We start from the raw sequence: 144,179 nt of genomic DNA on the forward strand, positions 1-144,179 counted from the left end.
GTCATGAGTTGCTTTCACCAGAAACAACACATCCACACAATTCCTTTGCAGCCCGGTCAAGCTGATCTCAAAGTAACTTTACTGCTTCAACCGAGTTACTCTTCATTGAATTGCCAGAATCAGTCAGCTCTCAAGCATATATTCAGGAGTTTCAATGTTAATAAAACTTTGATGATTAAAAAGATTGGCCTGCACCGTGTTGGTAAAACCAGCAGGTAGCCTCCCAACCGTAATGATTTACTGGCGCCTGACTTGCTGGAAACACCAGGGCATTACAACCTTGGCGGTCCAGTAAATTAGGCGCCAGTAAAAACTTGACCCCCAGTCCCATAGAGTGCCATAGGACTCTATGGGAGTGGAGACCTTGGAAGCACCGGCACCATTAACAATGGTGCCGGTGCTTCTGTGAAAGTCTGCAGGCGGGTGCCGTTCCACCCGGCAAGTCAGACCTGCCGGGCAGACTTGTACTTTGCTGGTCCAGAAACAACAGTGCCGAATGTTGTAATGAGCCCCACTGTGTTCCTAGACTGCTCACCGTTTTCGCTCCAGTGTTGAAACAGCACCAGTCCCCAAACTCCCAAAACACGGAAACACTTTCCGCTCTCACTTTGCACCCGCACTTCACGCAGGCGTGAGTTTATGTAGCTGGTAGTTGGAATTAAAGGCACAGTGCTGCAATCTTCCTGGAACCAACTTGGAGCAGCAAAACCAAACATCTGGTGCACAGGTAACACAGAAAATATTTCCGCCCTAAATTATTCCTATTTTTAAAAAAGGGGATCCAACCATTCCATCCAAGTACAGGCCATTACGATCCTGGACGCTTCCAGCAAACATTTTGTGTCTCTCATCTTGGTGGACTTGAATAACTGGATTTTCACGTCTCGGAATATTATGCTTTCAAGTTAGGTTTAGGCAGCCCATGGGTATTTCATTAAAGTGTAGAGGAGGAGTCAAATACCCCTGCTAAAAGCTATGCCCCCAAGTTGCCTATATGCTGGGAACAGGAAATTGCAACATGCGCATTACCAGTGAGGGTGCCTATACCGCAAAGAATCCTTGAGACAAGGTATCCATTAAGAAAACCCTATATACATTCACGAAGAAATAACGGTCCTCTGGAAAGAGTCACGGAAGAAGCATGAAAATGAATGAGAAAAAAGACAGGTGACATCACACAAAACAGAGCTGATGCACCCAGAAAAGACACAAATGAAGAAAGAATATAGACATTCTATAAGATCTGAGAATGAGGAGTCAAAGTAAAGCAACATTTTACGATCAAAATGAAGATGCTCATGTGAAGAAATACTGAAGAAAATGCTAAATCATTTCACAATTGTACAGAAGTCACCCTGAGGCTGGCTAACTAGTGAATAGATTGCGTGATGTGCCATTGTATACTCATAGGAATGTATAGAATCGGGATGTTTCACAATGCACTTTAGCAAATTTAAAGTCTGTAAATGGAAAAGGCTTGAAGTGTGGCACAGTTGAATATAGCTGATGGTGAAAGAGAATCCAAAAAGGCTGGCTGTCCCAGCACCAAGAGTCGAGGCCACCGATAGCCTAGTTGTCTGTCAAGAAGCTACATGAACGTGAGAAAGAAACAAACTTCTGTTTGAGGTGAAATGGAAAAACACTGGAGGTGCTGAGAGTTCATCATTTAATAGTATTTTATGCAGCGAAAAGCTCGAAAACATGCTCTCCGGTCACATGGTCATATGGAAATAGACTGTGGTTCGAGCTACACCGAAACCAAAACATAAGACCATGCCACACTCCCTTTTATTCTCAGGCACAGTAATGGGTTGTGTTAAGAGGTTGAGAGTAAATTATTTATTTATTTAGTCGTTGATGGTATCGACTGAATAGGTATACTGAAGTAAAGTTGGACATAGAGGTTTGGAGCAGTGACGATTGGTGCACGCTCTTATTTTATTGTTCTTCTGAAAAGCGTTTTTGTGTAAAATAACGGTAAGTATCGACAGTCGAATGGTACTTGTCATGATGGGGGATGACACATCACTTATGCACCTATGTAAGCAACTGGCAAAACACGCACCCAAGCTTAAGCACTATAGTGCAGAATGGGTTAAGGGCACAGCAGATAAAATGTTCATGCCATGGCCACAAGTGGGATCACTGTCAAAAGTGGTTTTGCAGCACATGACCACATATTTGCACGCTGCATATAGGGGAAAGAAATTGCAGAAAAGGTTAGCCAGCTTAGAGCTTTGGAAGATGTACCTGGAGGAACGGGAAGACCCCCCGCCTGAAGACTGGATACTTAAGCAGTGTAAAGAGGGGGTTGTTGAGCAGTCTGCTCCCCCTACCGCGCCTGAAGTAAATGGCGATATTGCAAAAGATGAAGGATTGTATCCATTAAGGGAATTAAAAGCAGCGACAGGATATAGTAATCTGATGCATTAACCGCCTGCTTATAGCAGCTTATAGCAGCACTCCAGAAAGGCAAGTGATCTCTAAAGACTTCCAGGACAAAGCGAAAAGTGAACGGCCGAGTGTGACCCTAGACATAGAATGGGGAATTAAGAGATGGAAAGGACAAAAATCAAAGCTGATGACATAGCGCTTATACAAAACGAATGGATGGGTGGTCAGATATTGCTCAAACTTAATGAGAATAGCATCGAGGAAGTCAGGCAAGAGGAAGATCAAGATGATCAGAATAAAAAAGACAGGAAATGAGAAAAACGAATGAAGGAAGACGAGTATAAAAGAAAGAGTAGACAAAGACGAGAACCAATGTATCAGGAAGAACAGTTAAGAAAGGAAGAAAGAGCAGAAGAGCAAAGAAAACATGACAATAGTCAAAGAGCAATCGAAGAATGGGATAGATTAGGGACGAAGAGGAAGAACAGAAATCAAGAGATAAAAGAATGCAAAGACAAAGGGACGAAGAGGTGCTTAGGGCAAATGAAAGGAGAGAATCGAAAAAAAAGGAAGGGGAAAGGGTTAGAGGGGAAGCAAAGAAACAAACGGAATTTGATGAGGAAATTAAATGAAAGAGAAGGCAGAAGGCACGTGATATTGATCGCATCAAGAAAGAGCTAATGGAACCAAGTCCAGTAGTATTATGGGGCGACATAGAGGAGTTTCTCCCAAGAGAAGCAATACCAGGACCCTTCAGGGTAGACCTAGAGGAGAATTTTATGATAGGAAACATCAGAGACAGAATCGAAAAAGCTTATCAGGAGATAAGGACAAAAGGTGAATTAAGGAACAGAGGGAAAGAAGTTTGATCTGAAATTGCCCAGTCACGAGGCAAGAAAGGAAGCTTGTTTAGTCTCAAGCATCGAGCCTTATCTTTGGACAGGCTGACTCTAAACAGAGACGAGAAAGATGATAGCCATACTATTTGGGGACACGACATGTCAGACGAAGACAGGGAAATCTTCCGTGAGAAGGGTGTCAGTGCATGCGGTCCTGAGGGATGTTTCAAGACAGATAAGGAAGTAAGATGGTCAGATTTGTACCAACCTGAAGAAAGTATGGCAGAGCCTATGGCATACCCAGAGAGACTGAAAAGGGGATCTCATAGTGAGAGGGGGGAATCACTTCCATATGTGAGCAGACTGAAGTCATTACCAGGAAGAAGGCAATCAGGAACCATTGTCCCTACTATGGATAGACAGACAATGGGAGCCGATTGCAATTTTAGGATTTCGCTATTCCATTTGTTAGAGAAAGGATGGGCCAGAAGCAGTATATCCAAATGGATAAAGATAATTTATTATGCAAATAGCCTAGCTTGACAGCAGGGGCAGGGAAATGAATTAATGAATTAGAAAGAATGAGACGAGGAAATACTTTAGCTATAGGGGATATTAAGGGTCTTCTAGCAACTATCCCTGAGGAAACGGCTGACGACATTTGGACGAGAGCAGGATACTCAAGCATCACAGCACAGAACACAACGCTTGATGGAGCACTGTTTAATGATTGCAGAGTGATAGTCTGGAAAGTGCTTAGAGTACAATATCCTGATGCATCGGATAGGGGTGCAATTATGGCATGTAAGATGCAGGAAGGCGAAAGACCTACTTGCTTATATTCAGAATTTTAAGGTACGGTGGTCTTTAGAAACTCAATAGCCTTGTGGGAAATCAATACCTGTAATCTATCATAGTCTGTGTCAGAGACTACCAGAGCAGGAAGCAAAACTGTGGGCAGAAATACAGCTGACCATTGCGCACTATTGCAGATTGTTGAATGAGAAAAATCGGAAGACGGAAGATGCTAGAAAACTTGAGGAAGCCAAGTAAGTTCAGAAGAAATTGTCAAAAAATGCTATAGAAGGAGTGATGTTGACAAACAGAGAGGGGCTGGGGACACAGCAATCAAAGACAATTGGATCAAGCAGGGAATAGTTTCATGCTGAGAGGCAGGGGAACAGGTTTCCGAGGAAGAGGAGGCATTCAGAATAATCAAGGAGGCTTTCAGAATAACCATGCTGGTTTTCAGAATATGCAGAATGATACTCAAGGCATGCAGGGAGGGCAAATTAGAAGACTCCCTCCTGTGTGTTGGACATGTGGAATTACAGGGCACATTGTGCAAACATCTTGGAGCCAAGGTTATGTACACAATGGGCAATTCTCAAGAGGGAGGACAGCTTATCCTTCAGCATATAGCCCACGAAGTAGGGATGGGTTCGCCCAAGATCAGTGTATCAAGCAAAAGTACAGCAAATGCAACAGGCTGTACAACCACAGCATGCACCATTGAATCCACTGCAAGGGCAGTCGCAGCACACACCCATGCAGATACAGCAGAGTGCAAACACAGGACAGTTATTGACTCCTAGAGTAGGGGGTGTCACTGTAGTGGGAGGGAATCCTTTTACCAGTACGGGAATAAGCATCTACCCACATAGGACAGCTCACAGGTTGACTTGATGTGTTCAGTACTATCCGTGACACCAAATCCTCATGAGGAACCACGGGTTGGTGTTACCATAGGAGTCATATCATTTTCTTTTTTAGTAGACACTGGGGCAACTCGCTCATGTATACGAGAGTGAACATTTTCATTGTCAGGAAATGCCATGAATGCTCAAGGGTTCTCTGGAGCTACAAGTAGAGTTCCTTTCACTGAGAAATTGCCACTCTCTATAGGAGAGTATGATATCTCTGTCCCATTATTGTATTCAAGGCAGACACCAGTTAATATTTTGGGCCGAGATTTAATGTCGAAGCTAAATATGACGATTTCTTTCACTGACAAAGGCATAGTGTGTTCCACGCCAGGAATACATTATTTAAATGTGGGCACATTTATCATGGCATTTACAGGACAAATAGCTCTGCGAGGAACAACGTTAGAGCCGGAGGTTTTTCACTATGGGATATGCATTTTGTAAACATAGCTACCCGGTTTAGTGGGCAAGATTATGAGAATGCATGACGAATTTCTGTTCAGGCCACAGGTACCTATGGACGAAGAGGGGGGACATATTATTTCCCCTAGAATTGCAGGCAGCCATAGTGTAAGGTGAATTGGCCATGCTCGAAGGATTTGATGATGTGGGCAGGCCCTGGAGAACAGTGATTGCCATTGGGGAAGGGTACAGATTGACTGATGCCACTGACAAAGATATGTTTAAAGACTATCCGTCAGATGATGAAGTGGTGTTCGAAATGAGCATTACTTATTGGATCAAGATAGAAAGAAGGGAAATCCCACAGCGAATGGTGATAGTGCAGCAGTTTCCCACATTTTTTGATGAAGACATGGAAACAGTGCCAACCTCTTTATGGACTACGGGCACCTAAGACGTAGGCCTGTTGAAGGGGGTGGAGAAGGTAAGATTAAGTTGTAACCAGGAGCAATGTTACCTCAAGCAAGGCAGTATAATATGTCTCGAGAGGCAGACCAGGACATTTTTAAGACTATGGGCTTCATCACGACTTTGGCAGTACCGCCGGCGGTATTAGCCCTACCGCCGAACTCCCCGGCGCTAATAGCGCCGGATCAGGTTTTCAGCGGTAAAGTAATTCCCCATTGAGCCCATTCAGGAATGTCCCATTTCCCATTGGGCTCAATGGGGAATTTTAGCGCTCTTACCGCCGGCTGATTTCCCGCCGGCGGTAATAGCACAAATTTTCAGCGGATTTGCCCCAGCTCAAAGCTGGGGCGAAATCCTTAAATCCGGCGGTAATAGCGCGACCGCCGGATTTAAGGGTTACCGCCAAAGTCCTGATGAGGCCCTATATCAGCCATGACCTATACCTACACCTAGGACTGACTAAGAGGAACTCCTACAAGAAACGAGAGAGAAGATGCTACAGAACACAAGCAACAACCCCATGAGGACAGACAAATAGCAAACATGCCTAACACAAAGGGACTACCTCCAACCTTACCCACTCAGAAAGAGCATAGGGTGCGGGCATAGGTTGCAAGTAAATCGATCCGAAAGGACTAGTTTGCACCAACCACAAATTGGGATGTAGGGTTGTCCAAATACAAAGATAGAAACACAAAGACTAGCTAACGTAACATAACGACAGAGAGATGAGACAGCCTTATCATGCTGATACTTAATCACTGAAAGGAAGACAACCTCCTCTAAATCCCGAAAGACACACAATAGGAGTATGCATTTCTCCTAACAACAAGGCTGCTAACCATCCCCAGAAAACTTCTAAAGACCTCACCACTCCTCACACACCTCTAACACTCTAACTAAACACAACCACACCTCTTAAAACTGCAGCAACCTGCACACACTTCACCACACTGCAACAAAAAACACACCACACAGACCCTCACACAACAGCACACAACAGACTCAGAACTGAATACCACACCTATAAGCTCGGCGAATGCTGTTAACCAAACTGAAGCTGCCTACAGTACTTCACAGCTCCCTTGCTCTTCTCCAAACATTGTCCTACTAACACGCCCTAACCTACCCCCCTTTTGTTTCAGATCCAGCAGAGAACCAGGGCACCACTCCAGTGGTGATAGTGTGCAGTACAAATATTCTTCAACATTAAAATGATGGAATAAGGCATTTTGGTGACGTCAGAGTCACCATGTAATACCGCAGTGTATCTGAAAAAAAAATCAAAAGAGGGGTCGTGGCATTTAATTCTGGACATGAGACCCATTAACCAGATTGTAGAGGCAGAGTTTCCTCTGGTTCCAAATCCTTCACACCATCGCGCGCCGACAAGGAAGGATGGAAGAGGATCTGGAAAGACATAGTGGGTGCCATCAACACGGAGGGGGTGGCACCCCACGACATCAAACATGTCCAGAAGCGCTGGGAGGACTACAAGTCCAGGACCCTCAAGAAGACCTGGAACCTCTTGGAGGCAGCGGATGCAGTGGGGTGCCGGGTCCAGCTTACCACCCATCAGATGAGGGTCCTGGACCACATTCGTCCGGTGCTTCACCACCAGATCCTCAGGATGTAGGCCCGTCTGGAGTCGAGTGGTAAGTGGCCATGCATTCCCATTTAAAAAAGGGCATGTTGCAGTGTGTGTGCAGGGACATGATGGGGCTGTATGTGAGTCCAGTCAGGCATGACCCACATGGATGGTGTATGTGTTACAATGCATCATGCGGAACGCACACATGTATGCATGCCTGTGTCTATACTTTGACATGTTTGGGGTATGAGATATGTGTGCTGCTGTCATGGACATGCATGATGTACATGTCTGTGTGTCTGAGTAGTGTGTGCGCAATGGATGCATGACACATGTCTGTGACGATGTGTTGATTCACTGATACAGCCTAGTCATGCTTGTATCCACTGTGTCTGTGGGTGTACGGGGACAGATGCATGACCCTCCGGGGATGCGTGTGCATGTGATCAGCATGTCCCATTATGCATATGAGTTACAGCCCACCATTGGATGTTTGTACGCTGCTGTGGACATGGATGCAAATGTCTGTTGCATGTACCATGCATGCCGGTTCCTGCATGTGTGTTGCCTGCACTGACCCATGTGTTGTTGGGAGACATGATGGAAGTGACATTTGACATTGCCACTCATGTGCTATTGCTTTGTGTCTAGGGGACTATTATACAGTACCCTGATGCTTGTGTTCAATGTCTCCCTTTACACAGCGGCGAGTGAAGAAGAGGGCGGAGACAGCGCTGTGGAGGAGAGCGGCAGGGATGCCTCCACCGGCCGGCAACGCAAGGCCCTGTCACCCTCCAAGGTAATTCCATCATCTGGGAGCGTCTGCCACTACGGCTGTAATGGAAGGGGCGGATGAGCCCCCACAGGGGTTTGCAACGGCAGAAGACGGTGCAGAGCCATCCAGGTCGGTGGTGTGTATAGAGGAGGAGGTCGCTACAGAGCCGCGCATGGGGCCTGGTGTGCAGTCCAGGGGCAGGTGCAGGAGGCAGCACAGGTCGCCGTGGAGGTGCCTGTGCATGTCTCTGTCCCTGACACTGTGACTGCATCACCATGCACCAGCAGGGATGCCCCGTCCCAGGCCGTCTGCAGGTAGGGGGGGAGGTCGAAGTCATTTGGCACTCCTCCACCTGCGGACGAGGGGACCCGTGACCGGATGGAGTCCGTCCTGATTGGTGTCGCGTTGCGCACACGTGACATTCACGATTATGTGCGTGCTTCCTGGGGGGAGCACGCACATCATCACGAAGAGCTGTGTGCCAATGTGGCCGATTTGGGAGGGTCCATGGTCGGGGGTTTCCTCCATGTGTCGGCCAGTCTTGCGGCCCTCTCCTCCTCTGTGCACAATATACGCCAGTCATTCTCTGTGCCATCTTCCAGCCCAGATGCCACCAGGGCCCCCTGTGGATCTGCCCCAACCAACGCAGCCAGCCAGGTGGAGATCCCATCCCTGCCGCAGTCGGGAGTCGGAGGTCCAGCAGGGGTGGCCACCCCACCAACTGGACCCCAGCGGATGGAGGATGTGCTGGCACCATCGGGCAGGGCACCTGCACGACGGCGCCAGGGGATTCCATCAGCCTGGATGCCGTGGTGGTGGCAGAGGCAGTTGGGTCGGAGGCAGCAGCAGGCTAAGCGTGGGAGGCATCATGGCTCGGGGCCATCAACACCCCGGGGGCAGGCATCGGCCGAGGGGCAGGAGGACCCCGGACTGGGAGTGTCTTCCGTGTGGCAGTGGTTGGGCTGGCAAATAGATGCGGAGAGGCAACGGGCGGAGAGGGGACGGCTCAGGATAGTCAGTGCAGGGAACTCCATGCACCCGGCGTTGAGACGGGTAAAGGGCCTCGAGGAAACTCGCAGGGAGTTGAGGGATTCCATGGCTGCATCCCTGCGAGACCTCGAGGCCAGGCAACAGGCCCGCCTCTGGAACATCGACGTGGAGTTCGATGATGTCCTTGCCCGGAACAACAAACAGTGAGCCGTGGGACTAGCCTGCCCCCTTTGTAAATAGTTATGTAGTTGTAGGTTTCCTTTATTTATTTTTTCCTTTGGGGTGCATGGACTATGCCCTGCCTTTTTGTAAAGTTATTTATTAGGTAGGTTTTTTCTTAGGTATCCTTTGGATTGTTGGGCACATGGAACCTTAATTATTACATTGTATATAGTTATGGACCTGATTTTACATATTTATTTTTACCATGGAGGAATGGTTTTGTTTTTATTTTGACTTTGGATTTGATGTTATGGACATTTTTCTTTGCATTTTATTGATTTCAACATTTATATTTTTTCCTTCATTTCGGACATCCTTTTATTTATCATTTATTTCTTGTGTCATTTCGTTTCATTCATTCATTTTTGTATATAATACATTTTTATTTTTAACTTCATTTGTGTGGTCTTCTCTCATTGGTTTTGTGCATTTCACAATGTGGGTTTTCTCATGCAAGTGTCGCCATTGTGTGGGTCTGACAGACTTATAATCATGCGCATACTGGTTATTTGGGATCTATCATGACATGGGGAATTCAATGTGGAGTGGATGGAATGCTTGGTTGGGTGTTTGGACTGGGGTGGCGTGGGGTGGAATTTGGGTGGCCATAAGGGCCATGGATCTGGTTTGTGATGATGTGTTGGGTGGGGACATAAGTTGGGGGCCTGCTGGCAGGTGCCCGTCACTGGGGGTGGGGTGGGGACATGAGTCAGGGCCTGCTGGCAGGTGCCTGTCACTGGGGGTGAGGACATAAGACGGGGCTATCAAGTGCATGGTGCCATGTGGACTGCCTGTGGGGCATGCAAGGGGTGATGGGCTGCCTGTAGGCTATGGACTGGGGTGGTGGGCTGCCTGTGGGGCATGCCCAGCGGTGTGGGGTGGTCCCCTGTGGTGTTGGCTGCCTGAGGGGTATGGGGAGGGGGGGCACACCCGGGAGGGAACACACTGCCAAATCACGTGTAAAACTTCACACGCACCCCTCAGAATACACGTACCCCGCTCGCACCAGGCCAATCACGTGTTTTCGTGGTTGGGGGCTGTATGCTGGTCCACTGGCCTTTGCGCCATGTACTGGATTTGTGCAATGTTTTTGCTGCACGGGGCGAGGTTGGGGGCGTAACTGGGGCTGCTGCAGGGTCGCTGCGCCACTCTGCGCCACGTCTGCTTATGGATGTATAAATCCATGAATACACTTTGCGCCGAAATGGGTTTTTTTGTGCGCCGATTTCTATGAATTACCCCCTAAGTGTGATAACACATAGACATTGGGGGTCATTCCGAGTAGGGCGGTAAGGGTTAACGATCACCGTTAACAAGACTGGTGCCGTTAAACCCTTACCGCCCTATTCCGAGTTCCCTTTGCGGGTTGGTACTTTAACGCCTGCTTTTTGCAGGCGTTAAAAAAACAACCCGCAAAGGGACCTAGGAGCTAATTACGGCACCGTAATTTACGGTGCCGTAATTAGCGCCTTCCCCATTCCCATTGAGCCCTATGGGGCAAAAATGGGAATGGGGAAGGGCCCTTGGTGAATGGGGAATTACCGACCCCGCCAACCTTGGAATGGGGCGGTAATTCCGCATTCACCATGGCGGAGTCGGAAAAATAACAGCGTCAACCAAGGCGCTAGTAGCGCCTTGGTTAACGCCAGGGTCGGAATGAGGCCCATTGTATATATTTGTCATATTAGAATTTAGATAAAGAACTGTGTTAGCACATAACATAGTGTGTGGACATTACTTTGTGGGGGGCTTGGGGACTAAACTGTACATAAGATCAGCATGCATCACCTCCTGAGAGCTTAGGCTTTAGTTGCTCATCCATAGCTACCCTATAGAGAACCATGGCTGGGGTGCTCTGTACTTCTACTGTACTTCTATAGATGGCGGGAGTTCAGATACCCCCCTCCAGTCTTTGCACCCTTCTCACACCTGGGGCCTCATTACAACCCAGGTGGTAAGTTCCCTACTTTACCACCATGGTGTAAACTCTGTTTACACCATGGTGGATGGCGGATTTACAGCCCCATTCCAAGGTGAGTGGGGCGGTAAATCCCCATTCCCCATTTACCCTTCCCCATTCCCATTTTTGCCCCATAGGGCATAATGGGAGTGGGGAAGGTGCTAATTACGGCACCGTAATTTACGGTGCCGTAATTAGCAACAAGGCGGGTTAGCGCCTTGCATTTTAACGCCTGCTAAAAGCAGCCGTTAAAATGGTAATCAGGCGTCAAGGGTTAACGGCGCCGAGGGCGCCGTTAAACACTTAACGCCTGGGTTGTAATGAGGCCTCTTCTCTTCTTTTATCTACAAAACTGGAACAGCAGCCTGTCTCAACCTTCTAATGCACCATTATCTGAGTGTGTGTACCTTCATCGTAGTTATGCAGTAAAGATGTGTACGGAAACTGCTGTGTAAGAAACAATGTATCAAGTATCACAGTCTGTTACACAAGCATTATGCAATGAAAGATTTTATTGTAGAACTCGATCTATGACGTAAATCTGCATAAAATAGAACAGCATTCTAATTGTGTAGTTAAAATGTTATGATAAATGATTACCAGTTCATAGATGTGTCTATTCAAGTTTATAATTTAACCCTGTAGTGTGGCTTTTATAAAAAAAAAAATATGTTTTTAATTAGTTAGAATGCACTCTGCTATAAATGTGTGGACACTTTTCTTAAGCACTGTCCAGTTTAAGACATTCTTGGTGATGGTGCCTTTCTGGAGCAGATCTCATGCACCCTTCTTCATGATTGTCTTGTTCACCGAGTTGTAGGAGTGGTTGAACTGCTGAACTTTATATGCTGCAAACTTCATATTGATTCTGTTACCGAGGAGTTGAAGATAGTTGTGTAGCATGCTGGAGGAAGGGGCATATTCTGCCTCCTTCCCATCTGTCCAACGGCAGCTCAGCCCAGTCAGGATCCCTGTTGCTGGAGTAGTGATCTGGTTTAGATCATGAAGAAGGTTGTCAGCCTGTTACCTGGATTTAACCCTTTACTGGCCCCTGAGCACATCTGGAAAAAGACCATTGGTTGTTCCCTTTTCATAGAGTACCAGTGCGCTTTAAGTAATTGGCCGACAATGAAAGGAGATTCCTGGAATGTACCTTTCATTGCCTCATAAGGGGGTGAGGGGAGGGGGGCCAGAGTGTAGGAGGGAAGGAGGGAGCTGGGGATCTCAGTCTTACTGGCATTAAGGCACAGATCTTTAGCAGTGCACCATGCCTGAATAGCAGACAGAGAGTCAGGAATGAGAGAGGAAGAGGAGGAGGCAGAGGAAGGATTGAAGGAGAGCTGAGTGCCATCTGCATAACACTGAAAGTTACGGGAGAAGGAAGAGATCAAATGGGCTAGAGGAGGCAAGGTAGATGTTGAAAACCCAAGGTGAGAGGATAGAGCCGTGAGGGACACCAAAGGTGAAGAGTGAGATGGACGAGAGAACAGGGCCCAGTTGAACATCAGAAGGTCGGTAACGGAGTAAAGAGATCAACCATTCCAGAGCCAGGTCTTTGATGCGAAGGGTATCACAGAGCTGATTTTTAAGGGTGGCATGATTGACTGTATCAAAGGCAGAGGAAAGGTCAAGAACGATGAGAATGGAAGGAGAGTTGGAATCGAGATTAGAAAGCAAGTCATCACGGGTGTTCAATAGAGCAGTTTCCATGCCTCTGGCAGCTCTGAAGCCAGACTGATGGTCGTGAAGACACCCAAAAGAGTCAGTGTGGTGGATAAGCTGGGAGATGATCAGCTTCTCCAATAGAGTGCCCAGGAAGGGGGTAATGGAGATAGGGTGGTATTTTGCTGGTCAGGAAGGGTTGGCTTTTCGAGGAGAGGATGCACAAGGGAGTGGTTGAGGAGTAACAGGAGGGATCCAGTGGCAAAGGAGCGATTGCAGAAATCAGCCAAGGCTGGAGGAAGGATGGCAATTTTGTCCTTGATAGTTCTAGAGAAGCTGGGGAGCACCTGAATTGATGAGGCTTTCATAGAGCGGACTCGTCTAGAAACCTCATCAGGTGATATGGGAGAGTAAGAGGCGAGTAGAAGTGGGGTGGAGAGGTAAATATATGTATATGGTATGTAACATGCATATGGTTTTCACCAGTATGATTTCTCTAATTTATCAATAGAAACAATTTCAGCATAAAAGCTTTATCACATTCAGAACATGAATATTGTTTCACCCCAATGTGAGTTCACTCATCTATCACACTCGCTGATCATTTTGCTTGAAAGCCTTATCACATTTATTTATTCACATTTGTTGAGCGCACAACAGCCCGTAGGCATCGTGGCGCTGGTTACAGAGCATTTTTCTTAGTTACAGATAATTTTTCAGATTTACGATTCATTTTTCTTATTTATAGTTACGTAGCATATGCATTTTTCACTTTATAGAGCCAGAGATGGGAAGAAGCGAAAGATAGGGATTAGGGGAAGAGGGTGGTTTTTATTTTTTTCTGGAAAGCAAAGAGGGAGTTTTCAGCTCTGATGTCAGCAGGTAAAGAGTTCCATAGCTTGGATGGTATGTGGGGGAAGCCTAACCCTCCAGCTCTAGCTTTGTTTATGTGGGGGGGGGGTGTAGTTTGTTGACGTAGCGACCCCTGACAGGTCGTGTGGAGGTGGATTTGGTTAAGTATGAGGGTGCTGTGCGGGAGAAGCATTTGTGAGTGAGAGTGAGGATTTTGAATGTGATGCGTTCTTTAACTGGGAGCCAGTGCGCTTCTTATCTGGCATGGGTGATGTGGTCTTTTTTTGTGATGCTGAGTGCTGCTCTTAGTGCATTGTTCTGCGTGATTTGGAGTCGGGCAATGTTCTTTGCGGACGTACCTGCTAGGAGGGCATTACAGTAGTCCAATTTGGCACCGATGTTTACTCTGGCTATAGATAGTTGGGTTTGGAGAGGTATGGCTTTATTGCATTTATAAGTTTGGTGGTGTAAGCTGAGGTGGAGGAAATGGCGCTGACCTGCTTAGTTATGGATAAGGTAGAGTCAATGGGGGTCATTACGACCCAGGCGGTAAGTACGCCAACTTTACCACCATGGTGTAAACTACGTTTACACCATGGTGTATGGCGGATTTACCGCCCCATTCCAAGGTGAGTGGGGCGGTAAATCCCCATTTCCCATTTTACCCTTCCCCATTCCCATTTTTGCCCCATAGGGCATAATGGGAGTGGGGAAGGCGCTAATTACGCCACCGTAAATTACGGTGGCGTAATTAGCACCAAGGCGGTTTAGCGCCATGGATTTTAACGGCTGCTAAAAGCAGCCGTTAAAATCGGAATCAGGCGTTAAGGGTTAACGACGGCGTTAACCCTTAACGCCTGAGTTGTAATGAGGCCCTATATGAACTCCTAGGGTCTTCACAGAGGTAGATACGGGGATGATGGTTTTATCAATGGTGAAGTTGGAGTATAATTTGTCGAGTTTGGTTAGAGTTGTTTTTTGACCTATTATGAGGATTTCGGTCTTATCACCATTGAGGCATAGGCCGTTGGCCGCCATCCAAGCCTGGATGGTGGAATAGATTGTGTCGAGTGCTTCAGCGTCTTTGTCATATACTCCAGAGAGTGGTAGGAGTACCTGGGAATCGTCAGCATAGTTGGTGCATGCGATACCCAGGGCGTCAAGTTTGTCGAAGAGAGGCTTTGCAAACAAGTTGTATAGGAATGGGTGCTGGCAAGAGTTCTGTGGGACTCCACAGTGGATGGTGGTGGGGGCTGCGTTAGCAATGTTGGAGAAGACCTTCATGGTCCTACCCTTCAGGAAGGAGGTGATCCAGAGCGCTGCTTCTTTGGAAAAGTTTGTTGATTGGGTGAGGTGTGAAGTGAGAGTCTTGTGGTCCACCAGATTGAACGCAGCCGAGAGGTCTAGGAGTAGCAGGAGGACTTGTTTTCCTTTATCCATGATTTGTGTGATCTTTTTTTTAAATCAACTAGGGCAGTTTCCGTACTGTGTCCTTTGCAGAAGCTAGATTGTCTAGTTCTGAGGATGGAGTGGGCTTCAAGGAATTGTTGGATTTGGCAAAGTGCAGGTTTGACCAGGATCTTGAGGAGGAAGGGCACAGTGGTTATTGGGTAGTATTTGTTAGGTTGGGTGTGGTCCTAAGTTCAGGTCTCCAAGAAGGAGAGTCTTTGTAGATCCTTTGATTTTGTTGCTAAGTAGGTGGGTGTCCCTGGAAGTCTGATGGGAGGCCAGGGGGGTCATATAGCATGCGTATATTGATGCCCATATTTGGGGACAGTGAAAGCTTTACAGAGAGCATATCAGAGTTGCTCTGCCATGGGTGGCTAATGAGTTTCTTTGAATATGAGGGCTACTCCTCCTCCTAAGCGAGTTGGTCTGTCTTGTCTGAGAATGGTGGAGCCTTCTGGGAGTGCAAGGGTGATGGCAGGGCCGGATGCCTCATACAGCCAAAGGTTTCGGTGGTGGCTATTAGGTCCCTGTTGTTGTTGGCTAAGAGATAATTTATTTCTAGGGCGTGCACGGTGAGTGATCTAGCATTGAGGAGGGCACATTTGAGGTGAGGAGGCGATGTGGTGGTTGTGGTGGTTGTGTGGAGGCCAGATGTGTGGGAGGTATTGGGTGTGTTGGTGTGGCGGGGTTTTTGGATGGGCCTGGATGTGTGAGTGGGAGTGAGAGGATGTTTGAGGTGCAGAGTGAATTTGTGTGTGAATCGGGAACCTAGTTGGAGATTTTGAAAGGTGGAGGAAGGGGGTTGGCATTCGGTTCTGATGGAAGAGTACGGGTTCTAAGTCTGGTGTGTCTGCTGGTGGAGGAGGTGGAGTTCTGCATAGGAAATGCGCTGGTTGTGTGTGAGCAGCGGGGCTCTTGGATGGTGGTGTAGGAGGGTGGTGTGGTATATAGGGGGTATGGGGGATGTAGTGTCATGAGGCTGGGCAGGTGTGGATGAAGTGGGTTGCGGGTCAAAGGATCGACAGTAAAAGGATCGAATGGTGAAAGGGTCGACACCAAAGGACCGAAAACCAAAGGATTTAATTTTTTTTTTTTTGGGGAGGGGTCTCCCCCCAACCCCCGTTTTTGTGGTAAAAACCACTTTTTTTACCTAAACGAAAACCCCAAAAATATATATAATTTTAAAAAAAAATGTGATTCTTTGGTTTTCGGTCCTTTGGAGTCGATCCTTTGACCATTCGACCCTTTTTGTCGATCATTTGACTGGACACCGATGAAGTGGGTTGCAATAGTATCCAGTATATTGTGAGAGAGTGCAAGGGCGTTGAGGACATGCATACCGTTACCTCCCAGTGTGACTTCTCTGATGCATCAACAGATCACCTTTGACCTTGAAAGAATTACCACATTCAGAACATGAATATGGCTTCACCCCAGAGTGGTTTCTCTGGTGTACTACTAAATAATTCTTTGCCTTGAAAGCCTCATCACATTACGAACATGCATATGGCTTCTCCCCAGAGTGGGTTTCCTGGTGTAATACTAAATGATTCTTTACCTTGAAAGCCTTATCACATTCAGAACATACATATGGCTTCTCGCCAGTGTGACTTCTCTGATGTATCAATAGATGACTCCTCACAGTGAAAGCCTTATCACATTCAGAACATGCATATGGTTTCTTCCAAGAATGACTTCTCTGATGTTTCAATAGTTCACCTGTTTGCTTGAAAGCCTTATCACATTCAGAACATGCAAATGGTTTCCCCCCAGTGTGACTTCTCTGATGTATCAATAGTTCACCCTTTTGCTTGAAAGACTTATCACATTCAGAACATGCATAAGGTTTCACCCCAGTGTGACTTCTCTGATGTATCAATAGTTCACCCTTTTGCTTGAAAGCCTTATCACATTCAGAACATGCATATGGTTTCACCCCAGTGTGAATTCTCTGATGTATCAATAGTTGACCCTTTTGCTTGAAAGCCTTACCACATTCAGAACATGCATATGGTTTCTCCCCAGTGTGACTCCTCTGATGTATCACTAGATGACTCCTCACAGTGAAAGCATTATCACATTCAGAACATGCATATGGTTTCACCCCAGTGTGAATTCTCTGATGTATCAATAGTTCACCCTTTTGCTTGAAAGCCTTATCACATTCAGAACATGCATATGGTTTCACCCCAGTGTGACTTCTCTGATGTATCAATAGTTCACCCTTTTGCTTGAAAGCCTTATCACATTCAGAACATGCATATGGTTTCACCCCAGTGTGACTTCTCTGATGTATCAATAGTTCACCCTTTTGCTTGAAAGCCTTATCACATTCAGAACATGCATATGGTTTCACCCCAGTGTGAATTCTCTGATGTATCAATAGTTGACCCTTTTGCTTGAAAGGCTTACCACATTCAGAACATGCATATGGTTTCTCCCCAGTGTGACTTCTCTGATGTATCAATAGTTCACACTTTTGCTTGAAAGCCTTATCACATTCAGAACAAGCATATGGCTTCACCCCAGTATGATTCCTCTGATGACTCACTAGGTTACTCTTTGCAGTGAAAGCCTTATCACATTCAGAACATGCATAAGGCTTCACCCCACTGTGATTCCTGTGATGTCTCACTAGGGTATTCTTTGCAGTGAAAGCCTTGTCACATTCAGAACATGCATATGGTTTCACTCCAGTGTGACTCCTCTGATGTATCACTAGATGACTCCTCACAGTGAAAGCATTATCACATTCAGAACATGTATATGGTTTCTCGCCAGTGTGATTTCTCAGATGAATCATTAAATAAAACCTTTGCGTGAAAGACATATCACATTCAGAACATGCATATGGCTTCACCCCAGAGTGGTTTCTCTGGTGTAATAATAAACTATTCTTTATCTTGAAATCCTTATCGCACTCAGAACATGCATATGGTTTCTCACAAGTGTGATTCCTCTGATGTCTCACTAGGTTACTCTTTTGCGTGAAAGACTTATCACATTCAGAACATGCATATGGCTTCATCCCAGTGTGACTTCTCTGATGTATCAATAGTCCACCCTTTTGCTTGAAAGCCTTACCACATTCAGAACATGCATATGGCTTCACCCCAGTGTGATTCCTCTGATGTCTCACTAGATCGCCCTTTTGCGTGAAAGCCTTATCACATTCAGAACATGCATACGGCTTCACCCCAGTGTGATTCCTCTGATGTCTCACTAGACTACCCTTTTGCGTGAAAGCTTTATCACAGTCAGAACAAGCATATGGTTTCTTCCTTGTGTGATTCTTCTGATGATTGAATAGATGACTTGTTTCTTTAAAAGCCTTGGCACATTCAGAACGCTTATGTTCTCTCTCTTCAGAGTGAAATGTCTTCTGTTTCCATAGAGGACCTGTTTCCTTGAAAGTAGCTTCACATTCCGATAAATCAGAAGGTACTTCCATTATTAGGATGTTATTTTTAAATGGTAATTCTGTATATTTCTATAGTGTTCTGAATCTTGCTGTTGGTCTCACCAGGTCAGGTGAATTTCTCCACACGAGTGTCAAGCATGAGCCGCAATCCTCAGCCAGAGCAGGCAAGTCCGAAAATAGACAAAGGCTTTTGCTTGTAACCGGTCTATGTTCAGAGCACGGTTTCTAGATTTGTGGTTTATGGGCTTTAAATGCTGCCATATGTTACAGAAACATCAGTAACTAGTACTAGCCCCACATCAGGGGTGTTATTGATTTTGAAGCATCAAGTCCAAAGTTGGTGTTGAGCACCATTTTCACACTGAATGTGGCACACCAGTGTCTTGCCTTAGACAATAATGCGTAAAGAGGGTCTACAGGTCCAAATGCATGAAGGTACAAAAACTCTACTTCAAAGTGGGTGCCATTTCCCTCTTGTCTGTCCATTCACATTCTCTCCTCTCCCCGGTATGGATTCAGTGGTCTACCGTTAGATGGCTCTAAGTCCTGGAATACTTGTCACAGCTGGCCATTTGTATTGCATGATTTGGCATGTGTAGGCATTTGTAAGGTGGCTCTTGTTAGCCTCTCCTTAGTGTATTCTTCAAAGTCTTCACAGCGGAGGTTTCATCCCACCTAACACATTTCTATAGACTCTCTGGGGCTTAGTATTTCCTGCGTGTATGTTCCCATATGCAGTTACTTATCTCTACGTTACAGAATGCTATATTGAGCATATTGGTGCGACCTTAATTGTGAACATAATGAGATGGCTCAAAGCCCCCTTTGATGTACAGAGTTATCATAGGGGTTGGACACATAAGACCTGCCAAGTGACTGGTATTGCCTGGACATAGGAACCATATATTTCCACCAAAACCATTAACAATTGCAGTTTGTGGAATATTTGTCCCAAGGTTAGAAGCTATACGTTGGGACTGGCTGGCATGATGAAGAAGACTTTCCCAATACACAGCTACCAGAGTAACATTCTTTTTTTTTTTTTTAACAGAACATTTTCAAAACCGTATTTTCCTTGCTTCTTACTTTTATGGCCCTGTTTGAAGGAAAAAGGAAACACAGGATTAGTGTTCCACAAGTGACAAATACATATTTCTTGTTTGAAATCGCATTTGTGAAAAGCAAATAGGCATGTTTTCGCTTTATAGAAAATATTTTTACAAAATCCTGGAACACTACTGAATTATTTAGAAGACACTTGTTAAATGGTAGCATACCTGATCCACAATCTCATGAACAGGATTAACACAATTATCATGAAATGTGTGGCCCATTGACCATTCCCACATCATGCTTTGGCACAGAAATCAATAAAGAAGTGCCACATTGGCCAACAGCCAGGATTGACAGAGGGTGGTGAAGCGCGGTCTCTGAAGTCTGAGAAATGGCCATCCTTCACGGCAGCTACTGGGCTTAGCGGAGTCTCCATTCCTACCAGAATCTTCACTTATACCTGGAATTTGTTATACTGATCCTGCTTACCTGACGTTCTTCTTGTTATCATTGTTAAGAAGCAGGACCGTATCAATGACTACGCCACAGGGTTTTTTGACGCAGTTCGGCTTGGCTCCTCGGGGCCCCCCGAGATAGGTTCCACTTCCTGTCAAGGTGGCCTCCGACGGAGCCAGGCCTTATTTACATGACAGGAAGTCCAAGGAGAAACTAACCAAGGATCCTTCCAAAGCCTTATGGAAGCAGTCTTCATCCTCCAAGGACAACCAGACGGAAGCCACAGGTGAGGAGCAGGGGGAGGAGCGAGCTCAGCCTGACAAAGGCAGAAAGAGACCAAGAGACTGTGAGCAGAGATATGTTCTTGTATTTACATCAACTATATAAAGTTTGCTTTGGATCTTATATGATTAAGTTATCAATGCTGGTTATCTTTCAGAACAGACACATGGTTATTTAGGAGAAGGGACACGCTCACTGGTATTCCACATCTTATTTGGAATGGGGTCCTGATTATAAGTCTTCACACTATAATTTCATGTGCAGAAAGGTTTCGCTTATGGTGTTTTGTCTGAGAACCAAAGCATACACCAATAGTGTTCTTCATCATAGAGTTAGTCACAGGTCCTGCACATCAGTGGCAGCCATGGCATTGGCATTGGAACAGAGGAAGTATATTGTGTTGGGATCTCTCCTTGAGACGGTTGTGCCCCATTCACTAGTCTCCCTGCTTCTGCAAACCACACTACATATTGAGATTCTTGTTAAGCTTCTGGTGTAGCTCAAGACTTGGTAACTCTGGAAGCAGAGGGGATGCCTAACACATTGACATGATCTTATTCAGGCAGGATCTATCAGAAGAGTGTATGGTCAAGTATATTCCTGCCCGAGCCAGACACCTTGCAGTCCATGATCGAAAATGTAAGCAAGTTAGACCAAAGACATGTGGAAAGGCAAGCAGAAAGATGGCATACAGGCTCTGGAAGTCTACCTCCTCCAATGACCGTACTGTTCTTTCCCATCAGAACGGGAGCAGAACCCATGCAATTGGGAGCTGTACGAGGCCCACTATCAGAATCTCAAAAAAGAAACAAAGAAGAACAAACATGCTTTGTTTAGATTGTGGAGACAGTGGACACTTACTGGCTGGGTGTCGAAGCAGACCCTCCAAGACAGTGGGACACGAGTGGATTGTTGTCTAATCAGAAGACAACAACAAGCGCAGAGCCCTAAAAACCTGGCTGTTTGTATAAACCTGGACTTCCAACTTACTTCCTGAGTGACCTGTTAAGCCATGTGAGATAAAGCCTACCTGTGGCTAATATCCGCCACTTCACTCAGAGGCCTCAGGCATTACTTCCTGACCAACCTGTTAAGCCATGTGAGATAAAGCCTTCCTGTGGCTAATATCCACCACTTGACTCAGAGGCCTCAGGCATTACTTCCTGACCGACCTGTTAAGCCATGTGAGATAAAGCCTTCCTGTGGCTAATATCCACCACTTGACTCAGAGGCCTCAGGCATTACTTCCTGACCGACCTGTTAAGCCATGTGAGATAAAGCCTTCCTGTGTCTAATATCCACCGCTTGACTCAGAGGCCTCAGGCATTACTTCCAGAGCGACCTGTTAAGCCATGTGAGATAAAGCCTTCCTGTGGCTAATATCCACCACTTGACTCAGAGGCTTCAGGCATTACTTCCTGACCGACCTGTTAAGCCATGTGAGATAAAGCCTACCTGTGGCTAATATCCACCACTTGACTCAGAGGCCTCAGGCATTACTTCCTGACTGACCTGTTAAGCCATGTGAGATAAAGCCTTTCAGTGGCTAATATTCAGCCTCAGGCGACTACATTGATGATGATTATACCAGAAAAACCAGGATCCTAACTCAGCAACAAGCGCAGGTTGCCCTTATTGAGGCCATTGATGGGACCCTGTTGGCCTCCCTCCCCATCAAACTGGAGACTTGTTCAGAAGTGCATTCCTGGGTAAGTGTAAGAATCTTGTGTGTGATGCAATGACGTACTGGCAGCAAGTGCAGAGACCTCCTGGCTTTAGTTGTGTGATCTCTGTTGTTCTTTCCAAAAACTGCTCTAATGGCCCCATTCTGAACCACCTGCAATGTTCTAACGTTGGTTTCAGTGGTGCCAATCGTCAAACTGTTGCAATAATCAATACGGGAATTAACCTATGCTGAGGCAACAGATGCAAGGTTGGTGGTTGTGAGATAGGGTTTGATCTGGCACAAAAGTTTATTTACATAGGCACAGGAGGACTTGATCTGTAGGACATGTTTATGTAATTTTTTGAGCCGATTAGTTGGGCCGACAAGCATGAGCTCAGTTTTATCATTGTTCAAAGCAAGTGAGTTCATGACCATCCACGTTTGGATGATGTTATAGACTCTGTTCACATTTTCAAATTTCCAGAAAGCTCAAACACAAGCTGAGTTTTGTCAGCATAATTTGTATATTTTACATCTATACCATCAAGCATATCAAATAAGGGACGTACATAGATATTAAATAAGGTAGGCGAAAGGCATGCACCTTGTGGGACGCCACATGCTAGGATCTCTGGCTGTGATTGGAAGCCACCAATAGCAACCCTGGCTGATCTTGAACTGAGAAAGGATGACATCCAATCTATAGTCTGCCCGGAGCAATCCCTGAGACTGCTCAGCCTCTCCAGCAGCTTGGAATGATCTAGAAAGTCAAAAGCTGCTGAGAGGTCGGGCAGCATCTGCAGAGCAACTTTACCCCTTTCAGTGATCTCAACAAGATTCTCTCTCAAATTTAACATAGCAGTCTCCCTCACATGCATGGCACGAAACCCTGACTGGAGAACAACTAGTTAATTATGATCATCAATAACTTTCAACAAAAAGGGAACAGTAGTAATTGGGCATTAATTCCCAACCATCTGTCCAGCTGTCTTTTGCCAGGTGAGTCCGCTACCTGGTGACCCGATCCCTGGAGACCAGAACCTGTTGACTGTCCAAAATCACTAAACATAAGCATGGACTGCGAGTATAAATCCCCACCCCATAGAAACATATAGGGCCTCACTACGAGGTTGGAGGCAGCCATGTAGCTGTTAGCTCCATGGCTGCCTCCAAAACCCTTCCGACTCCGCCCTGGTGAATGGAGCAATTACCGGTCCATTCCGAGGTCAGAGGGACCGGTAATTCCCCATTCACCAGGGCCATTCCCCATTCCCATTTGAGACCCCATAGGGCTCAATGGGAATGGGGAAGGGGCAATTAACGGTACCGCAAATTGCGGTACCCTTATTAGCTCTAGAGTCCCTTTGCGGGTCCCATCCTTAACGCCTGCAAAAAACAGGCGTTAAGGAAGGACCCGCAAAGGGAACTCGTAGTAGGGAGGTAAGTGATTACCGGCACCGGTGCCCTTACCGGTGCCGGTGATCCCTTACCTCCCACCTCGTAATGAGGCCCATAGCCTACCTTATCTTGACACTTTGTATTTATCCTACTATCTAAGCAGTCATATCTATACCCTGGTAACTTGATAAAAGTGTTAGAATTCTCTGTGCACCCTGTCCTTGACTTTCTAAAGTGCTAGCGCCATCTCTCTTAATTTTGTCTTGTGTAAATCCTAATCCCTTAGTCATATTTTGTGTAATCACATTAATTTCCAGTTAAGGCTGGCGCTGGGGTGAAAAGCTTGACCTCGCGAATCAACCTTGGAACTTACTGCGTTCCTCTTTAACAATATAATCTAGATAATTAAGTTTAAGTAACATTTGCCTTTCTTTCAAAACCAAAGTTTTCATTTTAACTGCTCTATTTTTCGTAAAACTAAACCCCATTCCACCCTGAAAATCTCATCCAAATCTTCAGCTACTACCATTTTTTCATTTTGATATTGTCCCTGAGATATACATCTGTCCCCCAGACCAAAAACCGCATTGCGATTTTCAGTATTTCACCCGTTTTTATAAAAAACGTTTGGGTAATTTAAAGCGGCAATCGAGAAAATTGCAACTTTCCAACGTGTCATTTGGCTGCAGCATGTTTTAAACTTTGCACTCGTTTTTGAATTGTATGCTCTTGGTGATCCAGTGCCTTGTGATTGCTAGTGTTTGTAGATTACTGCCAGTGTGAGAAATCATAGTTGCCCCACACATTTAACCAAACATTAATTATTTATTTGTCCATTTCCAAGTGTCATTTCATGCCATTGCAAAGGATTTAAACTTCGTTGTTTCTCTTATTTGGTGAGGGAACGTCAGATTTTGTCTCTTATTCCTGACTACCTGCTGCTGCTTTCTGTCCAGAATTGTATTAATTGTGGGTTGAGGGAACATTGCAGGGAGAAATCTTAACTTGGGCGCTATCTATCCTAATTCAAAAAGTGCTCCTATTCACTGGTGCTTTGTATATGTTCTAGGAGAAGGTTAATTAAGTGCATTGCTTCCATGCTCATTTTAATTATCACCCCATTGGTGATTGCTGCCCCATATTAAAATTGTGTTGATTTCCTTTGAATTTTAAAAATAAATAAAATATTGCATTTTCACCAACCGGCCTGGTTCATGGTCCATTGTGACCCGGGGTATTTGAAAAAGGGGTGTGATACGAGTTGTGTACCATTTCAAATTGAATCTGCATAAAATAAAGAGGAAGGCATCTCAGTTGTGCGCTAAATACTAGGCTGAGACCAAGGTGTGTGTCGCCTGATTGAAATCCTTAACAGCCATCACCGCCCGGAGCTGCAGTGCTCCCGTTGCCTAAGTACATTTGATCCAAGGACGTTCTCGCCTGCACCGTCGACCGATTTGTCCAGCCAGAGAAAGTCAAAGACGCCGACGTGCCGAGGAACATCCACCGGTGGGTTTCCCACCACCTGAAGACCACAGAGACGCCGACGACCCGACACCCTTGCTGGGCCAAAGTTCTTTATAGACACTTGCGGTCCTGAACTATCACCATGAGGTGCTACGCACACCTCTTCCTCGCAGGACGTCTACCCTTAATCATTGTCAAGCACCACTAGGAGCCAAGCTGCCGCCTCACCGTCGTGGTTGACCCTTTTTCATTGCTGGATGTTCGACGACCCGTGGCTTCTGCCTTAAAGGGAGTGCACTCAAGAAGGGCCCGTCGATTCCCCGATGAAGAACTCTTCCACACCTGGTACATTGGGGTGGTAGAACTATTTAGGAGGAAATGCGGCTCTTGTGAACAATATAGATCCTCATACAGAACTGTGCCTAGTGGTATGCACCAGTATTCTGCCAATTGTTCTAACCAACTGCTTTCCTCCTAAGTCTATTTTTTGTTACCTTTATTAATTGATTTGTGTGACATTTGACCACCGTACAGTTGATGCACTTTAATGAAATCTAATAGTAATTGTGGTACCACGTAGAACTGTGTCTATATTTGCCATTGTAGATTGACTGAGCACAAAGTGAGTTATCATGATTGTGTATATAACCTTGAACTTTAATTATATAAAGACTGTGTTTTCCTTAATACAGTGTGTGGACATTCCTTTGTGGGTGCTTGGGGACTACACTGTACTTGAGAACCAGCCCGCATCACCTCCTGAGAAGCTAGGCCTTGCTGGTTCGACCATAGCTACCTTATAGAAAATATTGGCTGGGGTCCTGTGCCTCTCCTCTGCCATATAGAGAGCAGGAGAGCACAGACACCCCCCACAAGTCTTTACACCCGGCCACATTCCTTACAGAGTCATGCACGGTAGAAAACATACAGAATCACCATTGTGCCACTTATGAAGGGGAAGAGGACGAAATTCCCAAAGCAAGCGAGAACGCCCTGAGTGAAGGAGAGGTGTACTTCGCAGATAGATCAGCGTCTATTTGTACAGAACCAGGAGAAAAACATGTGGGAGCAGCAGTAGTAAGAATGGAGGACAGGGAGTATGAGATCATAGTGCAAAAATGACTTCCAATTCATTATTCAGTGCAAGCAGCAGAACTAATAGCACTTATTGAGGCATTGCATACAGCAAAAGGGTGCACAGTGACAATTTACTCAGACTCAGGATACGTCACCACTACAGAGCAAGCTGGGTTATCCCGTTGGAGAAGGAGGGGATTCAGGAGAGCAGATGGGTCCCCGGTTCAACATGCAAAGTTGCTCAGTGAGCTAATTGCGGCTCTCGCAGATCCCTCAATGGTAGCACTGGTGAAATGCCAAGCTCACACAAATAACAGCGACAAAATATCACGCTGCTGCCAAACAAGCAGTATATTTTCAAAGGATGCACGCACAGAAGGTGTGCTTACAAGTAGACCAGAAGAATCCAAGGAAAATGGGTACAATGCATTACCAATAGCACAGATAATGGAGCTCCAAAAGATAGCACCACCCCCAGCGCAGGAGTTATGGGCAAAGAGGGGATGCACTCAGTCGCCTACAGACCTCCTGTGGAGACAAGACACAACAGGGAAAGTAGTAATGCCTCTAGAATTGTTACAAATAGCATTCCAACAATTGCCTTTCCCAGCTCACACGGCGAAACAACACATTGCTGCATATATTCAGGAAGATTGGTTTGTTCCAAATCTACAGGGACATCTTGCCAAAATGTACATTGAATGTATCACCTGTCAAACCTTTAACTCAGGAATTACCCAAAGAACATTGAGAGGAACATTGCCACGCCCCGTCTGACCTTTCCATGAGCTTCATATTGATTATGCAGACATGGGAGAAAGGTGCAATGGGGCAAGATATCTAATACTGGTGGTCTGTCCTTTTTCACGGTGGGTGGAAGCAGGGCCCTGTGCCCACCCAGATGCGAAATGTGCCGCAAGATTCTTGGTCAGAGAAGTATTTCTACGATGGGGAATATGTGACGTCATAAAGTCTGACAACTGCATCCAATTCGTTAATGAACTCTTTAAAGAAGTGACGTCCTTGCTTGGGCTAGAACATAAAATGTGCTCAATTTACCACCAACAGGTGAATGGGGTGGTAGAAAAGAAACACAGGCTTCTTAAAAGTAAATTGTCTAAATGATGCCACAGTCTCAAGAAAAATTGGGTATACTGTTTACCCCTGGCTTTGTTTCAGCTGCGCACACATCCCAGTAAGGACCACCACTTGTCCCCCCACTAAATAGTAACAAGAAGGAGAATGCAAACACCCTTCTCACCAGTAAGGAGAATGTCAGATGCACACAGAACTGCAACAGGAGGAGCGGAGTTTAAAGAGTATCTCGCCCAATTTACACGTGCAGTAAGGAGCATTGCAAAACAGGTGGCCCCACGATTCACTAGGGAGAATGAAATGGGCCCCTCCCAGCAAAACCTCTGATGCCAGGTGAACTAGTTTATGTCTGCAGCTTTTTGCGGACATGGAACTCACCACGGTTCCACAGTCCCTATGAAGTAGTATACTGCACGCCACAAGCAGTAGAAGTGAAGGGACTGAAATACTGGATGCATCTGACTGATGTCAGAAAAGCCCATGACAGTGTGACACCAGAAAGCACACAGGAGAATGAACAAGAAGTAGCTGTACCTTAGTGCAAATTAATTACTCTAAGCAGAACTTAGAGCAGAAAAGAAACATACTAGTACGAACAAAAGAAATAAAAACATACAGTTTTACATGATGGAGAAAAAACGTATAAATGTAAATGTATATACGAAATGCCTTAATATGAACTGTTAAATTAAAGGGTATTGACTAAGTGCAAATGTCTTATATCCAAGTGTCGTGTATCTCCATGCCTCCTCCTATCTTTTGCTTTCCTTGCATCTTTTTTCGCCCTTGCATTGTCTATTAGCCCCTTATATTGTCCTTTCTTTAGGTGCAATAATGGTTGAGCTACTACCACTCACGATATTTAGCAATCAGTTAGATAGACATAGGAATGTAATAGGTTCAACGCGCTCGTACAATTACGAGTGCGACCTTAATTTCGTTGCCATCGTCTTTACTACTGTTCTGTTGGTGCTTGGAGTTTACTGGGGAGCTGCTTTTATCTGGGGAACCCATATAAAAAAGGGGGAGGGTAAAATGGATGAAAACCAATAATACATCATTCCCTCTTATTCTGCGGCGTCCCCCTTAGATGGCATACAGCATTCCAGTGAGAGTGATAGCAATGTTATATGCAACACCACAAATGCAAGTATTTGCACAAGTACGTTCATTACTCTATTATCAGATAACCTGTATATAGGATTGTGTGACCGAGAAAGGTGGTGCAAATTAAGGGTGGAAATGAGAACGCCACCCCCAAGGAGCAAACGGGGGAGGAGGGACGTGTGCCCAGAAAAATACGATGCCTACCATGGGTTGGTATCTGGTATAACAGATCTAAGAAAAGGAACAGCCACTCTTATGGACTACTACTGGGTGTGTGGCAAACAGCCATATGTGCACCTCCCGCCATCATGGATAGGTTACTGTGCGCTTGTGACTTTGCACTCTGCACTGCTGGTGAATACCTGAAGAACATTTCAAAGGGGGGCCACTGCTGCCTGACGATCCACTCTCATTGCAGTAGATGCAGTCAGCAAAGCCTACATTAGCCTTCAATGAAGAACCCCCTTTCTTCCGCATCCTGCCAGAGAAGAGCGACATGACCATCTGTTCCGGAAAAGATGCTCCAACTACATTTCCCAAGATTCCTCCGACCTCCTTGCACAGATACCGGACCAGTGCAAATTATTCAACTCAGCAGAGAAGTTTTTTGCATCACTGGTTCCCAGTATTCAAACAAGAGCAAACGCCAAATGGCTCCAAATAGTTAGATGGGAGCTGATCCAATTGGCCAACGAACGACACTGAAGGTTTTAACATTATCAAGGTAGAAATCAGAGCCCTGCTGTTGATGACAATGCAAAACAGGTATGTCCTCGACCTCCTCACTGCAACGGAGGGCAGGGTTTGGCAAAAAATCGGGAATGCATGCTGCACTTTCGTACCCTCTTCAGATGCTGATAACGGGACACTCTCACATGTGATCGCAGCTATGCACAAACTGGGTGTACGCATGAAGGAGGGCCGTGTACAGCCTTCAGATTGGTTCTCTATGGCTTTCGACCGGGTGCCCTCATGGCTTGGAACTGCAATGAAGCTGCTGGTTACAATAATCGTGTTATTTTTGCTGATTTTTTGTGTGTGTCAATTAGGGCTACGATGTTGCACAGGCGCGGTCCCCCAGAGTACAAGGATGATGGTAACGGTTACCACTAATCATGAGATTAATATACAACTAAAGGTTGCGCAAGTACAAACAGGGGAGAATGATGAAACCAAATACTGTATGGTAGCATTATACAACACAGGAGTTGTAGTAGGCACTCTGTATCACACAACCATCAAACAACCCGAGACTTGGAGAATTATAAGGAGGTGTGGGTTGATTTAGCAGGGGATGGAGGGTGTATTTATATGACCTGTAATCCTGATGAATATGCACAGCGAGGGGAAAGCCTAAGGAGTGTATATCGTGCATGGATGCCAATGAAAGGTACACTGGCATGGGATGAAGCAATAAGAAGGGAAGAGGAAGGTCGAAATTCTCGATGAGGATATTTGTTACTTTACAAGTAATGAAAGTGGGGAATGTTAGGAAGAGGTGGTTCTTCCCACCCCCTTGACATTCCCCCATAAAATGTGGTGAACTAAAGGTGGGAGATGTCCCCCTCTGTCTGTCTGTCTGCTTGCTTGATTCAGACTTAATACTAAAATTATAAACAAAAGCAAGATACAAAGCATTTGCACTCAGACTCCATTTTGTGCCGCCCTGAACGCCATGTTTTGGTAGGCCCAGGAATGATTTCTAAAAAGCCTGTCTCTCCCTCTCCCCGTGGCTGCACACAGCCAGCCCTGGCTCCCCCCTCCACCACCTGTCAGCTCTGCATAAACTCTGTTCTCATGGAAGTCTGGCCCTGTAATGTTGTGAATGTGTTGTACCCTTTTCAATATCCGCTGATATCCTTGCCCTGTGTGTGACCGGAGCGGGCTCTGGCCTGTTTGCCCATTCGTCTCCATGAACCTGCCAATGTTCCCCCTCAGCCCCACCCGGCCAGACCACAGCCTTCCTTGCCAATACCCCCATGCTTGTTGATGCCGATACACATCTGACCCCCTCACAGTGACCAAGTCAGAACACCCACCTCAGCCTTAATCCCATGCCTGCATTCTCCAACCCAGCAATAACATGTGTCTATCTAAATCACGGAACATCAGGTAGATCAATCACCCCATACTGCTGGCATTTGAGTCCGGGGGTCTATGGTGCGGTGGTTTAGATCCTTGGGTGTAAATTGTATCATACTCATATAACTGTCAGTGAACTCTAAAGCACCTCTCATTCCAGTCTATTGTTTATGAGTGTGGGTTTCTTACAGTCTCATCGCCTGTGATTAGAATTAGTCAGTTAGATTAACTGTGTAGTCATCTGCAAGCCTCACCTTCACCCCGCAGAGATGAGCCCAGCTGACCACGTGCACCATGAATGAAGGAAACAACGCCAAACAATTGGACCTAGACATCCCCTATGGAACTAGGTTCAATATATGTGCCCAGCCAATCCATTCTTCTGAAACGTTACACCACTCTGCAGGGGGGAGCAATTTCAGAGTGCTTTAGAAGCTGGAATCAAAGAGAATGAGAAACACTGCCCCCTACCTTAGATGTAACACACGTGCAACATCTTTCCCTGTCCACCTGTCCCTCCATATTAGTGCTTGGTGCTTCTTCCCTCATTTCTCTCCCCATCTTACTTTCTAGCCTCTCTTACAAACAAAGAAAAATGTATTGTTTTCTTAATTCATGGGTGGCAGGGCAAAATAAACATGAAATGTACAACTGTTTCAACTTTTGCTTTACACAGGGGGCATTCACTTGCGTTTACAGGCCTCCATGAGGCAGTAAATGTAGCTACCTTTAGGGAACCCAGTCTGAAGTTAATAAAAAGTGTCCAGGCATATGGTGGTGTAATCCAGTCTGTGTATTTTCTGAAGCCAAAGTCTGCCTTAAATCATATATACTCTGGTGGCGACTTTAGATTGCTACATGCTGTGACCATACGCCCTTTGTATAATTCTTCATGTATTTTTGCCTTTATACATTTGCACTTTAATTTGTTCAGCAACTGCAGTTGGGTTCATGCGTCCTGCTCATTTAGGTCTAAGATGCTTGTTTTTCTGATGTGGCCACTACTGATTCATCAAGTGGATCACATCTGCTCTGAATGAGTCAAGTTCTGGTGTTCCCCAGAGTCGCAGCCAATATAGAATTGGATTTGCGGCAGAAATTGCATCTATTGGGCAAAGATCCAATTCAATGTGCAACAATGCATGTGGCATCTATGAGGGGAGGCAGAGTAATCTCTTCAGAAACTTATTTTCTACTATTTTTAATGATTTTAAGTCATCAAATCCCCATAACTCTGCCCCATGAAAAGTGTGACAGCCGTGGCGTGCTTCTTGAACAGGTCCAGGGCCGGAGAAACTGCACCCCTACCATGTGTGTTAAAGAAACAGTGGGTATCCCCACTATATTTTTCCAGCGTAATAGTGGCTCTCGCGCTTTGGCTTGTCCCATTGCCACTATCACTAAACCGTATGCCCAGGTAGTCATAGTGGCTTACTTTTTCTAGTGGCTGCACCCCTGCGTCGACCCCCAGATTCATTGTTTTACCGAATCGGGGCCTGAGAACCATTGATTTTTTTCTGAGAGTTCAGGTACAATTTTAACTCATTGCATGGGACAGAGTTAGTTGTGCTACATGCATTAAAAAGCTTCCAGAGTATCGGGGCCCATATGACTGGTTCTTCCCTGTGTAAATCAATCAGTATTTTATCTGGACCTGCCGCTTTCCCAGCCTTCTGTGACTTGATGGCTACTGCTACATCCTCGATACTGAATAAGAGTTTCTTATCACCCTCTCTGGGTTCTTCCCTGTATAAATCTATCAGTATTTTATCTGGACCTGCCGCTTTCTCAGCCTTCTGTGACTTGATGCCTATCGCTACATAATCGATACTGAATAAGAGTTTATTATCACCCTCTCTGGGTTCTTCCCTGTATAAATCTGTCAGTATTTTATCTGGACCTGCCTCTTTCCCAGCCTTCTGTGACTTGATGGCTACCACTACATCCTCGATACTGAATAAGAGTTTCTGATCACCCTCTCTGGGTTCTTCCCTGTATAAATCTATCAGTATTTTATCTGGGCCTGCCGCTTTCCCAGCCTTCTGTGACTTGATGGCTACCGCTACATCCTCGATACTGAATAAGAGTTTCTTATCACCCTCTCTGGGTTCTTCCCTGTATAAATCTATCAGTATTTTATCCGGACCTGCCACTGTCCCAGCCTTCTGTAACTTGATGGCTTCCGTGACATCATCGATACTGAATAAATAAGAGTTCCTTATCACCCTCTCTGGGTTCTTCCCTGTATAAATCTATCAGTATTTTATCCGGACCTGGCGCTTTCCCAGCCTTCTGTGACTTGATGGCTACCGCTACATCCTCGATACTGAATAAGAGTTTCTTATCACCCTCTCTGGGTTCTTCCCTGTATAAATCTATCAGTATTTTATCCGGACCTGCCACTTTACCAGCCTTCTGTGACTTGATGGCTACCGCTACATCCTCGATACTGAATACGAGTTTCTCATCACCCTCTCTGGTTTCTTCCCTGTATAAATCTATCAGTATTTTATCCGGACCTGGCGCTTTCCCAGCCTTCTGTGGCTTGATGGCTACCGCTACATACTCGATACTGAATAAGAGTTTCTTATCACCCTCTCTGGGTTCTTCCCTGTATAAATCTATCAGTATTTTATTTTATCTGGGCCTGTCGCTTTCCCAGCCTTCTGTGGCTTGATGGCTATCGCTACATCCTCGATACTGAATATATAAAAGAACTATAAAGCTCCATTAAGAAAAAAATATTTTGCAACACATAATTATATCTGTTTTTATCAGCAGGGCATGCTGGGGGTGACTATCACTGTTAAATTGCCCACGGCATAAGGCTCCACCTTGACCACAGCCAAACCAAACCACCACTATTATTCACTGCACCTACCCTGCATCCTAGTTCAGTGTCCACTATACCATAATATTGTAATCAATGGCCAGTGGGTTACAGGTCAAAGTTTCGAATGCATAGGATCGAATGACCAAAGGGTCGAATCAAAAGGACCGAAAACCAAAGGGTCGAATTTTTGTAGTATTTTTTTTTTCTTTTTAAATTTTTTTTGGGTGGGTCACCCCCCAAGCCCCCTTTTTTGTGGTAAAACCCACTTTTTTTCCAAAACGGAAACCCCCAAAAATATATATTTAAAAAAAAAACATTCAACCCTTTTGTTTTAGGTCAAATTGAGTCGACCCTTTGGCATTCGTTCCTTTTGTATTCGGTACTTTAACTGGACACCTGGCCAGTGCTCCTGGCTGTCAGAGATGGCCAGTCTCCAAATCCATAGGGCATAGGCTTCGGCTATGATGCATTCCACAATAAGCAAATCAGAGTACACATTTGTGTTTGCTGAGATCCAGACCCTCTACCCAACTACCAAATGTATATCACTAGTTTTCCTACTTACATTATTACACTTCGGAAAAATAAAACACAAGACATATTTCCAAAAACATGCCAGCAGGTCCTTGCTAAAGATCGTCGGGCAGGTTTGTTGTAATCTAGTCCACCACTTGAGGCTGTAACCGCAAGCAGAATATTTTGTCCTATTCAAACCTACCGCTTTGGTCATGCACATGCCCCAATAAGAAAATGATGGTACACATTTCTCCTTACCGACAGCCAGGCCCATTGCCCCGACACCAAGGTTATATCACTATGTTTTGTACTTACTATTTATACATTAAAAAAACAACACAGGAGGCCACCAGGGGGCGCGCATGACATGGCAGCCTGAGTGCAGTTCTCCCGCTGAAGCTGGGCCATCGAAGGGGATTGAGCCCTCCCGGACCCCCTCCCGGTGACTACAAAGTGCCGGTTCGGCTGGCGGAACCCCCCGTGCCCCCTTGGCTCAAAGGAGCGGTCTTCAGTGGCAACGGAACAACGGAGAACGGGCCTCGCGGAGACGATGTGAGGAGCGGGCCTGGAGGGAGGATCCCTCAGTCGCGGCCCGAGGGAAGAGGCGCTGCCCGGTGACGCGGGGGACTCCCGTTGGAGTGCCGGGCCCCCGCTGTCGGCCCATCGCCCATTCCCCCAGGGGGGAACAAGTGCGGGGCACAACGGTCCCGGAGCGGGTTGCGGGCTCCGGCCGCCCCGCCCCCATCAGAGACACGAAGGAGCACGGGATCCTCGCGCTACCCCGAGGCCCAGAGAGGTGACTTGTTGGCGGTGGGGCGGGTCGGGGATTTGCACCCCCCCACGCTTCACTTTTGCTGCAAACCCGGGGCCGCAGCGGCCCCGTGACCACGACCCCCCACCTAAAGCGGGCCCAGCAAATGCCGCGGAGAGCCCGCCCAGGGCTAAATCGTCACAGCCAGACCCAGGACGCAGCGGCCCTCGTGGTGGAGCGCGGCCCCCCTCTGCAGAGGGGCATCGGGGCTATCGTGGCCCGCAGCCAGGGGGAGGACAAACATTGGCGGCCCGCGGCTGGGATTCCGCGGGCTTTCACGCCATGACCCGCATCCACGGAGCCCCCCCCTCCCAAGAGGCCAAGGATCCACACCACCTCTCCAGCACAGAGGAGTCGGAGGGAGAGAAGGCCTCACTTGGCGCTCGATCCCAGTGGGTGGAGGCCCCTGTGCTAGTTCGCAAGGCGTGTGCCTGCCCACAACCACCCAGGACTCGGCTGATCAAGGAGACAGACCCGGGTGTGTGGCCCCCACCAGGACCCGGTAGGGCGTGTGCCCGCCCAGAGGCCTCTTCCCGCATATCGGGCCCGATTGGGGGGCGGCCCCACCTTTAATAAGGACCAGAGCTCACGCACCGGAGAACCATAACAACTCGACCCCGACCCCGGGTCAGCGCAGCACGACCCCAGGGGCCCACTGGGCCACGACGCACCAAGCAACTGGGGGGCAATAGACACCCTAGCCCCGAAAGGAGTCCCCACGATCACGCCCCTCAAGAGAACTGACACACACCTCCGGCGTCCTTTGCATCACCGCTCCCCCAGCCCCCCCTGATCTCGCAGGCTGCCCGCAACCCAGGTGAGAGGCCCCCGTCCTCAGTTGGCGGGGCGAGTGCCCGCCTGGAGGGCTGCCCCACCCTCCTCGCAGGGGACAATCCATTGACCACAAACCACACCGGAGCGACGCACTACGGACTGGACCTGGGACGGCACAGCATTCCCCCCTAAGGCCCCCCGGCCCGCAGCGGACCCTGTGGCAGAGGATCAACGACACCCCATGAGCTGGAAGAAAGCCCTACAAACGTTTCGCTTTCAAGAAACAGAGAAAACGATCGAGGTCCCTACGGTCTCCGGAGCCATGGCCCACACGGAACCCGCAGGCCAACCCGCAATGACGATGGAAAAGGGCTTTGCCTCCATCCTTCAGGAGATCAGAGAAATGAGATCCGACATTGCCCAGAAGTTCGAGAAACTGGACCAAAGGGTAGACAAAATTGAGGATAGAGTCCTACAAATGGAAAATTATCAATCGTCATCTACATCTCAGGAAATCCAATTCGACACACGGCTGGCGGCTCTGGAGAAGAGGGATGAAGAGAGAGCCAGGATTATGGACGACTATGAAAACAGGAAAAGGCGGAACAATCTAAGGTTCTTTGGGATCCCAGAGACGGAGGGTGAGACGGAGAGAGAGCTGACTCGAGTGGTGAGAGACATCATCACCCTCTTGTTTGCTGAGGAAATGACGACGGAACTCACGTTCGACCGGGTGCACAGGGCCGGGGGAATATCGGGGGGCCCCAGAACGGTCCTGGCCCGCTTCCATTATTATACTGAGAAAGCCAAAATTCAAGAGGCTGCGAGGAAGGCGGGGGCGATAACCTACAACGGCGCACAGATCGCCATTTTCCAAGACCTCTCAGCTTACACCCTAGCCAAACGGAGGATGTGCCGCCCTCTGACACAACAATTGAAAGAGAAGGGCGTCCGTTACAGATGGGGATATCCCTTCTCCCTGACCTTTGAATATTCAGGCCAACGCACAACGCTGGTAACGGAGGAAGACATTAAGGGCGCCATTCAAGATTATGTGGGCGAACCCGCCCCCCGGAGGGGACCAGTGGGTCCGGAGGCGCTGAGATGGGGGCACCCCCGGGCAACCCAACCCCAGAAGGAGAAAAACCGGCGTGAGGATGTTCAAGACATTGAACACACCACCAACACCAATGGAGGAAGACCGGGCCGACTCAGAGGGGTGACTCCAGCGACGCCACGCAGATCATCGGGACTAGAAACCAGAAGGACTCTGGAGATGCTTGGTTTGCTGCACCCCCTCGAACTGCAAGTATAAGGGGGCATAAGGGGGATCACAACTGTGGGAATTGAGAGAAGCATCAACCAGGGCCCGGGAGAGGGACCAAATTGAGAGGTTCGGGGGAGTGACGAGAGGTGAAGGGGGGGCTCACGTTAGCAAGCTTTGGATCTGACACCTGGCCGGAGGGGAACCGGCTGGTGGTCCAGCCAACAATCCAGGAATGGAAAAACTAATTGGCTGGACGCCGGGGAGGGGGGTGGGGGTTTGTTTACAAGTTGGGGGTTCTAGGGCGGGGAAAGAGTTGGGGGGATGTTGGGGAAACGTTTCAAAGAGATCCAAACAAGGAAACATAGTAAGCAGGGAGGGAGCGACCATGTGACACCGGTGACCAAGGGGAAAGGCGACAGCGATTATGGCTGACGACCGACCGGCCCTGGGGGTGGGAACGCTGAATGCACGGGGCTTGAACACCCCCACGAAAAGATCCTTAATCAGCAGAGAGTTTAGGAGGGCTAAGATGGACCTTCTGTTCGTGCAGGAAACACACTGGGCGAGGGGGAGGGAGCCCAGGTTGTGGGGGGGCGGAATCGAGGAGACATTCTACGCTTCCCATAAAGGAAAGAAAAGAGGGGTCGCAATTCTGACCGCTAGGGGGTTGGGTTTCGTGAAAGACTCCATCCTAAGGGATCTTCGTACGGGGCTCCCTACAGGGATCGCCCATAACCTTGGCGGTAGTATACGCCCCAAATGAGGGTCAAGCTCAATTCTGGGAGGGAGTGGGGGAAAGGCTGAAAACCTTTGTCCAGGGCCCATTGGTGGTGGGAGGCGATTTCAATATGGTCCTAGACCCATCCAGAGATAGACGACGGGTGGGTGCATCAAACCCCAGACCCGCTGGGGACGTCACGTCACGCTGCTTCCAAAGGGTGAATGATGACCTGAACTTAGTGGACACGCTACTCACCCCCCGAGCAGGGACCCCCTCTTTCTCGTACTACTCCTCCACCCACAAAGCCTTCTCCAGAATAGACTATATCCTCGCGGACGAGGTACTCCGACCACACATAGTGGGTTACAGGATAGACCCTGTCCCCTGGTCGGACCACGACTTGGTTAAGGTCACCTTGGCGGGGGAGTGGTGCCCAGACGTGGGTCCCGTGCCTGCTGGGCCTAGAGACCCAAGCTACTCCTCACTGATGAGCCACAACAAGGGCGAAACATGTTTGGGGATGCTTGTGGTCTCGTGCAGAAGGGATGTGGCCTAGCAGTTTGGGCTGGACTGCCCCTTTTGGGGTGGGGCCAAGCCTGATTTGCATATGGTCTTTCCCTTCTGTAATGGCTTGGCAGGCGAAGAACGGTGGTCTGGAGGGTTGCCCAGAGCATTGCCAGTGGTTAAGATTAATTCTAAACCTTCCAGCCATCACCTCTTTGTTTTTGCTATGTCACCCCGAGTGGGACGGGTATGCCCAGACGTGGGTCCCGTGCCTGCTGGGCCTAGAGACCCAAGCTACTCCTCACTGATGAGCCCCAACAAGGGCGAAACATGTTTGGGGATGCTTGTGGTCTCGTGCAGAAGGGATGTGGCCTAGCAGTTCGGGCTGGACTGCCCCTTTTGGGGTGGGGCCAAGCCTGATTTGCATATGATCTTTCCCTTCTGTAATGGCTTGGCAGGCGAAGAACGGTGGTCTGGAGGGTTGCCCAGAGCATTGCCAGTGGTTAAGATTAATTCTAAACCTTCCAGCCATCACCTCTTTGTTTTTGCTATGTCACCCCGAGTGGGACGGGTATGCCCAGACGTGGGTCCCGTGCCTGCTGGGCCTAGAGACCCAAGCTACTCCTCACTGATGAGCCCCAACAAGGGCGAAACATGTTTGGGGATGCTTGTGGTCTCGTGCAGAAGGGATGTGGCCTAGCAGTTCGGGCTGGACTGCCCCTTTTGGGGTGGGGCCAAGCCTGATTTGCATATGGTCTTTCCCTTCTGTAATGGCTTGGCAGGCGAAGAACGGTGGTCTGGAGGGTTGCCCAGAGCATTGCCAGTGGTTAAGATTAATTCTAAACCTTCCAGCCATCACCTCTTTGTTTTTGCTATGTCACCCCGAGTGGGACGGGTATGCCCAGACGTGGGTCCCGTGCCTGCTGGGCCTAGAGACCCAAGCTACTCCTCACTGATGAGCCCCAACAAGGGCGAAACATGTTTGGGGATGCTTGTGGTCTCGTGCAGAAGGGATGTGGCCTAGCAGTTCGGGCTGGACTGCCCCTTTTGGGGTGGGGCCAAGCCTGATTTGCATATGGTCTTTCCCTTCTGTAATGGCTTGGCAGGCGAAGAACGGTGGTCTGGAGGGTTGCCCAGAGCATTGCCAGTGGTTAAGATTAATTCTAAACCTTCCAGCCATCACCTCTTTGTTTTTGCTATGTCACCCCGAGTGGGACGGGTATGCCCAGACGTGGGTCCCGTGCCTGCTGGGCCTAGAGACCCAAGCTACTCCTCACTGATGAGCCCCAACAAGGGCGAAACATGTTTGGGGATGCTTGTGGTCTCGTGCAGAAGGGATGTGGCCTAGCAGTTCGGGCTGGACTGCCCCTTTTGGGGTGGGGCCAAGCCTGATTTGCATATGGTCTTTCCCTTCTGTAATGGCTTGGCAGGCGAAGAACGGTGGTCTGGAGGGTTGCCCAGAGCATTGCCAGTGGTTAAGATTAATTCTAAACCTTCCAGCCATCACCTCTTTGTTTTTGCTATGTCACCCCGAGTGGGACGGGTATGCCCAGACGTGGGTCCCGTGCCTGCTGGGCCTAGAGACCCAAGCTACTCCTCACTGATGAGCCCCAACAAGGGCGAAACATGTTTGGGGATGCTTGTGGTCTCGTGCAGAAGGGATGTGGCCTAGCAGTTCGGGCTGGACTGCCCCTTTTGGGGTGGGGCCAAGCCTGATTTGCATATGGTCTTTCCCTTCTGTAATGGCTTGGCAGGCGAAGAACGGTGGTCTGGAGGGTTGCCCAGAGCATTGCCAGTGGTTAAGATTAATTCTAAACCTTCCAGCCATCACCTCTTTGTTTTTGCTATGTCACCCCGAGTGGGACGGGTATGCCCAGACGTGGGTCCCGTGCCTGCTGGGCCTAGAGACCCAAGCTACTCCTCACTGATGAGCCCCAACAAGAGCGAAACATGTTTGGGGATGCTTGTGGTCTCGTGCAGAAGGGATGTGGCCTAGCAGTTCGGGCTGGACTGCCCCTTTTGGGGTGGGGCCAAGCCTGATTTGCATATGGTCTTTCCCTTCTGTAATGGCTTGGCAGGCGAAGAACGGTGGTCTGGAGGGTTGCCCAGAGCATTGCCAGTGGTTAAGATTAATTCTAAACCTTCCAGCCATCACCTCTTTGTTTTTGCTATGTCACCCCGAGTGGGACGGGTATGCCCAGACGTGGGTCCCGTGCCTGCTGGGCCTAGAGACCCAAGCTACTCCTCACTGATGAGCCCCAACAAGGGCGAAACATGTTTGGGGATGCTTGTGGTCTCGTGCAGAAGGGATGTGGCCTAGCAGTTCGGGCTGGACTGCCCCTTTTGGGGTGGGGCCAAGCCTGATTTGCATATGGTCTTTCCCTTCTGTAATGGCTTGGCAGGCGAAGAACGGTGGTCTGGAGGGTTGCCCAGAGCATTGCCAGTGGTTAAGATTAATTCTAAACCTTCCAGCCATCACCTCTTTGTTTTTGCTATGTCACCCCGAGTGGGACGGGTATGCCCAGACGTGGGTCCCGTGCCTGCTGGGCCTAGAGACCCAAGCTACTCCTCACTGATGAGCCCCAACAAGGGCGAAACATGTTTGGGGATGCTTGTGGTCTCGTGCAGAAGGGATGTGGCCTAGCAGTTCGGGCTGGACTGCCCCTTTTGGGGTGGGGCCAAGCCTGATTTGCATATGGTCTTTCCCTTCTGTAATGGCTTGGCAGGCGAAGAACGGTGGTCTGGAGGGTTGCCCAGAGCATTGCCAGTGGTTAAGATTAATTCTAAACCTTCCAGCCATCACCTCTTTGTTTTTGCTATGTCACCCCGAGTGGGACGGGTATGCCCAGACGTGGGTCCCGTGCCTGCTGGGCCTAGAGACCCAAGCTACTCCTCACTGATGAGCCCCAACAAGGGCGAAACATGTTTGGGGATGCTTGTGGTCTCGTGCAGAAGGGATGTGGCCTAGCAGTTCGGGCTGGACTGCCCCTTTTGGGGTGGGGCCAAGCCTGATTTGCATATGGTCTTTCCCTTCTGTAATGGCTTGGCAGGCGAAGAACGGTGGTCTGGAGGGTTGCCCAGAGCATTGCCAGTGGTTAAGATTAATTCTAAACCTTCCAGCCATCACCTCTTTGTTTTTGCTATGTCACCCCGAGTGGGACGGGTATGCCCAGACGTGGGTCCCGTGCCTGCTGGGCCTAGAGACCCAAGCTACTCCTCACTGATGAGCCCCAACAAGGGCGAAACATGTTTGGGGATGCTTGTGGTCTCGTGCAGAAGGGATGTGGCCTAGCAGTTCGGGCTGGACTGCCCCTTTTGGGGTGGGGCCAAGCCTGATTTGCATATGGTCTTTCCCTTCTGTAATGGCTTGGCAGGCGAAGAACGGTGGTCTGGAGGGTTGCCCAGAGCATTGCCAGTGGTTAAGATTAATTCTAAACCTTCCAGCCATCACCTCTTTGTTTTTGCTATGTCACCCCGAGTGGGACGGGTATGCCCAGACGTGGGTCCCGTGCCTGCTGGGCCTAGAGACCCAAGCTACTCCTCACTGATGAGCCCCAACAAGGGCGAAACATGTTTGGGGATGCTTGTGGTCTCGTGCAGAAGGGATGTGGCCTAGCAGTTCGGGCTGGACTGCCCCTTTTGGGGTGGGGCCAAGCCTGATTTGCATATGGTCTTTCCCTTCTGTAATGGCTTGGCAGGCGAAGAACGGTGGTCTGGAGGGTTGCCCAGAGCATTGCCAGTGGTTAAGATTAATTCTAAACCTTCCAGCCATCACCTCTTTGTTTTTGCTATGTACTGGAGGCCATTACAGAATTCTTCGAGCTAAACGACAACGGGGAGGTGGACACGCACACTCTCTGGGACGCCTTCAAGGCGACACTAAGAGGAGTGCTTATAAAAATAGGCTCCAGACAGAAGAGGGAAAGGGAGACCCAGGAGAGGAACCTGAGGGATAAAATAGCACGCCTCCAACCCCTAGAGCGAGATCACGTGGCCACCCTTGAGGACTACAGGCTCCAATTGAAAGACCTACTCCTCCACAAAACGGAGAAGAGCCTCCAAATAGTTAAACAGAAATACTACGAGAAGGGGGACAGAGCGGATGGGATCCTGGCCTGGAAATTAAGGGAGGTCCAGAGAAGCAGGATGGTGAAGGAAGTGAGGGACATCGGGGGAACATTAGGTTATGACACCCCCCATATCAGCGAAGCCTTCCATCAATACTATGAGACATTATATGCCTCCGAATATGACGGTGGTGATGCCCAAATCGAAGAGTTTCTCGACTCCATACAGATACCGTCCCTCTCACGGGAGCAGGCAGAGGAGCTGGAGGGTCGGGTGACCGAGGATGAGGTGGAGAAGTCGATCAGCGGGATGAAGGTGGGGACTTCCCCGGGGGAGGATGGCTTTTCGGTGTATTTCTATAAGAGATTTCGATCTACCCTGTCCCCATACCTGACGAAAGTTTTCAATTCGGTATTGGAAGGGGGCACTCTCCCCGACACCATGATGGGAGCCATTATAGTGGTCCTCCCCAAGGAAGGTAAAGACCTGAGGGAGTGTTCGTCCTACCGACCCATATCATTGCTCAACATCAATGTCAAAATCTTGGCCAAAGTGGTGGGCAGGCGGATGGAGGGGATAATGCAGAAGTTAGTCCACGGGGACCAGGTGGGCTTCATAGCGGGCAGGCAGGGATCGGATAATATTCGCAAAACTATAGACTTGGTTCATTTCGCCCAAAATTCAAACCTCGAGGCATGCATCCTGTCCCTGGACTCGGAAAAAGCCTTCGACAGAGTAGAATGGAGATACATGACCCCCCTCCTCCAACGAATGGGCTTTGGGACGCACATCCTGAGCTGGGTTGTCGCCCTCAACAGAGCCCCTACTGCGAGGGTCCAGGTGAACGGAGTGCTGTCAGAATCCTTCCCTCTTACCCAAGGGACCTGACAGGGCTGCCCCCTTTCCCCCCTTCTGTATGTCCTCACGATAGAGGCTTTAGCTATAGCGGTTAGGTCCCACCCAGATATCAGGGGTATTGGAAGGGGAGAGGTGGAATTCAAGCTATCCCTGTTTGCAGACGATATCCTGGCATACCTAGTGGACCCGAGCTCTTCGATCCCTTCCCTCCTGTCCCTGGTCAGCTCTTTCGGGAGGTTCTCAGGCCTGAAAATAAATACTGCCAAGTCAATCCTCCTTCCGATGCGCCTGGTGGACCCAGTACTAGACCCCCTGACTAGGTTTCACGGGATAGCGGTGGGCAAGAACTCTATAAAATACCTGGGGGTTCTCCTCAGTAGGGATTTAACAAAACTAGGGTCTTCCAACTACGAACCCATGCTAACTGAGATCGCCTCTGACTTAAGGAGATGGGGAAGAATGATCCTCTCATGGTATGGTAGGATGACGGCAGTCAAAATGAACATACTACTACGGCTCTTATACCTCTTTACAGCCCTCCCGACCCGGGTACCCGCTCAAACCTTCATAGATTTACACAAGGGTGTCCAAGACTTCATTTGGCAGGGGAAAACCCAGCGGATTGGTAGGGCCACTCTGACGCTCCCGAGGGAGGAGGGAGGTTTTGGTCTCCCAGATTTCCAATTGTACTATCACGCAGCACAACTGAGGGTCCTCCTAGAACACATGAAGGAAGGTTTACGGACATATTGGTCATATCTGGAGGACATGGACGTCCACCCCTTAAAAGTCTGTGACCTCCTGTGGGCCCCTCGCAGGTCTATCCCAAAACAAGTATTGTAACACCCGACCCTGGGGGTTCTCTGGGACATCTGGAGGGAATGCCCCCGGACGGCGCATCTATCTTCGTGGCCGTCCCCCATGACCTCCCTGTGGGGGCCCCCCCCTGAAACTGGGCAGAAGGGGGTTTAGACAATCCCAGCGTTGGTCTGATGCGGGACTGGAATGGGCGGGCCAGCTGTTCAAGGAGGGAGAATTCTTGAGCTATGAGGACCTCCGGGAGGGACTGGGTGGTGGGACCCTCTCCATATTCGAATACCTCCGTCTCAAGGGCATCCTCAAGGACCCTGCATGGGGCCCAAACCTGCGGAGTCAACTAACGCCCTTCGAGAAACTCCTCGACTCAGTGACCTCCAGAAAGGGTGCGGTCTCCTGTATGTACACTGTCCTAAACACCCATGACCTCCAGGCTAGGCGAGGTTTCCGGGGCTTTTGGAATGATCTGGCGGGGGAGGAGATATCAGAGGATGCCTGGGCTCGAATTTTCAGGATATCGTTTCATGGCAATCTCTTCACCTCAGATATGGAACACAACTTTTAAATCCTGCAGGGGTGGCACAGAGACCCGGCAAAACTCTCGAAAATTTTCACAGGGGTATCACCTGAATGCCTGAGGGGCTGTGGCCAGATAGGGACTAGAGGTCACATGTGGTGGCTATGCCCGAAGGTGCAGCCCTATTGGGAATCGGTGAGAGACTGGATAGCGGAGGTAACGGAGGTCCCTCTACCCCTGACCATGCTGCTGGGCCTCCCCCCGGAGGAAGTGGAAATACACCGGTACCCAAGGATGTGGGAAACTATGTTGAGAGCAGGCAGAGTGGCCCTAGGCCAGAGGTGGAAGAGCCTGGAAACACCTTACAAAGAAGATTGGACAAAAAAACTTAAGAACATGTTCTTGATGGACAAATTGACCGCCTTGGTGAATAAAGACTCATGCTCATTCCTCGCTGAATGGTACGGGGTCCAGCAGATATGGGGATGGGATGTTCACTAGCTTTGAGATCGTGCCCCCGGATGGTCAAGTTATCGCTTGCTTCCGTCATCATGTGTGACATTCTCCTCCGGAGACCTATCACGTAGTCAGTCACTCTGACTGGCTTGGGGGAAGGAGCACTCTCCAACCCCTCCTTAATCAGGGCCAATGGACCTCTGACGGGATAACCATAGAGGAGTTCGAAGGGCGAGTAACCTATAAGCAAAGAGAAGGCATGGCAGTAGAAGGTCCCACTTACGCTTAAGGGGTTCCTCTAAAGCACCTATCATGCTCTTCATGGTTCGGTTGAACCGTTCTATCAACCCATTGGTTTGTGGGTGGTAAACTGTTGAGAACTTGTAAGTAACTCCACAGGTTTTCCACATGGCTTTCATGTAGTGGGACATAAAGTTTGACCCCCTGTCAGAGATTACTTCCTTAGGAAACCCGACCCTGGTGAAAATACCAAGGAGGGCCTTAGCCACAGCCGGAGCTGTAACAGTCCTCATAGGAATTGCCTCAGGATACCTAGTAGCATGGTCTACTACAACACGGATAAACCTGTTGCCTGAGGAGGTTGGAGGATCACGGGGACCAACGATGTCAATTCCTACTCTCTCAAATGGGACGCCCACAACTGGGAGAGGCACTAAATGTCAGAGATCTGGCAGGTGTGGCAGCTCCTGCAGTGTTTTTCTACTTCGGCCCCCATTTTTGGCCAACAGAAGTAGAGAGAGAGCCTTTCCTTAGTCTTCTTGAAACTCAAGTGACCAGCCAAAGGAATCTCGTGGGCTAACTGCAAGAACTGTGGTCTGTTCTCTTGGGGTACTACAAATCGTTTGTAGTCTCCAGGTGCAGACTCGGTTGGTTCACTGTAGAAGAGGCCATCTTCCCAGTGCAACCTGTATTTCCCAGGCACTTGCCCTTCAGCCTGAGCTTCTGCCTGGTGGTGAAGACCTTCCAGAGTTGGACATTCTCTCTGTCCCTTACTGAAGTCTGCCCTGCTGGGTCCACCTTCTGCCAGTAAAGACTGCAGCTCAGGATGGTCAACAGGATCCAGATCTCCAATGAGTTCCTGGCCTTCCATTAGCTCTTCCTCAGAGTCTAATTCTACCACACAGGGTTGTACCTCCCTCTCAGCCTCGGCTGGAGGTGGAGTTACGGGTGTAACTTTGGACAACCGCGGGGAAGTCTGTGTTGGCTGCACTGGAATGCTGGCTGCTGGTTTCGGGATAGAAGTCTTAGGTTTCCCTTTCGCTTCTGATTTCTTGGAGACAGCGGCCGACAAGTCCAGTGGAGCAGGAGTGATATCTTTCTTCATCATCTCCTGGAGAGTACTGCGCATGGTCCTCTCTCTTGCAGGTCTGGTTAGCTCCTGTAACCGTTTACTAGGAGGTCTGGGAGTATGCGATACAACTCCGAGAGGTTTCAAATCGTTACCCAACAGTACGCGTCCTGGTACCTCACTCTGTATGCTGACAGGTATCTTCACATTCATGTCGTTACACTGGATGAGAACTGGTAATTGGGGAAGCATCTGCACAGGCCCTCCAGCTAACTTGGTGAGGCGTTTGGATGCCTTAGCAACATCCTCAGCCTGAAAAAACAATTTATCCACCACAGTTATGCTGGCCCCAGTGTCCCTAATGGCAGGAGTCTCCTGACCATTCACCTGGACACTGTCCTTATAATACTCTTTAGTATTATCGGGGATAGAATTATAGACATCTAAATTCTGTTGTTCCCACAACCCCAGAGATACTAAAGAAACGCTGGCTGAGACTCCAATGGGTTCGTCAGCTAGCAGTAGAAAGTTTCCACTTGCCATTTGGACTTCCTCCGCTGGAGCGAAGGCTAAGGAGACAAGCTGGACCCCTGAAGGTTTACCCTTACATCTGGGATCGCCTTTCACGTGGTCAGTCGAGCCACAGACAAAGCATTTACCGAATGCTTTCTGGAATGGTGGCTTGTTCTGACCTCCTTCCGGTTTGGCACTAGAAGACACACTATTCTGCTGTGGTTTTCCCGGTGGCTTACCCTTCTGGTTTTGTTTGGGGCCCTCTTTGGAATGTGAGTTATTAGAATTCTCTTTTGAGTCTTTTTTAGGCTGTTTTCCCTCATCCTTTTTCTGAGTTGCCCCAGAATCCTTATGAGTAGCCCTGTTGGCAACTCACAAGTCAGCAGCCTTAGCTAGCTCCCTGGAATCCAATTTCTTCGAATCAGCCAAGTGCTGTCTGAGCTCAGGAGAACAGGCATCATAAATAGACTCCAACATAAAAAGATTCCTCATACCCTCATAAGTGTTCACTTTGTAACCCTTAATCCATCCTTCTACGTTTTTCAACCCTTCACTCACCCAGGTAGCCCAAGGGGTACCATCATGCTTTTTGAGGGTTCTAAACCTCTTAAGATACTGGGAAGGGGTCTTCCCGAATCTAGCTATTAAAGCTAGTTTCACACTTTCGTAATCCGTCTTATCCGCCTCCCCCAACTCCATTACCACATCAGTCGCAACAGGAGGGAGCCTAGAGAACAACCAGGGCAGCAAAGCATTCCCGGTGATGTCCTGGAGCCCATGATTGTATTCAAACAGTTTCAACCAATCCAACACATCCAATCTGGGTCCATACATACCCACTAATTCCTTCGGCATCCGGGGTCTTTTGGGACTGGAGCTCCTAGAGGAACCAGAGGAGAGAGAAGCATTTTCCATACACAACTTTTTCATCTCTAACTCGTGCTTAAGTTCTATTTCCCTGAGTCTTAACTCAGCTTGCTTCTGCTCAGCCTGGGCATTCATCCGTCTGAACTCGAGCTCTTGGTTTTGTTCAGATTGAGCCAAGAACCGTTTGTATTCTAGTTCGAGCTTCATTTTTTCAAGTTCAAAATAAGCAGGGTTACTTGTGGGACCTGGTATGGGCCCCGTAGGCACAGCTGGTAAGGCAGGTAGAGGAGCAGGGGAGACAATTTCGTTAGCCTCTCCGTCCTCGTCAGCCTTTTTATCGCTATCATCAGAATTACGATTCAGATCATCACCATCACTGTTACAGTCGCTGGAGAGATTGGTTCCTCTGAACCAGTACCCAGACTTTGGTTCGCCAGCAATCTCTTGATTAGTTCTAACTTCTTGCCTCTTACAGGAAGATTCTCTTGCCTACAGAGAGCTCGCAGACTCTCAGTATTTTCACCTGACAAGGACTCTTGACTGTAAGTTTTCATCGTAGACATGTTTTTTGAAAGTTGCTTTTTGTGCAAAGTTTTGTGGTTAGTTATCCTACAGTGTTGAAAAGCACTCTAAACTGTATACTCGATACAAATCCCACCGCTGTACACCAGTGTTAGGCGGAAACCTGTGCAGTTCCCTCTGGGACCACTGCAAAAGATTTAGGACTACAGGCATTTGGCGGTGAACCCACTTGGTAGCAATCTGTACCACACAGATTCACTTGGTAGCTGTGGCTGAGCAGTCAGACTTCCCTCAAGAAGAGTTGAGCAGTATGTGGAGTATACAAGATAGGGCAATTCTTCACAGCAAGACAAGCAAACACGCAACGAGGCTTAGTGTAAAGATATTAAGGTATTTATTTATAACAAAACATCTATGAAAAACACTACGGCACTATCACGGCAAACAAATCAAACACAATTACTCTACGGAGAAGAACATGATCAATCCCCCTAGCAATATTTCGACAAGTCTAGGTTCTACTGGTACCACTTATTTTCAGACAGAGGTGTATACCTCAACCTAGATGACACTCGAACATTAGTTAGGACGGGAGAGAAAAAGATAGGCAGGTTATGAAATCAACACAGTTCAATCCTTCGCGGATAAAATGCAAGGCAGGAAGGCAAGAATCACAATAGATCATAAAGTTCAGAGGCCAGGCCCACTCGGAGAGAGGCAAGGCGCGATGTCCCAAAAAGTCTCTAGTGGAGATGCATTCAAGTCTTTGTAGCAAATTGTTATAGGCAGATTGAACCAGTTCAGAACAATAAATGAGAAAAGCTTGGAGGCGACCCAACGGAACGGAACGGAGAGGATTAAGACACCTCACTCGAACCAATCGAAAGGGAAGCCAGGCGGACACGGTACCTTGTTGTGGAGGGCAGCTCCGGCGGGGGCAGTTGTTCCTGGTGGTGGGTGCACGTCGGGTCTTTGCCAAGAGTAGAGATGTTCTCGTCGTCGAAGAAAAGTGAAGTCCGGTGCACCACCAGGGAAGAGACCAGCCGCGGAGTGCTCCGTCACAAGGCACCACCTTTTGGTCGCGGTACAGGGGTAGTGGCTATCCGGTTGCCGAGGTGCTCTGCACGGGCAATTCGACCACTGCGTCCTGAGGCGAATAAAAAGCAAAGGGGACTGGTTGTTCCCACCAGCCAGGGGAAGAGACTCTCCGGCAGGGAGATCTCCTCTGTCGTCGGGAAGTGGTGAGTCGGTTCCGCAGGGCTCCACCGGAGGTATCGTCGTGCAGGTCGGCTCAGCGTTACTCTCGTCGGATTCTTAGGTCCTGTGGCGACTTCTGAAGATCCAGTCCCAAAAGCCCTGCTTTTATGCAGAAAAACCCCATTCATTCAGCCTAGCTGTCAATCAACACATGCTAAGTGGTGAGCGGGAAGGCTCACCACTTGGGCCAATCACTCCAGAGTGCGACCGGAGTTGGCAAGGCAACTCAGTCCAGGGTGCCTAAACCCCCTCCCACCCCTGTGGAAACCCAGACAGAATGGCACCTCTTTGGAGGGTCTCTGTACAGAGCCTGCCAAAAGTGGAACAAAGGGCTCGACCTTTGGTTTAGGAGTCACAGAGACGAACACAGACGCCATTTTAAAAACCGAGTTCTGGCAGAAAATACCATCCGATAAACTTATTTAAGAGAAGTAGATTGATGGTACGTTAGAGATTAACGAGAAAAAGTATCAATCTCCAACAATGGGACGAATCCCATAGGGTTATGTTCGGGGTCGAACATAACAAGTAGTTTCCACTGCCACCAGCCAAAACTCGACGAGGGGGGACGGGACAGTGCCCCCTCGAGTAACAGATCCAGGAGTAATCGAATTACCCCTACTAGTACGTCCACAATAAAATGGTTTGTACTAGTTCTGTTAGTAAATTTAGGTATAGTAAAGTCAATGGTGACTTTACATGCCCGGGGAGACAGCAGTCAGTCCCCGGGTATGGAGTCTATGGTGGGGGTCCGCTAGGACGCCCCAGTGCTACGGCACGTAGGGTGCGGTGTAACACACATAGAAAAACATATGAGACCCTATGGAGTAAAAGACCCCATAGCCCATAGAACACTTGACATTCAAAGGAATTACCCACATACATGTCCAAGAGTGGGAGAAAAAGTGTCTCACTCTTGGCAGGATGGAAAAAAACAAACTCCCGAAATCCAGCAAAGCTGCTGGGGGACTCACTAGGTTAGGAAATTCAGCCTAAACAGAGAATTCTCCCTAACACGCAGCTGGCGCACAGTGTGTGCGTGCGACAGTCTGTGCCAGCCGCATGCGCCAACATCAATTTTCACGCACAGCGTATTCATGGATTCCAACATCCATTACCAGCCGTGGCGCAGAGTGGCGCAGCGACCCTGCAGCAGTGCCAGTTACGCCCCCAACCCCTCCCCATGTGCCATGCACAGCGCACAAATCCCGTACATGGCGCACAGGCCAGTGGACCAGCATAAAGCCCCCCAACCACGAAAACGCCAGTAAAACACCCTGCGCCCCCCTCCGAATACATGTACACCCCTGCGCGGGGAGTTTCACACGCGATTGGGCCTGTGCTAGCGGGGCACGTGTATTACTGGGGTATGCGTGGAGTTTCACACGCGATTGGGCCTGTGCGAGAGGGGTACGTGTATTACTGGGGTTTGCGTGGAGTTTCACACGTGATTGGGCCTGTGCGAGCGGGGTACGTGTATTACTGGGGTTCGTGTGGAGTTTCACACGCGATTGGCCCTGTGCAAGCCGGGTACGTGTATTACTGGGGTTCACGTGGAGTTTTACACACGATTGGGCCTGTGCAAGCCGGGTACGTGTATTACTGGGGTTCGCGTGGAGTTTCACATGCGATTGGGCCTGTGCGAGCGGGGTACGTGTATTACTGGGGTTCGCGTGGAGTTTCACACGCAATTGGCCCTGTGCGAGCGGGGTACGTGTATTACTGGGGTTCGAGTGGAGTTTCACACGCAATTGGCCCTGTGCGAGCGGGGTACGTGTATTAATGGGGTTCGCGTGGAGTTTCACACGCGATTGGCCCTGTGCGAGCGGGGTACGTGTATTACTGGGGTTCGCATGGAGTTTCACACGCGATTGGCCCTGTGCGAGCGGGGTACGTGTATTACTGGGGTTCAGGGGACTTTCACACGTGATTTCACTGTCAGAGCAGGGCACGTGTATCCAGTGGGGTGCACGGGGAGTCCCACACGTGAATTGGCAGTGTGGGTCCTCCCAGGTGTGCCCTCTACCCGCTCCACGGCCCCTGCAGGCAGCCCACACCACAGGGGACTACCCTGCACCCCTGGTCATGTTCCCCACGCAGCCCATCCACCATGGGCATGCCCCCCAGCCAGCACACATGTCACCTTGCATTAGTGATCACCAACTCATGTCCCCCAGCACCCCCACCCACCCAGCAGTGAGGCTCAGGCCTTGACTCATGTCCCCCCGCACCCCCACCCACCCAGCAGTGAGGGGCACCTGCCAGCAGGCCCCGACTCATGTCCCCCCGTGCCCTCACCCACCCAGCAGTGAGGGGGGGCACCTGCCAGCAGGCCCCGACTCATGTCCCCCCGCACCCCCACCCACCCAGCAGTGAGGCTCAGGCCCTGACTCATGTCCCCCAACCACAATTTCACATGCATGAACCCAATGAGCATATACCACACATGGAATTAAAATATCAAAATGTATTATTAACAAGATCAATGCAATTATATGAAAGGCAAAAAAATCAAACAAACATGAAAAGAAATGCATGTCTAAAAATATGAAAAATGAAATGTAGACGCAATCCAAATAAATCCTGAAGGAAACTGGTCCAAAATCATTGTCCACCAAAACAAATCCAAAGGAAACGTAAAATTCAAAATCCATTACCCCATGCTTAAATCCAAAGAAAATGAACACATAAATCCAAAGTCCAACTATGTACAATGAATTTTGAAAGGGTCCATGAGCCCAACGAAAGAAATGAAACCTATCTAAAAATCTACCTAAGAAAAGAACCATATACAAATGTGTGGGGCATAGTCCAATCACCCCAAAAGAAATGAAAACGAAAATGAAACCTAACACTAAAAACTATTTACAATGGCGGCGGGCTAGTCCGACGGCTCACTTCCCGATGTCCCGGGCCAGGGCATCATCGAACTCCTGCTCGATGTCCTGGAGGTGGTCCTCTTCCATGGCCCCAAGGGTTCGCAGGGACGATGACATGCTTACCTCCAACTCCCTGCGAATTGCCTCGATGCACTCGCCCTGACCATTGTGAGCTGTGCCTCTTCCACCCGCCGCCGCTCCGCACCTATGGCCTGGCCCAACCGCTGCCACACAGAAGACACTTGTAATCCTGGGTCCTCCTGCCCTCTGGCCGATGCCTGCCCCTCCAATGTCGATGGCCCCGAGCCATCATGGCTCCCACCTTGTTGCTGTTGCTGCTGTGCCTGTGCTCTGGCTCTTGCTGCCTGCACGTCCTCCTCTGGCTGGGGTGCAGTTGTTGTGGTGGCCACCCCTGCTGGACGTCTGACTCCCGACTATGGCAGGGATGTGTCCTCCACCAGCCTGGCCGCTGGGTCAGAGGCAGCTCCACAGGGTACCCAGGTGATACATGGGTGGAAGATGGCATGGAGGACGACTGGCACGTAGGGTGTTCAGGTGAGGAGGGGGTCAGAAAAAGGTCCAGCATATGGAGGAATCCAGTCCTGGTGACCAGTCCCAGTAGGTCAACGTGGTCAACGAGGCATTCGAGATGACGTGCAGTGTCTTCACGAAAACACTGCAGGTCACCTCGCATGCCCTGTTGACGCAACGCCATCCCACTCAGGACTGGCTCAACCCGGTCCCGGATAGCCACGTCCGCATGGGGAGGAAGGCCAGTTGTTGTAAGCGGATCCCCTCCCTGAAAACGGGTCTGGACGTATGCATCCATGCTGGTGCAGGATGATGCAGTCACAGGATCGGGGACAGGGTTACACAAAGGCACCTCCGCGGCGGCCTGTGCTCCCTCCTGTCCCTGCCCATGCACTGCACTACTAGCACCAGTGGAATCCCCACCTCCAGACCCCGTGTGTGTCCTTTCCAGGCCTCCTCCTCCACCGAACCCACCACCAACCTGGATGACTCTGTGCCATCTTCCTCCGTCGGACTCTGTGGGGTCTCAGCTGCCCTTTCTGCTGCTGAGGTGTCCACCTCCGACCTCCGCCTCTTGGACCTTCCCTCGGCAGCTGAGGCCTGGGACGCGGTACCAGACTCCTCACTCCCCGACGAGATGACAACCTGGGAGGGGAGCCGGGCCTTGTGTCTATGGCTGGTGGTGGGATCCCTGCCGCTTTGCTCCATAGCACCCTCTCCGTCCTCTCCATCAGTTAACGCTGCAGACAGGGAGAGATAGAACACAGGCATCAGGGCACTGTACAATGGACTGATACACTCATGACAGTTGCACATGAGTGGCAGTGTCAGACCTCAGACACAGCATCACACTCCCCAACACACATGTCATTTCAACTCACACACATGAGCAATTCAACAGCAATATTGCACCAGGCAGCACCATCCATACACAAACAACAGCACCAGCAGCCGAAGGTGAGCCTGACGTCACATGAAACACGGGGAGTGCACAACACATGCACACACGCCACCAGACTTACATGCATGTGTACATCTCCAACAACTGTCGCAGTGATGAGATCGCCATCCATGTCACATCTGGCATTCAGCCTTCTACATGTCAGTGTCACATGCATCCATGTTGCATCACAGTTGCACACTTGTCAAATACACACACATGCATATGAAAACAGTTCAGATACATGCAGCAGGAACCACCATCCATGTGTGACACCCCAACCATGCCAAAGTTCATACACAGAAATTCAAACATGTGTGCTCCCACACCTGCATTTGCCCAGCATGCTTACCAACACATACACCATCGATGTGTCTCACACCTGAGAGGACCCACATGTGGCACCCTCACGCCCCTGTTCATACATATCCCTACATGGCCCTACAAAAACACATGTACAACCTGCACACTACTGGCACACCACAACACGCACAGCGTCCAATCAGCATGCATGTACACTTACCGCTCGAATCCAGACACGTCTGCCTCTCAAGGACCTGAACGTGGAGCGCTGGGTGTATGCGCTCCAGGACCCCCATTTGTTGGTCGGACAGGTGGCCCCGGCACCCCTTGGCATCCGCTGACTTCAAGAGGTGCCGGGCCTTGTCGAGGGTCCTGGACCTGAAGTCCTCCCAGCGCTTCCAGACATGTTTGATGTCGCGGACTGCCACCCCCTACTCACAGATGGCAGTCACGATGTCCATCCAGATCCTGGTCCGTCCTTCATTGTCGGCACGCAAACTTCCGTAGAGGGCATCATACTGCCCCAGGACTTGCTCCACCAGGACACCAACTTCCCTGGCAGTGAAGCTGGTGACCCTCTGCCTCTCTGGCTGGGGGTTGCCAGTGGTGCCAGATGCTGTTGTGCCCGACATGGCAACCCCAGAGGCAGGTGTGGGTGGGCAACTGGGTCCTGGGCTGGGCTGTGGAGCGATGGTATCCCAGTCAGGAGTCTTCAGTTCCAGCAGGGTTGGTCACAGCAACTGCACCCCTGGCTGACGTGCAGGCAGCAAATAGCAGGGCACGTGGGCAGAGCAGGCAGTCAGGCAGCAGCAGATGGCAGGTGGAGCGTGCTCAGGGCTCTGGGGGGCAGAAAAATTGACTACAGGGCAGGAGCGTGGTCTTCCGTGTCTTTACAGGTGGCCTGCTTGATACAGAGTGATTTGGCACGTGAAAAAACTGCACGTCAGCGTGTAATTCAAGGAAAGGCCCTTAGTGCGTAAGCGCCTCTGACGTTATGGACGCAGGCATTTCCCTCTTGATGGGTGCATAGTGATTCAGCAAGTGAAAAAACTGCACGTCGGCGTGTGAATGCGTGTAATCTGAGGAAAGGGCCTAAACACGTAAGTGACGTGACGCGCGCATTCGTTTCCCTCAGCGCGGGTTAAATATGAGCAGGTCCCGCCAGTTCGCTGTACGTGCCTTTCGTGGAGACCGACGTGTGTGTTGCTACTTCGTGTTGTTTCGCCACCATCACAACTTCACAGCTATCAAGGACATATCTCTTCTTTTGGCGGGGGTATTGGCTACGCGTGTTTTTCTGCATTGCGCTAGTCAGACGGTGAGTCGCACATGCTATTTTCCCACTGTGGGTGCCCCTGTGTATCGCACCCGTTTTCAAGGTCATAGTAGCCTGCGTGTCCCACGCATACACGTTTTTCGTGTTCCTGGGTGCCACCGCGTACTGCGGGAGGTTAATTCCACGCACGTAGGCTGCAGGGGTTGCATGCACAGTTTTACTGCAGTTTTGGGGTGCCTTAGCGGTGCAGTACCCGTCACTACATCACCGGGGTCACAAACAGCCTTGAAGGTGCAGGGGTGCTGTTAACATCTTGCATCCCACCCCCTTCATCCCAAATGCCCAGGACAATTGTGGTCTACACCTCCCATTGGCACTACTCCATCTGTGCCGGCACTACTCCATCTGTGCCATGGTTGGGAGGCCACCAAAGGTGAGGGGCGCCTCTGCTGGGCGTACTCCTTGTGGCAGGCATGGACAGGGACGTGGCCGGGGTGACCAGGGAGTAGGGGGACTCCAGGGTGTCCAGGGTGGCCGCAGAGGTGGAAGAGGCAGGGGTGCGCCACTTGAGCACAATGATGTGCCATGTGTTGGTGCTGTCATGCCACCACCCCCTGTGGTTCCGGGAGATGCAGCTTCTGCATCTGGCACTGGCGCCCATGTGACCCGGCAGTCAATTTCATCGACTGCCACGGGACCAAGGGGAGTGGTAGCTGCAGGTGCAGCTGTGGACACCACCACCCAGGCTCAGGGTCTGTCAGTGCAGGCTGCGTTGTCACTTGAAGAGTCACTGGAAGATTTCCAGCAGGTCAGGAGGAACACCATAGGTGCATGCAGGGCTGCCCTGACCGAGAGACGTGTCCCTGGGGCAGCAATGTCATCTGCTGCCCCGAACAGCCGGGTGTTGGCAACTGCAGGGGCAGATGCAGCCAACAACACCCCGGTTGTGAGACTACCAACCAGGACAGTCGCGGTCAATGACCCTGGCACAGCGGATGTTGCTGCGCAGGGTCCATTCCAGGGCACCCAGCAGCCACTGACGCAATTCAGCCCTTCGGTCGTCCTTCAACCTGCCACTCCCTTGGTTCAATCCAACGGTCCCACTGGCCATAGTGATCAGGGCGGCATTCGCCAGCCAGGGTCCGCGCCACTACCCAAGAGGAGGAAGGTTGCATCTGCAGCACAGGCTGGGACCCCAGACACAGCCACGGCTTCCTTCACATCAAGGAAGAAGCCTTTCTGCAGACAGGAACTGGACTTCCTTGTGGACTACGTGCGGGCTCACAGACGTGAGATGATAGTGGGGCTGAATTGTCAGACTACGGCTGCCCATCGTAATACCCACTGGAAGCATGTTGCGGATAATGTAAGTGCATTCAGCCATGAGGTGTGCACAGCTGCCGAGTGCAAGAAGCGTTGGGATGACCTCAAACGCAGCACTAAGGTCAAGCGTGCCTCTAATTACACCATGCCTCTGGTGACTGGCGGTGGACCACGACCTGAGGAGGATGACCTCACTCCGCACGAGGCACTCGTTGCAGAGTTCATACCAGAACAAATGGTCGAAGGAGTGGGAGAGATGCAGAACTTTGATGCCCAGTCCAGTGAGTGTTGTTGCGTGTATGTGTGGCCCATGTATGGTTTGCCTGTGTGATGTGTTGTGCTTGACTGCCACTACATGCTATGTGTACATGGTTCTCATGTGCTAATCCTGCAATGCTTCACAGATGCGTGCTTGCTGTGCAGGATGGTGTACATGTAGAGCAGAAGGGGACTGTCCTCATCACCACACTTGCACCCTACTCACATGCTAGTCACTCAGACGCCCCTCCGGTCCATGTTCCTGCTCTCTGGCCCTTCTGCATGTAGCCTGGGGTGGTTTTCCTCTCAGCACTGGGACTATGTCATTGCATCACTGATGTGCATGTGCCCTCTGCCTGCATGCGGGTACTCCACGTGGGCATGCCCCCTTGCCCCTCCACCCACCTGCACCCCAATTACACCAATGCACTGTTGTTTAACTTTTTGCGCTACTGCAATGGCCTGTTCAAGCCTCCTGTGTACATGCTAACTTCCACCAGCCAACCTGCCAGTCACATGCAGTGGGGTACATCTTCTGCCCTTCATGCAGGGTGTCTCACTTGGACTGTGCAGATGGCAGATGCTCCGCAGGGACATGAGTGCTCATTCATACTCCATGTGCATTCCATGCATGCCCCTATGTGTCCTCGCCTGGATGATCATTGTAGTACGTGTCTTGTATGTGCAACATTTCATGGGATTTCTTCAGCCATCCCATGCCCACTCTGGCCCTGTCCTGCATCACACACATGTTTAGGGTGTCACAGTCTGTGTGGGGCACAGTCCTCCCCCACTTTCAGGCCCACTGACTCTGTCAAACTGGTGTAGTGGCTTTTGCACACTCGGGTGTACTACTGAGGGTTTGTCATGGGTCCTGCTTACTGTCCCATCATCATCTGCTGTGTTGTCAGTTGACTCAGATGATGCCATAGATGCCAGTCAACACTGTCTGCCAATACACAGGTGTCTGTTCAGCCTTTTGCTACCAAGCAAGGCATCCCTGCTTTTTCACTGGGGGCGTGGGGCTTTGCTTGTAGCCATGCAACCCATTGCATGCACATTGCAAGTGATGCCTGAACTAGCCCTTCCACTGGCCTCAAGGTTATTGATACACATCATGAAGTACTTGTTAATGTAGATAGTGAGTAACGTACACATGTTGTGCACTGCATCAACTCGCTTCGGAGCCATGTAACACCGTTCTACATGCCTACTCACTGATACTATGTCAAATTGACCAGGCATGCATGACAGGTTATCTTTTGTGTGTGACATGTCTGCTTCATGTGTTGGCTGTCTGTGTGATGTCTATGTGTATGTGTGTCATGTGCTTCTGACATGTGTACTAATGTATTCTTTCTCTCCACTTTTCAGATGATGATGCAATGGAGCCAGAGGATGGTGTTGTCATGCCAGGCACAGGGTTGTCATCACAACCACCACCCGGCACAAGTGAGGGTCGTGGGGTGGTAGTCCGCGAAAACACACGTGTGCTTCAGACCATCTTGTCTTTGGCTGGCTATGAGTCCAGCCCAGATGACCACTCTGACAGCCATGTCGAGTTGAATGAGCATCAGGTCCAGGCGTCAGGGGTGAGTGATTCTGATATGGACACTACTCTGTCCGCGACACCTGCACTGAAGGGCCAGTCAGTGGTGGGACCTCCGCCTGTGATGGATCGGGACGCAGGGTCACCCTCCACACCAGTTGCTGATGTGCCTGGGGCATCACGGAGACGGGGGCATGTAGCCGTGCAGCCGCAGGCGGTGCCAAGCCTACGAGGACGGCCAGTCCTTGTGTCCCGCAGGTGTCAAGCCCAGCAACACGGGGGCCGCGTGCCACCGAGGTATACTGAGTGGGAGGAAGACATGACTGCCAATTCAGAACGTCAGGGGGCAGCACTTGATAACATTGCTGCGAGTATGGAACGTGTGGCCCAATCCGTGCTCCCCCCGCTAGGTAGGTGCTTCTCCAGCGGCAGGCGGCGCAGTCCAAGGCCCGCTTGCTCAGGCTGGGCATGGCGGCCTCTGACAGGGCACGCCAGGCTGAAATGTTGTCTCTGCGTGAAGCAATTGCTGCACACGCGGAGGCACACATTAAGGCCATGGAGGGTGAGTATGCGTCCCTCCGATCAACTCTGGGTGTTCTCTTGATGTCCCAGAGGATGCAGTCAGAGGAGAGGTTTGAGCAGCTTGAGCGTACCATCTCGGCTGAGCTACATGCTTGCCGGGAGTTGCATCGGTTGTCAAGCCAGACCACGCAGGAAGAACTCTGTGCTACACGTGTTACCTTGCAAGAGGAAGCACGTGTATCAAGGGAGGTTCTGCATGCAGACCTGCGTGTCATTGCTGCACAGAACCAAGCTCACCCGTCAGGCAGACTTGCTGCCGACGAGGGACAAGCTGCGCCTAGGCGTGCTCAGGCTCCTGGCCCACGTCGTCCTTTACAGGAAGAGGTAGACTCAGACGACGAATTATCTTCCACACAGGTCGTGGTGTGCAGGCGTTGAGCCCATGGAAGTTTTTTTTTCGTCTCAACATCATCGCATGTGGGTGTTGAGGTGCACCCTGTACCTCCCCCTCTGGGTGCCTCACCCCGCCCCCCCGGGTCGTATGTGGCCATTTTTGATTTTTCCTTTTAGGTTAGTTAGTTCATATTAACTATTTGATAGTTATTTTAATTAGGTTATGTAGGTTGTTCATAGTTAGTTTAATTAGTTAATATAGTTTAATATTGTTTGTCTATTGTGGATTCATGTGACAGGGTGGTGCTTTGTGGCTTTTGAAAGCATCCACTGTCTGTTCCAGCTGGGCCCTTCAAGCTTGTCTTGTGTATGTGTTTGCAGCTTGGGGTCCTGACTCACATAGGCCACTCCTGCTTCCCTTATCCATGGGCTCGCTAGGATGGTTCGGTGTTACAAAATATTACACAAGGGCTTTGGACTTGCCTCATAACTGTGGCCTGTCTGCTGCTGTTGTACTTGTGTTAACACCCCTAGTGGGGATTGGTTGCGTTTCATCCACCCAATGTCTGTAATGAATTTGGGTGAGTATGTGATTGATTTATGCATTAATTGATGTGGATTGTGATGTATGTCATTTTCTTGCCTGTATATGTGCTTGATGCACTTCATGCTGTAGACAGTAGCCTGCACCCTTGGCCTGTCAATGATGGTGGGAGGAGTTTGGATGTAGCTCTGTAACATGGACCAGTCACAACCAGCATGAAGACACACACACAGGGAACTTTCATGTCTTATTGATTTCTCTAATGCCCTTTCTGCAGGAAGATGAGCCTCCAGACTACCTTTGCCAGCAGACACAGGGACAACAAATCCAGAGAACTGGGCACATTTGGTGGTGCAGACGTGTGGATGTGTGCGCAAGCACAGGCACAGGGCTTGTGCGAAGACGTCCAACAGAAGCAGACGTGTTTCCAGGATCTCCAGCCAAGGTGAGCAGCACAAGGGTCGATAACGCAGCCAACCTTCCACCAGGCCATTTGCACATGCATGCTAAGTGGCACCAGTGCTGGGGAGCTTTGCCAGGCATTGTTGGAGAAGCACACAGTACAGCTGGCATGCGTTGAGGGCCAAATGCCATGTGGCTTTACAAGTTGTCAGGGGCACACACAGGGGCCATCAAACATTTCCTGTAGTACCCCCTGCTCCACTGAAGCATAGTTATTAGGGTAGTAGCATTTCTAGCCAGATACTGATATGACGCACAGGGACACCCAGCGAGGCACAGACTCGTGGCCAGTGCATGTCATTTGCGTGTGCTAATTGCCAGGTGCACTACCTATTGAAATATGCGGCTGACAGAACACAACTTGTACTGAAGTTGCACCTTGTTATACGTGTCTAGCAGCTCACCCAGGGACCATTGTATCATGTGTGATTATTGACTCATTGGTGCTCAATTTCCCACATGGCCACATGCACCTGCCTTACTGCATTGACAGTGTATGAACCATCGGTGGGCAAAGCCAACGTATGGGTACAAAGCAGCACACAGGGGTGTTTGTTTGTGGAGAAGTCACTTACTTTGGGGCATGGATGGGGTTGTGTGTGTGTGTTGTAATCACACATTCAGATTAGTAACTCACGCTCTCTTTGCAGCATTGAAGTGCTCCTGTTACCAGACCTGAGAGTGCGCAGGCAGGAGGCCAGCACTCACCCCAGAGATAAGTCTCTCTTTGGGTTGCATTTGACTGTTTTGGTACAATGTGCATGATGAACATGTTTTATCTAATTGAGTATGTGCTTTTGTGAATAGTTGTATTTTCCCTACTTTCCCTTGCAAATCCACATCCACTCTCCTGCCCCTCTTTCCGGTTCTCCTGATTACCAATGCCTGTCCATGCTACATATCCCTGGCCCTCCTTCCCCGGCGGGGTCTCAGAGGCCTGTGTAAGTTTGACCTTGCAGGCGCACAGACCACGGAGGGGGTGGTTGGTTCGTGCAACTCCAGCGCCTGGACACCAGAGCTGTGACACTACCCATCAGTTGTTGCATCATCATTGTATGTTATGTACCGTAAATGGTACCCATCCTGTTGGACCATTGTTCAACTGTGCTACCTTGGTTGTTCTATCATTGTGCTTGTACATGTGCTTTGACATTTCCTGCTACTTCTAGTCATCTACTGGAGACTCTTCCTGGGTTTTTTGGTGCCTACAGGCTTTTTCCCTGGTTTGGGGGTTTGGCTACTTGGAGTTCTCTGCGATTTGGTATTTTTACCAGTCAAGGTGGCCTCTGAGGGGGCTGGACCCTATTTACACGCAAGCTGGAACATGGAGACCAAGGGGTAGGGTGATCCTGTAGCCAGGTAGACCTGCGGGAAGAAGGCTACATGCCCCAGAGACAGTTTTTCAGAAGGTCAAAGTGCTGTGTAAGGGAGGGCCTTTTGTTGTTGGACAGTTGGCTTGGGCTACAGTGTTTTGGGCACTCTGGCATTGTAATTGTGGGGTACTATGTACATGATGTGTTGTGCTGGTCAATGCCTGTCCCTGTGTTGTGTTTACTTTTCAGGTGTCAGGGGATTGGTGTGGTTTGACATGCTGGGGGGATCACATGGCCAATGTTCACATGTGATGTGTACAGGACCCTGGGGGTCACTTGATTTCACAGGCATATATTGAGTGCATGTCCCTAATGACACACACAGTTGCACAATGATCCACCACACGTACAACCACTCTTCCATGGCCACAGGTGCACACAGATTGCATTCTCAGGCTCGCTGTGTCCATGCAGCACATGATCTATTATCATTCGTGTATCATGTACATGTGTCATTTGGTTGTGGATGTGATTAGTCTTTTTCATGTGATGTGATGCTCAAGGTGTATCTGCAACACAATGGCTGCTCAAAGTGCTGTGTGCTGAGCAGTGTGTTGCAGGGGACACACAGAGCACATGGGTTCAGGAGTAGGGATTTTGGCTTGCCCAATGTGCATGTGAACAGGCATTCAGTGTTGTGTTCATGGTAGGACTGGTGGATAGCATTTGTGTATGGCTTGGTATGTGTGGGAGGCTGTTGGTCAGTCATTTAATCTAATTCCATGCCAGGCGTCATTGTCTCGGGACACTTTCCATTTATCACATGTCACTTCGTATCTTATTGGTCATGTGTTGGGCTTTTGCTATTGCATGCCATGTCATGGTGTGGCAGACAAGGGTGATGTGGGTTGGGAGGGTTTGGGTGACATACCAGGGATTGTCATGGCCTGTTTGGGTGAGGGGGGGTGTGATACACACCTTGCATGTGTTCCTTTTTTGGTCACACAGGAATGGTTATGTTTAAGTAGCTTGGGATGCACACATTGTAGCACTTCCGTGGCAACATTCTCAGGGTAGTAAGGTTGTGACAGTTGACTGGCTCTTTGTCATCATCGAGTTTCACCTGGTATGTGCCAGGTCTGTATGCACTCCGCAGAGGTGGTAGTTTAGGTGAAAAATGTGGCCACAAGCTGGGTCTGGGCTGCCTCGCCACGTGTCCTTTCACCTCCATGGGCAGCGCCTGTGCCTGTGGTTGGGGATGTGGGGGCACCACCATGTCCACCGGTACATCCTGCAGTGTTGCAACATTGTGCAGGACACATGCTGCCACAATGATCCTGCACACTACTGGGGGTGCATATAGTAGCTGGCCGCCAGAGCGGTCAAGGGAGCGGAAACGTGACTTGAGCACTCCGAATGTGCGCTCCACTATGCCCCTGGTTGCAATATGGGCAGCGTTGTATCTTACCTGGGGTGGTGTGGTGGGGTTCCGTATTGGCGTCATCATGTAGGTGCTCAGAGGATAGGCACTGTCCCCTGGGGAGGTGATGATGGTTGTCATTAGTTGGCTTTGTCTATTTGTCTGTGTGTGACATGCATGCATGTGCACAGGCATTTGTACTCACCAATGAACCATGTGTTACCATGCCGCCCAGCTTCCAGGTCCCGGTGTAGGGGTGACATTCTGAATATGAAACTATCATGGGTGGACCCTGGATAGTTGGCATATACAGAGGTAATGATTCCGTTGCCATCGTATACAACCTGCACGTTGATGGAATGCCAGTGCTTGCGATTGCGATAGATGTGCTCAGTGGCCCTAGGTGGACGTAGAGCCACATGGGTGCAATCAATGGCACCGAGCACTTTGGGGAAGTGTGCCACCCTGTAAAAGTCCCGGACCACGGCCTGCCTTTCTGCGGGTGTTCTGGGCATGTATATGTGCCTGCGGACTGAGGGGCGTGCAGTGATGATTGCCAACACCTGGTGTAGGCAGCGTGACTGCGGGGCCTGTGAGACCCCCCCCAATATGGCAGTTGTCCGCTGAAATGACCCAGTGGCCAAAAAATGCAGGACATTGAGCACCTTCTCCAAGGGGCTCAATGCTTGGGAGCACAGGGTGGGTGATGTAAGGTCATCTTTCCACTCCCTGACAAAGTCTAGGATGATATGAGGTGGAAACCTATACCTGTCATAGACGTGGTCGTTAGGCATCCCAAAAAGGCTGGTCCGTGGAAAAAAAATGCGGGCTTTGGCTATTCTCCTCCTCCTGCGGTGTCCCACGATCAGTGCTGCGACAAATGGGGCATTCATCGTAGCGGTATATACGTGTTTGTTGTTTGCGCGCACATTTATGCTGTGCGCGGGGACGCTTCCGCCTGCCTTCGTGTGGCAGACGTGTTGACGCCTGTGCGCGTCTTTTGCCGTGCGCCTGTTTCCCATATTCGAATCCATGAACACGGGTTGTTTGCGTGCGTGTGGGCGTGTGGGCGTTCCTTGTATTTCTTTGCAGTACTTCCCCGATTACGCCTTCTTTTTCACGCGTTGTTCCCCATTCCGCGTGTTACGCCCCGTGTCCCGTCCCCTTTTTGGTGTGTGCACGGACGTTGTACGCTTTCCCTGTGCGCGTCGTGCATGGCGTTCGAGCTGTTGCAATAATGTGAGCGCCCATGGGCGCCACGCATGGGTTTGGCACACATCCCGAGGAAAACACGCGCAGGGACTTCCATGATTTGCACGCGTGCGCCTATTTTTTCACGCTTGCGCCTGCTTGCGCCAAGATTTTCGGCGCACGTTTGTTCCATGAATCGGCCCCAAAATCTTTTTGCAAACATTTGTACAGATTTGCAAATCGCACCAGATTATAAGCCTTTACAAAATTTGGAACACCCCCTCTAATTTTGGTCCCTCTTAGCAGCACCACACTTTCCAAAACCATTTAAAATCAGGTCAAGAATGACATTCCAAAATTTCATGCAGTTTCATTGAGTGGTGCCAAAGTTATAAGCCATCCAAAAACGGCTTTTCACCAACCATGTAATTCACAAATAAGCATAGAAGCCCCGGAACATCCAAGATGTTCACGGACATCACAGGAATGTGCTGGATCGTTAGCAGACATCGGGGAAGGAAAACACCAGTTGTTTGTTTTTTTTAAGACCATATCCCATACCACCCTCATCTCCCCAGAGATTGTTTGATAAGTTTGACAAGTGCAATGTTGTGTTTTTTAATATGTTTTACTGTGATGTTCGCAGACAAGGGCGGGCATTTCCAAAATTCTGACGCACCTCATGCTTTTCACCATTCAATCAGTGGGAGCGTTCGATGTCCGCAGACCTCACGCTGGCCCCTGTATCAATAGGAGGCCCGTTCGTGGACCGAACAGGGAAGTGAGTATGCGGACCAAACCCAGATATCACAAAAGAATGAGCCCTACTTTTTGGTCGTTTTGAAAAAAACTACAGGATGGATGTACAACAAATTTACAAAAGCACAATTTCGGGACCAAACCGCTGCTCCTGCAACCAATTTGGTGAAAAAACATTCAGCGGTTTCGGCTGTAGGTGTGAGCAAATAATTTTCCATTGTGTCTATGGGTAAAAACTCACATTTTGGGACCCCGCCCTATATAGTGTGTGACTTTGTTCAAAATATATATATATATATATATATATATCAGTGACCATTTATAAATTGCACACACAAAGTCTTGACTGTAAGACGACAGAATTTTGGATCTCTACATTTTGTTTGATTGAGTGGAAAGAGAAATGGGTCTCTAAGGGGCCCCTAAAATAAGTTTAAAATATTTAAAATCCATACTATTGCTCTCATCCAAACTTTCTCTTGAGGGTTGGGATTGCTTGTTATGCTTCTTTGAAAAGAATTTCCAGGGCGTGTTTTGGTTACTAGTCCACGGATAGGGTAAGATAGGTGGGGGAGGGGGTTACTGTACAGAAAGGGAAGAGGAGACAATGAGGGCACGGGGACGTAGGCCAGGAGACAAGCCACCTCAGACACAAAGATCAGAGAGCAAAACATATCACAGAAGTTATTTACCTTTTGTAGCCTGTGATCCTGACGTTTTGCTGAACATGAGGACACAACAGTAAAGTGTTCAGGTCTGGAGAAAGCAAACATTATCTTATGATTACTTCATGTACAATAAGAATAATCTTAAATAAATACTCCATTCATTTACATGACAGAGAAAATAGAACATTGGAATGTCCAAAGAAAGAGTTGCGTTTCTCACCCCCCACCTCCTGCCCCCACTATTATAACACCCCCTCCATTCAGAGGTCAAAGTGGGCGAGAACTAAAGGGTATGACATTCCCTTACTTTCCTGTGCAATCCTTCATCGTTTCCATACTTTATGCAACTGAGAATACTGTTCCAGGAAAGCAACTTTAAAAAAAATACTTGTGTTGTTTACTTCAACTATATACAGGGGACTCGAACCAGAGCCCAGAGGAAAGCAAACCAGTGCACCAGCGGACTGAGCTATCTAAAGGTGCTGGATTCGGGGTTATTTATTTCAATAGATTGTACCCACTCCCAGGCAGCCACAAAGCACTGCATTACAGCAATCTGCGTATGAATGGCTGCAGGCCCCGCCTTGTTTGCAGGCAACGAGAGGGGTATGTGTAGCTGGGCATGTTCTTTAAGAGGTGTGAATGGTGGGTGGTGAAAGGGAGGCTGCACCCTGAAAAGACGATGCACATCCACGAGAACAGCATTTCGGCCTGGTCCTCCAGGTGAGTGCTGCGCTTTTTCTGACCCTCCAGGGTCTTGATTGCCCATATTTGTAAAGGTGTTAGAGGCCCCCAGCCCTGGCAGCCACCTTCTCTTTCCCCAACCCTCTTCCACCTAGGCTCCCTTCCCCTCCTTCCTCCTGCCCCTCCCTCCTCCCCCTATTGGCCTGGTTGCTCCACTTAACGAACTCCCCAGGGCAGCTCCCTGCCTATGCAAAGGGCCCCAAGGCACAGGGCAGCTCCTGCAGAGGCAGTTCCTTATTGTGTCACTGGCATGGGAAGCCAGTGACCAGCCATCAACCAGCAGCGACTAAGCAAGTTAGGAGTTGCCCAGGTTAGGAATAGAGCCTGCTATCTACCTGGACAACCCTGCCACATAGCGACTCTCAGACTTAGGTGTGTTTCTCCAGTAGTTAAAGCAAAATTGTATTCTGAAAGTATTTGAAATTGCATTGTGAAACGTAGGCCTTTTCCACCTATACAGGACTCTCAGACTTAGGTGTGTTTTATCTCCAGTATCTAAACTAAATTGTGAAAGTGGTGCCACTCTGGGGTTCTGATTTCTTAGCAAGGTATTCAACTAGCAAACTTTCTACCATAGTCGGAGCGCATGTCCTCTTGTCCAACTGAATTGTCTCTCTCTGTCTAGCCTGCCTGCGCCCCTCCATGCATCCTTCTGTAGTGTTCTCCCCCATTCCTCTTCTCTTTTCTCCCCACCTACTCTATGGTGCTCTCTGTCTCTCCTATCTTTTCCAACTGCTTCTCTATCGACTACCCTGCTCTCCACTCTAAATCTGGTAGGAAGAAGTTTAAAAAGGATAACCTGGTCTCCAAAGCAGGCCTACCTATCCCTGACACCTATACCAGTGCCTCCTCTAGGCAAACCCTCACCGACATCCTCTTTGTCGTTCCCTCACCAGACCTATGGACTTTACATATGGTATCTGTGCTTTTTCCTCTCTCGTCTTCTTCCATTAATGGAGGCACCCGGTGTGAGGCCCTCCTGACCTTCTCCGACTCCTCTAAGGTCATCATAAATGTTTACCTGAATGGTATTGTCTTGGTCCAAGGCCCTCAGGCAAGTCGTCTCCTCTTTGATAGACGCTTAACACGCCTCAACAACTTTCTTGTTGCTGCTGCTGTCCCCGGCTTCCTTGCCTTCCCCTGCTTGGCTACCTTGCCCTGTCCTCCTTCCTCTTTTGCCACCCCGGGCTTCTTCTACACCTCCGCAGGGCGTACCTCTCATCTGTACCCCTCCCTGGAAGTCTTTCAAGGACTGCAGCCTTATCTATATTGCCACTCTTAATTCTCGCTCAGCTGTCAAACACTCCTCTGATATATGCCGCCTCCTGGAAGAACTTGACCTCGATATCCTCGGTCTCACCGAGACATGGTTCATGGTCAGCTCTGCCACAAGCTTTGACACTCTACTCCCTGACGGCTACAAGATCCTCTCTGCACCCAGGTCCAACCGTTCCAGAGGGGCTGAAGCCCTGATCTTCCCCGAGTGGATTCCTGCCTCTGTCATTCCTACATAGGCCTACTCTTCTTTCGAATGCCTCATATGCAGGCTCTCTCTCTCTCCTAGCCATTCCCTTCCTGTGGTTACCATCTATCGGCCAACTGGTTAGATCTCCTCCTTCCTCTCTGGGTGGGCGGACCTCTCCTCTTCCCTCCTGGTCTCGACCGCTCACCTCTTCCTTCTTGGGGACTTTAACATCCACCTGGATGCTTCCTGTCCTTCCTCTGGACTCTTTTGTGACCTCTGCAACTCTCTCTCTCACTCTCTATTCTCCCCTCTGGCCCGACTCACTCTGCAGGGCACACTCTGGATGTTCTGATCTCTTCAGACCTTCCCCTTTCTATACTTGCCACCACTCCTCTCTCCTGCAGTGATCACTTTCTCATTTCCTCCCAGCTCACTCTCTATACCCCTCAGGCCAAGCCACCTCCAGCACTGCCACCCACCTTCTCGGTTATCCGAACCATGATGCGTATGTCAGTTGAGGCTTTCGCCGCCACTTTCTCACTCCCCCTCCCCCTTCAGCTGACTCACACCCTGACACAGCCCTTTCCATGCTCCACTCCACTATATCTGATACTCTTGATGTTCTTGCCCCTGTCACGAGGATCCGCTTGAAGCCCAAAGCCAAGTGCAACTCTTAGTACGACTTAGACCTTGTCACCCTCAAACGCAAGTGCCAGGTGGCTGAGAGGAAATGGTGTGCTTCCCTTACATCCTCTGGCAAACTGGCCTGCCGCCTGCTCCAAAGGCAATACCCGCTCTCTGTCCGCAACAAGAAGATAGCTCAAATCCAAGCCAGCATCTCTGCGGCATCTAACAACTTGACCGAAGTCTTTAGAATCTGCAGGGAGCTGGCAAATCATACTGCAGTCTCTACCTCAGCTGTCCCCACCCAGGCCCTCTGCACGGTTCTGGCTTCCCATTTCATTTATAAAACTTAGGACATCTTGCCTCTCTCTCTTCCCCTCCCCCTCCTACCTCTACTCCCTGCTCTTCCTTTAGCCTTTCTTCGGCCACCTCTCCTCCCTCCTTCTCTGCCTTTCCCCTGTTATCCCCAGACGAGGTCTCTAGACAAGTCTGGTCTACGAAAGTTTAGTCTAAACAGGTTCACCACTCTTCCTCCAAAACCATGAAGGCCTACATAGACCCCCTAACTCCTGCTCTGGCTGACTTCTGCAACCACTCCTTCGCCACTGGAGTCTTCCTTTCCCCCCTGAAGCACTCCCTTGTGCACCCTCTTCTTAAGAAATTGTCTGCCGAACCGTCCTGCCCGCCTATCGCCCAATCTCCATCACTCCTTTCCTGGGCAAACTCCTGGAAAAGCTGGCCATCTCCCAGCTTAATCTTCACTCTGAATCTGTTGGCTGTCTCCATGACCATCAGTCTGACATCATACCTGCCAGAAGCACAGAAACTGCTCTCATGAAAATCCGTGAAGACCTGCTCTCCAACCTTGATTCCAACACCCCATGTGTCCTCATCTTACTTGATCTCTCTTCTGCCTTTAGCACGGTCAACCATGCCTTCCAGCTCAACTATCTCTGTGATAACCTGGGTATCACCGATCAGGCCCTGGCTTGGCTGACTTCCTTTCTCTCCGATTGACCCTCCCAGGACCAACTTGGGTCCTTCCTCTCCTCTATCTCTACCTGTGGTGTTCCCCAAGGGTCCAACCTCTCTCCCTGGCTGTTCAACCAATACCTGCCACTGCTTAGCCACTGCATTGCCGCTCTCTGGCCCAACTTTCAGTGCTATGCAGTTGATACTCAGGTTATTTTCAGGCTCCCTTCAGCCACCTCATCTCCGACTGTCTGTTATCCAGGAGTGGTGTGCCACCAATGATCTCTGCCTTAATGCCAGTAAGACTGAGATTCTCCTCATCGGCACACCCGCTCCCTCTTTTCCTGTCTCTCTCTGGCCGGCCTCCCTTGGCTCTTTTCCTGCTCTCACCTGTGAGGCTAAAAACCTCAGGGTCATCTTCGACTCGACAATTTCCTTCTCTCCTCAAATCTCTGATGCTTCTAAGAAGTCACAGTACCAGCTGCACCTCCTCAGAGGTATTCTTCCTTTCCTCTCCTTCCCGCAGAAGTTCACTGTCTCCAGAGTTCTTGCTCTCTCTAGGCTGGATTACTGCAACAGCCTCTTTCTAAATCTGCCTGCTACTCTCCGCCCTCTGCAACTCATCCAGAACAGGACTGCAAGACTTGCCCTTGGCCTCAAGCCCAGGGATCGCATCTCTCCAGGACTGAAATATCTGCACTGGCTCCCAGTGGCTGCAAGGATTAAGTTCAAAACCCTCTGCATTGTCCACAAGGCCTTCTGGGGCCTGTGGCCTCAATACCTTCAACTCTCGCTTCCGAAATATCTTCCTTCTCGTGCTCTTCGCTCATCCGTCACCAACTCCTTCAGGGTCAGTCACTTATCCAAGCAGCGACTTGGTGGTAGATTACTTTCTTCGGCTGGGGCCTCCCCCTGGAACAGCCTACCTCAAACTCAAGAATCACCTCTGGTTCCGGAAGCACCTCAAAACCTTCCTCTTAGCTTCCGCTTTCTCTCCTCCTCTCCACTGCTGAACTTCTGACTGAAACTGCACTGGTCACCTGGCAACCCTCCGATCTCGGGCCCAGTTTCCCTCCCCCGCCAGTTTCACCCTTGCACTGCCTCCCTGGCATCCCCCTCACTTGGGGACTGTTTCCCTACAGCTTCTACCAGCCCTTGACACCTGATGTGTGCAGTTACTCTTGCACTTTTTACTTGTTGCTTTTATTTATTCTATTGTTTTTTTACTGTCAATCCCATGTACTGCACTGCCCCCTTCCCTTCAACCCCCACGCCCCCCTCCGCCCTCCCCGCACATATCATATCATGTTCTCACTGCAAAAGTGCGCAATTGCCCCCTGTCACTCACCCCCAGTAAATCATGACATCATTACTGGGTCTTCGCTTGGGCAGTGATTTCCATGTCAGAATTCAGCTTTTGAGATGTAAATGAGCAGGACAGGAGGGTGGAGGGGGCAGGGTGGACGGGGGGGGGACTGGGGGGAGGGGCACCCGCCATCCAGACCCTCACAGAGCGACCGAGATGAGAACCCCGGACAAAGCAGCAAACCCGCGCGGTGGAGCCGATAACTGCACATGCGCAGAGCCGAAACACGCATCAGCAGCGCATGCGTAGAAAGGGGATACTCGATAGAGCATGCGCGCTGACGATTCACGGCCAATCCGGGAGGAGGGAAGCATTACCTCCACGTCCACTCTTCCTCGTCACAGTACTTACTTCATGAGGCACCCGCCTCCGACACAGGACCTTCTTCTATTTCTTTAAATCCCTATAACTCCTCCCCCACATCCATGTCACTCAGTTTAAATTTTTCCTGCCTCCGGCAGGTTGGACTTTTTCTTCCCGGTGCGGGGCACTGGGGAGCACCGATTGCTGGCCCCCTGGGGGGGGCTGTGTGGCGGGGCCCTCGCCTCCCTCAGGTGCGGCACTGCTCCTGGGCCCCCTGCGGGGCTTGGGGTCACAGTTGAGCTGGATTGCCTCGCTCGGTTCTTTGCTGGGCTCCGGACCGCAGCGTGAGCATTGTGTCCCAGGTCCTGCACGGCCCGGGGGAAGGTAAGGAGAGGGGAGGACTGGGCTTGATGTTTTTCCCCTCTCCTCCTGTTTTGGCCATCTTGATTCGACTTGGCAGTATGGGCTAGCCTTCCCTTTTGTTGTGAGGCCTCTCTGCTTCTTGTCGTGGGGTGACAGTGGCAGAGAGTCTTTGGGAGTGCGGGGGCTCTGTTCTGTCGCAGGCATGTCACATACCACCCGCTCCTCAGACACACACAGCACAGGATGCACCGGATGTTAGCTGCATTATCTGGGGGAAGGTAAGGAGAGGGGAGGACTGTGCTTGATATTTTTCCCCTCTCCTGCTGGTGTGGCCATCTTGACTCCTTCAACATGCCGTTTTCCTCGTGCTTTGTGTGCACATCTTTATTGGAAATGATGGCAAGCACTTGGCAGTATGGGCTAAGCCTTCCCTTTTGTTGTGAGGCCTCTCTGCTTCTTGTCGTGGGGTGACTGTGACAGAGTATTTGAAAGTGCGGGGGCTCTGTTCTGTCGCAGGCATGCCACATACCACCCGCTCCTCAGAGACACACGGCCCAGGATGCACCGGATGTCAGCTGCATTCTCTGGGGGAAGGTAAGGAGAGGGGAGGACTGTGCTTGATGTTTTCCCCTCTCTTGCTGGTATGGCCATCTTGACTCCTTTGAAAGGCCGTTACCTCGTGCTCTGTGTACACATCTTTATTGGAAATGATGGCAAGCACTTGGCAGTATGGGCTAGCCTTCCTTTTTTGCTGTGAGGACTCTCTGCTTCTTGTCGTGGGGTGACTGTGACAGAGTATTTGAAAGTGCGGGGCTCTGTTCTGTCACAGACATGTCACATACCACCAGCTCCTCAGACACACACAGCCCAGTATGCACCGGATGTTGGCTGCATTCCTTGCGTGCTGCCTGTGAATACGGCGCAGATTTTGGAACCATCTGCAAGCGGCCGGAAGGGTACCGGCCTGGCATAGTCTACACTTCGGGTTCGAGTCTCAGTGGTGCTGACTCGGTCCTTCATCCTTGACCGATGCATTGGAACGATTTAGAGCATGGGGCTACCAGCTACTGGATACAGGGCTCAAGCCACCTCTCAGTCATGTGGTGTGTTTGGGTCTGTGCTAGCTATGGACGCAGACTCCTTGTCCTGTCCTCTTCCTCTAAACTGCGCAAGGGAAAGTCAAAGGAGTTGATTTGCTTTTCCCTTGTCCGGCATGGGATTATGGAAAATGATCATGGAAGTAACGGCCATGCAGGGGGTTCCCAGTGTCTCTTCTTTTAGGCCCTAGGTCCTCCGGTGCTGACGTGTTGCTTTCACGCCTCCTCTCAGACTTGTGGGAAGTGATAGGGCACATGGTGGCACATGTCTGTGCTTAGAGGGGTTCTCAGAGCCCCTGGTGCCGGTGGGGGGGATGTCACTTCAGTGGGTTTTCCAGTATAGGCATACCTCAGGTAGGGGGTTGCCTTTGATGTCGGCTATCCGGGATGGATTGCTTTGCCCCGCTTTGTGACAGTACTCTGCCCTTTTGACGCCAGCCTGGTGGCTCCTCTGTCGGCTGAGGGGGCCATTGTCTGCTGGACTTCTGGGCTGTCCAGTATCTTCCTTTTGATAGGTCAAATCTTTTTGTGGGCTGACAAGCATGCTGTTATATTGTGGCGCAGGCCTGTTTCAACGTCCTGTGATTTCCCTCTGGTGCAAGTGCAGTGACTGGCGGTTTTCCCTGGCTCCTCGTCTCTATCTTCTCGGAGGTGTATGGGACCGGTGGGGTTCGGCTTCCTGGGTAATGGGATCCGTCTGGAGGGGGTATCAGTTGCCGTTCCTGTCTCCTCCTGTCCAGGTTTGCATGGTTAGGACTTTGGTACCCAGCTCACGGTCCAAGTGGTTGGCCATGGGATCCGTTCTCTCCGAACGGTTGTTGTGGGTTACCGTCTTGCCCGTTCCTCTCCCTGTTCAGGGTCAAGTTTTCTACTTGCGGGTGTTCCTGGTCCCAATGCCTTCTAGGATGTGTCACCTGCTTATGGGTCTCAAGACCCTGCACTGCTTGTCCGGACGTCTGGGGAGAGCGTACTCTGGATGTTGTGCAGGGGGGGCGCTTGCTGGCTGTTCTGGGCTGGGTTCTCAGAAGGCAGTATGTCTCGACTCACCTGTTGCTGAAGTTACGGGGCACGTGGCGTCTTGCATGTTTTCCAGTTCCTTGAGCCTGTCTTCGGTTACGTCTCCTGGTGTCTTATACTCTCTCCCACTGGCTCCCGACATCTCGGCTTTCGTAGTTTTGTTTTCAGTGTCCCCAGCGCTGCGAGTGTCCCTGCTATGGTGGCGGGGGGTTTCAGGTCTACAGGCTGAGGTGTGCATGGTCCTTCCTCCTGTGACCTCTCCTACTACCAACACCAGCAGAAAGGGTATACATTGGGGGTCCTCTCAGCTCAAGGGTTGTGAGATCTGGGGAGAGCCGGTGATCATCCAATTGGCAAGAGTTGTGCCATTGTGCAAGCTCTGGTGTACTTCGAGGAGTTGCTGGACGGTCGGCGGTTTTTGGTCCGATCGGACAATACGACGGCCTTGGCATATGTGAACTGCAAAAGGGGTTCCGGCTGTTCCTTGAATGCTCTGACAGCGCTGATAGGCACCTGGAAGGAATCTCATCTGGTGTATCTGCTGGCCTCACGGATCAGAAGGGTGGACAATGTTCAAGCGGATCTTCTCAGACGCCGGTTTTCACTCCTCTGCAGAACTGGTCCTGTTGGCCCAGGTCTTTGCGGTGACCTGTGTCAGATTAGGGTCCTTGGTTCTAGACCTGTTTGCATCCCCGGCCTCAGCAGAAGTTCCCCTCTTCTGCTCTCGGTTTCAGGTTGAGGGGATTGGGGGATGGACGCCCTCTCTGTACAGTGGCCTTGGGGTTTTCCTTTATGCCTTTCCGCCTATTCCCCTTCTGCCCCGGGTGGTTTGGCGCATCTGAGTGTCCAGGGTGACTGTGTTGTTGTTGGCTCTGTTCTGGTGCCGCCGGAGTTGGCTCCCCTCTCTGTTGGAGCTTCGTTCCTAGGAACCTTGGCTGGTTCCGAGGTGGCCGTGTCCCCTTCAAGGGGATCTGCGGTTAGAATTCCACCGGATGCAATGGGCGGTGTGGCTATTGCTCAGTCTAGGTTGATATCTCAGGGGTTCTCAGATCCTGTAGTTGAGTCCAAATGGATGCTCTTAGACCCTCCACTCTGAAGGTGTTGGGCAGACATTGGGGCCATTTCCGAGACTGGTATGGGCAGTCTGGGATCCCTCCCCTGCGTTCTGGCCTCTGCTATCCTTCGGTTCCTCCAGGAGGGGTTTTGTCAGGGGCCTGGCAGTTTTTCCAGGCTTTGCTCTCAGCGGGCCTCCATGAAATTCCTTTTGGGGGACTCTGACGGTCACTTGGATGGGGAGGTGTTGGTGGGGAAGTTGATCCAGGGTTTTTCTTCTTCCCTTCCTTGTGCTGATAAAGGGCTTTCCTTTTGGGATCTCCCTCTTGTATTACGGTTCCTTCATGGGCCTCCTTTTGAGCCCATTTCCGAGATTGATATCAAACATCTTACACTGAAATCTGCTTTTCTTATTGCCCTCACTTCTGCCCGTAGGCTTGGGGAGATTGGGGCTCTCTTATGTCACGCTCCTTTCCTGAGGGTGCTGCCAGACTCGGTGGTGCCGGGGTGTGGTCCGAAGTTTCTCCCTTCAGTTGTCTCTCGGGTTTCACACCTCTCAGGGTCTGGTTCTCCCTGACTTCTTTCATGATCCAAGAACGCCTGAGGAGGTGGCCCGGCTTAACATTGATGTCCGGCGGGACGCGTTGGAGTATTTGGCTTGGTTTGCCTTTTCCACCAATCTGATAGTCTTCTGATTGCTTGTGGTCTGGCTGGGGCTGGGCATAACGCATCTGTGGTTTCCATTTTCCGGTGGTTCCGGGTTGTGATCTCTAGGGCCTGTGTGGCTTCTGGCCTGCCTGTGCCTGCGCACAATCAGGGGCGGTCTACCAGGGGTTTCGCGGCTTCCTGGCCCGATGTAAGGAGGGTTTTTCTCTGCAAGAGATTTGTATGGCTGCCGCCTTGGCTGGTCTAGGCATTTTCATCAACCGCTATGGGTTGAGTTTCTCCCACTCGGGGGTTGGTTCCTTCGTGGTTGGAGTTTTTGTCTGTGGGGATGTGATTTAAGAGTTATTGTGGGTGTGTTTTGCTGCACTGTTTTTGGCTCTGTCTCATTGGGACCTTTTCCCCGTTGATGCTTTGGTATACCTCATGAAGTAAGTACTGGGACGAGGAAGAGTGGACGTGGAGGTAATGCTCTGATTACTTACCGGTAATCTTCATTACTCCTAGTCCTACTCTTCCTCGTCACAGTACTGACGACCCTCCTCACCCTCCCTGCGGGGATGGTCCCATGCTCCGGCTTGGTAATATGAAACTGAGTGACATGGATGTGGGGGAGGAGTTATAGGGATTTAAAGAAATAGAAGAAGGTCCTGTGTCGGAGGCGGGTGCCTCATGAAGTAAGTACTGTGACGAGGAAGAGTAGGACTAGGAGTAATGAAGATTACCGGTAAGTAATCAGAGCAATCCAACGCCCGCACCTTCGCAGAGTGGCACGTGACTCCAGCAGCGCATCCAAGCCGCGGATCCGACGAACAGACATGCGCAGAGCAGACAAACAGACATGCGCAGAGCAGGTAAAACAGATGCGTAGAGCAAACAGACATGCGCAGAGCAGATAACGCGTGGCACAGAAACAGACATGCGCAGAGCAGAGAGAGGGACACGGACAGAGCAAACAGACATGCGCAGTACAGATAAACAGGAAGAGGTACGGACGCAAAGGGCATGCGCAGAAAGTGGGTTCTGAGAGGCGTATGCCCATTGACGCACTACTACTAAATAAGACTCCAAAATCATCCGTACGGGAAAGGCAGGCATCAGAGGAGACACTAATATGATCCAAAAATGCATTATTTCTATAAACCATGATGGGCAGTGCTGAGAAACCCTGATCGGAGCATGCGCATATAGGGGTTAGTGAAAGCGCATGCGCGCTGATGAAAGCGCATGCGCGCTGATGAAACAGGATCTTCACTCAGACCCTCACGGAGATCGCCGAGCTCTCCATCATGATCTAAGCCTCGGGAGAGAGCCACGGACATGCGCAGTGCTAGACTGCGAGATCTGCGCATGCGCAGTAAGGAGCGGCAGGAAAGAGCATGCGCAGTGATGCCCCAGGGCAGACTCAGAAGTCACCCCAGCACGATACAATATCAACACAATTATCCAAAGAGCATGTCAACATTCTGGGCATGTGGGAGGAAGATTTCACCATAGAAAGTGCGAGAAATTAATCTTCCCATAGGTTGCAATAGAGTCTGCTGAGTCTAGCAGTTAGTGGAGTCGGAACGTGGCATACCTGCCAATATTTTATGACCAAAAAGATGTAGGATATTTCAAGTTTCAAAAATAATACTCAGCATAACAATGACATCACAGGAAATTACAAAACATACATTGTTGGCACCACTGGAGCATTCTAAAATGTACAACCCATAAACAGCACAACATGGAAAGATGCTCAAATGTTTAACATGTATATTTGTGATTGGTAAGTTAACACCAAATTCAATTAACAAACTTTAGAGAAGGTAATCACACAGAGCTGGTAAGGCAACGCTTGCCACTGTTCTGTAGCAGCAGCCCGGGCAGTACATATGTATTCCTGCAGTGCAAGGTGAAGACTGAATGACATGGAGACTGATACCCTCCTCAGTCTGATAGGCAGATGCTGTGTGTTGGTGGTACACTCTGCTAGTTGCCTTCACTGGTGGTTCACCTAAGGTCTGTCCCGGCAAGAGTGCAGGGCAGTCATGTAGCTGTCAGGTCAGTGGATTGATATTAGCCCATCACTCAAATGTATCACTTACCCGCCCGCGGCACAGTCAAATGAATTGCCTTAGAATCACATCATTTACCTGCCACTGTAAAAAGCAATAGGATCTGTTGCCCAAAATGTAGGTGGTAGGACGGCTTAAAAAGCGGTAGTCTACTGCCTAAATCAGTAGGATTGGCAAGAATGCGCTGGTGCTGCAGTCTGTTTTCTCTGGCTGTTTGTTGGTACTGCAAGAAGGCAGTACAAAACCTCCCTTCAGACGCAGTGCGCCACAGTGTCTGCAGTCTGTTTTCGCTGGCTGTTTGTTGGTACTGCTAGGAGGCAGTACAAAACCTGCCTTCAGGCACGGAGCGCCGTAGAGTCTGCTGAGCCTAGCAGTTAGTGGCAGTTGGTGGCGGGAGGTGGTCGCGACTGCTCCACTGTGGGGGTTGGCATTAGTGATCACTGCGCAAAGGAAATGTCCGACCCGGGTTTGACACGAGCCTGAACAAGACGACGATCCAAATCCAAAGGGAAGTGTTAATCTACCCTTGCTTCTACACCCCGAATAGATGATCAAGCCATCGCCTCCATCGCACACCCGGACAGAGAGGTGAGCCCCCCCAAAACCCTATCTCCCCGTACAGCTCCCCGACGGCTCTAGGTGATCTTCATCATTCAGAATTAATTCCCAAGTTCCTATGAGTCATTTGGCGCACAACCCTAAGGGCAAATAAAGGGTTGAAACTCTCAAGACAATGGCCCTCATTCTACGTTTGCCGGTCCGGAATTAACGGTGCCAGTAAAACCGTACCGGCACCGTTTTCCAGACCAGCAAACTACGAGTTCTGCGGGCGGTTGGCATTACATCCGCCAGGTCTGATCTGGCGGGCACGACGCCACTCGCCGCAGACGGACGCGAGAACACCGGCACCATTACTGCATGGTGCCGGTGTTTCCGCAGTCCCCATTCCCATGGAGTCCTATGGGACTACATGGTAATGGAGATTTATGTTAGGGAGATTTCTCACAAACGTGCTAAATTCCCTCTACCTTAGAGCCCTCCAGCTCTTTTGCTATAATTTGGGGCTTTGAACTTTTCATTTTCAGTGTGTTTTACTTTTGTGTTCTTTGGTTATGGAGTTTTAAAACAACTCCATCGGCATCATCTTTTTCTGTGTGTCCCACAGCACATTCAGTGCAGTGTCGCAGGGATGTCTTTCAGACTTCCCAAGATTTAAATACCTTCTCTGGGACTGACTACTGTCTCCCAGAACATGTAAAGTTAAATTGACTTCACTAGTCTCTTTAAATTTACAGACCCAGCACACACTATCTTCCTATAGAGTGCTGGAGGGGTAGCCTAGCTTCCCCTGAGTCAAAACACTCCTGCTACAGTCAAATGTTACCCTTTATTACTTTAAATGACTGGTGGCAGTGGTTTAGATCAAACTACCATGATTTTTCCTGACCGCGAACAACGGTAGCTAAAAAAAGAGTGAGAAGCTAAAGGAGGGGTCCGAGTCCGACTGAGGAGGACTCATGAGAATTGGAGCAGGGTGGAACACGAGAAGGAGCAGAAATTCTGGGGCAAAAGCTAACCCACTGAAGCAGAACGATCGATTGAGGGACCAGAGTGAAATGTTGGGAAACCCTGAAGTTCCCTGCAGGAGGTTGTTGCCTCCAAAAAACTGGGAGAGAGCCAAATTCCAAACAAGAAGACTGCATTGTGTTTCAAGGACGTCAGCAAACCTCCCGTGTGAACGACAGTTGGGGAGGCGAGGCCAAGCCTGTGCTATCAACTTTGACCCCTGAATTGAAGCCGCAAAGAGAATGAACTCTGAAATGCATAATGCTCGAGATTAACCCCGGCAAAAGGGGAAGTGAAAAGGTAAGTGAATGCTTGAAGAGGAAGATTTCTTTGAACTTTTTGCTTATGGTACAGGACTACCAAGGCCAAGAGACACTGGTGCAAGTAACACAAAAAGAGCGTGGAAGTGTAAGTCGAAGTGGTCCTGCGGAGGTCCATAGTAAAAGCTTTGCACATTCGAAAGTCTCCGACATCGGTTAAAGGTCTGAGCCTGACTGAGGCAGACCTATCATGTGAAATAAGTTAGGGGAAGAAAACCCCTAATGAATGTGAATAAAGCTTGGGGAAGGGAACCCCTGCAAGTGCTGTGATTGCGAGTTTCGAGAACGCCTCCGGGAGATCTATGTTGAATCAGATACTTTTTGCTTTGAGAGGCCCAAACCCAACAGAGGGAGAGCTATGTGAACATTTTGTTGAACTATGATTTATTGAGAGGTCCGAGCCTGACAGAGGGAGACCTATGTGAACCTTTTTTTTAACTGTGAAAGAACTTTGGTGAACTAGAAATCCAGTGACTTTAAAGTGGAAGGCCAAGCGGGCCTTGACCCACGTTTTGAACTGCTTCTTGATAACCTGAGCCAGATTTCCAATGTGGGTAGGAGAGCTAACTCAGCCATCTTGATTCCTTATGGTATAACACTGTTTTTTTTTTTTTTTGCATTTATCGTCCCCATTACACACTTTTTGTATAAGAGATAGGGCAGGCATTATATTTTGTTAGTGTAGGCCATTTTGATTTGACAGAGACGGACTAGGACTGTGTTTTCTTTATTATTTGATGGTAGAGACCACACCCATCATAGCTATAGAGCAAAGTAGGAGTTTAATAGGCGCTCCGTAATGAAGGGGGCCGGTCCCGTACCGGCCCCCTTCATTACGGGAGCGCCAGGGTCGTAATGAGGCCCTAAGTCCAGAATTAGTCTATTTAGAAAAAATGAGACTTGAGTTAGAGTTTAAAAGAATCCAAGCTCAATCTGAAAGCAAACACCAAGAACTTAAACTCAGAGAAATAGAGTTGAATCATGCACTTGAAATGAAAAAAGTTGTCTCTTGAAACTGGTTCTCTCCCAGGGTCCTCTAGGTCTTCCAGTCCTAAGAGGCCTCACATGCCCAAAGATGCAGTAAGTATGTATGAGGTTAAGCTTGATATTTTGGATTGACTGGCTGCTTTTGAATATAACCATGGGATTCAAGACATTAGAGGGAATTAGTTGATTCCTTGGGCCTCATTACGAGTTTGGCGGTAGCCATGGAGCTAATAGCTCCATGGCTGCTGTCAAACCGGGCTCCTTTAGCGGGTTCCCAGAATGAGGAATTACCGGCCCATTCCGAGTTCGGAGGGCCCAGTAATTCCTCCCTCTGGGAACCCGGGCCCGGACCTTCCCCATTCACATCTGAGCCCCCATAGGGCTCAATGGGAATGGGAGAGGGAGCTAACAACGGGTCTATTGCGACCGGCCCGTTGTTAGCTCCCTCTTCCCCTCGTGGGACCCGGTAACGACGCCTGGTTTGACCAGGTGTTCCTTACCGGGTCCCGCGAGGGGACCTTGTAATCCTGCGGAATGGTGTTAACGGGTCCGCACCCATTAGTGGGACCCGTTAACCCATTCCGCACAGGCCGTAATGAGACCCCTTGGCCTTTTTCTAGGCTACCCCCTGTTGCAACTGATGTGGTAATGGAGTTGGGGGATATAGACAGAAAAGAATATGAAACTGTGAAGCTAGCTTTGATAGCTAGATTTGGGAAGACCACTTCTCAGTATCTTGAGAGGTTTAGAACCCTCAAGAAGCATGATGGTACCCCTTGGGCTACCTGGGAGTGTGAATGTTTGAAAAACTTAGATGGTTGGGTTAACGGTTACAGAGTTAGTTAGCACTTACGAAGGTATGAGAAATCTGTTTTTGTTGGAAACTATTTTTGATGCCTGCTCTCCTGAGCTGAGACAGCACTTGGTCATACATGCCAACCCTCCCGACATAACTGTAGCCCCAATGCATTCTTATGGGGAAATATGTGTCTCCCGATTTCCCTGTGGAAATCTCCCTCCCAGGTGCATCTGAATGTTGGCATGTATGCTTGGCTGACTCTAAGGAATTAGATCCAAAAAAATATCTAGAGCAGCTGACCCATGGGTAGCCAACAGGGCCACTCATAAGGATTCTGATGCAACTCCCAAAAAGGATGGGGGGGAGCAGCACACAGGTGAGAACACAGATAAATCTAATTCTATCCAACCAGAAGAGGCCCCCAAACATAACCAGGGTAAGCCACATGGGAAACCAAATAGGGCTAGTGAATCCTCTGGTGCCAAACCAGAGGGAGGTTAGCAGAAACCCCCTTTCCAGAGAGCATTTGATAAATGCTATGTCTGTGGCTCAACTGACCATGTGAAAGGAGATCCCAGGTGCAATGGTAAACTTGCAGGGATAAGCACGGCCTCCTTAACCTTCTCCCCAGAGGAAGAAGTACAAATGGCTAGTGCCCACTTCCAACTATTTGCTGAAGCACCCTTGGGTCTTCAGGCCACTGTATCCTTAGAGTCTATGGTTCTGGGTAAGAAACAGAATATGGATGTGTACAACTCCATTCCAGAGAACTATAGAGGGTATTATATGGTCAGTGTTCTTGTCAATGGCCAGGATAGCCCTGCCAGGAGAGACACTGGGGCCAGCAGAACAGTAGTGGATGAAAGCTTTTTCAAGCCTGAGTTTGTTGCTAAGGCACCCAAAGGTCCCACTAAATTTTCTGGAGGCCCTGTCCAGTTGGTTCCAATTCTACCAGCTCTCATTCATTGTAATAATATGACAGTGCAGATTCCTGTCAGTGTCCAGTCTGAGGTGCCTGGGAGAGTCCTGTTGGGGAATGATTTAAAAACTCTAGGATAGTATCCAGTACCCACAGGCCTCCCAGTCAGAGGAAACAGAACCAAACCAAATTGGCTAAAGAGACAGCCTTAAGAGACCACTCTGAGCCTGTGGGAACTTCTAAAGAGAACCCCACTGCAAGCCCTGGTGTTAGTAAGTTGACGTCTAACCCAGGCAAATCTGAGGCTAGTATAGTAGGGAAATGGGAGCCCCAACCAAGCTCCATCATTGCCCATCCAATTGTAAAGTCCTTGTCCCCCCCCCCTGCTTCTGAGGAAGAGGTGGATGGACAAATTGGTCCCCTCTCTAGGACTGTGAGAACTGGTAATTCTCAAAGCTGGTGGAAAACCAGGAACAATCGGTTTAAGGCTAAACACCTTTAGACTGCAGGAACTTCTACTGAAGACTCCAAGGTAAATCCTAGTATTAGGAGGGAAACTTCTAAAATAGGTAAGGACAGATCTCAGGGCAAGTGGCAGCATGTACCATGCTTCACCACAGCCCCCCCAACCATGATACCTGAGACCCAACCTGCTCTTGTGAGAGAGGTGGAGAGGAACCCTGGAGGCCCCTCTAGATCTAAGGGATTACTTTCTAATGACCCCTTGAAAAAGCCTATTGTAGGTTTAGAGGTTGTTACAACTTCTGAGGGACTGTTAACTCAGATCCCCTGTACCTTAAAGAAGAGAGATGTACCACCACAAGTTTGTAGGTCAAATAGCTTACAAATGAAAACCAAATGATAAAAAGTGTCATAGCAAGGGTTACAAAGGCTTGCTGGTGTACTCAGCAGGCCATTTAACCCACTTGCAACAGGAGATCCATCCTGGTGGGGATTAGATCCCCCTGTCCCTTAGTCTGGGGGCGGGGGCGAGTGTTAGGGAGATTTCTCACACAAGTGCTAAATTCCCTCTACCTTAGAGCCCTCCAGCTCTTTTGCTATATTTTGGGGCTTTGAACTTTTCATTTTCAGTGTGTTTTATTTTTGTATTCTTTGGTTATGGAGTTTTAAAACATCTCCATCGGCATCATCTTTTTCTGTATGTCACACAGCACCTTCAGTGCAGTGGCACAGGGATGTCTTTCAGACTTCCCAAGGTTTAAATACCTTCTCTGGGACTGACTACTGTCTCCCAGAGCCTGTAAAGTTAAATTGACTTCACTAGTTTCTTTAAATTTACAGACCCAGCACACACTATCTTCCTATAGAGCGCTGGAGGGGTTGCCTTGCTTCCCCTGAGTCAAAACACTCCTGTTACAGTCAAATGTTACCCTTTCTTACTTTAAATGGCTGGTGGCAGTGGTTTAGATCAAACTACCATGATTTTTCCTGACCGCGAACAACGGTAGCTAAAAATCAGGTCAGCCATGTTTTTCAATATGGCGCCCAAGACCTATCTTTAAAAACAGACTCTGGTCGACTTTTTTCCCCCATTTCTTTTAAGAAAGGTCCTTCTTGTGTTTGTCTCTGCACGCCAAACCAGGTTTGGTCCTTTTGTTCATTGGCCTTTGGCAGGCTTCAGTGCTGAAGCCCTCCTCTGGCGCCTGAGTGTCTGGGGTGGACAGGGTGTGAGGGAGGTGCCCGAAACTCCATGTGCTTAGTCTGCTAGGAGACTTGAATGCACTCTGGCGTGATTGGCCAGATGGCTGTCTGGCAAGGACACACCCTGCTGTGTGAGTGACAGCGAGGCTGGAATGAATGGGGGAAAACTGTTTAAAAGCAGGTCTCTGGGACTTGGAAAGCAGAGTCGACCACTGGAACGAAAGAACCGAAGATGAGCTGAATGAAGAGGACTGCTGCAACTCCTGGACGACCAGTGAAGTCCTGCTGCAGGTCCAAATTGCCTGAAACTCCATCGACACAGAAGCCCTTCAAGGTTAACTTCTTCCCTTGAGTTTGGCGGGAACAACCAACTCGCAAGCCACCTGGACACCGTCCCCATCTGGTCGAATTTTCTATAGAGTGCTGTTGAAGACTGGATAGCCAGAGGGAAGAAAACCAGCACTTGGACTTTAAGGCACTCACACCTTAAATCAACATCTTGCTAAAGCTGTTGGCCTCATCCCTGGGCAGTGCAGGAACCTCCCGACGTCCTCCTTCTTGTCCCCACGACTGAAGCTCAGGAACGGTGAGATCTGCTCGAACTGCCAGGAACAACTGCCTCAGCTACCGCTCTTCTTCACTTTCAAGGTACTGTGCAAACGCGGTCCGGAAATCATTTCGGCCATTGCTTAAATTCGCAGAAACTTTCTCAACTTCGAAGGCTTGTCCTTCCCTAAACATTCATCTAACTTTTCTCCTAGCCAAATTCTTCTAAACTCTGTGGCAAAGACTTAACCGTTGACTACCAGAACTGTGCTATCCTATACAAAGACTCTGAACCATTGACTTTGGCCCAGGCCTATGAACTGAATTGCAGGTTGTAGTTTACTGAAACCCTTTGCCCTGCCTATGCAAGTATTTGTGCAATTAATTCTTATAACCTTGTATTTCTACCCCTTTTGAAAGTATCTGAAGTGCATTTTGCTCCCACTTCAGGGGAGCTAAACTTGTTCATTTACTTATCGGTTGTGTATTTGTGGTTTATTAGTGTGTGATATAGAGGTGCGCTTGCTAGTGTAATGTTTTCAAACTGACTGTGTAAATAAATGTATATTCTTTTACCAAGAAACCTTAAGTAAGTGTTTGTTTGAATCACTGTAATTGTGGGTCCTTTGTGTAACTTGTTCTACTGCTCACTTTACTCTTGAGATAAGTCTGGCTGCTCAGCCATCGCTACCACTTTACTGTGTAGTACAGGCTTGTAACACAGGTGAAATTGTACTTACACTTGTACATTACTGGATGCACAATTACGAGGTTCCCTTTGCCGGACCCTGTAAGGACGCCTGGTAAAACCAGGCGTCCTTTCCGGCTCCCGCGAGGGGAAGAGGGAGGTAATAACGGGCCATTTGTAATGTGCCCGTTATTACCTCCCTCCCGATTCCCATTGAGCCCTATGGGGGCTCAAATGGGAATGGGGATGGGTTCCTGCATGGAGGAATTACCGGGTCCTCCTATGTCGGAATGACCCGGTAAGTCCTCATTGCAGGAACCCGGTATTGGAGCCCGGTATGGAGGCAGCCATGGCGCTAATAGCACCATAGCTACCTTCATACTCATAATGAGGCCCATAGTCTTAATTGTGTGTAGTGTTCCCAAAGGGTACTGCGCATGATTCTGCCTAACAATTTACAGAATGCCCGCTACGGAATTACCAGATCACTGTAGTTGTAATGCCCTGGAAATTCCGGCAAGTCCGGAGCCGGTAAATCTCTACGGGTCCGGCGGCAGCCTGCCTGTTTTACCAAACCCCAATGTCAAGCTCCATGTTGGCCCTAAGTTTATCGCATGACATTGCGCTCATTCAAGCCACTCTAAACAATATGTGTTCCACGTTGGAACACATCTTCTGGACAAAAGTCTGGTGTCCATAAATGCTAGAATAATATGGAACACACTTATACTCTATCGCAAAATATAGCTCTCAACCATTTCTGTTGCAAAGGCGGGTGAAATCACCCGATTTTGTTTTTGGCGGGTGAGACGCGCATTGGAATGAATGGGCGTGCAGGAGGCTTGGCGGGTGAGTCAGCCCTTTACAAGGCGGGTGACACCCGCCAAAAGCGTGTGAGTTGAGAGCTATGCGCAAAATGATCATGGAACCTATAAGCCCTCAATTTAAACTCTTACGAGATCCAAGTAGTGGCAATAGAGACATCATTCTTGCACTGTGAAAAACCCCTGGTAGATCTTAAGATTGGTAATAACATCTTGCAAACAAATCCAAATAGTGCCAAGAAAACATAATGGATGCAGGACCGGATAGGTACAGGAGATCAGAGAATTAAACACACAAAGTCATGCAACATGTTCCTAGTGAAATGAAAGCTCTAAACAAAGTTCAAAACGACTTGGAGAAGTTTCCTGATAGACACCGAAGATTGATATTCATGAAATTTCGACTCAACCAATTTAAAACCAAAAGTTCTAAGCCAGTGAGTAAGCCAGGATACAATACATCTGAGCTGCAGACTTTGTAAAAAGGAACTTGAGACATTGAAGCATTTAACATTGTTTTGCCCGGCATTAAGGTGAGAAAGAACTAAACATTTGGGACATTTTATGTTAGAAAGACCGAATCTTGATGCGGAAGAGAGGTGGCAAGCATGCTTCAATGAAATTGAATGAAAACCGACATTTGCTTTGACATTCTCCATAGAAGAATTTGTGAAAAAATGTCCGAGTCTGTGGGCCTCATTACGACCCAGGCGGTAAGTTACCGCCTGGGTCGTACCTTTACCACCATGGCGTAAACTATGTTTACGCCATGGTGGTTGGCGGATTTACCGCCCCATTCCGAGGATGGCGGGGCGGTAAGTCCCCAATCCCCATTTACCCTTCCCCATTCCCATTTTTGCCCCATAGGGCATAATGGGAGTGGGGAAGGCGTTAATTACGCCACCGTAAATTACGGTGGCGTAATTAACAACAAGGTCCCTTAGCGCCATGGATTTTAACACCTGCTAAAAGCAGGTGTTAAGTCCTCCATGGCGCTAAGGGACCTCGGAATCAGGCGGTAAGGGTCGGCGCTGTTTACGCCGCCGTAAACCCCTTACCGCCTGACTCGTAATGAGGCCCTATGTCGTCTTCTAAATCTGAAATGATGATAAAAACATTGTGCCTCATTACACAGTAGGCAGTAAGGGTTTACCGTTACCGGTATTTTACCGGTACCGGTAAACCCTTACCGCCTTACTACGAGGTCCCTTTGCGGATTGGAGAATTTAACGCCTGCTTTTGGCAGGCGTTAAAAACCAACCCGCAAAGGGACCAGGGAGCTAATTACGGTACCGCAATTTGCGGTACCGTAATTAGCGCCTTCACCATTCCCATTATGCCCTATGGGGCAAAAATGGGAATGGGGAAGGGCAATGGGGAAGGGGGAATTACCGCCCCGCCAACCTTGGAATAGGGTTGTAATTCCCCTTTCCACCAAGGCGGTGCCGGTAATTTACCGGCATGAACCATGGCGCTAATAGCACCATGGTTCACCGCATACCGTGTAATGAGGCCCATTGTGTAGATAGATTTTAAAAATTTACACTGTGAAAAACTGCAAATTGGGAATTGTGTATTAAAACTATTTAAATTATTGTTATTTTTGAAGGTTTGTAATAAACCAAAAAAAATAAATAAAGCTAATTGGAAACTGAACAACCATTCTTCTCAAGTGGTGGAATTGTTAACAGAGCTCGCCTCTCCAATCCACTGGGAAAACATTTCTCATTAACTTCTCCATTCCCAGCTTCACGAGGGGGTGACAATGGGGAGACAAATCTGCCAGTGATTGCGGATGGGGCTAAAGAGGTGGAACCACGTACTGTTAACTCCTCGCCAATGGAGTCCACTGCCATCACCACAGTTGACTTGCGCAGATCTCCCTTGCCATCTGCAATTCCATCGAACTCCACGCCTGCATTGTCTGAGCCTAGCCTCAAAGAGTTGTTTTTTTCTCCAGACATTCCAGTGAGAGAGAAGCAGGGAGGGGAAGCTCGGAAGTCTGAAATTCAATCCATGATCATTTCAGTTCTGATTATTTCACTGTCTCCTTTCATTAAATTGTATGAATGAATTAATGAAGACTTCAAGCACCAACCCACCCTCTTAGCAATGGTTCATTCAAAACTGATATACTTAGAGGCTTTCACAACAACAATTCAAAACAGCCGCAATTATGAAGCAGAGAAATCCAATAAATGGCAAAGCAGACTCTGTGACTTGACAACAGCTGGACCTGCTGATAAAACATCAAGGATGGACGCCATCCTCAAATCCCAAAGGTGGATCAGAGTAATGACTGAAGTGGGAGACAATAGGGATACAGTACCTATTGCCAAACCTGACAAAATATCTGAAATAGGGACGTGGGAAGGAAACTAAAACCTCAACGTAAAGCCTCAGGTTCCACATCCCGAAAATAAAGCAAACCGGCTGGTGGCCGCAGATCTGAAGGACATTATCAATGTAGAAGAGGCTAGCGAGGGAGGCTATCCCTCGCAGAAACCCGATGGAAGATCCCATGAGCCCCTTGTGATGCCAACCCGTCGTGATCTCAACAATGCAACTTTTATACTACCATCTCAGCCATGCATGATTGCGGCACCCAATCAGGGAACCATAGAAAGAACTCAGGCTGAAGAGGGCGGACAAGGGTTTGGCAATCCCATTGTCCCAGAGCCAGTGTTTACAATTTTTGGTAAAAACCTGAAAGTTATGCGCTTGGACTCCCCGTCCAACAAAAGAAATAAAAAAATATGGTCTCAACTAAAAAACCAAAATCTAACGCTGCAAGATCTTTCAAATATAATCTAAAGATTCTCCCCCAACCTGTTAACCAGCCGCCCAATCCGGGGATCACTGGTAGTGTAAAGCCTGTGGAGCCCCCTCAAATGGTAACAAGACAATGCATCCGGCCCGGACCTTGCTCTTCAAGAGATGTTGATCCAGTTAGTCCGGATAACAAAGATAATGGATTAAAATATGAGCTTGAATCCTCAGTTTATTCGATTGAATCGACCAGTGAGGCATTTGAAAGGAGCCAGGGACATGCTAATGAACAGCAGTGGGAGGTCAGCCTGGAACGGAACAGGCAGGAGCCTTTGGTACCCTTCAAACCAACGTGGAGTAAGGCTCAAAGCACTCTTAGGGAAGCGTGATTAACGTTGGCCCAAAAAAGAGTGAGGGCAGAAAAAAAATGCTTCCCCACGAACCGCCACCTCTCCAAACAGTAGCGGGCCAATCAAACGAAGATAGAAAAGAAGCCTGCTAAATAACAAAGCAGAAGCAAGTCGCAAGTACTTTCTTTCTAGAGCGTTGTTCCCAAGTAAATGACGATCCTATACTGAATAGGAGGAACGTAATGATCCTACGCCACCATATACCTGCAGTACAGGGAAAATCTTCTGATGATATCTCTGTGGTCGAGTTTGTGAAAGAAACTCGCACTGATTTAGTCCTGCTACATGTAAGATCAGAGCGGATCAAAATAACTTTGTGGGAGGCAGCCTCAGAGATCTGGTCATTGGGCTATGAGTTAACCCATGAATTAAACTGTGGGGGGTCCTGTTGCGTGCCAAGTCATAAATTCAGAGATCTTCAAAGGGAAGCCCCAAAAACAAAAGTGGAAAGCGTTAGAGGGCTTGTAGCCCAGAGACGAGCTTTTGCTAAAGGGTGTGGAGAGGAACCTAATGCAAACATTCTGACCAAGGTGGCTACTCCTCTGAAAATCACATTTTCCAGGACACCAAAAATCGATTGATTGGTGGAGCTGGATAATCATCACAATTTGGACTCGCCCAATGGTGAAGACTGGGACTGGATCCAGACAGCCCTGGCCTCTGTGAAAGAAAATTAATGCAAGGCTACAGAGACGAGGAACTCATTCCTGATTGGCTCCTGGAACACTGGTGGATTTAACCATCTGTTTAACAAAGATAATTTGAATTAGTCCTCCTTTCATATTATATGTTTACAAGAAACCTGGCTGCGGGAGACCCCAATGTGCTATGGCTATATTCCATTCTTAAATCCAGCAAGAAAGGGCCGTAATAGCAGACCGTTTTTTGGGCTTGCTGACACTTATTTAAATATGATCGGGAATGAAAACCTTAAAACACAGCATTCACAATCTCTGGTTATTTAACTTGTGCATGATAACGCTAATCTGTCATCCACTGTTGTGCTGATTAATATTTATTGGAACCCGGTAAAGATGGGGAAGGATCAATTTATGCGTGGTGTTTTGGATGGGATTGATCAGGCCAGGTTGGAGGTATAAGATCCATTTGTTATACTCTGTGGGGTCCTGAACATTAGATGCATTGATTCAGGCATCCCCCTTGAGAATTCTTGGGGGAAACTACACAGCATTAGGCGAGAAATAGCAAATACATGGTTCCAGGAAATGGGTGCTCAAAAACGGTTTATGCTAAATAACAACCTCAGGCACCACAATGCAAGTTCTCCTGAGTCAACAAGGACTCCTGTCTGATCAGATTAAGATAAACAAAGGTCTAAAGCAGGGCTGCTCCTGTGCACCGATCCTCCTTAACATGTATATCTCGGTTTCCAGCATAAGCCAACATAAACTTAGAGGTTTCCCTCTGAAGTTCAATGGAACGCAGGTGCCTTGGATTATATATGCAGATGGTCCGATCTTGATAGATAGAACCCTCCTCCCCACCCCTCCCCCCCATAGGGTTGCTAAGGCGCCAAGGGGCCCTCCTAGTGTAGATGTCCGAGAACGATTTAAGAGTCAAAGTAAAAAAATCTAAAGTAATGGTTGTAAACAGCAAAATAAAAAAGCAGACCTGGAAATTTAGATGGCAACTTGGTCGTGAGCCTCTAGAATGCATCGACTTTATCATTTATTTGGGCGTCTGTGTAAATCAGAGCCTTTGTGAAACTCCCTGGGCCAATCTTATAAGTGCTAAGGTTAAAGCTCAGGGAATGATTTTACATTATTGATTTAGGAAATTTTCCATTATGCCTCTGATCATCTTCTATTACCAAAAAGTCACTCCGATCTTGCTGTATGGGGCAGAGTCAGGGCTCAATTTGATGTGGCAGATATGAGAAATGGTGGAGGGTGCTTTCTGGAAGAGAGTTCTTCGATGGCCTGTATCAGATTTGAATTGGGTCTGCCTTCGCTATATGCTGGATCGCTGTGGCAGACCCTGACCTTGTATTGAAAATCCCTTCTGGCGCATACTGCCCCCCCAATTGGCTATCCTAGCCCACCATCCGCAGGGGCCATGCTTCAGCCTTCTCACCAAGTAGAGGGATAAATGTGTCAGTTGTCTGTTGGAAATAAAGTCCTCCGCAATATCTTCTTATATCCAATGGGTCGGTGATGAAATACAAACTCTAACAGCAGGGTTGGATACAGACCCTGGAAAAAAGAAACCAACTCTCTTTGATGAAGGACTATGCAGTAGAATGCAAGGCCTTAAGTGTGGTCCCCAAATATTTGAAGAAATTCCTGCGCCCGGTATTTAGAGGCCACTTTATGAGAATGCTTTTAAATCTTTATCTCACTAATGAAATGTTGGTGGTACATAAGCAACTGGATATGAACCTCATAACTTGTAGGTTCTGCTTAAAACCAGGGGAGCCTGAAAGGCAGAAACATTTGTTAACCTTCTGTTAGGCAAAGTGTGTATGCAGTACCCTCTGGGAACACTACAAACAACTATGACTACAGGTGTAAGCAAACCAACCTTTGGTATAAGTCTGTACTACACAGTTTTGGTAGCGTGTTGAGTAGCCAGGCTTATCTCAAGAGGGGAATGTGAGCAGTAGTGATGTTACACAGATGTTCACAATTACAAGTGTTCAAATAAACTCTTATACTCAAGGTTTCTTGCATAAAGAATTATTAATTTATTTATCAGTCAGTTATAAAACATTCATTAGAAGGCAGCAATAATAAAGTAACACACAAATATACTTCAATACTGTACACTCTGAGTTTCTGAATCAGAAAGGACTCTTTTGGGATGGCCCACAGACACAACCTACACCCACAGGTGACTTTAGTAACAAGGGCGCTGGGGACATTAATATCTTACTGTTGGCTTTCAGAATACTCTTTAAGAGGGGTAAAAGGCATAGGTTATCAGAACATAAAAGGCCACAAATATTTATAAGCTGTGCAAATACTTTCAGAGTTCAAGAGAAGAGTCATTCAATTCAATAGGCTAGGCCAAAGTCAATGGGCTAAAGTCTTGGATAGGATAAAGCACTTCTGGTGAGTAAACTTAAAAGTCTTTGTGCAAGTTCTTAGAAGTTGTTTGTGAAAAGAAGAATCAAATGTTGGGCCACAAGCTGATTAGACTTGTGAGTTGCAAAAGTGTCAAGCACTTTTACAGTGAGAGGTAAGTTCACTCAGTCTTGTTTTACAGTACCTTACAATGAAGAAAAAGATGCAGCTGATGAGTTCTGTTCCTGGCGGTTCCTGCAGATCTCGCTGTTCCTGGGCCTCAGACGAAGGGACAAGAGGAAGGACATTGGGGGACTACTGCACTGCACTGGGACGGTTGAAGCTCGCAACTGGCAAACTTCACTTTCAGTGGCTGTTTCGCGTTTCAGCTACCGCAACGGCACAACGCAGTCCCTGGCTGTCAAGGTGGACTGTCCTGGCTTCTGAGGTCCCACACTCAGCTAAGGGGGGTCAGGCTCAGTCGGTCTGACTTCGTGGGAGTCCAGAGGATCTTCCAAAAGCTTTAGGCCAGCTTAAAAGTAACGTACACAATCTGGTGTCCCTCTCCCTGGCTCTACGGTTTCCTGCAGCAACTCTGAGGAAATTCAACCAGCTCCGATTTGAGTGTCCAGGTGGCTTACTTTGGAGTTGATTTGTCCCACCAACTCAAAGGGAGAACTTGTCCTTGTAGGGGCTTCTCTGTCGATGCAAACTTGGCGTTTCGGCACTGCAGCAGGGCTTCACCGGACAAACCAACGGTCCAGGAGTTGCAGCAGACGTCCTCTTCAAGCTCTTCTGCGGTTCCTTTGTCCAGTGGTCGACTCTGTCTTCCAAGCCAAAAGACTCGCCTTTTATTCAGTTCTCTCCCATTCATTCCAGCCTAGCATTTGGGTCTCCTAGGAGACTAACCACACCGAGTTTGGGCACCTCCCACACTTCCTGTCTACACCAGACACTCTGGAGCCAGAGGCTGGTCACACTCTCTCCAGGTAAAAAAATAAAGTCCTCAAAATCCAGCAACATTGCTGGGGTCTCTAAGGTGAAGGGGGTTGGCACATTTCTGAGAATTCTCCCAAACAATCGTCCCCCCCAGACTAAGGGACAGGAGGATTTAATCCACCTCTGGATGAATCTCCTTTCTCCAGTTGTTTTTTTTCTATGAGCAGAGCGGGTGTGAGCAGCCGCCGTTAGTGTGCCCAATCTTCAGGATTAATCCTTGCCCGGCCCCTGTGGGCCTCCAGTGAGTGTTTCTGGGTGTTTTGTTGCTTAAATGTGTTATTTGCGGGCCCGCGCTCCGAGCGCTTGTTCTCACTCCTCCCCCCACCCTCTGCAGCCACTTCCTGGTCCTCCCTCCCTCCATCCCACCTGCCTGGCCGCCCACAGCCCCCCCTATTGGGTGCTTTCTGGTATTAATCTGACCCTCTTGGGCAGCCCCCATGCCCGGCAGCCCCTTAGGCAAAGGGTGGCTCCTTGTGGTGTCTGCAGGTGTCCGCAGGGGACTCCTGTTGCCACCCTTACACATTGGTCTGGGCCCTCTGTCCACTGTGTCCACCTGGTTTGACCAACTAAGTCAGTTGTGATCTCACGGTTTCTACTGTGCACTGTCACTGTATTTAAAATTGCTCTGTGAAACCTAGGCCTTTTTCTCCCTCTTTAGGATTCTCAAATTTAGGTGGGTCTCTCTACCTGTTTAACATGCACTGTCACCGTATTTAAAGTTTCTCTGTGAAACATAGGCCTTTTTCTCCCTCTTTAGGATTCACAAATTTAGGTGGGTCTCTCTACCTGTTTAACATGCACTGTCACCGTATTTAAAGTTGCTCTGTGAAACCTAGGCCTTTTTCTCCCTCTTTAGGGTTCTCAAATTTAGGTTGTCCTTCCTATCTTAGTTTGTCCTGGGCCTCTCCTGCGCTCGCCGCGTAATTACCGTCCTGTGCCACTCTCCTGCTCATTTGTTTCTCGCTGTCTTGTCTGCCTACCCCTGGACCCCCTCCTCTCCCACCTACTCTATGGTGCTCTCTGTCTCCCTCATCTTTTCAAACTGTTTCACTATTGACTATCCTGCTCTCCTCACTAAGTCTGGTAGGAAAAAGTTTAAAAAGGACATCCTGGTCTCCAACCCAGGCCTCCCTATCGCTGACACCTACATCAGTGCCTCCTCCAAGGAAACTCTCACCGACATCCTCTTTTTCGTTCCTTCTCCAGGTCTATGGATCCCTCATATGGTCTCTGTACTCTCGCCTTTCTCCTCTTCTCCCATTAATGGTGGTACTCACTGGGATGCCCTCCTGTCCTCCTTCCTTTCCTCTAAGGTCATCATTAATGTCTACTCTAGTGGAACCGTCTTGGTCCAAGGCCCTCAGGTCAACCTTCATCTCTTTGATAGATGCTTTCGGCGCCTCATCAACTTCCTTTCTTCACCCGCTGTCCCCTCCCCCCTTCCTTGGCTACCTTGCCTACCCCCTCCCACTGTGCCCCCTCTCGGGCGCTTTCTACACCTCCGCAGGGCGTACCTCTGATCGGTACCCCTCCCCGGAAGTCCTTCAAGGAGGGCAACCTTCGCCACATTGCCACTCTTAACTCCCGCTCCGCTGTCAAACACTCCTCTGACATCTGTCGCCTTCTTGAAGAACTCGACTGAGACATGGTTTACGTCCAGCTCTGTCACCAGCTTTGACACGCTCCTACCTGATGGCTACAAGATCCTGTCTGCGCCCAGGCCCAACCGATCGGGTGGGGGCGTAGCCCTTATCTTCCCTGAGTGGATTCCTGCCTCTATCATTCCTACGCAGGCCTACTCCTCTTTTGAATGCCTCGTCTGCAGGCTCTCTCTCTCTCGCCTAGCCATTCCCTTACTGTGGCTACTATCTATCGGCCACCTGGTCAGGTTTCTTCCTTCCTCTCTGAGTGGGCGGACCTCTCCTCCTCACTCCTGGCCTCAACCACTCAACTACACCTCCTCAGAGACTTCAACATCCACCTGGATGCCTCCTGCCCCCCCTCTGAATTCTTTCGCGACCTCTGCGACTCCATCTCCCTCACTATTCTCCCCTTTGGCCCGACTCACTCTGCTGTGCACACTCTCGATGTTCTGATCTCTTCAGACCTTCCCCTCTCTAACCCTCTCTCCACTCCCCTCTCCTGGAGGGACCACTTTCTCCTTTCCTCCCACCTCACCCTCCCTACCCCGCAGGCCAAGCCACCTCAGTCACTGCCACCCACCTTCTCGGTCACCCGACCCATGAAGCGTGTGTCAGCTGAGGCTTTCGTTGCCACCTTCTCACCTCCTCTCCCCCCCGGCTGACTCTCACCCTAACGCATCCCTCTCCACTCTCCACTCGGCTATATCCGATATTCTTCACATCCTTTCCCCTGTCATGAGAATCCGCTTGAAGCCCAAAGCCAAGTGCAACTCCTGGTACGACTCAGACCTCGCCAGCCTAAAACATATGTGCAGGGTTGCCGAGAGGAAATGGCATGCTTCAAGTTCCTCCTCTGACAAACTGGCCTGCCGCCTGCTGCAAAGGCAATACCGGCTCTTCATCCTCACCAAGAAGAGGGCTCATATCCAAGCCCGCGTCTCTGCGGCATCTAACAACTCGGCTGAACTCTTTCAAATCTGCAAGGAACTGGCCAATCCTGCCGCAGTCTCTACCTCTCCTGTCCCTTCCCAGGCCCTCTGCACGGCATTGGCCTCTCACTTCATTTCTAAACCTCAGGACATCCTGTCCTCACTCTCCTCCTCTCACCCCCCCTCCCGCTATTCCCTGCTCTTCCTCTGGCCCTTCTGCGGCCACCCCTCCTCCCTCCTTCTCTACCTTTCCCCTTTTCTCTCCAGATGAGGTTTCTAGACAATTCCGATCTATGAAAGTCTCGTCAAAACAGGTTCACCTCTGTTCCTCCAAAACTATTAAGGATCACATCAACTCCCTAGCTCCTGCCCTGGCAGATTTCTGCAATCACTCCTTCACCGCTGGAGTCTTCCCTTCCCCCCTGAAGCACTCCCTTGTGCACCCTCTTCTTAAGAAACCTTCTTCCGACCCCTCCTGCCCTGCTAACTATCACCCAATCTCCATAACTCCCTTCCTGGGCAGGTTCCTGGAGAAACTGGCCATCTCCCAACTCAATCTCCACACTGAATCTGTTGGTTGTCTTCATGACCATCAGTCTGGCTTCAGAGCTGCCAGAAGCACGGAAACTGCTCTCCTGAACATCCGTGAAGACCTGCTCTCCAACCTCGACTCTAACACCCCTTGCGTTCTTATCCTACTTGATCTCTCTTCTGCCTTTGACACTGTCAATCATGCCATCCTTCTCAACCGTCTCCGTTGTTCGGGAGAATTCTCTTATAAGGCTAATTTCCCAAACCTAGTGAGTCCCCCAGCAGCTTTGCTGGATTTTTGGGGTTTGTTTTTTTTCTCCTGATAAGAGTGAGACTCTTTTTCCTCCCACTCTTAGACATGATTTGAGGTATCCTTTGACTTGATATGTGTTCATGGACTATGGGGTAACTATGGGGTAACTTATTTCTACTCCATGGTTATTCCTATTAAAACATAAAGTGCAAGTATATTCATGTAAACAGCTTTTGTACTTCATGTACCAAGATATTATCATAGAGGGAGAGCGGGATATTTAAGGAGAGAGGGAGAGAGAGAGAGAGAGATATTGACATAAGTACATTTACTTTCTTTTTTGCGTCATAATTTGTAAGAAACACACATTTTCTTTCTTTCTTTTTAACGAAACATCATTATATACTTTCACCTGTAAATAAAATTGTTGTTAACATATAAACACATCATTTTTCACTTTCTTTTATCTCCTCGTTTTCCAGGTACCATTTCATTTCACACTCTCATTGTTGTAGTTTGTTGTCGTCTGTACCTATTCACTTGTTTCTTCCTGAAAATTACTGTACGCCCTCTGCACATCTGTCAAATGGATCCAGTACCGGAGTCCCTTCACCTTGACCGCAGTAGGCGTACAGAATATTACTTCATAAGGGCCATGGAACCTTGGGGCGTTCCATCTACGTACGAAGCTTCGAACGTAAATGAAGTCCCCTGGCATTAGTTGTCCTTGGGGGCTCTCTTCGACAAATGTTATGGTTGTATTTCCTTCCTCCCTCGTGAATGGGGGGGATAACTGTCTGGATATCGCGCGCTGCCCTAGTCAGCTTTTTCAAATAATCAGTGAACTCCCCTCCTAATATTCTGGTGCTTTTTTGTGCATCAGAGTGTCTGCGCAGTGGGGAGTGTGCTGTGTGCATTCGTCTTCCTGTCACAATCTCGTGTGGGGACAAATGATGATCCTTGCTTGGCTGATTTCTCAGCTCGAACAGTGCCAGGGGTAAACAGTAGACCCAATTCTTTTTCAACGAAAAACACAGTTTTGATAATCTCCCTTTCAGCAAACCGTTGATCTTCTCCACAAGGCCGTTACTTTGCAGATGATAAATCGAACATAACTTGTGTTTTATCCCCAACAAAGCAGTCACCTCTTTGAATAGTTTGTTTACAAAATGAGTGCCGTTATCTGAGCGAATTACGTCACAAATTCCCCAGCGCGGAAATACTTCCCTCACTAAGAACTTTGCGGCGCACTTGGCGTCAGGGCGTGCACATGGACCAGCTTCCACCCACCGTGAAAATGAACACACAACCACTATCATGTAGCGTGCCCCATTACACCTCTCCCCCATATCTGCATAATCAATATGTAGTTCTCTTAAGGGTCCTGACGGTTTTGGTATTGTTCCTCTAAGTGTTCTTAGGGTCATTCCAGAATTGTATATCTGGCAGGTTGTGCATTCCATTGCTAGTCTTGATATATGATCTTGTAGCCCAGGCACAAACCAATCTTCTTGTATCTCAGCTGCTATATGCTGTTTAGCATTGTGCGCTGGGAAGTGTAACTGCTGAAATGCTACTTCTAGCAACCTGAGCGGCATTACCACTTTACCTGTGTTGTTTTGATGCCATAATAAGTCTGTTGCCGACTGACTGCATCCCCTTCTTTCCCATAATGCCTTTTCATCGTCACTTGCTCCCACCTGTAATTCCAATAACTGCGATATAGGCATAGTGTTGTATCCTTCTGGTAATTCCTCACTTGTTTGTTGTTGTACTAAGTACTCACCTACAGTTACTTTTTCAAAATATGAAGCTTCCTTGGTGGCAGCGTCCGCTGCCGCATTCCCCAAAGACACAACGTCCGTATTGGAAGCATGGGCTTGGCATTTTACTATTGCTACCATAGTGGGTTCCTGTAGTGCTTCAATTAAGTCTTTTAGGAGCTCTACATGTTGTACTGGGGACCCATCTGCTCTGCGGAACCCTCTCCGACCCCACCTTGCCAGTCCCCCATGTACAGTAGTGGTCATGTATGCTGAATCTGTATATATTGTCACTGTGCACCCTTTTGCTGCATGTAGAGCTTCTATCAAGGCGATACGTTCTGCTGCTTGTGCTGAGAAGTGTGATGGTAGACGGTGCTGTACTAACTCTTCGTACTCACCTTCTTCTAATCTCACAACTGCCATTCCCACATGCTTTTCCCCTGTGTCCATGTCAATTGAGGCTGACCCATCTACAAAGTACACCTCTCCCTCATTCAGGGCATTTTCACTCACCACTGGGCCTTCTCCATTTCCTCCTGTGTACGTTGCACAATCGTGTTCTTGCATGTCCTCTAGGGTGCATGGTTCTGTGATGAATGCTGCTGGGTTTACTGTTTTACACCTTACTATGTGGATGTTAGCGCTGGACAAGATTATCTCGTAGGCAGTTGCCCGTTGTGTGGTCAGTGTGCTCTTTGACCTCTCCAGAATTGCAAACAGGAAGTGTTCCACGAATACTGTGACGGAGCATTCTTCCTCTTCCTGTGCACAGATGAGCAAATCATCTACATATTGAATGATCGTGCTTTCAACTGTCATGTTTCCCAAGTCTTCGTGGAGGAAGCGGTTAAATATGCTTGGACTCTCACAGTAGCCCTGCGGCAGCCTGCAAGGCTCATATCTCTTCCCCCCTAGTGTGAAGGCTGTCAAGTATCTGCTTTCTTCTGCCAGGGGAATTGAGAAGAAGGCGTTCTTCAAATCCACCACTGTGAAATGTGATGCATTTTTTAGGATGCTGCAAAGTATTGATGCAGGGTTCGGCACTAGAGGAAACTCTTTTTGTATGACGTCATTGAGTGGGCGTAGGTCCTGGATCATCCTCCACGCCCCTCCCTTTGCTTTTTTGATCAGGTAAATGCAAGTATTTCATGGTGAGGTTGAGGGTACTATTATTCCTTGGGCCAATAGGGCACTTATTGTTTCTTTTATCCCTTCCTCAGCTTCACGGGACAGTGGGTACTGCTTCACTCGAGGCAGGATTGCTCCTTGTTTAAGTTTTATTTTAACTGGAGTCACTCCGTGCAACAGTCCTACATCATGAGGACCTGTAGTCCACAAAGCACTTGGCACTAATTTCATGTCATCATCAAAAAAGGAAGGCGGTGCCCCCACTACTGCCATCAGCTGTACGGGCACTTGTCTAACCTGTATCAGGATATCACAAGGTATTGCTATTTCCATTATGATTTCTCCGTCACTTTCAGAGTCAGAAAAGAGGCCTTCATCTGATAGATCACGTAAGGCAATGTCAGCATTGATGCACAACACTGTGCGCCATTCGCATCTATCTATATCCATGCCGATTATGGCAATTCTTTTGGCTGATATCTGTACAGCATGCAAATCTAATGATATCACTGAGCCGGGTCGATGTCTGGGCGCACTATTGGGCGAAAGATGAACTCTGTCGGCACCCGCCATTCTAGCCTCTTTACTCGGGTACTACTCGTGCTTTTGTTTTCAGTCCTTCAATGAATACATCTGGTTTCACTGGCATACCACGTATTTCGGGTGCTATTGCTCGCTCATGCACCACCAACATTACGCGCAAGGGACATATCCCTGGAGTGGAGCAAACTATACCTCGTTCTGTAAATGAGAGAGTCATATTGAGTTTACTCAGAAGGTCCCTTCCTAGTAAATTTATTGGGGATTGTTCATAATAGAGTAGGGGTGCCCTCACTGTTTTACCCCCTACTGTCACATCCAACTCTTCGGTGTAAGGAACTTCAACGACAGCCCCAGAGAACCCCTGCGTCTCCAACCTACGGTTAGATAGCGGAAACCGGCCTTCACATATAAATGATTTCTCGGCTCCCGAATCCACCATAAATATGAATTGCTTGTCTCCTATCTGCGCCCCACTAATGGTTCCTCCGCTGCATTGTAGGTGGTAGACAGAACTGGACACGCAAGTGTTCCCTGTGGGCTGTCCTATGCAGGCTGTCTCGCCACTCCCCCTTGGCTAAAGACGTTCCCTGAAACTACAGCCACACCACCGTACGGGGCTGGGGCAGGTGCCCCATTAGCAACAGTCGCGAAGGGGTTTCCGGGTGTATACTGCATATGTTCATCATTCTGCGGGTAGCCCTGTGCTCTATTGGGTTGTGCTAGTCTTTGCTCCACATACCCTCGCTCTGGTTGTCTCTGCTGCCTGCCCGTTGGGAGGCCATATGGGCTCCCTGGGTGGGGATTGCCATACTGTTCCACCTCCTGAAACCCATTGCTCGGTCTGTTTCTACATTCTCGTGAGAAGTGTCCCCACCTCCCACAATTCCAACAGCTCCCCTGTGCACCTCTGGGACCTTGGCCCCCATATCCTCCATTTCCACCATACCCCTGACCACCTCCTCTGCGCCCCTGTACCCACCTCGTCCCCTTCGGGGGGCCCAGTCTTGCCACTGCGGACCTCCGTATGGCTCCTGTCCGTTCCACTGCTGCTGTCCCGCTCCAGTCCAAATCGCTGCCACCCTCCCTTGTATTGCTACCAGCCCCTCCTCTTCATCATCCCCCTCCCTGTTCTGTGGGAGCGCGGCTACTGCTGCTGCGACCTTCACCAGTTTCGTGTGTACTAACTTGGCTTTATCTGCCCATCTCTTCTGGGCTATTTCTTTCTCCCGCTCTTTTATCCTTTTGCTGCAATGGTGGACAATTATGCTTTGTATTTCGGGCCACCCCTTTGCCTCGATCCCTGCAATTTTGTCAAGTGCTTTTTGTACTTATTTTGGGAGCCCCCTCTTTATTATGAAGTAAAGTAATGATGTCGACTGATACCAGGGTGTGCCCGTTTCTGCTCTCCACATCTCCTGCACCCGAAAAATGTAATCCATAGCCTCTTCCCCATCGTTCATGGTGCATTGCATAACTGATTGTAAATCTGGCGTGTCCGGAAATGTTTCTCTCAAGGCATCCCACACTCTCACTCACACTGTGTTAAAGGAAGCGCCGTCGTGGCGATCACAGTCTAATGTTACACCTGGGAAACCCGCATTTACCCACACTCTATCTGCCTGATCTCCCACTGCTGAAACCAATAAGCTCTTCACATCACCTACCGCTAAAGGTACTCCGGCTGTATGCTTTTCGAATGCATATATCCACTTGCTTGCCCCTCCTGACAGCGGCGGTAATAATTTTGACAAATTGGCTTTATCCATTTGGGCCCAGGGTATGTAATTTGGCCTCTCACCTCCCCTGTGTATCAATGGGAGTTGCAATCTTCCCTTTGTCACTTTACTTGTACTCACCTTTGTTCTCTTCTTCCCTAGCGGCGCCATTTTCCCCAATCTATTCCTTAACCTTCCTGTCCATTCTTCCTCCATTGTTCTTCCTAGAGATCCACCATCCCTCCTCCCACTCTCTCTTCCCATTGCTACACCCAATCTCTCACCTTCCTCTTTGTCATCCTCAATATCACACCACAACTCTTCTCTGCCCCCAGTCGCCATTGTTTCATCATCACCATCCTCACCCATCTCGTCTAGTTCTATTATTCGCGTTGGCTCTTCTTGTATTCTGAACAATATTTCCCCCTTCTTCCACCCCTCCTCAACTGCCTTATCATGGTTCTGTATCCTCGACGTCTGCTCTAACTGGGCAACATTGGTCCCACTCTGTTCACATATGTTTTTTATTCTTGACAATTCTTCTCTAGCTAGTGAGAGCCTGGAATCTAGATCCTCGGTTAACTTTTCTATGTCTACTGTGGGTGTACTCACCTGGCCACGCTGTCTATGGCTCTCGTATGGTGGGGGTGCTGTTGGGCCGGGGGTGGTTGTAACGGTAGTCGGGGGCACGTATGTAGGGTCACTATACCCTTCTGCTGGTACTGGTTTATTAAGTATAGGGTACAACCATGTCACTTCACTTGGATTTCCTCCTTACCTTCTTTAGGCAGTAATGATGGGTTATCAATGGCGGGGGGCAAATTGGTCCCTGGCTCCTTTTTCTTGCTAGGGGGTATTTCTTCGAACAGTCGCCATAAATCTAGTATCTCCCTTCAGTTGTGGAGCTGTTTCCCCTTATACTTCATGAAAATACAGATGGCTAGGACATTTTTATCAAAGGATCCCCCTTCCGGCCAAATGTGGGGTAACACTTCTCCCTTTAACTCAGTGACCCACTGGTCATGATATTTACGGATACGTTCAGCATACCCAGGCAGACTTTTGTAAATATGATCCAAGGGTGTTTCTGCCCCCATGGTATGTGCTTTGCTTATATATGTATGTTTATAGATGTAAATCTGTTCTCCTGGGTAATACCTTGATGGTGTATACGGGGGCAACTACCTTTTGTACAATGTAGATACTTTCAAATCAAATATTCAGATAGGAAGCAGTGTCGTTATATTAAACTTACCACCTAAGAATGTCACTTGGTCACACTTACCATGACCATACAGTAATCATGCGCATCTCACTGTGAGTATTATTACCAAAACATAGCTATCTTTTGACACATTCAACATGTACACATATGTGTATAACGATAATTGACACTTTGTTGGCAGTTAACAACATGTAACCCTCCCCTACCCTTATTTTATATTATTATTATTATTAAGAATGAAAGAAAAAACAGGTTCTAATGTATTCACTGTGTCTCCCTTTTTTAACAGACACCTTTATCTTATTCTTCACTTCTTCATATATTCCCAGTACTAGTTTAGATAGCACTATGCGGCGCCGCCTTCTACCCACTTTCAGAGCTAGGTTCCCGTCTCTTTTCTCTTATCTCTTTTCACCTTTTAATCCTAATGGCCATATGCAAAAGAAGAAAGTAAGAAAAATGTAAAATAGTTCAATAGCTTTTAAAGTTCCCCTTCTAAAAGACTTTGTTTTATCCTGTTTCCTTCCCCTACTCTCTTTACGGTCACTCGCACTCAATACTCATGTGCCCGTCTTGAACCGATAGTCTCCGAACTGGGTCCGTCCAGGCGGCGCTGCCACACACTCAACGGCAAGACCCAGTTCCGGCGAGCAGTACTCAAAGGGGTTTTTTGAAATGGGATCCCGTACCCTTTCTCTATTGAGTGCACACTTCTAAGCGTACCAGTTGCCGTAGGTGGGCACCTTCCCGGAGCAGGTGCCTGTGCTTTAGTGTAACCTGGGGATAGGCGGCTTTCAGCTGTCACAGCTTGCTAAGGGCGGTATGCAGCCAGATGGAAGAAACATAGCTAGGGCCCTGTGCCTGAGCTGTGGTCCTACCTGTGGATAGGCTGCTTGCAGCTATCACAGCTTGCTAAGGGCCGTGTGCAGCCAGAGGGAAGAAACATGGCTAGGGCACTGTGCCTGTGCTGTGGTGTAACCGTATGATGGGTGGCTTGCAGCTGACACAGCTTTCTAAGGGCGGTGTGCAGCTAGAGGGAAGAAACATGGCTAGGCCCCTCTGCTTGTGCTGTGGTATAACCTGAGGATAGGTGGCTTGCAGCTGTCACAGCTTGCTAAGGGCCGTGTTCAGCCAGAGGGAAGAAACATGGCTAGGGCCCTGTGTTTGTGCTGTGGTGTCACCTGGGGATAGGCGGCTTGCAGCTGCCACAGCTTGCTAAGGGCAGTGCACAGCCTGAGGGAAGGAACATGGCTACGGTCCTGCACCTGTGCTGTAGTATAACCTGTGGATAGGCGGCTTGCAGCTGCCACAGCTTGCTAAGGGCAGTGTGCAGTCTGAGGGAAGGAACATGGCTACGGTCCTGCGCCTGTGCTGTAGTATAACCTGTGGATAGGCGGCTTGCAGCTGTCATAGCTCACTAAGGGTGGTGTGCAGCCAGAGGGAAGAAACATGGCTAGGGCCCTGTGCCTGTGCTGTGGTTTAACCGTATGATGGGTGGCTTAAGGTATAAGACATGTAAGGGTCGGGAAAGTAAGGTGTCCGGGAAAGTAAGGTGTCCGGGTGGATGGATTATTTTGGGAGATGAAAATATGGTGTTGGGAGAGGATGTGGAGGAAGGGGGTGCTGGTACGTTCATGGAGGATCGGAGTGAAGAAGAAGGGAGGGGTTAAGAGGTGGCTGCAAATACCCGCCAGGTAAGAGGTCAATGGGCAGCGGGCAGGTTGAGGAACAGGGCCGGTCGGATGGCGTTAGTAAAGAGAAGAGTGGTGAAGAAGCATGTGCGAAGTAGAGCAAAGAGGCAGATGCCCCTCATACATGTGCCCTGGCCCCAAATTGATAAGAATATTTTAATGAAGGCCCTCCCACAGCTCACAGCAGGGGTGAGCAAGTGGATACATGAATTAAAAAAAAAACGTCAGGGGGCAGGGGTGCCCCTGGCAATAGGGGATCCTAAGAGTCTATTAGTTGCCGTAATTGGGGATCAGGCAGGGGAGGTGTGGGTTAAAGCCAGATACCTGGGAGTAACCCTGTGGATGACCCACATGATGGAGCATCATTTAATGGAGTTAGGGTAATGGTATGAGACGCACTAGGGAGGGCCTTCCTGGACACTCCCGATTTGCAGCTAGATTTATTCTTAAGATGCAAGAGAAATGAAGAGCAGAGATTGGAGGGCCGTGGGATCAATCAATAGCATTATTTTATTTTATTGTAAAGAGAGTATTACCGAAGGAAGTGCAGAATGCGCTGGATATGATTGTGGGTATTGAGGCGAATGGATGGGCGGAAACACAGAGTATAATAGTGCATCACTGTAAAAGCATTAAGGAGAAGGAGAAGGAAACAGTGCAATGGTGTCTGAGGGACGAAGCAAAATTGGTGGAGAAAGAATTAGCAAAGGTGGCAGTTCAGGTGCCTGTGCCGACACCAGTACAGGTGGAAGGAACAGAGAGTAACCAGCAAGTGATGAGTGCCACTATTGTGGCACTCTGGGCTAAAGGAGGACAAGGACAGTGGGGCGTGGGGCAACAGTTCCCCGGCCCACAGTGGCAGCAAGGAGGGCCCCAGCAAGGAAAAGGTGGATTTCGAGGAGCAAGAGGAGGAGGGTTTGGACCCAGGGGAGTCAGACAGTCTCAATGTTGGAGTTGTTTAAGTGGGGGCATTTCGCAAGGGAGTACAGGAGCAGGTCTGCAGAGGGGTATAATTATGGGCCACAGCAACAGGACCAAAGGCCCCAAGGATTAGGGTACCATCCACAGGGTCAAGGGTACAAGAACCAGGTGGACCCACAGGGACAATACCAAAATTATAATCAACAGGCCCAAACGCTGGACACACAAGCAGAGATAAAATCCCTGGGCTTGAGGCCAAGGACAAGTCTCGAAGTCCTGTTCTGGATAAATTGTAAAGGTCGAAGAGTAGAGGCAGGAAGATTTAGAAATAGGCTGTTGCAATAGTCCAGCCTAGAGAGGAGCAGAGCTCTGGAGACAGTGAGCATCTAGGGGAAAGTGGCAAAAGGAAGAACACCTCTGAGGCGTTGCAGCTGATAGTTTGACTTCTTAGAGATGTCAAAGATGTGAGGAGAGAAGGAGAGGGTGGAGTCAGAGCTGACATCAAGGTTCTTAATCTCACAGGAAGGAGCAGGAAGAGGACGCAGAGTGGGCGGCCAGAGAGAGAGAGCAACGGAGTGAGTGGGTGTCCCAATGAGGAGGATCTCAGCTTTACTGGCATTAAGGCAGAGATCATTGATGGCACACCAATGCTGAATTGTGGCCAGACTGTCTGGTATGAGAGAAGAAGCAGAGGTGGTTGAGGGGAGCCTGAAAGAGGGCTTAGTGTCATCTGCATAACATTGAAAATTGGATCAGAAAGTAGCGATGCAGTGGGCAAGAGGTGCCAGGCAGTGGTTGAAGAGCCAGGGAGAGAGGTTGTACCCCTGGGGAACACAAAAATAATGAATTTCTTATGTACCGCTACACACCCATTGGTCACAGACCACTGAAACAACAGATGACATTACTATTGCACATAGCGGTACACAATTAATCAGCCTTGGGAGGATGAAAGGCTAATTTGACCCTGCTGGGATTGAAACCCGTCACATCAGGCTGCGCACAGATATCAGGGGTGAGCGCTCAGCACACTATACTATCTGACCAGTAAATGAATCGCAAGTGCTGAAAAACAGAAAGGAAAACAAACCAAGGTGCATGATGGAGGTAAAAGCACAGACTTTCCCAAAAGGAGCGCAACACACACATGGACAGAGAACGTGTTCATGGGAAGTTGTGGTACTAACACTTCACACGGCAAAGCATGCAACATTGTGAGGCCACACGACAATCAAAGTGAATGGCTAAATTTCTAAAATAGAAAGCAACCCAGCAATGATGTGCTTAATGGGAGTTAGATAGATGTGTAGCAAACAACAGCGAAAAGGCATGGCACTGAGCAGTTGCAAGAGAGCACAAATGAACTGTTCTCTAGCAACTGCAATCCTGTTGCTCCTAAAAGTGAACCAAGAGGTGCTAACAGAGCAAGAGTCAATGTCCAACAGAGAAGGGGAAACTAGGTCAGCCATTCCAAGATGGGGCCTCTGGACATGCAAAGCCAAGATGAACTGTGAAGATAGTGATGGCCTGTGTAGGGGAACATGGAATAGGGAACAATAGAGAAGCAGATACTTTGCAGTTAGCCATAATAAGAAGCCGTCCAGAACAGAAAGTACCTAAAAGGTAGAAAGAAAACAAGATACTGTGAGCAGAGATATAATAATAATAATAATAATTTGGCATTTATATAGCACTACAAACCCTCAGGTATCTGAGCGCTGCTTATTATTACCCACAGTGTGTGGTGCTCATTTATCGACCTCGGAAGGATGAAAGGCTGTGTTTGGCCCCGCCGGGATTCGAACCTGCAGAGCTCTGCACGGATGTCAAAACGAGCGATCTACTCGCTGTGCCACTTGACCGGCTACATATACATACATATGTTCATGTATTTGCATAAACTATATAAAGTTTGCTTTGAATCTTATATGATCAAGTTATCAATGGTGCTTATCCTTCACAACAGACACCAAGGCAAGTGTGACCCACTGGCAGTCACCCACTCCCAGGGATTGCCATATAATCCAAGTCTTATGGAAACAGCAACATGGTTATTTAGGAGAACAGACACGCTCACTAGTGTTCCACATTCTTTTTTAAATGGTGCTCTAAATTATAAGAAAGTCTTCACACTATAATTTCATGAGCAGAAAGGTTTCACTTAAGCTGTTTTGTCTCAGAACCATAGCATACACCTATAGTGTTCTACATCATAGAGTTAGTCACAGGTCCTGCAGATCAGTCATTGGCTGACTCACATACTGACCTTCCCCTTTCCTCCCAGCTCACTCTCTCCACCCCTCAGGCAAAGCCAACTCCAGCACTGCCACCTACCTTCTCAGTTATCCAACCCATGAAGCATGTGTCAGTTATGGCCTTCGCTGCCACTTTCTCACCTCCCACTCCCGCTTCGGCTGACTGAAGATCCGCTTGAAGGCCAAAGCCAAGTACAATTCTTGGCATGACTCTTGACCTAGCTACACTTAAACATAAGTGCAGGGTGGCTGAGAAGAAATGGAGGGCTTCTTGTTCATCCTCTGCCAAACTGGACTGTTGCCTACTCCAAAGGCAATACCGACTCGCAGTTCAGACCAAGAAGAGAGCCCACTTCCAAGCCCATGTCTCTGCGGCATCTAACAACTCGACCAAACTCTTTAAAATCTGCAAGGAGCTGGTCAACACTGTTGCAGTCTCTACCCCTCCTGTCGCCCCCCAGGCCCTTTGCAATGCCCTTGCCTCTCACTTCATCTCAGAAACCCACGACAACCTGTTCACCCTCTCCTCTCCTCCCCCTCTTCTCACCTGTCTTTCTGTGAAATCTGACCCTCCTTCAGCCACCCCCCACCCACTTTCTCATCCTTTCCTCTTTTCTCCCCTGATGAAGTCGCTAGACAAGTCCGATCTATGAAAGTCTCGTCAAAACAGGTTCATCCCTGTTCCTCTAAATCCTCTAAGACCTTTTTTTTTAGATCATTGATATCCTCGCTCTTGCCATTGCCAATTTCTGCAACCTTCCCCTCCCCTCTAAAGCATTCTCTTGTGCACCCTATTCTCAAGAAACCCACAGTTGACACTTCTTGCCTGGCTAATTATCACCCAATCTCCATCACTCCCTTTCTGGGTAAACTCCTGGAAAAGCTGGTCCTCTCGCAGCTTAATCGTCACTCTAATTCTGTCGGTTGTCCTCATGACCATCAATCTGGCTTTAGAGCTGCCAGAAGCACAGAAACTGCTCTCCTGGACATCCGTTAAGATCTGCTCTCCTTGACACTAACATCCCCTCTGTCCTCATCCTACTGACAACCTGGGTATCACCGATCAGGCTCTGGCCTTGCTGACCTCTTTCCTCTCTGATCGACCCTCCCAGGTCCAACTTGGGTCCTTCTTTCATCTATCTCCCTTTCTACCTGTGGTGTTCCCCAGGGGTCTAACCTTTCACCCTGGCTCTTCAACCAATACCTGGCAACTTTTGCCCACTGCATTGCCATTTGCTGCTCAAATTTCCAGTGCTATGCTGAAGACACAACTAATTTTCAGGCTCCCCTTGGCTACCTCCTCTCCTTCTCTCATCTCTGACTGTGTCTGCCATTCATGATTGGTGTGCTGCCAACGATCTCTGCCTGAATGGCAGCAAGACGGCTACCCTCCTCATCGGCAGACCTTCACCCTCATTTCCTGTCTCATTGGCCGGCCTCCCTTGGCCCTCTTCCTACTCCCACCTGTGAGGCTAAGAACCTCTGGGTCATCTTTGACTCCACGCTCTCATTCTCTGCCCACATCTCCGATGTCTCAAAAAAGTCTAATTTCCTACTGCACCTCCTCAGAGGTATTCTTGCCTTCCTCTCCTTCCCCCAGAAGCTCACTGTCGAGCCCTGGTTCTCTCTAGGTTGGACTATTGTAACAGCCTCTTTTTAAATCTACCTGCTTCTACTCTCCACCCTTTGCAACTTATCCAGAACAGGACTGCAAGACTTGTCCTTGGCATCAAGCCGTGGGATTGTATCTCTCCAGCCCTGAAATCTCTCAATTGGTTTCCAGTGGATGCAAGAATTAAATTTAAAACCCTTTACATTGTCCACAATGCTTTCTGGGGCATGGGTCCAAAATACCTTCAGCTGTCCCGCCATAAATACTTTTCCTCCCAAGCTCTTTGCTCCTCTACTTCTAACTCCCCCAGCGTCAGTCGTTTTTCAAAGAAACGAGTTGGGGGTAGATATCTGTCTTCGGCTGGGGCATCCCCTGGAATAGCTTCCCTGCCACTCTGAAACTTGAGAACTATCTCCGGTTCCGGAAGCACCTTGAGACCTTCCTCTTTGCTTCAGCCTTCCCTACTCCTTTCCCCTGCTGATCTGCTCTGTCTCGGGAACGTGCACCTGGCTTACCCTCAGACTTTCGGGCCCAGGTACCTGCTCACTCTGCCACCCACCTACACTGCCTCTGGGCGATCCATTGCACTGGGATCTTTATCTGTAACCAAACAGCCCACTCCTTCTTTTCTGCACTTACCAGACACAACCTGTCTGTTGCCTTATACCTAGCACTTGCCACCTGTTGGCTGCATTGCCGATTGCGGTTGGTGACTGTCCCATTGCAGTGCAGGAGTCACCAGACATCCTCCCTCTTGTCCCCACTACTGAGGCACAGGAAAACCTGGATCTGCAGAGTTGCACAGGAACAGATGCTACTGTAAATAAAGTCTGAGAGAATTTACCTCTCGTTGTGCCACCTTGCTTGATAGAGAACTAACCTCTCGTTGTGCCACCTTGCTTGATGGAGAACTTACCTCTCGTTGTGCCACATTGCTTGATCTCAGTGGAGACGTGTCGTGGTTGCTCTTGTAGAGTTGCTTTTGGCTACTTTACCTCACAAGCCTAATCAGCTTGTGGCCCCACTTTGATTTCTTCTATTCTACAAAGACTTTTAAAACATTGTGCACGACATTCTACTTACCTGCAAGAAGTGCTTCAGCTCAAATTGACCCCTCTTGAGATAAGCCTGGCTGCTCAACACGCTACCAACCTGTGGCGTACAGACTTGTACCAAAGGTTGGGTTCCTATTGCCAAGAGGTCAGGGTTGTTGTAGTGCATACAATCTTGCCTAACAGGTAGCAGCATGTATTTGCCCTGGATTTGACCCTGCATCTGTGTGCTGCTGCCCTGCAACATGGGGTAGGCACATGTACTTATCTTTGAATTTGACATTGCATCTGTGTGCTGCTGCCCTGAAACAGGAGGTAGGCATCATGTACTTGCCCCTGGATTTGACCTTACTTCGGTTGGTTGCTGCCGCCCTGTAACATGGGTCAGGCCCAATAGAAGTGCACTTGGCGTATGATGTATTACCTTTTACGTTCTACGTTGTAATTTTTGTAACTCACCTCTTACGCTTCCTTTTCTGTAACTTGAAGCACCTACTGTAAGCGTATTCTTAAGCTAAAAGTGCCTTGATACCTCAGGGTTTAGTGTGCTATATAAGTGTCAAAATAAAATAAACAAATAACATCCTGACTTATCATTTTGGGAACACTTCTTTCTTTTCTTGTGAACATTATCCCACACTATTTAGATTTAGGTTTATAATAGGCATTTATCTCACCCATTTTACAGTTTAATAAACACCTAGCAAATAAAACACCTAGCAAATAAAATTAAAACACTCCAAACTAAAATTGCTTTAAAAAAAGACTCCCTAACTCCCATTGAAACATCACCTATATCCATCCCCATGACTACAAACTCACCCGACCCTGATAATTCAAATAAATATCCATCTTGGAAACCGAAAGATCATTGCATCCCTCAAACCCTCCAATTGTAAGGGTGACAGCTGCCCAGCCCAGCTAATCAAGGGTGCCGCAAGAGACTTAGAATCCCAGTGATTTGCCCGCGGCTGAAATTACAGCAGGCCAATCATTCGCATGAGAAAGGTGCGAACTACCAAAACTTTGCACCTTTCTCATGTGTACACACTTGCATGCTACAGGAGCTGCAGGGGTTTTCCCCGCAACCCCCGCTCACTATACTGTAAAGTATTATTTTTTGTTGCGGGTGTGCTGCAGGGATATCCCCCGCAAAAACCTGCTCACTATACCACCCAGTTTTTTATACTTACCTATAATGCTACCACCAAAGGTTCGGTTTTTTAGTGTTCGAACCTTTGGTGGTAGCATTTTAGGATGTTTTGACCATGCAAACTTTTGCATGCGGTCAAAACGTCCTAAACCAGAGACTTAGCCCCATTCATAACCAAACTGATCAATACCTCCTTCCCCTCCAATACCATCCCATGTAACCCAAAGGAGTCTTGGGTCCTACCCCTCCTCAAGAAGCAAACTCTAGATCCTGCCATTCCCACCAACTACCGACCCATCACCACAGTACCATTCCTACTCAAGATAATAGACAGAGTAGTATACCTACAAATCCAACACTATCTTGAAACTAACAACTCCTAGGTACCCGCCAATCAGGATTCAGACCACAGCATGGCACATAAACAGCCTTAATTGATCTTAAAGTACAGATTGACAAACTCAATGACAAGGGAAACACCGCCATGCTACTCCTCCTTGATCTGTCGACAGCCTTTGACCTAGTGAAAATCCCTGGCATCGGCTGCCCACTTCTCTGGGGAGGCTATAGCTTGGATCCAATCATTTCTGGACAACCGCACAATGAGAGTCTTCTCTACATTGGCATCAGCGTACCCCATCATAATAACCTGTGGTGTACCCCAAGGTTCTTGCGTCTCGCCAACTCTATACAATATCTTTACCAAGCCCCTATTCGACAAATTGGACAGACTGGGTATCACCTACACTAATTACGCAGAGGACACTCAGATCCTCATTCCCCTTTCAGGCAATTTTGATACGGATACGGCCTTGGTAAACAAAATATATCTCATCATTCAGGCATGGATGGCCACACATGGACTATGCCTGAATGATGATAAAACCGAAATCCTACTCCTCAGATCCACTGCCAATCTAAAAAAACTCAGCCCCAACTATTCAGCATTTAACATTGATGGCAACATAATCACAGTTTCCAAATCAGTAAAAACATTAGGCTTTCACCTCAACTCAGCCCTAAAATTAAAAAAACAAGTTAACTCCCTTCCATCCTCTACAGCCTACATGTGCAAGCTCATTAGGGCAAGTAGAGCTTTCCTCACCCAAGCCAGCTGCACCATCATTGCCAATGCCCTAATACTCTCCAAACTTGACAATTGCAATGCTCTGTATTTGGGAGCTAACAAATACATCATTGACAACATTCAAACATTGCAAAACAACGCCCTTAGAACTGCCCTCAACTTACCCTCTAAAGATCAAATTTCTAGCACCAGAAGACAATACAAATGGCTCAAAATGTGCGACAGAATCTCACTCAAGACAGCATCACTCACATTCAAATGCCTCAATAATGCATCCACCCCCTACCTGGCAGCAGGAATTGTGAGAAAAACCTCCACTCGCCCCACCAGAACCGTCCTACTGCCTTCAGATACCCAAATTCAGACTAAAAATAACAGGAGGCAGCAGATTCCCAGTTAAGGCAGCCCAATACTGGAATGCTCTCCCACTTGACATCAGAACAGATCAGTCCTACTATAGATTCAGATGGAATATTCTCGCATGGCTACACTCCAATGACCCCCAAGACTAACCATGTACCAATCCACACCTACTACCCTGACTGTACATATGTATATTATTCAGCCGATTTATCATGTGATGTAATGCGTATGTTTATACTGTGCCTGCAGCTAAGTTTTTAAGCAATCCTGTTTTCCTGTTCTCTGTAGCGCCCTGTTACCTTTGGGCTTGGCGCGCCATACAAAATCAATAAACAAACAAACAAACAAACCCTTGAACCGTGATCACTTGTGTCTGTCTTACAATTGCCACCATGAGTTCCTTACATAATACTGTGCAACTTTGCACTCGCACCGGCGCACAGTTTCTGTAATCTAGCCCGAGGGGGTCATGATTACTTTCTGGTCTCTCAGTGAATGAATGAATGAATGAATACATTTTATTAGTTCGGATTTCTCCGTAATCTCCAAGGCAATTGCCTTACACCAAGACTCCAGATCGAGCAAAATGTAATCAATGTGGGTCTGAGATGCCGTAACCTGTACGTAGGTTTGGCTGGGATTTCCCCCCTTAGCCAGTCACTGCTGGCCCTTAGACCATATGAATTGATAACATCAGCTATCTTATTGCCCATACAATACCGATACTGTAGCTCTGAAAGCGTTCACTCAGGAATACCCCCAAAAGTCATCTTCCACCCTCTGAATATTGCTGAATAGAGAATCAGGCCCTTACTGGCAATTATAATCTGCTCCCACCAACACCTGATCATCATAACAGCACTTCCTCGCCTACAGTATAGTTGATAATGTGGACTCCTGAGATTGTCAAAGTTAAACATTCAATGGGTATGAAACCCCCTTTCCTTTTAACTTGAGAACAATACCCAAGACATCTGGTAAGGATGGGATTCTCAGACGTATGCAACTTGCCTCAAGGCCTGAATGCACGACCTCTAGCGACCTCAGGGCTTTTGATGGCTACTTGAAAGAATGTTTGAAAGCCATTCAGATGCATTGGATCTAACTTCCAAGTCTCAGATAGAAAGATAATCTGTGCCTCTGCAACAAACATCTTCACTCCTTCCTAGCGCCTTAAGCTTCAAAGAGAGGACCTTCATAGCACTATTAATTTGCAGGCTGGTTTACAAACCTTTATCCCTCCCCCGCAAGAGTCCTCCCGCTACCCTCGTAATGACCATTAAACACACAGCTGTGGCTGGGAACAAAGCTACACAATGGCAAACACTCTCAGACCCGTATCTGGAAATGTAACTGCTCTGTTGGGCGTCCACAACCTTTAATGTGCGCTCCAAAAACATCCCTAGGCCAGTCCAGAATAATGTGTGCTCCAAAAACATCCCTAGGCCAGTCCAGAATAATGTGTGCTCCAAAACATCCCTAGGCCAGTCCAGAATTAGCTGCTGATCTTGCTGAACAGACCCAGCAGAAACAGGAGCAAATACGGACCCCATAGTCGGGTCCTGCCAAGTGTCATGGAGGCGACAGATTTTAAAATGTGCATCCATGACCACTAGAATTCCTTTTGCCACTAGGGCCTCCTTGCAGTGGATTATACATGTCCTAATATGTGGGTTTAAAAACCCAAATCTTAACGTACAGCCTCCAAAGAACATACAATCCGAAAGACGATATCATTTGCTTCTAAAGATTATCACATGGCTTTCACCAATGCACGCGTATAGGCGTTCTTATTCCCATGTGCACGTCCTTTAAAAGTACATTTGATATGTACTTCTCCAGTCTTTAAGCAGGTCACTATATGGAGCCTTACTTCATTTTTCAAGTGCTGCGAGCCTGGGTTCCTCCCCCAACCTCAGCCTGTGTTGGCTTGTTTTGATAGGTTAACCCCTGATGCTGGTTTTCAAACCTCATCCACAGGGGCTGGACCCTTATCAAAATCACTGGAGGCCATTGCCTTAGTGGCCTTTATGAGAGTGTCTGCAATCACTTCTGCTGCAGTAATACTCTTGAGAGCAGCATGTAACCACTCCCCATCACTGCAGGAGCTTCCCGTCACAGCTGCATTCAGACCCGCCTTCAAATCTATTCCCACCAGAGAGCAGCATGTAACCACTCCCCATCCCTGCAGGAGCTTCCTTCTTCACTCCCATAGCTGCATTCAGACCCGCCTTTAAATCTATTCCCACCAGAGAGCAGCATGTAGCCACTCCCCATCCATGCAGGAGCTTCCTTCGTCACTCCCATAGCTGCATTCAGACCCGCCTTTAAATCTATTCCCAACAGAGAGCAGCATGTAACCACTCCCCATCCCTGCAGGAGCTTCCTGTCATGATGCCTACCTCCAAGGAGCCAGGCCCAGCCCAGCAACCCCAGAGGCAGACATCATTTTCCCCAAGGACGTCTCAGCGGGCCCAAGTTGGGGCCTTTTGGACGCAGTCCTGGCGCCTTCGGCGCCAGGCTCATTCTGGACCCCAGTCCTGGCGCCTTAGGCGCCAGGCTCATAAAGCAAGACATGTGTGTAAGTGTTTTAATGTGCACTTACCTGAAGCAGACCGTGCTGCTACATCCAGGCCCTCTTGAGGACTGAATGGGACTACTTTATCTTTTGGACTACTTTATCACTCGGGTGTGGCCTGAGGAAGAATACATACCTGAGTGGAAGGATACATACCTGGAACTACTTTACAGGCTATTTAAACCACACCCGAAGAGCAGCACATGCTTCGCGTTGTTCTGCATCTAGCAGCTGGACGCTCACCGTGTTTGCTCCTGCATTCAGACTTCTGCCACGCCTGCCAGCATCCTGATCACCTACAAAGGAAGAGAAAGAGAGAATAGGAGAAGGAAAAGACTTTACCTGCAAGATCTGCATTCCGGAGTCAGCTCGCCGACGATCCTGCAAAGGAAGACACTTAATTTAAAAGCACATCGCATCGACCGCCGCAGCGCCGCATTCCACTCACCTTCACAGGGCACCTCCATGTTCAGCAGCGATCACCCGGATTCGCAGCCACGCTTCCACGCCTAGGGAGAAAAAGACAAGAGCAAAGGTGATAGAGAGAAGGGAATGAGGAAACCTAAACCTCCATGTTAAGACTTACCTGTTGGGTCATTCCCTCTCCATTTCGGGTCCGCGCCGCATCCAGGTGTTTCCGGACCCCGGCCCCTATGGGGAAAAAGACATTAGCGTCAATGAGCAAATGAAAAGACATTACCCAAAAACGCTCATCAAGACTTACCTGATTTCTACAGGGATTGTATCTTGGGTCGGTGCCTTTTCCCCGGCATTCCGTACCCCGGCCCCTATGGGGAAAAAGACATTGACATTAGCATATTGATGCAAGGACAAAAGGGGAACCTTTCAAGGAACTTATCTGGAAGCCAAGCAAGTTTAGTTCTCATAAAACCAAGAATCCAGTGAAGTAACTGGATACCAACGCGCCCCTGCATAAGAAGCAGGAAGGAGAGCTCGCCCTTCAAGACCCTAAGGTGAGACGCCACGGGAAGCACTGAAGGGTTTCGAGGAGGGTGAGAGGGGAAAGGGGGAGGCTGGTAGCATTCCCCGCAAACAGTTAATCCCTTATTCTCGCCTATAGAAGGATACTTTTGCAAGCCGGACAAGCAGGAGTTGGGAGTCCGGTCCAGTCCATCTTCTGAGCCCCGCGCAACACCTTAGAAGAGGTCACAGCAGCACGATCCTGGCCAGCGCCTCCGTGGGAGTCAGGTGAGCGTAACAGAACGCGAAGCCTACCCACAATTTCCCACCCGGGCGCTATGGAGACTTCTGAGACAGACCAGCTGGCCCAGCTGTTGGGGGAATTAAGGGCAGAGGTACACTCAGCTCGCCAAGAGACTAATGCCCTCAAAAGAGAACTCATTCTCTCCAAGGAACAAACTGATGACCTGGCCAAACGATTGCTACAGAGTCAGGCTGGACAAATTCCTTTACCTAGTCCCGGGGGAATTTCCACTTCGTTGGGTTCGAGTAACCCTGTTCAGATCAATCTGCCGGGATCCATGCCTTTAGCACCGCCTGAACGTTTTGCGGGGGACCCAAAGAAATATGCCATTTTTATGAACCAATGTTGCTTACATTTTATATGCAGACCAGGAGCCTTCCCTGATGATGGGACCAAAGTGGCCTTCGTGTTATCGTACCTAAGTGGCTGTGCTGCCGATTGGTCTGTTCCCTTGGTGAACCAGAACAATCCAATTCTCCAGGATTTTCAGGGCTTTCAGGCCAGCATGGAAAGGTTGTTCGCTTGACACTCGCAGGGACAGGCCCTTGACAACTAACTGCTATCTCTACGACAAGGTAGTCAAGATCTTTTGTCTTATATAGCCTCCTTTAACAGACTGGTGGTGGAAACCGGATGGCCTGAAAATAAAAGGATCACTTTATTTCACCGGGGTCTGCGCGGAGAGCTAAAAGACATTCTGGCCCAAGTAGTGAATCCACCCCAAGGCTGTGCATCATATATTGACTTTGTGGTACAACTGGATCACAGACTTCAGAATAGGAAAGCAGATCGGTCCAAGTTTGAAACCCGAGTACCGATCAGAACCCTCGTAAACCCCAGGAATACCGAAGCTTCGGAACCTGTGCAAATAGGGGGAGTTAAGGGGCCGTTAACTCAGAAGGAACGTGAGAGAAGGCGACAAAAGCAACTATGGCTCTATTGCGGGGCTTCCGGTCACTTTCTTCGTGATTGTCCAGTAAAACCACCTAGGAAGGTGGTTGGTGCCTCTGACAACAACTTAATGGAACCTGTTTCGGGAAACGACCTGGCTCGACAAGCGTAGAGGTCCGCTTGCCGAGCTTGAAAACGAACTCTCTGACCTCGCATTTTGTCTTGCCAATGGTGCTCGTGGATCCAAAAAAGCCCCAACGGTTGCATGCCATCAAAGCATACGTCGACAGCGGAGCTATCGGAAACTACGTGGACCGCGAATTGGCCTCCAGGATGAACCTTCCTCTCCATCCAAAAATAAACCAGGATATCATTACTACGGTTGATGGTACCGAAATAGCCTCTGGGCCGGTAACGCATTCCACCACAGAAGTGACACTTGTGAGTCAGGATGGACATCGGGAAGCAATAGTGTTTGATATAATCAAGGCTCCACAATTTCAAGTAATCCTCGGAATTCCTTGGTTAGAAACACACAATCCTCGAATAGACTGGCGAGCAAAGAGAATAACTTTTCCAGATTGTGGTCCCACTTGTTATCCTAGAAATCCAGCTATTGGTTTAGCCACAGTAACCCCCGCCACTGTTCAACTACCGGCAGAATACCTTGAATACCAGGACGTTTTTCAGAAAGAACAGGCTAACACGCTACCCCCTCATCGTTCTTACGACTGCCAGATCGATCTAGTTCCCAATGCTCAACCGCCGTGTAGTAGGATTTACGCTGTCACTGAACCTGAAAACCAGCATTTGCGTCAGTATTTGGATCAGTACCTTGCCAATGGCTTTATTCGCCCATCAAAGTCCCCGGTCTCTTCCGCTTTGTTCTTCGTGCCTAAAAAAGAAGGAGACCTTAGAACTTGTATTGACTACCGCGCTTTAAATCAGATAACGATAAAGAATCGTTATCCCCTGCCTCTGATCCCTGAACTTCTTGATCAAGTAAAAGATGCTCGTATATACACCAAGTTAGATCTCCGGGGAGCTTATCACCTAGTGCGAATAAAAGAAGGTGACGAGTGGAAGACAGCTTTCCGCACCAAATACGGGCTCTTCGAATATCAGGTTATGCCCTTCGGTTTGTGCGACGCGCCTGCAGCTTTTCAATTCTTCATGAATGATGTTCTGCGAGAACTTATCGTAGTTTGTGTCATCGTATACATCGACGACATCCTGGTGTACTCATCTTCTGAGTCAGATCATCGAAAACATGTTCGAGCAGTTCTAGAGAAATTGCGCCAGCACAAACTATTTGCCAAGCTGGAAAAGTGTGTCTTTCATACCACTGAGGTTGAATTCCTCGGATTTGTTCTGACTCCTAAAGGAATTCGAATGGATTCACGAAAGGTGGACGCCATCCTCAAATGGCCATCTCCCAGTTCAGTGAAAGGGGTTCAGAGTATGCTTGGCTTTGCCAACTTCTATCGAAGATTCATCCCGGAGTTTTCACGAATAGTCCAACCCATTACTGCTCTTTTACGTAAGAATAAACATTTTGAATGGACTCCAGAGGCCGAACAAGCCTTTCAAGACCTAAAGACCAAATTCACTTCTGCACCTGTGTTGAAGCACCCGCGTCCTGATCTCCCGTATATTGTTGAAAATGACGCATCCAGGTTAGCCATGGGAGCTGTCCTGTCGCAAAGGGATCCGAAAACTAACCAGCTACACCCTGTAGCCTTTTGGTCCAGGAAATTCTCAGCTCCTGAAATTAATTATGCAATTACCGACAAAGAGTTACTGGCCATTAAATCTGCTTTTAAGGCTTGGCGTCATTACCTCCTCGGTGCAAGACACACCATCACTGTAATTACGGATCACAGAAATTTGCAGTATTTAAAGACGACCAAAGCCCAATCTTCACGACAACTCCGATGGGCTTTATTCTTTGCAGAATTTGATTTTGTAATTACCTATCGCCCTGGCTGCAAGAATGGCAAAGCGGACGCCTTATCCCGGATTGGCATGGAAGAACCCAATTCGTGTTTAGAACCTGTGCCGATAATACCTGAACAAAGAATCTTAGGTTTGACTTCATTGCAAACCATCGAGGACGTTGAAACTCGAGTCAAACTACTTTTTGACCCTTCAGCCTTACTGGAATGGACTCAAAAGGGTCCCCACTTCACCGTTAAGGATAACTTACCGTACTTCCAAGAGCGGTTATTTCTGCCAAGTAAGGAATTGCAAGAACTAGTTATTGCTCATTATCATGAATCGTTAATGGAAGGACACCCTGGTATCGCTAAAACGGAAGAAAAGATCAAACGCCAATTCTGGTGGCCTTCTTGGAGAAAAACCATAAAGTCTTTTGTGATGTCTTGCAGAGTTTGCGCCCAAAATAAAGGTCAAAGGAACAGGCCAGCCGGCCTACTTCAACCCTTGGAGATTCCACCGGCACCTTGGCACACCTTGTCTATGGACTTCATTACGGACCTGCCTCTGTGTGGTGGTTACAACACTATCCTAGTAATCGTGGATCTGTTCTCCAAAATGGCCCACTTTATCCCTCTAAAAGGATTGCCTTCAGCTTCCATCCTGGCCAAGGAATTCCTGGAGAATATAGTTCGAATACATGGTTTCCCTTCCGTACTAGTCTCAGATCGTGGAAGTCAATTCATTTCCCATTTTTGGAGGAAGTGTTGCCAACTAGCACAAACAGATGTGCGATTATCCACCAGCCACCACCCCCAGACTGACGGACAAACCGAGAGGACAAATCAGACTCTCGAGCAATATCTTCGGTGCATGTTGCACCAATCCGAGTACAATTGGAAAGACATTCTTTGGATCGCAGAATATGCATACAACAATTCTATGCATTCTGGAACCGGTCAAACTCCTTTTTATACTTTGTATGGTCACCATCCTCGAACCTCTGACCTAGATCCACCTCTGACCCTGGAAATGCCCGCAGTAAATCATCTGCATTCCACAATAACCCGAGCCTTCAAAGAAGCTACAACTCATTTACAGCAAGCAAAGAAAAAGTACAAAGAAAACGCTGATTTGCACCGAAGTAAAACACCTCCTTACCAAGTAGGAGACCAGGTTTGGCTAGCAACTAGACATTTATCTCTCAAGGGCCCACGAACTTTCAATCCCAGATTCATTGGGCCTTACCCCATCAAAGCCATAATCAACCCAGTAGCCTTTAAACTGGATTTGCCTTCCAACATGCGTATTCATCCCGTTTTTCACGCATCACTTTTGAAACCGTTACAACCAGGAACCCGACTGTCCAAGCCTCCAGATCCTATTCAAATTGATGGGGAATTAGAATTCGAAGTGAAAGACATTTTAGACTCCAAAATGTTAAAGTCAAAACTCTTCTATCTTGTTGACTGGAAGGTTTATGGGCCTCATGAGAGATCGTGGGAGCCTAGTAACCATATTCACGCACCTCGATTAATACGAAGGTTCCACCGTAGATTCCCGAACAAGCCAAAACCCCCGGAGGAAACAACCTTGGGAGGGGCCTTGTGGGGGGGGTACTGTCATGATGCCTACCTCCAAGGAGCCAGGCCCAGCCCAGCAACCCCAGAGGCAGACATCATTTTCCCCAAGGACGTCTCAGCGGGCCCAAGTTGGGGCCTTTTGGACGCAGTCCTGGCGCCTTTGGCGCCAGGCTCATTCTGGACCCCAGTCCTGGCGCCTTAGGCGCCAGGCTCATAAACCAAGACATGTGTGTAAGTGTTTTAATGTGCACTTACCTGAAGCAGACCGTGCTGCTACATCCAGGCCCTCTTGAGGACTGAATGGGACTACTTTATCTTTTGGACTACTTTATCACTCGGGTGTGGCCTGAGGAAGAATACATACCTGAGTGGAAGGATACATACCTGGAACTACTTTACAGGCTATTTAAACCACACCCGCAGAGCAGCACATGCTTGGCGTTGTTCTGCATCTAGCAGCTGGACGCTCACCGTGTTTGCTCCTGCATTCGGACTTCTGCCACGCCTGCCAGCATCCTGATCACCTACAAAGTGAAGAGAAAGAGAGAATAGGAGAAGGAAAAGACTTTACCTGCAAGATCTGCATTCCGGAGTCAGCTCGCCGACGATCCTGAAAAGGAAGACACTTAATTTAAAAGCACATCGCATCGACCGCCGCAGCGCCGCATTCCACTCACCTTCACAGGGCGCCCCCATGTTCAGCAGCGATCACCCGGATTCGCAGCCACGCTTCCACACCTAGAGAGAAAAAGACAAGAGCAAAGGTGAGAGAGAGAAGGGAATGAGGAAACCTAAACCTCCATGTTAAGACTTACCTGTTGGGTCATTCCCTCTTCATTTCGGGTCCGCGCCGCATCCAGGTGTTTCCGGACCCCGGCCCCTATGGGGAAAAAGACATTAGCGTCAATGAGCGAATGAAAAGACATTACCCAAAAACGCTCATCAAGACTTACCTGATTTCTACAGGGATTGCATCTCGGGTCGGTGCCTTTTCCCCGGCATTCCGTACCCCGGCCCCTATGGGGAAAAAGACATTGACATTAGCATATTGATGCAAGGACAAAAGGGGAACCTTTCAAGGAACTTACCTGGAAGCCAAGCAAGTTTGGTTCTCATAAAACCAAGAATCCAGTGAAGTAACTGGATACCAACGCGCCCCTGCATCAGAAGCAGGAAGGAGAGCTCGCCCTTCAAGACCCTAAGGTGAGACGCCACGGGAAGCACTGAAGGGTTTCGAGGAGGGTGAGAGGGGAAAGGGGGAGGCTGGTAGCATTCCCCGCAAACAGTTAATCCCTTATTCTCGCCTATAGAAGGATACTTTTGCAAGCCGGACAAGCAGGAGTTGGGAGTCCGGTCCAGTCCATCTTCTGAGCCCCGCGCAACACCTTAGAAGAGGTCACAGCAGCACGATCCTGGCCAGCGCCTCCGTGGGAGTCAGGTGAGCGTAACACTTCCTTCGTCACTCCCATAGCTGCATTCAGACCCGCCTTCAAATCTATTCCCACCAGAGAGCAGCATGTAACCACTCCCCATCCCTGCAGGAGCTTCCCGTCACAGCTGCATTCAGACCAGCCTTCAAACCTATTCCCACCAGAGAGCAGCATGTAACCACTCCCCATCCCTGCAGGAGCTTCCTTCGTCACTCCCATAGCTGCATTTAGACCCGCCTTTAAATCTATTCCCACCAGAGAGCAGCATGTAACCACTCCCCAGCCCTGCAGGAGCTTCCTTCGTCACTCCCATAGCTGCATTCAGACCCGCCTTCAAATCTATTCCCACCAGAGAGCAGCATGTAACCACTACCCATCCCTGCAGGAGCTTCCTTCGTCACTCCCATAGCTGCATTCAGACCCGCCTTCAAAGCTATTCCCACCAGAGAGCAGCATGTAACCACTCCCCATCCCTGCAGGAGCTTCCTTCGTCACTCCCATAGCTGCATTCAGACCCGCCTTCAAATCTATTCCCAGCACAGAGCAGCATGTAACCACTCCCCATTCCTGCAGGAGCTTCCCGTCACAGCTGCATTCAGACCAGCCTTCAAACCTATTCCCACCTGAGAGCAGCATGTAACCACTCCCCATCCCTGCAGGAGCTTCCTTCGTCACTCCCATAGCTGCATTTAGACCCACCTTTAAATCTATTCCCACCAGAGAGCAGCATGTAACCACTCCCCATCCCTGCAGGAGCTTCCTTCGTCACTCCCATAGCTGCATTCAGACCCGCCTTCAAATCTATTCCCACCAGAGAGCAGCATGTAACCACTACCCATCCCTGCAGGAGCTTCCTTCGTCACTCCCATAGCTGCATTCAGACCCGCCTTCAAAGCTATTCCCACCAGAGAGCAGCATGTAACCACTCCCCATCCCTGCAGGAGCTTCCTTCGTCACTCCCATAGCTGCATTCAGACCCGCCTTCAAATCTATTCCCACCAGAGAGCAGCATGTAACCATTCCGATCACTGCAAGAGCTTCCCATCACAGCTGCATTCAGACCCGCCTTCAAATCTATTCCTACCAGAGAGTAGCATGTAACCACTCCCCATCCCTGCAGGAGCTTCCTTCGTCACTCCCATAGCTGCATTCATTCCAACCTTCAAATCTATTCCCACCAGAGAGCAGCATGTAACCACTCCCATCACTGCAAGAGCATCCCGTCACAGCTGCATTCAGACCCGCCTTCAAACCTATTCCCACCTGAGAGCAGCATGTAACCACTCCCCATCCCTGCAGGAGCTTCCTTCGTCACTCCCATATCTGCATTTAGACCCGCCTTTAAATCTATTCCCACCAGAGAGCAGCATGTAACCACTCCCCATCCCTGCAGGAGCTTCATTTGTCACTCCCATAGCTGCATTCAGACCCGCCTTCAAATCTATTCCCACCAGAGAGCAGCATGTAACCACTCCCATCACTGCAAGAGCTTCCCGTCACAGCTGCATTCAGAACCGCCTTCAAATCTATTCCCACCGGAGAGCAGCATGTAACCACTCCCCATCCCTGTAGGAGCTTCCCGTCACAGCTGCATTCAGACCGCATTCAAATCTATTCCCACCAGAGAGCAGCATGTAACCACTCCACATCCCTGCAGGAGCTTCCTTCGTCACTCCCATAGCTGCATTCAGACCAACCTTCAAATCTATTCCTACCACAGAGCAGCATGTAACCACTCCCATCACTGCAAGAGCATCCCGTCACAGCTGCATTCAGACCCGCCTTCAAACCTATTCCCACCTGAGAGCAGCATGTAACCACTCCCCATCCCTGCAGGAGCTTCCTTCGTCACTCCCATATCTGCATTTAGACCCGCCTTTAAATCTATTCCCACCAGAGAGCAGCATGTAACCACTCCGCATCCCGCAGGAGCTTCCTTCGTCACTCCCATAGCTGCATTCAGACCCGCCTTCAAATCTATTCCCAGCACAGAGCAGCATGTAACCACTCCCCATTCCTGCAGGAGCTTCCCGTCACAGCTGCATTCAGACCAGCCTTCAAACCTATTCCCACCTGAGAGCAGCATGTAACCACTCCCCATCCCTGCAGGAGCTTCCTTCGTCACTCCCATAGCTGCATTTAGACCCACCTTTAAATCTATTCCCACCAGAGAGCAGCATGTAACCACTACCCATCCCTGCAGGAGCTTCCTTCGTCACTCCCATAGCTGCATTCAGACCCGCCTTCAAAGCTATTCCCACCAGAGAGCAGCATGTAACCACTCCCCATCCCTGCAGGAGCTTCCTTCGTCACTCCCATAGCTGCATTCAGACCCGCCTTCAAATCTATTCCCAGCACAGAGCAGCATGTAACCACTCCCCATTCCTGCAGGAGCTTCCCGTCACAGCTGCATTCAGACCAGCCTTCAAACCTATTCCCACCTGAGAGCAGCATGTAACCACTCCCCATCCCTGCAGGAGCTTCCTTCGTCACTCCCATAGCTGCATTTAGACCCACCTTTAAATCTATTCCCACCAGAGAGCAGCATGTAACCACTCCCCATCCCTGCAGGAGCTTCCTTCGTCACTCCCATAGCTGCATTCAGACCCGCCTTCAAATCTATTCCCACCAGAGAGCAGCATGTAACCACTACCCATCCCTGCAGGAGCTTCCTTCGTCACTCCCATAGCTGCATTCAGACCCGCCTTCAAAGCTATTCCCACCAGAGAGCAGCATGTAACCACTCCCCATCCCTGCAGGAGCTTCCTTCGTCACTCCCATAGCTGCATTCAGACCAACCTTCAAATCTATTCCCACCAGAGAGCAGCATGTAACCACTCCCATCACTGCAAGAGCATCCCGTCACAGCTGCATTCAGACCCGCCTTCAAACCTATTCCCACCTGAGAGCAGCATGTAACCACTCCCCATCCCTGCAGGAGCTTCCTTCGTCACTCCCATATCTGCATTTAGACCCGCCTTTAAATCTATTCCCACCAGAGAGCAGCATGTAACCACTCCCCATCCCTGCAGGAGCTTCATTTGTCACTCCCATAGCTGCATTCAGACCCGCCTTCAAATCTATTCCCACCAGAGAGCAGCATGTAACCACTCCCATCACTGCAAGAGCTTCCCGTCACAGCTGCATTCAGAACCGCCTTCAAATCTATTCCCACCGGAGAGCAGCATGTAACCACTCCCCATCCCTGTAGGAGCTTCCCGTCACAGCTGCATTCAGACCGCATTCAAATCTATTCCCACCAGAGAGCAGCATGTAACCACTCCACATCCCTGCAGGAGCTTCCTTCGTCACTCCCATAGCTGCATTCAGACCAACCTTCAAATCTATTCCTACCACAGAGCAGCATGTAACCACTCCCATCACTGCAAGAGCATCCCGTCACAGCTGCATTCAGACCCGCCTTCAAACCTATTCCCACCTGAGAGCAGCATGTAACCACTCCCCATCCCTGCAGGAGCTTCCTTCGTCACTCCCATATCTGCATTTAGACCCGCCTTTAAATCTATTCCCACCAGAGAGCAGCATGTAACCACTCCGCATCCCGCAGGAGCTTCCTTCGTCACTCCCATAGCTGCATTCAGACCCACCTTTAAATCTATTCCCACCAGAGAGCAGCATGTAACCACTCCCCATCCCTGCAGGAGCTTACTTCGTCACTCCCATAGCTGCATTCAGACCCCCCTCCAAATATATTCCCACCAGAGAGCAGCATGTAACCACTCCCATCACTGCAGGAGCTTCCCGTCACAGCTGCATTCAGACCCGCCTTCAAATCTATTCCCACCAGAGAGCAGCATGTAACCACTCCCCATCCCTGCAGGAGCTTCCTTCGTCACTCCCATAGCTGCATTCAGACCCGCCTTTAAATCTATTCCCACCAGAGAGCAGCATGTAACCACTCCCCATCCCTGCAGGAGCTTCCCATCACAGCTGCATTCAGACCGCCTTCAAATCTATTCCCACCAGAGAGCAGCATGTAACCACTCCACATCCCTGCAGGAGCTTCCTTCGTCACTCTCATAGATGCATTCAGACCAACCTTCAAATCTATTCCCACCAGAGAGCAGCATGTAACCACTCCCATCACTGCAAGAGCATCCCGTCACAGCTGCATTCAGACCCGCCTTCAAACCTATTCCCACCAGAGAGAAGCATGTAACCACTCCCCATCCCTGTAGGAGCTTCCTTCGTCACTCCCATATCTGCATTTAGACCCGCCTTTAAATCTATTCCCACCAGAGAGCAGCATGTAACCACTCCCCATCCCTGCAGGAGCTTCCTTCGTCACTCCCATTGCTGCATTCAGACCCGCCTTTAAATCTATTCCCACCAGAGAGCAGCATGTAACCACTCCCCATCCCTGCAGGAGCTTCCTTCGTCACTCCCATAGCTGCATTCAGACCCGCCTTCAAATCTATTCCCACCAGAGAGCAGCATGTAACCACTCCCATCACTGCAAAAGCTTCCCGTCACAGCTGCATTCAGACTCGCCTTCAAATCTTTTCCCACCAGAGAGCAGCATGCAACCACTCCCCATCCCTGCAGGAGCTTCCCGTCACAGCTCCATTCTGACCGCCTTCAAATCTATTCCCACCAGAGAGCAGCATGTAACCACTCCAGATCCCCGCAGGAGCTTCCATCGCCACTCCCATAGCTGCATTCAGACCCGCCTTTAAATCTATTCCCACCAGAGAGCAGCATGTAACCACTCCCCATTCCTGCAGGAGCTTCCTTCGTCACTCCCATAGCTGCATTTAGACCCGCCTTTAAATCTATTCCCACCAGAGAGCAGCATGTAACCACTCCCCATCCCTGCAGGAGCTTCCTTCGTCACTCCCATATCTGCATTCAGACCCACCTTCAAAATCTATTCCCACCAGAGAGCAGCATGTAACCACTCCCCATCCCTGCAGGAGCTTCCTTCGTCACTCCCATAGCTGCATTTAGACCCGCCTTTAAATCTATTCCCACCAGAGAGCAGCATGTAACCACTCCCCATCCCTGCAGGAGCTTCCTTCATAACTCCCATATCTGCATTTAGACCCGCCTTTAAATCTATTCCCACCAGAGAGCAGCATGTAACCACTCCCCATCCCTGCAGGAGATTCCCGTCACAGCTGCATTCAGACTTGCCTTCAAATCAATTCCCACCAGAGAGCAGCATGTAACCACTCCCCATCCCTGCAGGAGCTTCCTTCGTCACTCCGATAGCTGCATTCAGACCAACCTTCAAATCTATTCCCACCAGAGAGCAGCATGTAACCACTCCCCATCCCTGCAGGAGCTTCCTTCGTCACTCCCATAGCTGCATTCAGACCAACCTTCAAATCTATTCCCACCAGAGAGCAGCATGTGACCACTCCCCATCCCTGCAGGAGCTTCCTTCGTCACTCCCATAGCTGCATTCAGACCCGCCTTTAAATCTATTCCCACCAGAGAGCAGCATGTAACCACTCCCCATCCCTGCAGGAGCTTCCTTCGTCACTCCCATATCTGCATTTAGACCCGCCTTTAAATCTATTCCCACCAGAGAGCAGCATGTAACCACTCCGCATCCCGCAGGAGCTTCCTTCGTCACTCCCATAGCTGCATTCAGACCCGCCTTTAAATCTATTCCCACCAGAGAGCAGCATGTAACCACTCCCCATCCCTGTAGGAGCTTACTTCGTCACTCCCATAGCTGCATTCAGACCCGCCTTCAAATCTATTCCCACCAGAGAGCAGCATGTAACCACTACCATCACTGCAAAAGCTTCCCGTCACAGCTGCATTCAGACCCGCCTTCAAATCTATTCCCACCAGAGAGCAGCATGTAACCACTCCCCATCCCTGCAGGAGCTTCCTTCGTCACTCCCATAGCTGCATTCAGACCCGCCTTTAAATCTATTCCCACCAGAGAGCAGCATGTAACCACTCCCCATCCCTGCAGGAGCTTCCCATCACAGCTGCATTCAGACCGCCTTCAAATCTATTCCCACCAGAGAGCAGCATGTAACCACTCCACATCCCTGCAGGAGCTTCCTTCATCACTCTCATAGATGCATTCAGACCAACCTTCAAAGCTATTCCCACCAGAGAGCAGCATGTAACCACTCCCATCACTGCAAGAGCATCCCGTCACAGCTGCATTCAGACTTGCCTTCAAACCTATTCCCACCAGAGAGAAGCATGTAACCACTCCCCATCCCTTTAGGAGCTTCCTTCGTCACTCCCATATCTGCATTTAGACCCGCCTTTACATCTATTCCCACCAGAGAGCAGCATGTAACCACTCCCCATCCCTGCAGGAGCTTCCTTCGTCACTCCCATAGCTGCATTCAGACCCGCCTTTAAATCTATTCCCACCAGAGAGCAGCATGTAACCACTCCCCATCCCTGCAGGAGCTTCCTTCGTCACTCCCATAGCTGCATTCAGACCCGCCTTCAAATCTATTCCCACCAGTGAGCAGCATGTAACCACTCCCATCACTGCAAAAGCTTCCCGTCACAGCTGCATTCAGACTCGCGTTCAAATCTTTTCCCACCAGAGAGCAGCATGTAACCACTCCCCATCCCTGCAGGAGCTTCCCGTCACAGCTTCATTCTGACCGCCTTCAAATCTATTCCCACCAGAGAGCAGCATGTAACCATTCCTCATCCCCGCAGGAGCTTCCTTCGCCACTCCCATAGCTGCATTCAGACCCGCCTTTAAATCTATTCCCACCAGAGAGCAGCATGTAACCACTCCCCATTCCTGCAGGAGCTTCCTTCGTCACTCCCATAGCTGCATTTAGACCCGCCTTTAAATCTATTCCCACCAGAGAGCAGCATTTAACCACTCCCCATCCCTGCAGGAGCTTCCTTCGTCACTCCCATATCTGCATTCAGACCCACCTTCAAAATCTATTCCCACCAGAGAGCAGCATGTAACCACTCCCCATCCCTGCAGGAGCTTCCTTCGTCACTTCCATAGCTGCATTTAGACCCGCCTTTAAATCTATTCCCACCAGAGAGCAGCATGTAACCACTCCCCATCCCTGCAGGAGCTTCCTTCATAACTCCCATATCTGCATTTAGACCCGCCTTTAAATCTATTCCCACCAGAGAGCAGCATGTAACCACTCCCCATCCCTGCAGGAGATTCCCGTCACAGCTGCATTCAGACTTGCCTTCAAATCAATTCCCACCAGAGAGCAGCATGTAACCACTCCCCATCCCTGAAGGAGCTTCCTTCGTCACTCCGATAGCTGCATTCAGACCAACCTTCAAATCTATTCCCACCAGAGAGCAGCATGTAACCACTCCCCATCCCTGCAGGAGCTTCCTTCGTCACTCCCATAGCTGCATTCAGACCAACCTTCAAATCTATTCCCACCAGAGAGCAGCATGTAACCACTCCCCATCCCTGCAGGAGCTTACTTCGTCACTCCCATAGCTGCATTCAGACCCCCCTTCAAATATATTCCCACCAGAGAGCAGCATGTAACCACTCCCATCACTGCAAAAGCTTCCCGTCACAGCTGCATTCAGACCCGCCTTCAAATCTATTCCCACCAGAGAGCAGCATGTAACCACTCCCCATCCCTGCAGGAGCTTCCTTCGTCACTCCCATAGCTGCATTCAGACCCGCCTTTAAATCTATTCCCACCAGAGAGCAGCATGTAACCACTCCCCATCCCTGCAGGAGCTTCCCATCACAGCTGCATTCAGACCGCCTTCAAATCTATTCCCACCAGAGAGCAGCATGTAACCACTCCACATCCCTGCAGGAGCTTCCTTCGTCACTCTCATAGATGCATTCAGACCAACCTTCAAATCTATTCCCACCAGAGAGCAGCATGTAACCACTCCCATCACTGCAAGAGCATCCCGTCACAGCTGCATTCAGACCCGCCTTCAAACCTATTCCCACCAGAGAGAAGCATGTAACCACTCCCCATCCCTGTAGGAGCTTCCTTCGTCACTCCCATATCTGCATTTAGACCCGCCTTTAAATCTATTCCCACCAGAGAGCAGCATGTAACCACTCCCCATCCCTGCAGGAGCTTCCTTCGTCACTCCCATAGCTGCATTCAGACCCGCCTTTAAATATATTCCCACCAGAGAGCAGCATGTAACCACTCCCCATCCCTGCAGGAGCTTCCTTCGTCACTCCCATAGCTGCATTCAGACCGGCCTTCAAATCTATTCCCACCAGAGAGCAGCATGTAACCACTCCCATCACTGCAAAAGCTTCCCGTCACAGCTGCATTCAGACTCGCCTTCAAATCTTTTCCCACCAGAGAGCAGCATGTAACCACTCCCCATCCCTGCAGGAGCTTCCCGTCACAGCTCCATTCTGACCGCCTTCAAATCTATTCCCACCAGAGAGCAGCATGTAACCACTCCAGATCCCCGCAGGAGCTTCCATCGCCACTCCCATAGCTGCATTCAGACCCGCCTTTAAATCTATTCCCACCAGAGAGCAGCATGTAACCACTCCCCATTCCTACAGGAGCTTCCTTCCTCACTCCCATAGCTGCATTTAGACCCGCCTTTAAATCTATTCACACCAGAGAGCAGCATGTAACCACTCCCCATCCCTGCAGGAGCTTCCTTCGTCACTCCCATATCTGCATTCAGACCCACCTTCAAAATCTATTCCCACCAGAGAGCAGCATGTAACCACTCCCCATCCCTGCAGGAGCTTCCTTCGTCACTCCCATAGCTGCATTTAGACCCGCCTTTAAATCTATTCCCACCAGAGAGCAGCATGTAACCACTCCCCATCCCTGCAGGAGCTTCCTTCATAACTCCCATATCTGCATTTAGACCCGCCTTTAAATCTATTCCCACCAGAGAGCAGCATGTAACCACTCCCCATCCCTGCAGGAGATTCCCGTCACAGCTGCATTCAGACTTGCCTTCAAATCAATTCCCACCAGAGAGCAGCATGTAACCACTCCCCATCCCTGCAGGAGCTTCCTTCGTCACTCCGATAGCTGCATTCAGACCAACCTTCAAATCTATTCCCACCAGAGAGCAGCATGTAACCACTCCCCATCCCTGCAGGAGCTTCCTTCGTCACTCCCATAGCTGCATTCAGACCAACCTTCAAATCTATTCCCACCAGAGAGCAGCATGTGACCACTCCCCATCCCTGCAGGAGCTTCCTTCGTCACTCCCATAGCTGCATTCAGACCCGCCTTTAAATCTATTCCCACCAGAGAGCAGCATGTAACCACTCCCCATCCCTGCAGGAGCTTCCTTCGTCACTCCCATATCTGCATTTAGACCCGCCTTTAAATCTATTCCCACCAGAGAGCAGCATATAACCACTCCGCATCCCGCAGGAGCTTCCTTCGTCACTCCCATAGCTGCATTCAGACCCGCCTTTAAATCTATTCCCACCAGAGAGCAGCATGTAACCACTCCCCATCCCTGTAGGAGCTTACTTCGTCACTCCCATAGCTGCATTCAGACCCGTCTTCAAATCTATTCCCACCAGAGAGCAGCATGTAACCACTACCATCACTACAAAAGCTTCCCGTCACAGCTGCATTCAGACCCGCCTTCAAATCTATTCCCACCAGAGAGCAGCATGTAACCACTCCCCATCCCTGCAGGAGCTTCCTTCGTCACTCCCATAGCTGCATTCAGACCCGCCTTTAAATCTATTCCCACCAGAGAGCAGCATGTAACCACTCCCCATCCCTGCAGGAGCTTCCCATTACAGCTGCATTCAGACCGCCTTCAAATCTATTCCCACCAGAGAGCAGCATGTAACCACTCCACATCCCTGCAGGAGCTTCCTTCATCACTCTCATAGATGCATTCAGACCAACCATCAAAGCTATTCCCACCAGAGAGCAGCATGTAACCACTCCCATCACTGCAAGAGCATCCCGTCACAGCTGCATTCAGACTTGCCTTCAAACCTATTCCCACCAGAGAGAAGCATGTAACCACTCCCCATCCCTTTAGGAGCTTCCTTCGTCACTCCCATATCTGCATTTAGACCCTCCTTTAAATCTATTCCCACCAGAGAGCAGCATGTAACCACTCCCCATCCCTGCAGGAGCTTCCTTCGTCACTTCCATAGCTGCATTCAGACCCGCCTTTAAATCTATTCCCACCAGAGAGCAGCATGTAACCACTCCCCATCCCTGCAGGAGCTTCCTTCGTCACTCCCATAGCTGCATTCAGACCCGCCTTCAAATCTATTCCCACCAGTGAGCAGCATGTAACCACTCCCATCACTGCAAAAGCTTCCCGTCACAGCTGCATTCAGACTCGCCTTCAAATCTTTTCCCACCAGAGAGCAGCATGTAACCACTCCCCATCCCTGCAGGAGCTTCCCGTCACAGCTTCATTCTGACCGCCTTCAAATCTATTCCCACCAGAGAGCAGCATGTAACCACTCCTCATCCCCACAGGAGCTTCCTTCGCCACTCCCATAGCTGCATTCAGACCCGCCTTTAAATCTATTCCCACCAGAGAGCAGCATGTAACCACTCCCCATCCCTGCAGGAGCTTCCTTCGTCACTCCCATAGCTGCATTTAGACCCGCCTTTAAATCTATTCCCACCAGAGAGCAGCATGTAACCACTCCCCATCCCTGCAGGAGCTTCCTTCATAACTCCCATATCTGCATTTAGACCCGCCTTTAAATCTATTCCCACCAGAGAGCAGCATGTAACCACTCCCCATCCCTGCAGGAGATTCCCGTCACAGCTGCATTCAGACTTGCCTTCAAATCAATTCCCACCAGAGAGCAGCATGTAACCACTCCCCATCCCTGAAGGAGCTTCCTTCGTCACTCCGATAGCTGCATTCAGACCAACCTTCAAATCTATTCCCACCAGAGAGCAGCATGTAACCACTCCCCATCCCTGCAGGAGCTTCCTTCGTCACTCCCATAGCTGCATTCAGACCAACCTTCAAAACTATTCCCACCAGAGAGCAGCATGTGACCACTCCCCATCCCTGCAGGAGCTTCCTTCGTCACTCCCATAGCTGCATTCAGACCCGCCTTTAAATCTATTCCCACCAGAGAGCAGCATGTAACCACTCCCCATCCCTGCAGGAGCTTCCTTCGTCACTCCCATAGCTGCATTCAGACCCGCCTTCAAATCTATTCCCACCAGAGAGCAGCATGTAACCACTACCCATCCCTGCAGGAGCTTCCTTCGTCACTCCCATAGCTGCATTCAGACCCACCTTCAAAGCTATTCCCACCAGAGAGCAGCATGTAACCACTCCCCATCCCTGCAGGAGCTTCCTTCGTCACTCCCATAGCTGCATTCAGACCCGCCTTCAAATCTATTCCCAGCACAGAGCAGCATGTAACCACTCCCCATTCCTGCAGGAGCTTCCCGTCACAGCTGCATTCAGACCAGCCTTCAAACCTATTCCCACCTGAGAGCAGCATGTAACCACTCCCCATCCCTGCAGGAGCTTCCTTCGTCACTCCCATAGCTGCATTTAGACCCACCTTTAAATCTATTCCCACCAGAGAGCAGCATGTAACCACTCCCCATCCCTGCAGGAGCTTCCTTCGTCACTCCCATAGCTGCATTCAGACCCGCCTTCAAATCTATTCCCACCAGAGAGCAGCATGTAACCACTACCCATCCCTGCAGGAGCTTCCTTCGTCACTCCCATAGCTGCATTCAGACCCGCCTTCAAAGCTATTCCCACCAGAGAGCAGCATGTAACCACTCCCCATCCCTGCAGGAGCTTCCTTCGTCACTCCCATAGCTGCATTCAGACCCGCCTTCAAATCTATTCCCACCAGAGAGCAGCATGTAACCATTCCGATCACTGCAAGAGCTTCCCATCACAGCTGCATTCAGACCCGCCTTCAAATCTATTCCTACCAGAGAGTAGCATGTAACCACTCCCCATCCCTGCAGGAGCTTCCTTCGTCACTCCCATAGCTGCATTCAGACCAACCTTCAAATCTATTCCCACCAGAGAGCAGCATGTAACCACTCCCATCACTGCAAGAGCATCCCGTCACAGCTGCATTCAGACCCGCCTTCAAACCTATTCCCACCTGAGAGCAGCATGTAACCACTCCCCATCCCTGCAGGAGCTTTCTTCGTCACTCCCATATCTGCATTTAGACCCGCCTTTAAATCTATTCCCACCAGAGAGCAGCATGTAACCACTCCCCATCCCTGCAGGAGCTTCATTTGTCACTCCCATAGCTGCATTCAGACCCGCCTTCAAATCTATTCCCACCAGAGAGCAGCATGTAACCACTCCCATCACTGCAAGAGCTTCCCGTCACAGCTGCATTCAGAACCGCCTTCAAATCTATTCCCACCGGAGAGCAGCATGTAACCACTCCCCATCCCTGTAGGAGCTTCCCGTCACAGCTGCATTCAGACCGCATTCAAATCTATTCCCACCAGAGAGCAGCATGTAACCACTCCACATCCCTGCAGGAGCTTCCTTCGTCACTCCCATAGCTGCATTCAGACCAACCTTCAAATCTATTCCTACCACAGAGCAGCATGTAACCACTCCCATCACTGCAAGAGCATCCCGTCACAGCTGCATTCAGACCCGCCTTCAAACCTATTCCCACCTGAGAGCAGCATGTAACCACTCCCCATCCCTGCAGGAGCTTCCTTCGTCACTCCCATATCTGCATTTAGACCCGCCTTTAAATCTATTCCCACCAGAGAGCAGCATGTAACCACTCCGCATCCCGCAGGAGCTTCCTTCGTCACTCCCATAGCTGCATTCAGACCCACCTTTAAATCTATTCCCACCAGAGAGCAGCATGTAACCACTCCCCATCCCTGCAGGAGCTTACTTCGTCACTCCCATAGCTGCATTCAGACCCCCCTCCAAATATATTCCCACCAGAGAGCAGCATGTAACCACTCCCATCACTGCAGGAGCTTCCCGTCACAGCTGCATTCAGACCCGCCTTCAAATCTATTCCCACCAGAGAGCAGCATGTAACCACTCCCCATCCCTGCAGGAGCTTCCTTCGTCACTCCCATAGCTGCATTCAGACCCGCCTTTAAATCTATTCCCACCAGAGAGCAGCATGTAACCACTCCCCATCCCTGCAGGAGCTTCCCATCACAGCTGCATTCAGACCGCCTTCAAATCTATTCCCACCAGAGAGCAGCATGTAACCACTCCACATCCCTGCAGGAGCTTCCTTCGTCACTCTCATAGATGCATTCAGACCAACCTTCAAATCTATTCCCACCAGAGAGCAGCATGTAACCACTCCCATCACTGCAAGAGCATCCCGTCACAGCTGCATTCAGACCCGCCTTCAAACCTATTCCCACCAGAGAGAAGCATGTAACCACTCCCCATCCCTGTAGGAGCTTCCTTCGTCACTCCCATATCTGCATTTAGACCCGCCTTTAAATCTATTCCCACCAGAGAGCAGCATGTAACCACTCCCCATCCCTGCAGGAGCTTCCTTCGTCACTCCCATTGCTGCATTCAGACCCGCCTTTAAATCTATTCCCACCATAGAGCAGCATGTAACCACTCCCCATCCCTGCAGGAGCTTCCTTCGTCACTCCCATAGCTGCATTCAGACCCGCCTTCAAATCTATTCCCACCAGAGAGCAGCATGTAACCACTCCCATCACTGCAAAAGCTTCCCGTCACAGCTGCATTCAGACTCGCCTTCAAATCTTTTCCCACCAGAGAGCAGCATGTAACCACTCCCCATCCCTGCAGGAGCTTCCCGTCACAGCTCCATTCTGACCGCCTTCAAATCTATTCCCACCAGAGAGCAGCATGTAACCACTCCAGATCCCCGCAGGAGCTTCCATCGCCACTCCCATAGCTGCATTCAGACCCGCCTTTAAATCTATTCCCACCAGAGAGCAGCATGTAACCACTCCCCATTCCTGCAGGAGCTTCCTTCGTCACTCCCATAGCTGCATTTAGACCCGCCTTTAAATCTATTCCCACCAGAGAGCAGCATGTAACCACTCCCCATCCCTGCAGGAGCTTCCTTCGTCACTCCCATATCTGCATTCAGACCCACCTTCAAAATCTATTCCCACCAGAGAGCAGCATGTAACCACTCCCGATCCCTGCAGGAGCTTCCTTCGTCACTCCCATAGCTGCATTTAGACCCGCCTTTAAATCTATTCCCACCAGAGAGCAGCATGTAACCACTCCCCATCCCTGCAGGAGCTTCCTTCATAACTCCCATATCTGCATTTAGACCCGCCTTTAAATCTATTCCCACCAGAGAGCAGCATGTAACCACTCCCCATCCCTGCAGGAGATTCCCGTCACAGCTGCATTCAGACTTGCCTTCAAATCAATTCCCACCAGAGAGCAGCATGTAACCACTCCCCATCCCTGCAGGAGCTTCCTTCGTCACTCCGATAGCTGCATTCAGACCAACCTTCAAATCTATTCCCACCAGAGAGCAGCATGTAACCACTCCCCATCCCTGCAGGAGCTTCCTTCGTCACTCCCATAGCTGCATTCAGACCAACCTTCAAATCTATTCCCACCAGAGAGCAGCATGTGACCACTCCCCATCCCTGCAGGAGCTTCCTTCGTCACTCCCATAGCTGCATTCAGACCCGCCTTTAAATCTATTCCCACCAGAGAGCAGCATGTAACCACTCCCCATCCCTGCAGGAGCTTCCTTCGTCACTCCCATATCTGCATTTAGACCCGCCTTTAAATCTATTCCCACCAGAGAGCAGCATGTAACCACTCCGCATCCCGCAGGAGCTTCCTTCGTCACTCCCATAGCTGCATTCAGACCCGCCTTTAAATCTATTCCCACCAGAGAGCAGCATGTAACCACTCCCCATCCCTGTAGGAGCTTACTTCGTCACTCCCATAGCTGCATTCAGACCCGCCTTCAAATCTATTCCCACCAGAGAGCAGCATGTAACCACTACCATCACTGCAAAAGCTTCCCGTCACAGCTGCATTCAGACCCGCCTTCAAATCTATTCCCACCAGAGAGCAGCATGTAACCACTCCCCATCCCTGCAGGAGCTTCCTTCGTCACTCCCATAGCTGCATTCAGACCCGCCTTTAAATCTATTCCCACCAGAGAGCAGCATGTAACCACTCCCCATCCCTGCAGGAGCTTCCCATCACAGCTGCATTCAGACCGCCTTCAAATCTATTCCCACCAGAGAGCAGCATGTAACCACTCCACATCCCTGCAGGAGCTTCCTTCATCACTCTCATAGATGCATTCAGACCAACCTTCAAAGCTATTCCCACCAGAGAGCAGCATGTAACCACTCCCATCACTGCAAGAGCATCCCGTCACAGCTGCATTCAGACTTGCCTTCAAACCTATTCCCACCAGAGAGAAGCATGTAACCACTCCCCATCCCTTTAGGAGCTTCCTTCGTCACTCCCATATCTGCATTTAGACCCGCCTTTACATCTATTCCCACCAGAGAGCAGCATGTAACCACTCCCCATCCCTGCAGGAGCTTCCTTCGTCACTCCCATAGCTGCATTCAGACCCGCCTTTAAATCTATTCCCACCAGAGAGCAGCATGTAACCACTCCCCATCCCTGCAGGAGCTTCCTTCGTCACTCCCATAGCTGCATTCAGACCCGCCTTCAAATCTATTCCCACCAGTGAGCAGCATGTAACCACTCCCATCACTGCAAAAGCTTCCCGTCACAGCTGCATTCATACTCGCGTTCAAATCTTTTCCCACCAGAGAGCAGCATGTAACCACTCCCCATCCCTGCAGGAGCTTCCCGTCACAGCTTCATTCTGACCGCCTTCAAATCTATTCCCACCAGAGAGCAGCATGTAACCATTCCTCATCCCCGCAGGAGCTTCCTTCGCCACTCCCATAGCTGCATTCAGACCCGCCTTTAAATCTATTCCCACCAGAGAGCAGCATGTAACCACTCCCCATTCCTGCAGGAGCTTCCTTCGTCACTCCCATAGCTGCATTTAGACCCGCCTTTAAATCTATTCCCACCAGAGAGCAGCATTTAACCACTCCCCATCCCTGCAGGAGCTTCCTTCGTCACTCCCATATCTGCATTCAGACCCACCTTCAAAATCTATTCCCACCAGAGAGCAGCATGTAACCACTCCCCATCCCTGCAGGAGCTTCCTTCGTCACTTCCATAGCTGCATTTAGACCCGCCTTTAAATCTATTCCCACCAGAGAGCAGCATGTAACCACTCCCCATCCCTGCAGGAGCTTCCTTCATAACTCCCATATCTGCATTTAGACCAGCCTTTAAATCTATTCCCACCAGAGAGCAGCATGTAACCACTCCCCATCCCTGCAGGAGATTCCCGTCACAGCTGCATTCAGACTTGCCTTCAAATCAATTCCCACCAGAGAGCAGCATGTAATCACTCCCCATCCCTGAAGGAGCTTCCTTCGTCACTCCGATAGCTGCATTCAGACCAACCTTCAAATCTATTCCCACCAGAGAGCAGCATGTAACCACTCCCCATCCCTGCAGGAGCTTCCTTCGTCACTCCCATAGCTGCATTCAGACCAACCTTCAAATCTATTCCCAACAGAGAGCAGCATGTAACCACTCCCCATCCCTGCAGGAGCTTACTTCGTCACTCCCATAGCTGCATTCAGACCCCCCTTCAAATATATTCCCACCAGAGAGCAGCATGTAACCACTCCCATCACTGCAAAAGCTTCCCGTCACAGCTGCATTCAGACCCGCCTTCAAATCTATTCCCACCAGAGAGCAGCATGTAACCACTCCCCATCCCTGCAGGAGCTTCCTTCGTCACTCCCATAGCTGCATTCAGACCCGCCTTTAAATCTATTCCCACCAGAGAGCAGCATGTAACCACTCCCCATCCCTGCAGGAGCTTCCCATCACAGCTGCATTCAGACCGCCTTCAAATCTATTCCCACCAGAGAGCAGCATGTAACCACTCCACATCCCTGCAGGAGCTTCCTTCGTCACTCTCATAGATGCATTCAGACCAACCTTCAAATCTATTCCCACCAGAGAGCAGCATGTAACCACTCCCATCACTGCAAGAGCATCCCGTCACAGCTGCATTCAGACCCGCCTTCAAACCTATTCCCACCAGAGAGAAGCATGTAACCACTCCCCATCCCTGTAGGAGCTTCCTTCGTCACTCCCATATCTGCATTTAGACCCGCCTTTAAATCTATTCCCACCAGAGAGCAGCATGTAACCACTCCCCATCCCTGCAGGAGCTTCCTTCGTCACTCCCATAGCTGCATTCAGACCCGCCTTTAAATCTATTCCCACCAGAGAGCAGCATGTAACCACTCCCCATCCCTGCAGGAGCTTCCTTCGTCACTCCCATAGCTGCATTCAGACCGGCCTTCAAATCTATTCCCACCAGAGAGCAGCATGTAACCACTCCCATCACTGCAAAAGCTTCCCGTCACAGCTGCATTCAGACTCGCCTTCAAATCTTTTCCCACCAGAGAGCAGCATGTAACCACTCCCCATCCCTGCAGGAGCTTCCCGTCACAGCTCCATTCTGACCGCCTTCAAATCTATTCCCACCAGAGAGCAGCATGTAACCACTCCAGATCCCCGCAGGAGCTTCCATCGCCACTCCCATAGCTGCATTCAGACCCGCCTTTAAATCTATTCCCACCAGAGAGCAGCATGTAACCACTCCCCATTCCTGCAGGAGCTTCCTTCCTCACTCCCATAGCTGCATTTAGACCCGCCTTTAAATCTATTCACACCAGAGAGCAGCATGTAACCACTCCCCATCCCTGCAGGAGCTTCCTTCGTCACTCCCATATCTGCATTCAGACCCACCTTCAAAATCTATTCCCACCAGAGAGCAGCATGTAACCACTCCCCATCCCTGCAGGAGCTTCCTTCGTCACTCCCATAGCTGCATTTAGACCCGCCTTTAAATCTATTCCCACCAGAGAGCAGCATGTAACCACTCCCCATCCCTGCAGGAGCTTCCTTCATAACTCCCATATCTGCATTTAGACCCGCCTTTAAATCTATTCCCACCAGAGAGCAGCATGTAACCACTCCGCATCCCGCAGGAGCTTCCTTCGTCACTCCCATAGCTGCATTCAGACCCGCCTTTAAATCTATTCCCACCAGAGAGCAGCATGTAACCACTCCCCATCCCTGTAGGAGCTTACTTCGTCACTCCCATAGCTGCATTCAGACCCGCCTTCAAATCTATTCCCACCAGAGAGCAGCATGTAACCACTACCATCACTGCAAAAGCTTCCCGTCACAGCTGCATTCAGACCCGCCTTCAAATCTATTCCCACCAGAGAGCAGCATGTAACCACTCCCCATCCCTGCAGGAGCTTCCTTCGTCACTCCCATAGCTGCATTCAGACCCGCCTTTAAATCTATTCCCACCAGAGAGCAGCATGTAACCACTCCCCATCCCTGCAGGAGCTTCCCATCACAGCTGCATTCAGACCGCCTTCAAATCTATTCCCACCAGAGAGCAGCATGTAACCACTCCACATCCCTGCAGGAGCTTCCTTCATCACTCTCATAGATGCATTCAGACCAACCTTCAAAGCTATTCCCACCAGAGAGCAGCATGTAACCACTCCCATCACTGCAAGAGCATCCCGTCACAGCTGCATTCAGACTTGCCTTCAAACCTATTCCCACCAGAGAGAAGCATGTAACCACTCCCCATCCCTTTAGGAGCTTCCTTCGTCACTCCCATATCTGCATTTAGACCCGCCTTTACATCTATTCCCACCAGAGAGCAGCATGTAACCACTCCCCATCCCTGCAGGAGCTTCCTTCGTCACTCCCATAGCTGCATTCAGACCCGCCTTTAAATCTATTCCCACCAGAGAGCAGCATGTAACCACTCCCCATCCCTGCAGGAGCTTCCTTCGTCACTCCCATAGCTGCATTCAGACCCGCCTTCAAATCTATTCCCACCAGTGAGCAGCATGTAACCACTCCCATCACTGCAAAAGCTTCCCGTCACAGCTGCATTCAGACTCGCGTTCAAATCTTTTCCCACCAGAGAGCAGCATGTAACCACTCCCCATCCCTGCAGGAGCTTCCCGTCACAGCTTCATTCTGACCGCCTTCAAATCTATTCCCACCAGAGAGCAGCATGTAACCATTCCTCATCCCCGCAGGAGCTTCCTTCGCCACTCCCATAGCTGCATTCAGACCCGCCTTTAAATCTATTCCCACCAGAGAGCAGCATGTAACCACTCCCCATTCCTGCAGGAGCTTCCTTCGTCACTCCCATAGCTGCATTTAGACCCGCCTTTAAATCTATTCCCACCAGAGAGCAGCATTTAACCACTCCCCATCCCTGCAGGAGCTTCCTTCGTCACTCCCATATCTGCATTCAGACCCACCTTCAAAATCTATTCCCACCAGAGAGCAGCATGTAACCACTCCCCATCCCTGCAGGAGCTTCCTTCGTCACTTCCATAGCTGCATTTAGACCCGCCTTTAAATCTATTCCCACCAGAGAGCAGCATGTAACCACTCCCCATCCCTGCAGGAGCTTCCTTCATAACTCCCATATCTGCATTTAGACCCGCCTTTAAATCTATTCCCACCAGAGAGCAGCATGTAACCACTCCCCATCCCTGCAGGAGATTCCCGTCACAGCTGCATTCAGACTTGCCTTCAAATCAATTCCCACCAGAGAGCAGCATGTAATCACTCCCCATCCCTGAAGGAGCTTCCTTCGTCACTCCGATAGCTGCATTCAGACCAACCTTCAAATCTATTCCCACCAGAGAGCAGCATGTAACCACTCCCCATCCCTGCAGGAGCTTCCTTCGTCACTCCCATAGCTGCATTCAGACCAACCTTCAAATCTATTCCCAACAGAGAGCAGCATGTAACCACTCCCCATCCCTGCAGGAGCTTACTTCGTCACTCCCATAGCTGCATTCAGACCCCCCTTCAAATATATTCCCACCAGAGAGCAGCATGTAACCACTCCCATCACTGCAAAAGCTTCCCGTCACAGCTGCATTCAGACCCGCCTTCAAATCTATTCCCACCAGAGAGCAGCATGTAACCACTCCCCATCCCTGCAGGAGCTTCCTTCGTCACTCCCATAGCTGCATTCAGACCCGCCTTTAAATCTATTCCCACCAGAGAGCAGCATGTAACCACTCCCCATCCCTGCAGGAGCTTCCCATCACAGCTGCATTCAGACCGCCTTCAAATCTATTCCCACCAGAGAGCAGCATGTAACCACTCCACATCCCTGCAGGAGCTTCCTTCGTCACTCTCATAGATGCATTCAGACCAACCTTCAAATCTATTCCCACCAGAGAGCAGCATGTAACCACTCCCATCACTGCAAGAGCATCCCGTCACAGCTGCATTCAGACCCGCCTTCAAACCTATTCCCACCAGAGAGAAGCATGTAACCACTCCCCATCCCTGTAGGAGCTTCCTTCGTCACTCCCATATCTGCATTTAGACCCGCCTTTAAATCTATTCCCACCAGAGAGCAGCATGTAACCACTCCCCATCCCTGCAGGAGCTTCCTTCGTCACTCCCATAGCTGCATTCAGACCCGCCTTTAAATCTATTCCCACCAGAGAGCAGCATGTAACCACTCCCCATCCCTGCAGGAGCTTCCTTCGTCACTCCCATAGCTGCATTCAGACCGGCCTTCAAATCTATTCCCACCAGAGAGCAGCATGTAACCACTCCCATCACTGCAAAAGCTTCCCGTCACAGCTGCATTCAGACTCGCCTTCAAATCTTTTCCCACCAGAGAGCAGCATGTAACCACTCCCCATCCCTGCAGGAGCTTCCCGTCACAGCTCCATTCTGACCGCCTTCAAATCTATTCCCACCAGAGAGCAGCATGTAACCACTCCAGATCCCCGCAGGAGCTTCCATCGCCACTCCCATAGCTGCATTCAGACCCGCCTTTAAATCTATTCCCACCAGAGAGCAGCATGTAACCACTCCCCATTCCTGCAGGAGCTTCCTTCCTCACTCCCATAGCTGCATTTAGACCCGCCTTTAAATCTATTCACACCAGAGAGCAGCATGTAACCACTCCCCATCCCTGCAGGAGCTTCCTTCGTCACTCCCATATCTGCATTCAGACCCACCTTCAAAATCTATTCCCACCAGAGAGCAGCATGTAACCACTCCCCATCCCTGCAGGAGCTTCCTTCGTCACTCCCATAGCTGCATTTAGACCCGCCTTTAAATCTATTCCCACCAGAGAGCAGCATGTAACCACTCCCCATCCCTGCAGGAGCTTCCTTCATAACTCCCATATCTGCATTTAGACCCGCCTTTAAATCTATTCCCACCAGAGAGCAGCATGTAACCACTCCCCATCCCTGCAGGAGATTCCCGTCACAGCTGCATTCAGACTTGCCTTCAAATCAATTCCCACCAGAGAGCAGCATGTAACCACTCCCCATCCCTGCAGGAGCTTGCTTCGTCACTCCGATAGCTGCATTCAGACCAACCTTCAAATCTATTCCCACCAGAGAGCAGCATGTAACCACTCCCCATCCCTGCAGGAGCTTCCTTCGTCACTCCCATAGCTGCATTCAGACCAACCTTCAAATCTATTCCCACCAGAGAGCAGCATGTGACCACTCCCCATCCCTGCAGGAGCTTCCTTCGTCACTCCCATAGCTGCATTCAGACCCGCCTTTAAATCTATTCCCACCAGAGAGCAGCATGTAACCACTCCCCATCCCTGCAGGAGCTTCCTTCGTCACTCCCATATCTGCATTTAGACCCGCCTTTAAATCTATTCCCACCAGAGAGCAGCATATAACCACTCCGCATCCCGCAGGAGCTTCCTTCGTCACTCCCATAGCTGCATTCAGACCCGCCTTTAAATCTATTCCCACCAGAGAGCAGCATGTAACCACTCCCCATCCCTGTAGGAGCTTACTTCGTCACTCCCATAGCTGCATTCAGACCCGTCTTCAAATCTATTCCCACCAGAGAGCAGCATGTAACCACTACCATCACTACAAAAGCTTCCCGTCACAGCTGCATTCAGACCCGCCTTCAAATCTATTCCCACCAGAGAGCAGCATGTAACCACTCCCCATCCCTGCAGGAGCTTCCTTCGTCACTCCCATAGCTGCATTCAGACCCGCCTTTAAATCT

At 49.4% G+C, this 144,179-nt stretch overlaps 1 protein-coding gene across 1 annotated transcript; it reads right to left on the bottom strand.

Annotated features, from left to right (window-relative positions):
* Nucleotides 1-11,841: 11,841 nt before the first annotated feature.
* LOC138551934 (zinc finger protein 268-like) lies at nt 11,842-70,650 on the bottom strand. The gene is made up of 3 exons (XM_069642510.1): nt 70,508-70,650; nt 65,379-65,442; nt 11,842-19,827 (listed from the first exon to the last, which is right to left on the bottom strand). Exon 3 carries the CDS (start codon nt 18,759-18,761, stop codon nt 16,803-16,805), a length of 1,959 nt encoding a protein of 652 aa, XP_069498611.1. The 5' UTR covers nt 18,762-19,827; nt 65,379-65,442; nt 70,508-70,650; the 3' UTR covers nt 11,842-16,802.
* Between the last annotated feature and the right edge of the window lie 73,529 nt (nt 70,651-144,179).

This window comes from Ambystoma mexicanum, chromosome 1q (genome assembly GCF_040938575.1).
Source record: "Ambystoma mexicanum isolate Mex_15411 chromosome 1q, UKY_AmexF1_1, whole genome shotgun sequence".
NCBI classification, from domain to species: Eukaryota; Metazoa; Chordata; class Amphibia; order Caudata; family Ambystomatidae; genus Ambystoma; species Ambystoma mexicanum.

Coding starts and splice junctions, on each gene's coding strand:
- LOC138551934 (XM_069642510.1), bottom strand. CDS start 18,761: ATGGAAGTACCTTCTGATTTATCGGAATGTGAAGCTACTTTCAAGGAA.